The 144,179-nt window shown below is 42.3% G+C and overlaps 4 protein-coding genes across 7 annotated transcripts in view; 2 read left to right on the top strand and 2 right to left on the bottom strand.

Annotated features, from left to right (window-relative positions):
- Window positions 1-15,796, bottom strand: part of NECAP1 (NECAP endocytosis associated 1) — an 18,164-nt gene extending 2,368 nt beyond the window's left edge. Inside the window, exons 1-7 of one of the 2 annotated variants that reach the window (XM_075842923.1) lie at window positions 15,660-15,796; window positions 15,465-15,565; window positions 13,810-13,914; window positions 11,772-11,853; window positions 10,795-10,903; window positions 9,854-10,025; window positions 3,241-3,331 (exon numbers count right to left, since the gene is read on the bottom strand). In XM_075842923.1, the coding sequence (XP_075699038.1) occupies window positions 3,241-3,331; window positions 9,854-10,025; window positions 10,795-10,903; window positions 11,772-11,853; window positions 13,810-13,914; window positions 15,465-15,565; window positions 15,660-15,754 (755 nt within the window). In that variant the 5' untranslated portion in view covers window positions 15,755-15,796. The remainder of the gene's footprint in view (window positions 1-3,240; window positions 3,332-9,853; window positions 10,026-10,794; window positions 10,904-11,771; window positions 11,854-13,809; window positions 13,915-15,464; window positions 15,566-15,659) is intronic. The other variant, XM_075842925.1, reaches the window with a different exon arrangement.
- A 25,325-nt stretch (window positions 15,797-41,121) lies between these two features.
- Window positions 41,122-42,210, top strand: C3AR1 (complement C3a receptor 1). Its single transcript, XM_075842330.1, has one exon. The coding sequence runs from the start codon at window positions 41,122-41,124 to the stop codon at window positions 42,208-42,210; it is 1,089 nt and encodes a 362-aa protein (XP_075698445.1).
- Window positions 42,211-48,153: 5,943 nt separating this feature from the next.
- LOC142664033 (uncharacterized) lies at window positions 48,154-79,801 on the top strand. The gene is made up of 19 exons (XM_075842918.1): window positions 48,154-48,241; window positions 50,097-50,243; window positions 55,335-55,391; window positions 55,985-56,043; window positions 56,130-56,295; window positions 56,884-56,990; window positions 59,239-60,819; window positions 61,464-61,608; window positions 61,700-61,846; window positions 63,144-63,374; window positions 64,680-64,822; window positions 64,918-65,045; window positions 65,128-65,261; window positions 66,182-71,350; window positions 73,437-73,583; window positions 73,668-73,754; window positions 73,995-74,048; window positions 74,667-74,816; window positions 79,568-79,801. The coding sequence occupies exons 2-19, from the start codon at window positions 50,130-50,132 to the stop codon at window positions 79,643-79,645; spliced, it is 8,697 nt and encodes a 2,898-aa protein (XP_075699033.1). The 5' UTR covers window positions 48,154-48,241; window positions 50,097-50,129; the 3' UTR covers window positions 79,646-79,801.
- Window positions 79,108-110,805, bottom strand: FOXJ2 (forkhead box J2). Of its 3 annotated transcripts, none has more exons than XM_075842919.1 (11): window positions 110,722-110,805; window positions 100,825-101,143; window positions 100,628-100,702; window positions 91,365-91,445; window positions 89,636-89,767; window positions 85,392-85,530; window positions 84,544-84,747; window positions 84,345-84,446; window positions 83,713-83,937; window positions 82,546-82,656; window positions 79,108-82,108 (listed from the first exon to the last, which is right to left on the bottom strand). In XM_075842919.1, exons 2-11 carry the CDS (start codon window positions 101,134-101,136, stop codon window positions 82,002-82,004), a joined length of 1,488 nt encoding a protein of 495 aa, XP_075699034.1. In that variant the 5' UTR covers window positions 101,137-101,143; window positions 110,722-110,805; the 3' UTR covers window positions 79,108-82,001. The 3 variants fall into 3 exon arrangements, with proteins under 3 accessions (XP_075699034.1, XP_075699036.1, XP_075699035.1); XM_075842921.1 differs by having other exon boundaries at window positions 85,401-85,530; XM_075842920.1 differs by having other exon boundaries at window positions 110,701-110,787.
- Window positions 110,806-144,179: the final 33,374 nt, after the last annotated feature.

Here is a 144,179-nt window from a genome sequence, read left to right as displayed (position 1 = left end):
TACTGATCCGGAGTTACATCCTGTATTATACTCCAGAGCTGCACTCACTATTCTGCTGGTGGAGTCACTGTGTACATATATTACATTACTTATCCTGTACTGATCCGGAGTTACATCCTGTATTATACTCCAGAGCTGCACTCACTATTCTGCTGGTGGAGTCACTGTGTACATACATTACATTACTTATCCTGTACTGATCCGGAGTTACATCCTGTATTATACTCCAGAGCTGCACTCACTATTCTGCTGGTGGAGTCACTGTGTACATACATTACATTACTTATCCTGTACTGATCCGGAGTTACATCCTGTATTATACTCCAGAGCTGCACTCACTATTCTGCTGGTGGAGTCACTGTGGTGTACATACATTACATTACTTATCCTGTACTGATCCTGAGTTATATCCTGTATTATACTCCAGAGCTGCACTCACTATTCAGCTGGTGGTATCACTGTGTACATACAATACAGGATGTTACTCAGGATAAATCCCCTTAGTGACCGGCCTATTTTAGGCCCTAATGACCAAGCTATTTTTTTCATCTTTCTATAGTCGCATTCAAAGAGCTAAAACTTTATTTTTCTGTTGACACAGCTGTAGGACGACTTGTTTTTTGCGGGATTAGTTGTACTTTTTAATGGCACCAGTTTTGGGTACATATAATTTTTTGTTTTATGTTTTACTTCTTTTGCACAATAAAAACACTTTTGAACTAAAATTATTTGTTTTTGCATCGTCGGCTTTCCAAGAGCCATAATTTTTTTATTTTTTCGTCAATGTAGTGATTTTTTGGCTTGTTGTTTTTTGCGGGACGAGACGTAGTTTTGATTGGTCCTGTTTTGGGGTACATGGGACTTATTGATTAACTTTTATTCTGACTTTTTGGGGGGCAATGGAAAAAAATAGCAATTTCGCAACTGTTTTTTGCCATTTTTTTTTTTTTTTACGGTGTTCACCAGGCGGTTTAAATTACATATTAACTTTATTGTTTGAGTCATTACGGTCGCGGCGATACCCTATATGTGTATTTATTTTTTACACTTTTACTAAATAAAAACACTTTATGTAAATACCAAAGCATTATTGCCCGTCAGTGTAAATCTGACAGGAAATCTATTAGGACGTGCCACTGGTACGTCCTAATAGGAATATGCCCAGGGCAGACCTGGGAGCTTTTATCAGGCCCCCGGCAGCCGTGACACCCCATCAGAGGCCCACTATTGCATTTGCGGGCCGCCGATGGGTGACAGAGGGAGCTCCCTGCCTCTGTAAACAAGTTAAATGCCGTGGCTCCATCCTGCACGGGACACCCGTGCAGGACTTAGACTGGAGCGCCATGAAAAAGCGACGGCCTAGCCTAAGGCCACTTAGTGACCGCCGTGAAAAGGTGTATTGGTGGTCACTAAGGGGTTAAGTAATGTAATGTGTGTACACAGTGACTCCACCAGCAGAATAGTGAGTGCAGCTCTGGAGCATAATACAGGCTGTAACTCAGGTTCAGTACAGGATAAGTAATGTAATGTACACAGTGACTCCACCAGCAGAATAGTGAGTGCAGCTCTGGAGTATAATACAGGATGTAACTGAGGATCAGTACAGGATAAGTAATGTAATGTATGTACACAGTGACTCCACCAGCAGAATAGTGAGTGCAGCTCTGGAGTATAATACAGGATATAACTCAGGATCAGTACAGGATAAGTAATGTAATGTATGTACACCGTGACTCCACCAACAGAATAGTGAGTGCAGCTCTGGAGTATAATACAGGATGTAACTCAGGATCAGTACAGGATAAGTAATATAATGTATGTACACAGTGACTCCACCAGCAGAATAGTGAGTGCAGCTCTGGAGTATAATACAGGATGTAACTCAGGATCAGTGCAGGATAAGTAATGTAATGTATGTACACAGTGACTCCACCAGCAGAATAGTGAGTGCAGCTCTGGAGTATAATACAGGATGTAACTCAGGATCAGTATAGGATAAGTAATGTAATGTATGTACACAGTGACTCCACCAGCAGAATAGTGAGTGCAGCTCTGGAGTATAATACAAGATGTAACTCAGGATAAGTAATGTAATGTATGTACACAGTGACTCCACCAGCAGAATAGTGAGTACAGCTCTGGAGTATAATACAGGATATAACTCAGGATCAGTGCAGGATAAGTAATGTACTGTATGTACACAGTGACTCCACCAGCAGAATAGTGAGTGCAGCTCTGGAGTATAATACAGGATGTAACTCAGGATCAGTACAGGATGAGTAATGTATGTACACAGTTACTCCACCAGCAGAATAATGAGTGCAGCTCTGGAGTATAATACAGGATATAACTCAGGATCAGTACAGGATAAGTAATGTATGTAAATAGTGCCCAATTTTTACGTAGATAAATACTTGTTGTGAACTTTACAATGGGGCTTAATGATGGACACCGGCTTTAAAGCACAGGTTCAGTTTTTAGATATTTTGCTGAATGAATAAAGAAATATTGTAGACTGTAATTACCTGATGTAAGGGAATGGTTAACATTTAATCAAAACCTACTGACATGGCCACCAATTTCATATTCCCACAACTTCCACGAGAATCATTCAGCGGTCTGTTGTCTATTGTAGTGCGATGATGGAAATTACTACCATTACTCCCTAATATATTCTGCTTAGTAGCTCCAACAGTTAAATGACTTGCAGCGCAATAAGTACTTTATGTGTGATTCTACAACTCATCAGAATTTAAGGGGTATTCTCATTAGGCATTTATTGCATATCCAGAAGATATAAATGTCTGTTAGATACAGGTCAGGCATCCCCATGCCACCCAGTGAGGTGGCAGCAAGACGGCATATCCAGGCGGAAAATGAATGGAGGGTGGTCTTCGCATGTGCACAGTTCTCCTCATTCACTTCTATGGGATTTATGGAAACAGTCGAGTTGTAGGTGCCCGAGACTAGACTGGTTAATAACCCCGACTGCCATGTTCACTGTAAGGGGACGTTCACGTGGCGGTAGTGGTACAGCAAAAAGAAACCACAGTAAGCACTGAAAACACAGTTTTAAACCGCATTGTATGAATAGGATCTTTAAAAATCCTATTCGCTGCAGCTTTATATCTGGCCATTGTGGTAACTTAATGTAGCGGCCAAACCCGGCACATGTAAAAGTCCCCTGCAGACCCCAACATAGACGAGCAGCCTTCAGAAAATGTTTCCAGAGTTACTCACCTGCTGGCAGTATTAAAATCACCCCACAGATCTGCGGAGACAGGAGCAGCTTTAGAAGATGGCACCGGGGACCCCAAATCTAGCAGGATGTCTGAGGAAGAAAAGAGTGATTAACAGTTACTCATATTACACACTCATAACTGCAGTCACGCTACATTTGATGTATGTGCACACATGGAAATGCAGATGATTTTAAAGGGTAACTAAACTTTCAAAAAACTTCTGGACATGTAATAGTGACACGGCAGAAGTTTTGATCGGTGGGGTCCGAGCACTGAGACCATCACCGATCCCTAAAACAAAGCGGCAGAATCGCTCAGGTAAGCGCTGAGCCCCTTAGTTTCTGATCAGCTTGGAAAGCTGAGTAATTGGTGAAAGGACTCAATATAAAAAGTCTATGAGCCTGTACGCTAATTGCTCAGCTTTCCAAAAAAAAAATAAAAATAAAAATAAATGAGCATTAGAAACGAAGCGGCTCAGAACTCACTCAAGCGCTTCTGCCACTTCGTTTTAGCGATCGGTGGGGGTCTCAATGCTAGGACCCCCACCAATCAAAACTTCTGATACGTCACTATGACAGGACAGACGTTTTTTTGAAAGTTAAGTTACCCTATAACTAGATCACTAGTGTCGGACTTCTATACATCTTCACAGGTCATTATTGTCTGGTGTATCCCCTGTTAAGGAATTCTGAATACGTTCAGGACCTCTATCCATTATCTAGGGAGTGTAAGGCACTTCTTGCTCTGGGGGACCCGGCATGTCCACGTATTACACAAACAGCCAATTGATTTCAATAGACACCGTAATACTCCTTTTAACCTGTGGTGGCGCTGCAGGGGAATTAAACTCGCTGTTGGGTTTCCCCACAGATTACAGATGATCACTGGGGATCTCAGCAGTGGACAACCCTTTTAAGTAATTTGTCTGCTTTACAATTGAATGAACAGGCTGACAATTTACCATCAGTTTCTGAGAAGCGACTTTAACCCCTTCCCGCTCCTTGACGTACTATTACGTCATGGCAGCTGTATCGTTAGCGCTCCATGCCGTAATAGTACGTCTCGGGAGTAACGGCCGTTTCGGCCGTCCTCCCGACACATACAGGAGCTGTGACGCTGCTGTCTTGTTCAGCAGCTGTCACAGCTCCTACAGCGGGGACCGATCGCTGTGTCCCCGCTGATTAACCCCTTAAAAGCCGCGTTCTATAGAGATCGCGGCTTTTTATGGGTTAAGCTGCCATCGCCGGCCTGCTACGCGATAGCGGCCGGCGATGGTGACTATGGCAACCGGACACCAAACAATGGCGTCCGGCTATGCCATAGACGGAAGCCTAGTGGGTCCTGACAACGTCAGGACCCACTATGCTTGCTGTCAGTGAGTAGCTGACAGTTCTAATACACTGCACTACGCATGTAGTGCAGTGTATTAGAATAGCGATCAGGGCCTCCTGCCCTCATGTCCCCTAATGGGACAAAGTAATAAAGTGAAAAAAAAGTTAGAAAAAGATGTGTAAAAATAAGAAAATAAAAGATTTAAAAGTAATAAAAGTAAAAATCCCCCCTTTTCCCTTATCAGTCATTTATTATTCATAAAAATATATAAACAAACAAATAAACTATACATAATTGGTATCGCCGCGTCCGTAACGGCCTGAACTACAAAATTATTTCATTATTTATCCCGCACGGTGAACGCCGTAAAATAAAATAATAATAAACCGAACCACAATCACAATTGTTTGGTCACTTCACCTCCCAAAAAATGGAATAAAAAGATCAAAAAGTCGCATGTACCTAAAAATGGTACTGATCGAAACTACAGTTCGTTACGCAAAAAATAAGTCCTCGCACGGCTTTATTGATTGAAAAATATAAACGTTCTGGCTCTTAGAATAAGGTAACACAAAAAGTGAATGATTGTTTACAAAACGTATTTTATTGTGCAAACGCCATAAGACATAAAAAAAAACTATAAACATCTGGTATCGCCGTAATCGTATCGCCCCGCAGAATAAAGTGAATATGTCATTTATATCGCACGGTGAACGCTGTAAAAAAAAAACGAAAAAAAAAACAATCGTACAATTGCTGTTTTTTAGTCACCGCGCCACCTAAAAATAGAATAAAAACTGATCAAAAAGCCGCATGCACCCCAAGAAAACTACAATGGATTCCTCAAGGGGTCTAGTTTCCAAATTGGGGTCACTTTTGGGGGGTTCCCAATGTTTTGGCACCACAAGACCTCTTCAAACCGGACATGGTGCCTAATAAAAAAGAGGCCTCATAATCCTCTAGGTGCTCCTTTGCTTCGGAGGCCGGCGCTTCAGTCCATTACCGCCCGAGGGCAACATGTGGGATATTTCTCAAAACTGCAGAATCTGGGCAATAAGTATTGAGTTGCGTTTCTCTGATAAATCCTTTTGTGTTATAAAAAAAAATGGTATAAAGAGGATTTTCTGACAAAAAAAAAAATTTTAATTTCACCTCTACTTTGCTCTAAATTTTTGTGAAACACCTAAAGGGTTCATAAACTTTCTAAATGCTGTTGTGAATACTTTGAGGGGTCTAGTTTCTAAAATGGGGTATTTGATAGGGGTTTCTAATATATGGGCTCCTCAAAGCAACTTCAGAACTGAACTGGAACCTAAAAAAATAAATAAATGAGGCAATACTTCGCTTCTTACATTATACTGATAATGAGCCGTGCCCACCCCGAGATGACCCCAGTTTTGACCGTTTGTATAAACGGAGACCCCTATTAGACCGTTCCAGTGCCCGGTTTTCCCAAGCATTCACCCCCGAGAAGTGTATTTCTATTGATGAGTCCCTGGTACATTTTAAAGGGAGGGTTCAATTCCGCGAGTACCTGCCGGGTAAGAGGGCAAGGTATGGCGTGAAGATGTATAAGCTGCGGGAGTGCATCAGGGTATACCTACAGGTTTAGGATATATGAAGGAAAGGCCACCCCCAAACCAGACTGCATCCTGGACTACAATAGGTAAATGGGAGGGATGGACTTGTAAGATCAAGCCCTGAAGCCCTACAGTGCCATGCGGTGTGGTATAAGAAGCTGGCCGGGCACATCATACAGATGGCTTTGTACAATGCGTACGTGCTATGTCGATGTGCAGGGCAGACGGGAACTTTCCTGGAATTTCAAGAGGTGATTATCAAGAACCTAATCTTTAGGGACCAAGAAGGGGGGGCACCCAGTACTTCTGGAAGCGAGCCCACACGCATCATACCAGGGCAACACTTTCCAGGGGAAGTTCCCCAAACTGGCAAGAAGGGAAAAAGTCAAAAGAGGTGCAAAGTCTGCTATAAGAGGGCGATAAGGGATGACACAATATATCAATGTGACACGTGTCCCGAAAAACCAGGGCTCTGTATAAAAGATTGTTTTAAAATTTATCATACATCCCTTGGTTTATAATTTACCCCAATTTTACTTACCCTGATGTACTCCGCACAGCTTATCCCCCCTCGTCTTTCCCCTCTGGGCCCTGCTGTGTGTCCAGGCAGCTGATAACAGCCACATGTAGGGTATTGGCATACCCGGGAGAACCCACATTACAGTTTATGGGGTGTAGGTCTCAGGTCAAAATGCTCACTACACCTCTAGATGAATGCCTTAAGGGTGTAGTTTTTAAAACGGGGTCACTTCTTGCGGGTTTCAACTGTACTGGTACCTCAGGGGCTTCTGCATACATGACTTCGCACTCGAAAATCCCCAGTAGGCCAAATGGTGGTCCTTTCCTTCTGAGCCCTCCCATGGGCCCAAACGGCAGTTTATCACAACAAATGGGGTATTGCGGCACTCAGAACAAATTGCGCAACAGAATGGGGTATTTTGTTTCTTGTGAAAATAAGAAATTTTCTGCCAAAACTACATATTATTTGAAAAAAATAATTTTGTTTTCATTCCCAGCCCAATTCAAATAAGTTCTGTGAAAAAACTATGGGGTCAAAATGGTCACAACACCCATAAATGAATTCCTTGAGGGGTGTAGTTTCCAAAATGGGGTCATTTGTGGTTGGTTTCTATTGCTTTGATACCTCTGGGGCTCTGCAAATGCGACATGGCACCCGAAAACCAATCCAGCAAAATCTGTACTCCAAAGAACACACAGCGCTCCTTTCCTTCTGAGCCCTCCCATGGGCCCAAACGGCAGTTTATCACCACAAATGGGGTATTGCCGCACTCAGGATAAATTGGGCAACAAAATGGAGTATTTTATTTCTTGTGAAAATAAGAATTTTTGAGCTAAAATGACATATTATTGGAAAAAATATATATTTTTTGAATTCCCAGCCCAATTCAAATAAGTTCTGTGAAGAAACTATGGAGTCTAAATGGTCACATTACCCATAAATGAATTCCTTGAGGGGTGTAGTTTCCAAAATGGGGTCACTTCTGGTGGGTTTCCATTGCTTTGATAACTCTGGGGCTCTGCAAATGCGACATGGCACCCGAAAACCAAACCAGCAAAATCTGTACTCCAAAGAACACACAGCGCTCCTTCCCTTCTGAGGCCTCCCATGGGCCCAAACGGCAGTTTATTGCCACAAATGGGGTATTGATGCACTCAGGACAAATTGGGCAACAAAATTGAGTATTTTGTTCCCTGTGAAAATAAGAAATTTTGGTAAAAAATTACATCTTATTGGAAAAAATGTCATTTTTTTTAATGTCACAGCCCAATTGAAATAGGTGCTGTGAAAAAACTGTGTGGTCAAAATGCTAACAACAACCATAAATGAATTCCTTGAGGGGTGTAGTTTCCAAAATGGTGTCACTTTTGGTGGGTTTCCATTGCTTTGATACCGCTGAGGCTCTGCAAATGCGACATGGCACCCGAAAACCAATCCAACAAAATCTGGACTCCAACAAACATATAGCGCTCCTTTCCTTCTGAGCCCTCCCATGGGCCCAAACGGCAGTTTATCACCACAAATGGGGTATTGCCACACTAAGGACAAATTGGGCAACAAAATGGGGTATTTTGTTCCCTGTGAAAATAAGAAATTTTGATCACAAATGACATTTTATTGGAAAAAATGACATTTTTTTCATTTCAGAGCCCAATTCAAATACGTGCTGTGAAAAAACTGTGCGGTCAAAATGGTAACAACAACCCTAAATGAATTCCTTGAGGGGTGTAGTTTCCAAAATGGGGTCACTATTGGGGGATTCCTACTGTTTTGACACCTCAACACCTCTTCAAACCTGGCATGCTGCCTAAAATATATTCTAATAAAAAAGAGGACTCAAAATGCACTAGGTGCTTCTTTGCTTCTAGGGCTTGTGTTTTAGTCCACGAGCGCAGTAGGGCCACATGTGGGACATTTCTAAAAACTGCAGAATCTGGACAATACATATTTAGTAGTGTTTCTCTGGTAAAACCTTCTCTGTTACTAAAAAAAAAATGAATAAAATTGAAATTCAGCAAGAAAAATGAAATTTGCAAATTTCACCTCCACTTTGCTTTAATTCCTGTGAAATGCCTGAAGGGTTAAAAAACTTTCTAACTGCTGTTTTGAATACTTTGAGGGGTCTAGTTTTTAAAATGGGGTGTTTTATCAGGGTTTCTAATACATAGGCCCCACAAAGCCACTTCAGAACTCAAGGGGTACCTTAAAAAAAAGGCTTTTGAAATTTTCTTAAAAATATGAGAAATTGCTGTTTATGTTCTGAGCCGTGTAACGTCCAAGAAAAATAAAAGAATGTTCAAAAAACGATGCCAATCTAAAGTAGACATATGGGAAATGTGAACTAGTAACTATTTTGGGTGGTATAACCGTCTGTTTTACAAGCAGATCCATTTAAATTCTGAAAAATGCAATTTTTTCAAAATTTTCTCTACATTTTGCAATTTTTCACCAATAAACACTGAATATATCGACCACATTTTACCACGAACATGAAGCCCAATGTGTCACGAGAAAACAATCTCAGAATCGCTTGGATAGGTTTAAGCATTCCGACGTTATTACCACATAAAGTGAAATATGTCAGATTTGAAAAATGGGCTCTGAGCCTTAAGGCCCAAACTAGGCTGCGTCCTTAAGGGGTTAAAAAAGTGACAACCAATATGGCGGTAATTTCTGTTATCACAAATATGGCCGCTGGAACAAAATATCAATCTCTGCAAGCAAAGCAACGTAATTACCGAACTTTGGCTGCTGCTCTAAATTTTTATTTACGAATATATGGACAATATTACATTACGGGTAGAAACCGCTAACGGGTGCCAAGTCACGTACACGCACGTGTCTACCATTGAACTGAATGGGGCATTTATGGAAGCTGCAGTCGCCACGTAGCCCTAACCTCAATGTTTCCCTATGGGGAACAGGGCGAATGTTGCATGACGAGCACTAGAGTTCCAACATGGCCGAAATTCTTGCAATATTCCCGCATTTGATCCCAAAATCTAGCAGCAAAAAGATAAACAGGCTTTTTCCTGGGAACACTCCCCCCTGCCTACAAGTATCTAATCATGTATATGTATCATCCTTTATACAAGGCTGCAGGGAATGCTGGGAAATAAATAAGGTATGTACGTGAATTAATGAATGTATGAGGCGAGGTAGGAGACGGGTGCACATACCTGGGCTGGTGGGTGTGTTGGTGGGTGGAGGAGTAACATGATTGGGTACTGGAGTGCTCACGGGGACAGTTGGCGTTGTGATTTTCCCCCCAGGAGGAGGAGGAGGAAGCAGAGCGATCGCACCGGTGCCGGCATTCCCTCGAGGCTTACAACCATCTTTCTTCTTGATGTTCTGTATGGATTTTTGTTTTTTTTTATATAGAACGTGAAAAAAATAAAAGTTTACAGGTTAATTAATCATGAAATGAATGTCACACACATCGAGCAGGATAGAGGCGGAGATGCTCTTCAGTACTCATCGTTTTTGTTTAGTAATAGCACCAACCTATTCTGCAGCGCTGTACAAAGATTAAAGTCACTCCCATCAGTCACTGTCCCCAGGAGCTCACAATTTAACTCCCTGTCTCGTTCTCTCACACACACACTTAAAAGGGGTTGTCCACTACTGGCCACCGGATAGGTCATCAGTAGACCATCGGCGCGAGTCTGACACCCGGACCCCGCAGCGTTAAGTCGCTCCTGCCGCCTCCGGCCACCAGAGGTTATGGCCCATTATGCGACGTACGGAGCCGGAAACAGTCGGCTCCGTACATTGCGTAGCGGTCGTGCTGCAGCTCTGCTCCTATTCGCTTGAATAGGAGCAGAGCTGCAGTACTGCAGCTCGGCCGCTATTCAGTGGCCGGAGCCAACGGTTTCCAGCACGTACGTCCGGTGCTCGGAGGCAGCCGGAGCGTTTGTCGAACCCCCACAGATCATGTACGGATTAACTATACGGTGGATCGGTCATCAGTTGTCCAGTAGTGGACAACCCCTTTAAGCCAATTATATAGGAAACCAATGAGCCTATCACTTTGTTTTTGTTTTTTTTGGGGGGGGGGGGGACAGACGGACCAAAAATATATTATTGGAAGGTTGACCAGCGTGTCACATGCAGCACATACCCCAATATTAAGCTTGATTGTCTGGCCATCTTTGAATCCCAAATCCAGCTTGGGTTGATTGTCCTGACCTTGGGGTTCTTTGGAAAAATCAGATTCCTGCTTTACCCACCTGAAAGAAGAGTAATGTTGGTTGACAGTTCAGTTACCAGTGAGTGGCGTCTTTGTAAGAATTCAATACCCCCCCCCCCCCCAAATAAATAAATAAATAAATAAATCCAAAAAAAATAAATAAATCACCAGTAAATATACGTTTCTAATGGTTATTTTTTTTTCTTCTGCCAAGTTGTCCACACTTCAGTCATTTTATATCAGTTCCTGGGAAAGTTTGGTTTTGGTGACAACCAATCAGGCTGCCATTTAGTTTCTCAACCCACGAATGACGATCGCCCCTCAGCTTTCCCAGACTCCTCACACATCTGCCAAGTTCTGCAGTGATTCATGTCTGACTGTTCATATTGGAACAGACAAATATTTTTTATTATGGACTCTAGGAAAGCGGAGTTATAACTCCGGTGACGGCAGCCTCATGGGGCAACACCTTTAAACGGCAACTAAAGTTTTAAAAACGTTTGACTTGTCATAGGGACATGTCAGAAGTTGATGAGTGGGGTTCTGAGCACCGAGACCCCCACCGACCGCTAAAACGAAGAGGCTGAAGCGCTCGGGTGAGCTCTGTGCCGCATCGTTTTTGATTGGCATTACTGTATGGTGAAAGGGCTCAATAGAAAGTCTACACCACTCGCTCTGATTTCTGAGGAAAGCCGATCAGAAACGAAGCGGTAGAGAGCTCACCCGTGCGCTTCTGCTGCTTCGTTTTGGCGATCGGTGGGTGTCTCGGTGCTTGGACCCCCATTGATCGAAACTATAACATGTCAAATTTTTTTTAAAAGTTTAGTTACCCTTTAAATAGGCAGATTTTAACTGGCAAAAAAAAATTCCTATTGTGGTGTCATGACACGGTTTGGTTTCACACTCACTTGAAGTGATCCTGTAAGGTTACATTGAAATCAAAGGCATCCCCCCGATCTGCAAACCCAATGCCAATAAAAGCACTTCTTCCTAATAGAGCGGAGAAAAGAAAAAGACATAAGATGTAGGCTGTCAGGACCTACTGAAATCCGCATACAATGAAATCAATAAGGACATGAAATACGCAGTGTAGTCCAGATTTTATCCTTCTGCAGTAATTCCATATTTTATCAGTAATATCCGCATTTCCTCTGTATTTACACCTTTAGTTTCTCCCATGTGGCCGATACAAAAATGGATGTTAACTGGGTGTAAAATACAAATGATGCTAATTTATTCTTCTTCAACAGTCTGCATTGCCTCAGTCACAAAAAAGTTCCCTAATTTATTCCTGTGTATGTTTTGCTTAAGCTGGATATATAAAAAACAAAAATAAGATGTCATGTTAATTTTTGGCCACTAGATGGCCCCAGATGTTGATACAGCCAGTTTAGCAACGAAATGCTGTCTAAGGCCCCATGCACAAGGCCGTAATTTTGATCCGTAATTGCGGATCAAAGTACGGACCCATTCATTTCTAGTGCCCATGGTCATCTTCCCGTATACTTACGGGAAGGTGTCCGGGCCTTTAAAAATGACCCGTAAAAAATAGGACATGTCCTATTTTTTTGATTTTACGGATTGTGCTCCAATACTTTATAATAGGAGCACGGACAGCAAATGCAGGTACCTGTCCGCGGCCATCCGCAGCCAGTCGTGACCGTCATCACCGGCCGCAATTACGGGCACGGTCGTGTGCAGGGGACCTTGGTGGACAAAGTCAACATGTCAATAGCTTTTAGCTTGGCATGCTAAAATCCATCATAAACTTGCAGCTGCCCATGGCCCTGATTTGATGATGGCGCAACGTGTGTGGAAATGTCACCAGGAATTTAGCAATGGTCGTCCGCATCAGCCAATCACATTCGAGAAGTTAAAGTCATCAAAGTTTATCTCAGAAACAGTTGGACCAGAGATGTTCTCATTGTGCCGTGAGCAAGATCAAAAGAAGTCGGTCACGGAGACGTCATTGGCGGATGATTGACCAGCATGGATTTAATTCCTCAGTCTACTGCGAGGACTCCCGCATCAATATAGAAATAGAATCTGTTAAAATACGGACTTATTGGTGGAGATTGATTAATAAGGTCTTAAATCTAGGAGACAGACAGACTGCGCCAAATTTATTACAGGGGTGCACACTGAATGATAAATTTGGCGCATTTTGTAAGGCATCTTAGGGCCTGTTCACATCACCGATCGCTTTCCGTTCCGGGGTTCTGTTGGAGGTTTCCGTCGGGTGAACCCCGCAACGGAAAGTGAAACCACAGCTTTGATATCAATGGTGACGGAAACATCGCTAATGGTTTCCGATCGTCACCGTTGCGGCAGATTTCCGTTTTTCCGACAGAATCAATAGCGCAGTCGACTTCGCTATTGATTAAAACAGAAACTAGCCGGAACGGTGACGAACGGAAACCATTAGCGATGTTTCCGTCACCATTGATATCAATGGTGAGTGAAACGGAAGCTGTGGTTTCACTTTCCGTTGCGGGGTTCACCCGACGGAAAACTCAGACGGAACCCCGGAGCGGAAAGCCTGCCGCTTCATTCCATGTATATGGTACTGACATAAGCAATCAGCTGTTCCCGAAGCTCCCAGAGACATTGAACGAAGTGTCGGGGCAAACGCTCGGCCGCCGCTCCATTCCAGCTTCTCCTCCGTGCGATTATCAGGGGAGGAGGAACTTGAATAAATCTTGAAGTGTTCGTGCAGCGAGACCCCCGTTCTAGTGATCGGTGGGGCCCCCATCAGACATTTATCACCTATCCCGCGATCCCGTGGATTGGTAATAAATGTCATATGTGGGTGAACCCTGTAAGGAATTCCATGTAATAAGTGATTATATTAATAAGACCGGGGACTCTCCTGGTAGATCCACATTTATCTGCGGACACGTCACTCAGGTCCGTACGCCGCCCCGTGCTCCCTCTTGTTTCACTTACCGTTTCCGTCCTGAATCCTGATCACAAAGTAACGGCTGGAATCAGTCACCGTTTCCACTGCAAGTCCCGGAAACTGGTCAACCGGAGCTTGAGCAAAGAGTTCTCCTAAGAAAGAGAGAGAGAGATGTGAGCAGCGAGGCCAGAGCGGCACATCAATCCATCACTACAGGGTCAGAGGCCTTATCTCTTTCCTACAGAAATGTCTAGGATTAGAAAAAAAAAAAAAATGGCTGCTTTTTTTTCCAACAGTGCCACACCTGTCCACAGGTTGTGTGTGGTATTGCAGCTCAGCCCCATTTACTTCGATTGAGCGGAGCTGCCATACCAGACAGCCCATAAGGGTTGGGCGATTAATCGAATGAATTTGATTAATTTGCCATTTTGGCACCTCCTGATTCTGTGACGAGCCAGAACTCTGGAGGGTCCCAAATGTCGAGTGCAGACCCTGCCACATCCACATAGCGATGGTTGGTCCCTTGCGTCGGGTGCCACAGGAGGTGAAGATTGCAGGTACGACTTGGGGCGGTAGGAGGAGGCGCCGGAGAGGAATAAAGGCGAACTGTTACGTTCATCACTGCCACTCTCCTGTACACAGCGCCCCCCAGGGCTGATAATTAGCGAAGCTGCAGAAACCATAGCAAGGTGCCCCCTGGACCACACTGGCGTGTCAGGAGAAGGAAGGTGGCGGCAACACGTATATATATCTCTTTGTATCTACAGCATACTAGAAATACTCCGTATATACCACATCATATATACATCGCTGAGTCACTTATTGAACCTTCTACATAAACGCAGCAAGTCCTAAAAGCGGATCTGTCACTTAGAAAATGGCGCCCCACTTTTTACTTCATGTGGCTGCATCGGGCGCCGCTGGCCCCCGCGCATGCTCGGATCAGGGACCTGGTCCCTTCTAGTCTGTCCGTCCGTCACCCGGTGTGATGAGTTTCTTCACTATAGTTGATCACAGCCGAGTGGTGGGAAGAGAACGCCCGCATCAAATATATCCGACTCCTTCTCCCGGCGCCGCATCACTAAACTTTAGATTCGTTTTTTGTTTTGTTTATGAAACAAAAAAAATAAAGGAAAGAAAATATAAAATAAAAATAGAGAATTGACCATAAACGGAAAAACAAAACAAAAACACAACAATTGAAATTGTATGTTTAAGCCCCATCGCCCAGCCTAGAACCCGCGGATATGAGCGGCGCTGTATTGGGGGGAGCAGCTGTGTGTTTCTAATCCTGGACCCCCCCCCCCCCCATTTAGGGGCCACATTGATTTTATCAGGAGTTTTCAGAGATTTCTGTTCTGTTTGTGTCTATTTTTTTGCAAAGTCTGCACTTTATTCGAAACCATGAAACAGGGAGCAGCGCAGGGGCCCCGGGTCCGTACATGTGACCCCCTCTTACTCTGTGTCATATCATGGACGCCCGTATACTGCCCAGAGGGGGGGACACAAACTATCAACATGTGATACTGCGGCAGCGGGACCCCATATCCGTGCAATATGACATGAGGTGTGTATATATATATATATATATAGGGGTGACAGGTGTGATATATACACACACACACGAGGGTGACAGGACAGGTGTGTAGACTGTATATATATATGTATATATATATATATGGGGGTGTGATATTTTCGGTACCTGACACCTTGTCCTCTAGTTTGATAAACGCCACTGTCCCCTTGGACGTCAGCCTCATCCTCCCCGTCCAGTCCGGCTGATCCAGCTTCCAGTCCGAGGCCCTGAGATGGAGACACATGACATGTGAGGGGTCGGCGGGATTACTGTGACACTGCGCTGTACATATGTATATTGGGGTGCTCCAGTCCCCCTCACCTGTAACCCCGGTTGGATGCTCTGGGCGGGATCCTGTATACGCTTATTTCAGGCTTTACACATAGCACGGACTCGTACTCAGCCTCCGCCGCCATCTTTACCAAGCCCTACCAGCTGACAGCCTGACTTCCGCTCGTCACCATGGAGACAGCATCCGGCCGCCATCTTGACTATCACATGCATCACGTGACTGCAACCCCGCTCTAGACTCCTGCAGATTAAGTTATACGCAGTATCTGCTTACGACCTAAAGGTGGCACTGTCGCATATATAGCCATTTGCCGAATTAATTACTTTCATGGCGTTGTCTCCTCATCGAATTACTGTAATGCTACAGCGACACCCACAGGTCCGAGAAGTTACTGCAATGGATGCGACCTACAAAATCACTACAATTCCCAGCATGCCCAAATAGGCTATAACCTGCTGGAGATTGTAGTTCAGCAACAACTTCAGAGCCACAGCATGATGGCTCTTGTCCCTGCCCTTAGGGAATGTCATATTTTTAATTTCGGTTTCATTAATTAGAATAAAACGTGTAGATGATAAATAATGGGTTTGATCTTTTTGTTTAAATTTTATAACAATTTATTTTTTTATTTCTAAAACCTTTACCTGGTTGCGGCCATATTGGAGACACTTCCTTCCTGTACTTCCTGTGTAGTGAGTGCAGCAGGGTGGGTGCGCTTTATGGCAGCTGAGATTAATAGGAGTCAATTAACAGAAAAATCTCAAAGATTTTTAGTCTCCCGGAAGTGATGGATTACAGCGCCTCCTGCGCAAAACAGGGGAGCTGCGGACAGAGCCATATACATAATCATCGGCCGAAACAAACGATTTCGATATTTTTATCCCAAGTTTTGGTTAATAAAGTGACGTTCCACCAAGTTTTGCCACAATTATCTGTGTCGTGTTTTGCTTTATGGTTGGGTTAGGGCCTGTTCACATCAGCGTTGCCCTTCCGTTGAGGGGTTCCGTTGGAGGTTTCCGTCAGGAGAACACCTCAACGGAAAGGCAAACGGAACCCTTATCTTCCGTTTGCATCACCATTGATATCAATGGTGACGGAAACATTGCTAATGTTTTCTGTTTGTCACCATTCCATCAGGATTCCGTTTTTTTTAACGGAATCAATAGCGCAGTCGACTGCGCTATTGATTCTGTAAAAAAAACAGAAACATGACAGAATGGTGACAAACAGACCAAAATGCAATGTTTCCGTCACCATTGATATCAATGGTGACGCAAACGAAAGCTAAGGTTTCCGTTTGACTTTCCGTTGAGGGGTTCTCCTGACGGAAACCTCCGACGGAACCCCTCAATGAAAAGGCAACGCTGATGTGAACGAACAGGCCCTAAACGGGAGACACTGGGGATATATTAGATGCACTCCTTATGTCCAGCATGTTTGTAATAACGTTGGTTGTTCCTCTTTCCGTTCCTAAACCTCAATTATCTGTCTATGGCCAGCAAGGCTCGAAAAGTTGTCATCTTTTACATGTAAAGAAGAAAATGTACATTCACTGACAGCAATCAGAGATATTGAAAAAGTTGAGGAATTAAAACACAAAATATATTAGAAAGTTGCAGAACTATTTATGATACCTCAATTAAGGCGGTATTCCAGACATAGATATAAATGGTAATATAAATAATTAATAGGTGACGGTCCCACCTCTGGGACCCACGAGAACTACAGTCCTGTGACCCTTTTTGTGTCAAACCATGCGGTTAGGAAAGGGAGAAGAAGGAGAGAGCGGGTCGAGTGTACATGCACGCGGCTCTCCATCACAGTCCCACTATGGAGATCTGGTGATGATTTAAAGGGGTTACAGGGTCCCGAAATATAAAGATCTAGGGCACAAAATTCCAAAATAATTAACTTTCAAATTTACTTATTGTAGTGTGCCCCTCTTGTTCCAATTTTGTGTGCCACGGGTCTACCTTGATTTCAACGGGAGGTCAGAGGCGGAAACGTGGCAAGAAAGAACATGCTACTTTTTTTGCCCGCATGCGGCTGAAAGCCGTCCTGGAAATAAGTCGCCTCCACCCCTCATTAATATCAATGGGAGGCGGTTTCGGACGTTTTTTTAAACTGATTCCGTTGCGGTTCTCGTGTAAAAATCAGTGCCAAAAAACTCTGTGTGGACTGGGCCTTATACTACAGCACTAACAGTTACACATTTTCTTAAATTTTTTGGCCTCAAGCACACATCCGTGGCCCTTTATACGGCCGCAAATCCAGGATCCGCAAAACCATGTGTGGTCCGTAGTTTTAACGGATCAATGTGTAGAATGGCCAAGACTTGTCCAGCCGTGCAGAGGACAAGAATAGGACCTGTTCTATAATTTGCAGCACAGGCACACAGATCCGCAAAAAAAAAAAAAACGGGTGTGCATGGCCCCATAGAAATGAAAGGGTCAGTGTGCTTGTAAGGGTGGTCAACACCCTTTGTGCTCTTACCTGTCCGGAGTCGCGCAGGAACACGGGCAGTTTGTTGGTAACTCGGGAGTTCGGCTCCCGAGCGCAGGAGAAGAGTGTTGCCATGGCAGCGGCGGCTGGGTCGGCTTTGATACGTTCGTGCATGCCCCGGAAGTGGAGAGAAGGGCGCGGGGATTGGCGGAAGAGAGGCAAGAGAGAGCCGTGTGAGTGCGTGTGGGAGGAAGAAGAGAGGAACAGGCGGCCTCGGAGAGGGGAAGAAAGAGGAGAGACAGAGCAGGAGGAGGAGACCCATGCAGGACAAGTTTGTCCAGGGAAGAGGCTTCAGTGAGTACTCAGCCCCCAACCCAGCAGCCACCAGCATTAACCGCCCAGCAGCCACCAGCAGTAGCCGCCCAGCAGGCACCAGCACCAGTCGTCCAGCAGCCACCCGCACCAGCTGTACAGAGGTCCAGCCGGGCAGAGGTCCAGCCGGGCAGAGGTCCAGCCCTGCGGTGTCCAGCGGTCCAGCCGTGCAGAGGTTCAGCCGTGCAGAGGCCCAGCCGTGCAGAGGTCCAGCCCAGCGGTGTCCAGCGGTCCAGGCGTGCAGAGGTCCAGCCGTGCAGAGGTCCAGCCGTGCAGTATCCAGCGGTCCAGGCGTGCAGAGGTCCAGCCGTGCAGAGGTCCAGCCGGGTAGAGGTCCAGCCGTGCAGAGGTTCAGCCGTGCAGAGGTTCAGCCGTGCAGAGGTCCAGCCGTGCAGAGTTCCAGCCGTGCAGAGGTCCAGCCATGCGGTATCCAGCGGTCCAGCCGTGCAGAGGTCCAGCCGTGCAGAGGTCCAGCCGTGCAGAGGTCCAGCCGTGCAGAGGTCCAGCCCTGCGGTATCCAGCGGTCCAGGCGTGCAGAGGTTCAGCCGTGCAGAGGTCCAGCCCTGCGGTATCCAGCGGTCCAGGCGTGCAGAGGTCCAGCCGTGCAGAGGTCCAGCCGTGCAGTATCCAGAGGTCCAGGCGTGCAGAGGTCCAGCCGTGCAGAGTTCCAGCCGTGCAGAGGTCCAACCGTGCAGTATCCAGCGGTCCAGCCGTGCAGAGGTCCAGCCGTGCGGTATCCAGCGGTCCAGCCGTGCAGAGGTCCAGCCCTGCGGTATCCAGCGGTCCAGCCGTGCAGAGGTCCAGACGGGCAGAGGTCCAGACGTGCGGTGTCCAGCGCTCCAGCCGTGCAGAGGTCCAGCCATGCAGAGGTGCAACAGCCAGACTTTGGAAGCAGCCCCAAGAACAAGGGAGACGACGCTGGGGAGCACAGGTACTGGACTTCTTTTTCCCCTGGGCGAGGACAAAGAAGCTTAAATCCCGTAGTCGTGCACCAGAGACTTTCCCACACAGGGAAGACGAAACAGACATTGAGCCGCACACTTCCACGTCCCAACCTCCTGCCCGTGGCTACCTCATGCCCGGGTTCCGGCACCAATTTATGAAGACGTGTTATCTGAAGCCAATGTTTTATCCCAAGGAAGAGATCCGATTCTGATTGTCTACAGTAAAAAAAAGTTAACCCAACATCGGTGTTGTATCTATTGTCCACTACTACAGCACCCACCTACATGCTATCCGTTAAAAAAACGCATAGCACACTGAAGAAAATCACTGAAGTGTGCTAGGAAGCGCCGTAATCAGAATACGACGTGCATTTTTGAATGGGGGTCCGTCTGGCGACAATCTACTTTACCTAAAACCTAGAGATTTACCAAACTTTCTTTTCTAACAACATTTATGGTGAACATAAGACATTTATTTTTGGGACTTCCCTGTAGATTTATTTCTGATTCAGCAGTTTGCCTATTTGCATGTAATGTTGTATTTTTAGATTTGGACCTCAGGTTTCACTTGTACAGAAATACAGAAGTTTAGTGCAAGTTCTGGTTTGTCACATGGCGGCAGTTCCCTCTCAAAAATGCGCCGACACATAAATCCTCGCCGCCGCCCCGATACAAACCGTTCTACTGCAATTGATGGTGGGTTTATTTCTATCTTAAAGAAACGGTTCTATGAAAACCACATTGCAGTACTGTAAAGACATTTTTGGAGCCGTTTTTTATGGACTCTATAGAAAACATCTCCAAAAACGGCCATAAAAACACAGCGAAAATCGCGAGTGGCTTAAAAAACGTCTGAAAATCAGGACCTGTTCCCCGTATTTTCAGACGTTTTTTGCTAAGCGTGTGAACATGCCCTAAGAATACTTGCACTTGCTGATTTCTCTGTGGTTGATGAGACATTGGTGGTCAGTGATCTCGGACCACCACATTTTCACTGCTCAGAGATTTCTGCCACCGGCTCCATATTCTGTAGGTGCAGAATTCAGTACTTATATTATTCCATGGAGGAGGTAACACCTCCCATATATTGCTGGAACGTTTGTTAACACTATATTTTTAGTATACAGTATGTCCCATGGAACCGTACTGACCATTATATAGTTCACAATGCCATTTTGTACTTATTACAGAATTAAACTCATAGACATGCCTCCCAAACTGTCCCGGATCAAGCAGGACAGTCCCGCATTTTGGCAATGTCCCGTTTTCCCAGGAAGCCTGTAGCGTGTCGCGATTTTAACTGTATCTGTGTCCTCAAGACGCAGATATAGTTGAATACAATGGTGGAGTAGGGAGCCGTGTGCCCTGCTCCACCATTCACCCTGTGACATCTGCTGTTAGCGGCTTGGCGCAGGCATGCGCAGAGCAGTGATGTCAACACGCCAGGCTACGCCAAGCCACACACAGCACAGACTAGAGGATACCTGTGGAGTGATCTTCTCCATTCGTCATGGGAACAGGGCTAGGTGAGTATTTATTTTATTATTTTTAGGTGTGCTGTTTCTGTGTGGGGAGGCACTATGGGGGCATAATACTGTGGGGGCTGTATGGGACATGATACCGTGTGGGGGTATGATACTCTGAGGGGCACTAAGGAAGAACCATACTGTGTGGGGGCACTATGGAGGCACCATACTGTATGGGGAGGCACTATGGGGGCATGATAATTTGGGGAGCACTATGGGGGTATCATACTTTGCGGGGGGGGGGGCATAATAATGTGGGGCGCACTGTAGGGGCATGATAGTGTGGAGGTTACTACGGGGGCATGATAATGTGGGGGCACTCTGGGGCATTATGTTGTGTGGGGGTTTTATGGGGAGAGTATACTGTGTGAGGGCACTATGGGGGCATCATACTGTTTGGGAGCACAATGGAGGCATGATTCCTGTGAGAGGGCACTTAGGAGGTATCATTAGTGTGTGGGGACTCTATTACTGTGTGCCACACAAACAGCATACTTGCTAAAAGTCTCGAATTTGCCGGGACTGTTCCGAATTTATAGAGACAGTCCCCGCAACTTCTACATTCAATTGAATCTGCGTTCTCAGGATATAGATACAATTGAATACTATGGCAGAGCAAGAAACTATCCGCTTCCTGCTCTGCAATTCACTCCACCTGGAGCGCCGGAATCCTCGGCCAAAGCATTGGCGACGATGCCCTGCTCGGGGATTCCGCTCATAGACGGAACTCCTGACTTCACTGTCCATATAAGGGCAGTGACGTCAGGGCAGGGCACCTCCTGCAGCGGAAACCCCGGCCAAAGCATTGCCGGATTTCGCTCATAGACGGAGGTGCTGACCATATATGGACACTGGACAGTGAGTCCCAGAGCAGAGACCATACTAGTGCTCTGCTCCGAGACTCCTGCTCAGTGGAAGCCCCTGACATCACTGTCCATATATGGACAGTGATGTCAGGAGTAGAGCAGGGTCCTAGGCAGAGTGCTAGAAGCGGCTCTGCTCCGGGACTCCGGTTGGGGAAGCCCCTGACATCACTGTCCTTTAAGGTGCAGAGCTGGAGTCGCAGGCACAGTGCTAGTAGCTCTGTTCGGGACTCCTGCTCTGGGGTTGCCCCTGACATCACATTCTGGTCCAGGAGGATCCCCTGACATCACTGTCTATGGACAATGATGTTAGGGGCTTCACCAGCAGAGGAATCCCCGGCCAAAGCATGGCATCTACAGGGGTGCTGTGTGGCATCATCTACAGGGAGGCTGTGTGGCATCATCTACGGGGGGGCTGTGTGGTTCTATCTACAGGGGGGGTGTGTGGCATCATCTACAGGGGGGGCTGTGTGGTTCTATCTACAGGAGGGCTGTGTGGCATCATCTACAGGGGGCTGTGTGGCACTATCTACAGGGGGCTGTGTGGCACTATCTAAAGGGAGGCTGTGTGGCACTCTACAGGGGGCTGTGTGGCACTATCTACAGGGGGCTGTGTGGCACTATCTACAGAGGGCAGTGTGGCACTATCTACAGGAGGGCCATGTGGCATTATCTACAGCAGGCACTGTGGAATTATCTACAGGAAGCAGTGGGTGGCATTATCTACAGGGAGCAGTGTGTGTGGTATTATCTACAGGGAGCAGTCTGTGGTAATATCTACAGGGAGCAGTCTGTGGTAATATCTACAGGGAGCAGCGTATAGTAGTGCCCCATCGGAGGTAAAGTAGTTCCCCATCCAAAGTATAGTAGTTCCCCATCCAAGGTATAGTAGTGCCCCATCTGAGGTATAGTAGTATCCTATCAGAGGTATAGTTGTACCCCACCGGAGGTATAGTAGTGCACCATCAGAGGTATAGCAGTGTCCGATCTGAGGTATAGTAGTGCCCCATCGGCGGTATAGCAGTGCCCCATCAGAGGCATAGTAGTGCCACATTGGAGGTATAGAAGTGCACCATCGGAGTTAGAGTGGTGTCTGATCGGCGGTATAGTAGTGCCCCTTCAGGTATAAGGGAGAAAAAGTACAGCATACGGGACAGGGCGCCTCGCAGGTAATTATTTAATGGAAGTATATTACTTAGGTATAGGTATTTTATTGTCACACACTACACGTTTAAGGACCGGACAGGTCCCTTCCTCATGTTCATACCTGGTTGATATAAGCCTGAGGAAGGGGCACAATACTGATGGTCTTCTAGGGAGGAACGTAAGACAACTCCTTTGGAATACGGATACAATACTGATGTCCTTCAATGGGCGTTATACCAGCTTTTTAAATAATTATTCCTGAGTACTTGGAGAAATAAATAAATAACCCATAATATACCGGAAAATATTCGAATCCCCCGAGACATCTGGATCCAAATAAAATAAAGTTTATGATAGAATGCAAATTCGCATCTTCAAGATATCAGACAGGAAGGAAGTTATGACACATTGCTAAAAAGATAAACTATTGAGAGAACAGTGAGGACGGCGACAAGTCCAGATATATCCCCAGAACGCAGATCACAGTCATTGCTGTCATCTCAAGTTTGGCGAGGATCATTTATTATTCCAGGTACAGCATAACGATAGATAGATAGATAGATAGATAGATAGATAGATAGATAGATAGATAGATAGATAGATAGATAGATAGATAGATAGATAGATAGATAGATAGATAGATAGATATGAGATAGATAGATAGATAGATAGATAGATAGATAGATAGATAGATAGATAGATAGATAGATAGATAGATAGATAGATATGAGATAGATAGATAGACAGATAGATGATAGATAGATAGATAGATAGATAGATAGATAGATAGATAGATAGATAGATAGATAGATAGATAGATATGAGATAGATAGATAGATAGATAGATAGATAGATAGATAGATAGATAGATAGATAGATAGATAGATAGATAGATAGATAGATATGAGATAGATAGATAGATAGATAGATAGATAGATAGATAGATAGATAGATAGATAGATAGATAGATATGAGATAGATAGATAGATAGATAGATAGATAGATAGATAGATAGATAGATAGATAGATAGATAGATAGATAGATAGATAGATGATAGATAGATAGATAGATAGATAGATAGATAGATAGATAGATAGATAGATAGATATGAGATAGATAGATAGATAGATAGATAGATAGATAGATAGATAGATAGATAGATAGATAGATAGATAGATAGATAGATAGATAGATAGATAGATAGATATGAGATAGATAGATAGATAGATAGATAGATAGATAGATAGATAGATAGATAGATAGATAGATAGATAGATAGATAGATAGATAGATAGATAGATATGAGATAGATAGATAGATAGATAGATAGATAGATAGATAGATAGATAGATAGATAGATAGATAGATAGATAGATAGATAGATAGATGATAGATAGATAGATAGATAGATAGATAGATAGATAGATAGATAGATAGATAGATAGATAGATAGATAGATAGATAGATAGATAGATATGAGACAGATAGATAGATAGATAGATAGATAGATAGATAGATGATAGATAGATAGATAGATAGATAGATAGATAGATAGATAGATAGATAGATAGATAGATAGATAGATATGAGACAGATAGATAGATAGATAGATAGATAGATAGATAGATAGATAGATAGATAGATAGATAGATAGATAAAATATATATTTACATGTTTACTTTATAATACCATTTATCATAACATCATATATATAATTTATAAAACGATCTATGTATATATATATATTATATCCTGTCTATATATTTTAAATACATATTTTCAATGACTTGTATAGTAATTATGATTCTTTTTTCTTAATCAAATAATTTTTTATTGACATTTTTACAAACATAAAACATACAGAAACACTACTCACTAATTACGATTATTTTTAATACATTTTACACTATGGCTCCTAATATATAATTAGAGGCTATGTACACTTGTGCAGGGCATTTAATTTTTTTGTTAAACAGGTCAGTCAGTGTGTTTGGTGTAACTTTATAAACGTTTTACTTTTTGCGATGCAGCTGCTTTGCATCCTGTATACAGAACAGCTATATCTTTCGCTATGACTTGAATCCGTCAGTCCCGCGGACCTAACGTGTTCAGTGCAAGCGGGTCCTGCAATTTAGAGATCCACCTGTAATCTATCATATCTAAGTTATGAACTGTCAAAGACCCGCAGGACCCGCTGTCACTGAACCCGTCAGTCCCGCAGACCTGACGGGAGCAAGATTTAGCACTACATACAGCTACTATGTATGGAGAATATAGAGCAGCTGTATCTCAAAAAGTAAAACAAATTTTTAATAAAAACTAACTATAAAGTTACACCAAACACTCCTCACTATTAAAAAAATAATAATAAAAAAACTGCCCTGCAAAGGTGTACAGAGCCTTTAAAGACGTGATTTGTGGAAACTATTTAGAACATTTCACGGCAGAGGTTGTAATAATGAATGATAATTAATGATCGGACTAACAGTATCATAGGAAGACTGTGATTGAGCCAGGGTTTTGGGCCCTTTGATGTAGTTAGGTCAGGGCATTAGACCAGTGACGGATTAAGTAGACTATAGGCCCTGGGCTGTTACCCAAACTTGGGCCCCCCTTCCGCACCGCCGCCCTGCCACGCAGTAACTATTTTTAACACTACCTTTTTTGGGCAAGCATTAACAAATGGGTGTTATGATTCCCCTTGTCACAGGGCTGTGTCCCTACATACTGACAATATCACACTGTGCAGGGACACATCCTCCTGACAAGGCGAATTGACTATCAGTCCTGGACTGCAGAAAGACTTTTTGTGAAATACAAGGATTTCCTCTAATAATGTCAGGAGAGGTGACAGATTCTCTATAAATCTAGTGACTCACAGGTGATTACGTCTCAGATTCTAGTAGTTTTTTTCCTATTTTCTTCTCTATCCGGTCCAGAGCTCATGACGACTTCTCCCGGCCATGACCCATTTCTGCAGAATTTGCAGAATGTCTGATGTCTTCGACTCCTCACTTTTCCAACATTTCCACACCTATAAACGAAGATAAAATTATCATGGTGCCACATACTGTGCCCCTAAATATAATAGCACCAAACACTGCGCGCCTGAATATAATAATACCATACACTGTAAAACACCACATACACACAGCCCCCTGTACTTAATGCCACACACAGCCCCTGTATATATCACACATCCCCCCTATAGCTAGCACCACACACATCCCCCCTGTATAGACCGTTACACACAGCCCCCTATAGATAGCGCCATACAGCCCACCCCCTCTTGTAAATAGCACCACAGAGCCCCCCCCTGTAAAGAGCGCAACACAATTTTTCCGTCTGTAAAAAGAAAGGTTCAACCTGCGGAGGCGACAAGCTTTCTTTACTGTGGGAACAGTGAATTTATGGAATAATCACCGCAGGAGCCGTCACAGCAGGGACAGGAGATGCTGCAAAAAAGGCAAAGATAATTTCCTAGAACAAAAAAATATTAGCTCCTATGTGTACAATGTTTTTACTTCCCCTTTCCCTTCCCTTGGTTGAACGTGATGGACATGTGTCTTTTTTCAACCTTACAAACTATGTAACTATGTAACATACCGCTGTAAATAGCGCCGCACAGCCCCCCCCTTGTATATAGTGCTACACAGTGCCCCCCCTTGTATATAGTGCTACACAGCCCCCCCTTGTATATAGTGCTACACAGCCCCCCCTTGTATATAGTGCTACACAGCCCCCCCTTTGTATATAGTGTCACACAGCGCTCCCCCTGCATATAGGGCCACTTAGCGCTCCCCCTTGTATATAGGGCCACATAGCGCTCCCCCCTTGTATATAGGGCCACTTAGCGCTCCCCCTTGTATATAGGGCCACATAGCGCTCCCCCCTTGTATATGGTGCACACTGCTCCCCCCTTGTATATAGGGCTACACAGTGCTTCCACCGTTGTATATAGTGCACACAGCGCTCCCCCCTTGTATATGGTGTACACTGCTCCCCCCTTGTATATAGGGCTACACAGTGCTTCCACCCTTGTATATAGGGCCACATAGCGCTCCCCCCTTGTATATAGTGCACACATCGCTCCCCCTTTGTATATAGTGCACACAGCGCTCCCCACTTTGTATATAGTACACACAGTGCTCCCCCTTTGTATATAGTGCACACAGCGCTCCCCCCTTGTATATGGTGCACACTGCTCCCCCCTTGTATATAGGGCTACACAGTGCTTCCACCCTTGTATATAGGGCCACATAGCGCTCCCCCCTTGTATATAGTGCACACATCGCTCCCCCTTTGTATATAGTGCACACAGCGCTCCCCACTTTGTATATAGTGCACACAGTGCTCCCCCTTTGTATATAGTGCACACAGCGCTCCCCCCTTGTATATAGTGTCACACAGCGCTCCCCTACCCCTTGTATATAGGCCCACACAGCGCTACCCTCCCCCTTGTATATCCCCAAATATATATTACTTACCTTGCAGCGTGGTGGCCGCTCCAGCTGGATGCATGTGAATCCTCCGGACTAGACGCATGTGCAGACCGGCGTGATGTAGTACCTCATAACGCAAGCCTGAGCAAGGAGGCTTCCCAGCGCCTTATATGCTGCAGGCCTAACAAGGCCTGCAGCCTGTAATATTCATTTGTATCTGAGTCCTGAGCAGGGGCGTAGCTAAAGGCTCATGGGCCCCGATGCAAAAATTCTTACTGGGCCCCCCCCCCCGCAAACTCCTCATGGCCGACCCAGCTGCATCGCTGGGTCTCCTAAGTGACCCAACAATGCAGCACTAGCAGCCGGGGCGTCACTAAGGCTGGGTTCACACCCCCTATTTACGGACGTAATTCGGGCGTTTTAGCATTGAATTACGTCCGAAAATGCGGCTCAAAAGCGTTGGCAAACATCTGCCCATTCATTTGAATGGGTCTTACGATGTTCTGTGCCGACAGTCATTTTTTTTTACGCGCCGCTGTCAAAAGGCGCCCGCGTCAAAGAAGTGCCTGTCACTTCTTCAGACGTAAATGGAGCCGTTTTCCATGGACTCCATAGAAAAACAGCTCCAATTACGTCCGTAATGGACGCAGCGAAAGACGCCTGCACATGCCATTACGGCTGAAATTACGGTGCTGTTTTCTCCTGTAAACAGCACCATAATTTCAGCCGTAACAGACGCTGCCGTGTGAACATACCCTCAGGGCTTAAAATGTCAGGGAAATAGCCCCAATACATATGTGTCCGCCCCAAAAAAAGTGTGTATATGAGACAGCATAGCATATCTATAACACTACGACCCTATAAACTATGGATAGGATTAGATACAGTGGCTCAGCAGACAGTATCACACATGATAGGATTAGATGCAGTGGCTCAGAAGGCAGTATCACACATGATAGGATTAGATACAGTGGCTCAGAAGGCAGTATCACACATGATAGGATTAGATACAGTGGCCCAGCAGACAGTATCACACATGATAGGATTAGATACAGTGGCTCAGCAGACAGTACCACACATGATAGGATTAGATACAGTGGCTCAGCAGACAGTACCACACATGATAGGATTAGATACAGTGGCTCAGAAGGCAGTATCACACATGATAGGATTAGATACAGTGGCTCAGCAGACAGTATCACACATGATAGGATTAGATACAGGGCCCAGCAGACAGTATCACACATGATTGGATTAGATACAGGGCTCAGCTCGCTGACATTGCGGCTCCAGCGCTGGACCCAGGAAAGGTAAGAATAGTAATTTTGCTTCTTTATGTGTTACTGATTATTTTTGTGTGTTTGTGTTTTTTTTACAGGTTCGGTTGTGGGACTTCGGATTCGAGAACTTCAATGATGGCGTTTTTTTTATTCTCAATAAAAATGGTTAATGAGGGTTGTGTTTTTTTATTTCAATAAAATATTTTTTCTATGTGCTTGTATCTTTTTAAACTTTATTAACACCGCCTTAGGCCTCATGCACACGACCGTATTTTTTCCCACCCGTAAATACTGGCATAAATACGGGTCCGGTGTCACACGTATTCGACCCGTTTTGCACCAGTATTTATGAACCCGTGCCCGTAAATATGGGTCCGGTGTCACCCGTATTCCACCCGTATTTACAGGCACGTTTTTGGCGGCAAAATAGCACTGCACTAATCGGCAGCCCCTTCTCTCTATCAGTGCAGGATAGAGAGAAGGGACAGCCTTTTCTGTAATAAAAGTTACAGAAATTCATACTTACCCGGCCGTTGTCTTGGTGACGCGTCCCTCTCTTCACATCCAGCCCGACATCCCTGGATGACGCGGCAGTCCATGTGACCGCTGCAGCCTGTGATTGACCTGTGATTGGCTGCAGCGGTCACATGGCCTGAAACGTCATCCAGGACGTCGGGCCGGATGTCAAGAGGGACGTGTCACCAAGGCAACGTGCGGGAGACCGGACTGGAGGAAGCAGGAAGTTCTCGGTAAGTATGAACGTCTTTTGTTTTTATTTTTTATAGGTTTATTCTGATCAGTTAACTCTTTCAGCTCCCTGGACAGTGACTATTTACTGACGTCGCTTAGCAACGCTGCCGTAATGACGGGTGCACACATGTAGCCACCTGTCATTACGAGAGCTCCATAGACTTCTATGGACTGTCCGTGCCGTTATTACGGCCTGAAATAGGACATGTTCTATCTTTTTCAACGGCACGGGCACCTTCCCGTGAGAAAACGGGAAGGCACCCATCGCCAATAGAAGTCTATGAGCCCGTTATTACGGGTCGTAATTACGACCCGTAATAACGGGAGTTTTTACGGTCGTGTGCATGAGGCCTTAGTAATGGCCGCCGGCTGATTGACAACCTCCATTACTAAGGCGGGGCTTAATGTTAGCAGGTGCAGAGGCTACACTAACCCCCATTATTACCCCAGTACCCACCGCCACCAGGGGTGCTGGGAAGAGCCGGGTACGAACCAGTACCCGTCCATCTGTAGTGACGGGCAGGCACCGGGGTGGCCGCAGGCTGGTAGTATTAGGCTGGGGAAGGCCAAAAACAGTGACCCTTCCCACCCTTGTAATGCTGCCTGCTGCTACTGTGTTGTATCTGGCTGGTTATGAAAATTGGGGGGGAACCCACATCGTCCTTTCCAATTATTTTTTTTTTTTTTTTTTTTTAAATGACGTGGGGTCCCCCCCATTTTTCATAACCAGCCAGATACAATAAAGCAGCAGCAGCCTAGCATCACCAGGGTAGGAAGGGCCACTGTTTTTGGCCTTTCCCCTCCTGATAATACCAGCCTGCGGCCACCCCAGTGGCCGACCATCACTACAGATGGTCAGGTACTGGATCGTACCCGGCTCTTCCCAGCACCCCTGGTGGCGGTGGATACCGGGGTAATAAAGGGGGTTAGTGTTGGCCTCTGCATCGGCTAACACTAAGCCCCGCCTTAGCAATGGACGTCGTCAATCAGCCGGCGGCCATTACTAAGGCGGTAGTAATATAGTTTAAAAAAAAACACAAAGACATAGAAAAAATATTTTATTGAAATAAAAAAAAACCCCACACAACCTTCATTAACCATTTTATTGATAATAAAAAAAAAAGCTGTCATCGAAGTAGTCCTGGAATCCGCCGTAGTCCAACGACCGAACCTGTAAGAAAACACACAAAAAATGATTAGTAACACGTGTGTTAGGCTTAGATACAGGGCCCATGTGTGATACAGTCTGTGGGACCCTGTATCTAAGCCTACCACAACGTAGGCTTAGATACAGGGTCCAGCAGACAGTAATCTTATACAGTATAAGATTACTGTGTGCTGGGGCCCTGTATCTAAACCTACAGTGTGGTAGGCTTAGATACAGGGCCCAGCAGACAGGATCACACATGGGCCATGTATCTAAGCCTACCATGTGATTGGCTTATATACAGGGCCCAGCAGACAGGATCACACATGGGCCATGTATCTAAGCCTGCCATGTGATTGGCTTAGATACAGGGCCCAGCAGAAAGGATCACGCATGGGCCATGTATCTAAGCCTACCATGTGATTGGCTTAGATACAGGGCCCAGCAGACAGGATCACACCATCTGTGATCCTGTCTCATGGGCCCCCTAAACCTGCTACATCGTAGGCTTAGGGGTTGTACAGTCCCTAAACATTGATGGCCTATCCTCAGGATAGGCCATCAATAGCTGATGTGTCTCCCGCGACCCGCCAATCAGCTGTTTTGAAGGGGCCGCAGCACTCATACGAGAGCTGCTTCCCCTTCATTTCACTACTCACTCACACTGTGAATCGCCGACACGGATTCACACTGTGACCGGAATGAAGTGACAGGAATGAAGGGGAGCAGCTCTCATACGAGTGCTGCGGCCCCTTCAAAACAGCTGATTGGCGGGTCCCGGGAGTCGGACCCCGCCAGTCAGGGCTAACCTTACCTTCCTCTTCGGCCGCGGCGGGAGTTCTGTCGTCTCGATGCTGTGCGCGGCGCATAGCGCTGTGACGTCATGCGCTGCGCACAGCGCTTGACGTCAGGACCTCCGCTGCGATCCGGAACAAGGAAGGTAAGTAAAGTATGTTACTATAGTAACAGGGGCCCGCGGCCCGAGTTACTATAGTAACTTTTTATTGATGTGGTGCGGGGGGCCGCGGGCCCCCCTGGCTTCGGGGCCCGGTCGCAATTGCGACCGCTGCGACCCCTATAGCTACGCCAGTGGTCCTGAGGTCTCAGATACAAATGAATGTGGCTGCCGCTAGCACCGGGGCCCCCTCCGGTGCTAGCGACGCCACCAGGCATGAGGGGGTCCGTGCGGTCATGTGCGGTTCAGGCGGCCATGGGCCCCCTGGGAGCCTTGGGTCCCGGGCGGCCGCCCGAATTGCCCTAATGATGATCCGCCACTGCATTAGACACACAATCAGGCCGGGACTTACGTCCGTAATGTGTGATTTGTGTGAACAACATTTTTAGCTAGGAAGTGTATTTAATCAGTTGGGGACCGCCCAGGGACCATAAACGTCCGGGCGGTCCGCAATTACCTCTGCAGGAATGTTCCAAAGCGTCCTGCATATCAACACTGTTTTCCGCTATGTAGCTGCATTTAGCTCCCTGACAAAGCTGTCTCTCTCTCCAGAGACAAATCAGCGTGGTCTCTGGGCATGTGATCGTTGTGACACTTTCCCTCACGACCCCCCCCCCTCGGTGCTCCCTCGGCATCCCCCCATGTAACTTCTCCCTCTCCTAGCATATCTATCTATCTATCTATCTATCTATCTGTCTATCTATCTATCTATCTATCTATCTATCTATCTATCTATCTATCTATCTATCTATCTATCTATCTATCTATCTATCATCTATCTATCTATCTATCTAACTATCTATCTATCTATCTATCTATCTATCTATCTATCTATCTATCTATCTATCTATCTATCTATCTATCTATCTATCTATCTATCTATCTATCTATCTATCTATCTATCTATCTATCTCATATCTATCTATCATATCTATCTATCTATCTATCTATCTATCTATCTATCTATCTATCTATCTATCTATCTATCTATCTATCTATCTCATATCTATCTATCTATCTATCTATCTATCTATCTATCTATCTATCTATCTATCTATCTATCTATCTATCTCATATCTATCTATCTATCTATCTATCTATCTATCTATCTATCTATCTATCTATCTATCTATCTATCTATCTATCTATCTATCTATCTATCATCTATCTATCTATCTATCTATCTATCTATCTATCTATCTATCTATCTATCTATCTATCTATCTATCTATCTATCTATCTATCTATCTCATATCTATCTATCTATCTATCTATCTATCTATCTATCTATCTATCTATCTATCTATCTATCTATCTATCTATCTATCTATCTCATATCTATCTATCTATCTATCTATCTATCTATCTATCTATCTATCTATCTATCTATCTATCTATCTATCTATCTATCTATCTATCTCATATCTATCTATCTATCTATCTATCTATCTATCTATCTATCTATCTATCTATCTATCTATCTATCTATCTATCTATCTATCTATCTATCTATCTATCTATCTATCTATCTATCTAATCTATCTATCTGTCCTGGGGTATGTGGACCCACTAGGCCGCTTCACCATAGCAGAGAGGCAGCTGACCAAACAACAGTCTATGCAAAAAGTCTTTAGCACAAGGGTACCTGTAAGAGTCCAGACAGACACGAGGTGTAGCAGAGACTTCGGCACAGATGGTTCTTGGTGCGGCAGATGATGCCAGACGTGAAAGATACCATAGTCGACTATGGTATTCATCCCGTCAAAACGACGGAACCCTTGCACAACGGAGACAAACGGAAACCATTGAAATCAACCAGGAGCAAACTAATATCAGAAACAGGAGGGTTGGATCCAGCGCTGTAGATACGATGTCTGTTAAAACGGGAGTCTGTTCCCAAGTTTTATTTTATCTTGATTAAAATCGTAGCAAGTGAGCTACGTGTAGTGGTTGAAGTGACAAGTGGGTATTGTCCAAATCCAGAGGGAAGAAGAAATATAGGCGGTAGCCTACGCGTTTCAGACCTTCTCTAGGTCCTTAGTCATGGCTTATGGTTCACCATAAGCCATGACTAAGGACCTAGAGAAGGTCTGAAACGCGTAGGCTACCGCCTATATTTCTTCTTCCCCCTGGATTTGGACAATACCCACTTGTCACTTCAACCACTACACGTAGCTCACTTGCTACGATTTTAATCAAGATAAAATAAAACTTGGGAACAGACTCCCGTTTTAACAGACATCGTATCTACAGCGCTGGATCCAACCCTCCTGTTTCTGAAGTATTTCTGGCGTGTGCCGACACGAGGATCCGTGTGCTGACTTTCTTGTGACAAGGTGAGCTGGAGGATTTTTTTCTACACTTTTTTCTGTACCAAACTAATATCACTTAGCCTTATTTGGTGGTGTATGTCAGTATAGTATTATTTAGCAGTGTATGGCTGTATAGTATTATTTAGTGGTGTATGGCAGTATAGTATTATTTAGCAGTGTATGGTAGTATAGTATTATTTATCAGTGTATGGCAGTATAGTATTATTTAGCAGTGTACGTCAGTATAGTATTATTTAGCAGTGTATGGCTGTATAGTATTATTTAGCGGTGTATGGCAGTATAGTATTATTTAGCAGTGTATGGTAGTATAGTATTATTTAGCAGTGTATGGCAGTATAGTATTATTTAGCAGTGTACGTCAGTATAGTATTATTTAGCAGTGTATGGCTGTATAGTATTATTTAGCGGTGTATGGCAGTATAGTATTATTTAGCAGTGTATGGTAGTATAGTATTATTTAGCAGTGTATGGCAGTATAGTATTATTTAGCAGTGTATGTCAGTATAGTATTATTTAGCAGTGTATGGCAGTATAGCATTATTTAGCAGTGTATGGTAGTATAGTATTATTTAGCAGTGTATGGCAGTATAGTATTATTTAGCAGTGTATGTCAGTATAGTATTATTTAGCAGTGTATGGCTGTATAGTATTATTTAGCGGTGTATGGCAGTATAGTATTATTTAGCAGTGTATGACAGTATAGTATTATTTGGCAGTGTATGGCAGTATAGTATTATTTAGTGATGTATGGCAGTATAGTATTATTTAACAGTGTATGGCAGTATAGTATTATTTAGCAGTGTATGGCAGTATAGTATTATTTAGCAGTGTATGGCAGTATAGTATTATTTAGCAGTGTATGGCAGTATAGTATTATTTAGCAGTGTATGGCAGTATAGTATTATTTAGCGGTGTATGGCAGTACAGTATTATTTAGTGGTGTATGGCAGTATAGTATTATTTAGCGGTGTATGGCAGTACAGTATTATTTAGCGGTGTATGGCAGTACAGTATTATTTAGTGGTGTATGGCAGTATAGTATTATTTTGTGGTGTATGGCAGTACAGTATTATTTAGCGGTGTATGGCAGTATAGTATTATTTAGCAGTGTATGGCAGTATAGTATTATTTAGTAGTGTATGGCAGTATAGTAAATTTAGCGGTGTATTGCAGTATAGTATTATTTAGCAGTGTATGGCAGTATACTATTATTTAGCAATGTATGGCAGTATAGTATTACCTATCGACGTATGGCAGTATAGTATTATTTAGCAGTGTATGGCAGTATAGTATTATTTAGCGGTATATGGCAGAATAGTATTATTTAGCAGTATATGGCAGTATAGTATTATTTAGCAGTGTATGGCAGTATAGTATTATTTAGCAGTGTATGGCAGTATAGTATTATTTAGCAGTGTATGGCAGTATAGTACTATTTAGCAGTGTATGGCAGTATAGTATTATTTAGCAGTGTATGGCAGTATAGTATTATTTAGCGGTGTATGGCAGTACAGTATTAATTAGTGGTGTATGGCAGTATAGTATTATTTAGCGGTGTATGGCAGTACAGTATTATTTAGCGGTGTATGGCAGTATAGTATTATTTAGCGGTGTATGGCAGTACAGTATTATTTAGTGGTGTATGGCAGTATAGTATTATTTAGTGGTGTATGGCAGTACAGTATTATTTAGTGGTGTATGGCAGTATAGTATTATTTAGCAGTGTATGGCAGTATAGTATTATTTAGTAGTGTATGGCAGTATAGTATTATTTAGCGGTGTATTGCAGTATAGTATTATTTAGCAGTGTATGGCAGTATACTATTATTTAGCAGTGTATGGCAGTATAGTATTACCTATCGATGTATGGCAGTATAGTATTATTTAGCAATGTATGGCAGTATAGTAATATCTATCGGTGTATAGCAGTAGTGTTATTTTTTTCGGTGTTAAGCAGTATAATATTATTTCAACTGTATGGCAGTATAATATTATTTAGCGGTGTATGGCAGTATAGCATTATTTAGCGGTGTATGGCAGTATAGGATTATTTAGCAGTGTATGGCAGTATAGCATTATTTAGCGGTGTATGGCAGTATAGTATTATTTAGCAGTGTATGGCAGTATAGTATTATTTAGGGATGTATGGCAGTATAGTATTATTTAGCGGTATATGGCAGAATAGTATTATTTAGCAGTGTATGGCAGTATAGTATTATTTAGCAGTGTATGGCAGTATAGTATTATTTAGCAGTGTATGGCAGTATAGTATTATTTATCAGTGTATGGCAGTATAGTATTATTTATCAGTGTATGGCAGTATAGTATTATTTAGCAGTGTATGGCAGTATAGTATTATTTAGCAGTGTATGGCAGTATAGTATTATTTAGCAGTGTATGGCAGTATAGTATTATTTAGCAGTGTATGGCAGTATAGTATTATTTATCAGTGTATGGCAGTATAGTATTATTTATCAGTGTATGGCAGTATAGTATTATTTAGCAGTGTATGGCAGTATAGTATTATTTAGCAGTGTATGGCAGTATAGTATTATTTAGCAGTGTATGGCAGTATAGTATTATTTAGCAGTGTATGGCAGTATAGTATTATTTAGCAGTGTATGGCATTATAGAGTTATTTGGCATTGTATTGCATATAATATTATCTATCGGTGTATAGCAGTAGTGTTATTTTTTTCGGTGTTAAGCAGTATAATATTATTTCAACTGTATGGCAGTATAATATTATTTAGCGGTGTATGGCAGTATAGCATTATTTAGCGGTGTATGGCAGTATAGGATTATTTAGCAGTGTATGGCAGTATAGCATTATTTAGCGGTGTATGGCAGTATAGTATTATTTAGCAGTGTATGGCAGTATAGTATTATTTAGGGATGTATGGCAGTATAGTATTATTTAGCGGTATATGGCAGAATAGTATTATTTAGCAGTGTATGGCAGTATAGTATTATTTAGCAGTGTATGGCAGTATAGTATTATTTAGCAGTGTATGGCAGTATAGTATTATTTATCAGTGTATGGCAGTATAGTATTATTTATCAGTGTATGGCAGTATAGTATTATTTAGCAGTGTATGGCAGTATAGTATTATTTAGCAGTGTATGGCAGTATAGTATTATTTAGCAGTGTATGGCAGTATAGTATTATTTAGCAGTGTATGGCAGTATAGTATTATTCAGCAGTGTATGGCATTATAGAGTTATTTGGCATTGTATTGCATATAATATTATTTAGCGGTGTATGGCAATATAGATTTATTTAGCGTTGTATTGCAGTATAGTATTATTTAGCAGTGTATGGCAGTATAGTATTATTTAGCAGTGTATGGCAGTATAGTATTATTTAGCAGTGTATGGTAGTATAGTATTATTTAGCGGTGTATGGCAGTATATTTTTATTTAGAGCAGTGTATGGCAGTATACTATTATTTAGCGGTGTATGGTAGTATAGTATTATTTAGCATTGTATGGCAGTAAAGTATTATTTAGCGGTGTATGGTAGTATAGTATTATTTAGCAGTGTATGGCAGTATAGTATTATTTAGCGGTATATGGCAGTATAGTATTATTTAGCAGTGTATAGTAGTATAGTATTATTTAGCAGTGTATGGCAATATAGAGTTATTTAGCATTGTATTGCAGTATAGTATTATTTAGCAGTGTATGGCAATATAGTATTATTTAGTGGTGTATGGCAGTACAGTATTATTTAGCATTGTATGGCAGTATAGTATTATTTAGTGGTATATGGCAGTATAGTATTTAGTGATGTATGGCAGTATAGTATTATTTAGTGGTGCATGGCAGTATAGTATTATCTATTTTATCTATTGGTGTATATGTTGTATTGCAGTATAGTATTATTTAGTGGTGTATGGCAGTATAGTATTATTTAGTGGTGTATGGCAGTATAGTTATATTTTGCAGTGTATAGAAGTATAGTATTATATAGCAGTGTATGGCAGTATAGAGTTATTTAGCATTGTATTGCAGTATAGTATTATTTAGTGGTGTATGGCAGTATAGTATTATTTAGCATTGTATGGCAGTATAGTATTATTTAGTGGTATATGGCAGTATAGTATTTAGTGATGTATGGCAGTATAGTATTATTTATCATTGTATGGCAGTATAGTATTATTTAGTGGTATATGGCAGTATAGTATTTAGTGATGTATGGCAGTATAGTATTATTTAGCATTGTATGGCAGTATAGTATTATCTATTGGTGTATGTGTTGTATGGCAGTATAGTATTATTTTGTGGTATATGGCAGTATAGTATTTAGCAGTGTATGGCAGTATAGTTATATTTTGCAATGTATGGCAGTATAGTATTATTTAGCAGTGTATGGCAGTATAGTATTATTTTGCAGTGTATAGCAGTATATTCTTATTTAGCGGTGTATGGCAGTATAGTTATATTTTGCAGTGTATGGCAGTATAGTAATATTTAGCAGTGTATGGCAGTATAGTATTATTTTGCAGTGTATTGCAGAATAATTATATTTTGCAGTATATGGCAGTATAGTATTATTTAGCAGTGTATGGCAGAATAGTATTATTTAGCAGTGTATGGCAGTATATAATTATCTAGGAGTGTATGGCAGTATAGTTATATTTTGCAGTGTATGGCAGTATAGTATTATTTAGTAGTGTATGGCAGTATAGTATTACTTTGCAGTGTATGGCAGTATAGTAATATTTTGCAGTGTATGGCAGTATAGTATTATTTAGTAGTGTATGGCAGTATAGTATTATTTAGTAGTGTATGGCAGTATAGTTATATTTTGCAGTGTATGGCAGTATAGTATTATTTAGTAGTGTATGGCAGTATAGTATTATTTAGTAGTGTATGGCAGTATAGTTATACTTTGCAGTGTATGGCAGTATAGTATTATTTAGCAATGTATAGCAGTATATTCTTATTTAGCGGTGTATGGCAGTATAGTTATATTTTGCAGTGTATGGCAGTATAGTAATATTTAGCAGTGTATGGCAGTATAGTATTATTTTGCAGTGTATTGCAGAATAATTATATTTTGCAGTATATGGCAGTATAGTATTATTTAGCAGTGTATGGCAGAATAGTATTATTTAGCAGTGTATGGCAGTATATAATTATCTAGGAGTGTATGGCAGTATAGTTATATTTTGCAGTGTATGGCAGTATAGTATTATTTAGTAGTGTATGGCAGTATAGTATTACTTTGCAGTGTATGGCAGTATAGTAATATTTTGCAGTGTATGGCAGTATAGTATTATTTAGTAGTGTATGGCAGTATAGTATTATTTAGTAGTGTATGGCAGTATAGTTATATTTTGCAGTGTATGGCAGTATAGTATTATTTAGTAGTGTATGGCAGTATAGTATTATTTAGTAGTGTATGGCAGTATAGTTATATTTTGCAGTGTATGGCAGTATAGTATTATTTAGTAGTGTATGGCAGTATAGTTATACTTTGCAGTGTATGGCAGTATAGTATTATTTAGCAATGTATAGCAGTATATTCTTATTTAGCGGTGTATGGCAGTATAGTTATATTTTGCAGTGTATGGCAGTATAGTAATATTTAGCAGTGTATGGCAGTATAGTATTATTTTGCAGTGTATTGCAGAATAATTATATTTTGCAGTATATGGCAGTATAGTATTATTTAGCAGTGTATGGCAGAATAGTATTATTTAGCAGTGTATGGCAGTATATAATTATCTAGGAGTGTATGGCAGTATAGTTATATTTTGCAGTGTATGGCAGTATAGTATTATTTAGTAGTGTATGGCAGTATAGTATTACTTTGCAGTGTATGGCAGTATAGTAATATTTTGCAGTGTATGGCAGTATAGTATTATTTAGTAGTGTATGGCAGTATAGTATTATTTAGTAGTGTATGGCAGTATAGTTATATTTTGCAGTGTATGGCAGTATAGTATTATTTAGTAGTGTATGGCAGTATAGTTATACTTTGCAGTGTATGGCAGTATAGTATTATTTAGCAATGTATGGCAGTATAGTTATATTTTGCAGTGTTTGGCAGTATAGTATTATTTAGTAGAGTATGGCAGTATAGTATTATTTAGTAGAGTATGGCAGTATAGTTATAGTTTGCAGTGTATGGCAGTATAGTTATAGTTTGCAGTGTATGGCAGTATAGTATTATTTAGTAGTGTATGGCAGTATAGTATTATTTTTCAGTGTATGGCAGTATAGTTATAGTTTGCAGTGTATGGCAGTATAGTATTATTTTGCAGTTTATGGCAGTATATTTATAGTTTGCAGTGTATGGCAGTATAGTATTATTTTGCAGTTTATGGCAGTATATTTATAGTTTGCAGTGTATGGCAGTATAGTATTATTTGGCAGTGTATGGCAATATAGTATTATTTTGCAGTGTATGGCAGTATAGTATTATTTAGTCCCCAAATGTAATCTGTGGGTGAACATGGCAGCAATTGTTTAATTCCCCTGCAGCGCCTCCACGGGTGAAATTAAGCATATCATAGTTCACATTGAAATCAGTGGGCTGTCCGTGTCCTGCCGTGTGCCAGGGCCTCCAGAGCATGAGACACTCTTTATAGTTGCTCTCCACTCTGGTTAGTAGATGCGGCTCCTGAACGGGGAACCACCCACACACCCTTTATTAATTCAGAATTCCCTAGTAGTGTATTTGAAATTGGGTTTTGCAAACAGACAAACCCTTTATGTATTGTTTTAGACCTCGTTCACACAGCGCAGATTTGCTGTAGATTTTACTTACCAGGAACGGAAGCTGGACAGAAGAAATATATAAAGGAAGGCCAAGTAGGTCTACTCTCCTTGATCCAATTTTGGTTTTAACTCAAAAAAATGCAAGCAAAATATTCAGCAAATGTGTGAATAAGGCCTTAAAGTCTTTACTTATTAAATTATTCACAAAAGACACCCTACTCACACACGTCATAAATTTGCGGCCCATTCAGCAGAAACACCATATCATTTTCTTTTCGATTTTTTTAATTTAATTTTATTATATAGTCAATATACATTACTGCAGTTTTCTTATTTACCAGTAGGTGTCAGCACTACAGACGTACACTCCTGTCCAGTAAACCATGAACATCTTGATTTACAGCTGCTGTAAAGAGTCCAGTGAAGTGTCCCTCTTTTCAGCCACTCAACTGAGCTACCCTTAAAACACAATCATCAGATTTTTACATGTGTCTAGGTATCTAGGAAACTTTTAAATGAGTAAATATCTAATAAATGTTGATATTTTTGCAGGTAACCAGGATGTTCAATGGAAGTGATGAGAATATTGATCCAGCATTTCCACATGCTTATAACCAAGAGACTGCACTCACGACACTAGTTTATGCCTTCACCTTTCTGGTGGGTGTCCCCGGCAATATTCTGGTACTTTGGGTAACTGGTTTCAAGATGAAGAAGACAGTGAACACCGTTTGGTTCTATAACCTTGCTGTGGCCGACCTTATGTGCTGTCTGTCTCTTCCATTCTCTACCGTCCAGTTATATTACAAGGAATGGTTGTATGGTGCTTTTTTCTGCAAGATCATCCCGGCCGTAGTCATCCTCAACATGTTTGCCAGCGTCTTCACTTTGGTGGCCATCAGCATTGATCGCTGCATTCAAGTAGTTTTGCCGGTGTGGGCTCAGAATCGCCGCAGCCTGCGAACGGCTTGGCTTATCTGCCTGGTTATTTGGATATTATCGTTCATTATGTCGTTACCTGTCTTTCTCTATAGACAGATCTCCACAGTCCACAACATCACCAGTTGTGAGTATCAATTCGGTGACCCTGATGACTCCAATAATTATGACTTTAATTCCAATTATGAGAACTTACTTGATCTTAATGATCCGGACCTGCCGTTTACAGGTTTTGAGAACCACCACTTTGGTATGGACACCCAAGTCTCCAATGCCGAAGTTACCATTACAGTTACACGTATGTTATTTGGGTTTTTGTTCCCCCTCTTGATCATCGCCGCCTGTTACATTCGTCTGGCTCTTAAAGTACAAAACAGTAGGTTCCTCAAGGTGGGTAGAAAAACGACCAAGGTGATATATGGCATCATCGTGGCCTTCTGCGTGACCTGGGCACCCTACCACATCATTGGTATGGTCTTGTTGTATGTTCATAACCAAATAATAATTAAATTGAACAACGTCTCCGTGGCCTTGGCTTTCTCCAACAGTTGCATCAACCCAATACTCTACGTCTTCATGGGCAAAGACTTCAAGACCAAGATGAGTCAGTCTTTGCGGCAGCTCATGGAAAGTGCGTTCAGTGAAGAACTGACTAAAACCACTGAACGTAGCAGGACTAAAACCTCCCTCCAAAACAGCGTGGACCTCTAATGTCATGAAACGATAGTATATATACAGTGACGTTAATAAGAGAAGTCGTTGTATACATAGGGGTTAGCACCATAGCAGACAGTTTTTTTTTGCAAATGTTACCGTTCCTTCGAAGAGGGGGGACGCTTTCTAGGTTCACACCACCTACGGGTAGAGGAGTGAAGCCAACCTGTCCAAGGGCCCCAGCCGCCCGATATTAGCCACAATCGCTGCTTCTATGGTATCTATACCGTCTGGACTTTCTCACATGATTGGAGACCTATCTGTGTTCTGGAACAGAAATGTGCAAAGTTTTTTTTATTTGCTGGCGCTAATGATTTTGATCAGTCCCATGTGATTGGCTAGCATCAGGGTCCTGTGTCTTTTACAATGAAATAGCAGTTGATATAGGGTTAAACTGGATGTGGCCACCTGATGACGCCCATATGCTTCCTATCCTTAATGCCTTTCAATGCCCCTGTTCCTTCTAAACTTGCTGGGCCTATACTCCCTTTCGGGCTTTCCAATGTGGGATAGGCAGGGGTCCGACAACGCCTATCAGCAGAATGAAGGTGCCATGGTGCTCCGCAGTACCTGACAAGTGAATGGGGCTGATTTGCAGTACCAGACACAGCCACAGGGTCAACATTTATTTTGCTAATTGGTGACGGTGCCGCGTTCCGACACCTACCGACCAAATATTGACCGCTTCAATGTCAAATCTTGGAAAACCCTTTTATAATGTCGGCCAACAGTAGCGCAAATTTTCCATTGACCGTGACCCCTGTACCAGGAAGGGGCCCTGTATGTTAATAGATTTAAAGCAAGCCAGCCGCCATCAAGCCTAACCCTAAGCCTGAGCCGGGTCTGATTTTGGGGAACTGAGTATACGTGTGGCCTTCTGCACCTTCAGCACCGGCCTGAAATTACAGTTTGAGTTCACCACCATCCCCTGTTTCCATATCATCTATGCCCCCACACAACTTACATCGGGCCCTATACCATCCGTGGTCCCACCACCTTACAATGACGCTGGTGGGCAGAGAAAAAAATTAACCGATCACGGTAGGACTTTGATTACTATGGGCAACAAGGCAACAGCTTCTCTGAGGCAGGTTTGGTATAAATTGAAATGGCTGATAACATAGTACAATAAAGCACCATTGGGTGTGAGCATCATCACATCATCATTCTACACTGCCATTCAATAAACGTTGTCATGTAAAAGTGTCTCCAGTGACGTGAACATGGGATAAATCTTTGAATATTATTCTTAGCTTCTTTACAGCTTAACCAGTCAATGACCATGTGCCATAAATCAATCCTCCCAACGTTGATCCGCACAGGATTTCCCACAAAGCCTCAGAGAAACGCCCACTTTTGGGTGAATTGCAGAAACGCCGCCCCATTGAAGTTAGGCCTCTTGTACGCCATAAATATGCAGCATAAACACACTGTTACCTCAAATCACTAAACAGTGTCTGATAAGATGGCGGATCTCGTATCAGAAACCACTGTTGATAACAGCTGAAGCTGCGGCCTGACATTCATTTCCCCTGCAGTGGCTGCTGCAGGAGAAATGAAGTATAGGGGTGTATTCACACGGTGCGTTTTTAACAAGATTTGCCTCCGTTTATGTGCTAACTGCATAATAGTGGCAGAACGCTGTAAAAACGCACAGTGTAAATACACCCTTAGCTGTGAGAAGGTTTAGGTCTGTATAGGCTGTATATTTACTGATAGCAAGCAGAGATCTTAAAATGATTAGGAATGATAACACAAAATATATTAAAAAGTTGCAGAACTTTTCATTATGCGATTATTAAAGTGTCCATACAATTCCAAACTCCCACCCAATCTGACATCGGACGAGAAGACATTCTAGTGCTGGGTGGTACAGTTGTGAAGTATTGTGCACGGATCTTACAGCCGGAATCCGCATCTATTATATATTTAGAACCCTTTAATGGGGAAATAGTGGCATAAAGCGCTGGACGAATACAACCATACAGTGCATGCATAATAGTGCCACATAGTGCATGCATAATACCACCATACAGCAGTCCTCAGAACTGACCCGGATTTAGCAGGACAGTCCCGTATTCCGGGTGTCCCGCTGTCCCAGGCGTCTGGGGGTATGTCCCGCTATTAACTGTAACTGATGGACAGTGACATCAGGGGTTCCCTGTAGGAGTGGAATCCTCGACCTATGCCCTGGCTGGGGATTCCGCTCCTAGAGGGAGTCCCAATAGCGCTATCTACAGAGGAAGGGGTGTAGAGCTATATACAGGGATGATGGCGCTATCTTCAAGGGGGTGTGGCACTATCTACATGGGCACTATCGCACTATATAGGGGCACAATCTACAGGGGACACTGGCGCTATCTAAATGGGCACTATCTACATGTGCACTGTGGCACTTTCTATGTGGGCTCTGGGACTTTATATGTGGGCACTGGCACTTTATATGTGGGCACTGGCACTAGGGGCAGCTAATTTGGCATTATACAGTATGGGGGCAGCTAAGGGGGCATTATGCTGTATGGGGCAGCTATGGTGGCATTATACTGTATGGGGCAACAATTGGGCATTATACTGTATGGGGGAATTTGTTTAGACATTTTACTGCATGGGGGCATCTGTGTGGGCATTATACTGTATGGGGCATCTGTGTGGGCTTTATACTGTATGGTGGCAGCTATGGGGGCATTATACTGTATGGAGGCATCTGTGTGGGCATTATACTGTATGGAGGCATTTGTGTGGGCATTATACTGTGTGGTGGCAGCTATTTGGCATTATACTGCGTGGGGGCAGCTATTTGGCATTATACTGTGTGGGAGGCACTATGGGAGAATGATACCGTGCGGGCTGAATCGGGTGTGTATGGGCGGAGATTGGGTGGGATTAAAGCCGTGGTTTAAAAGAAAATAAATCGTCGCGATACGCTACGTGCGCCACATCGGTTGTCCCTCTTAGTGATACTTGAAAGTTGGGAGGTATGAGGCAGTGCATGCATAATAGTACCTAAAAGTGCATATATAATAGTGCCATACAGTGACCTCATACCTCTACAGTGCCCAACCGTGCTATATAATGCCCAAATTATACCGCAATACAGTGCCTAAATAATCCCTCAGTTGATGCCATGATGTTAATCTGAGACGATCTGCAAGGGAGGAAGTTTACAGTACGGCTGGTGTGGTGGCGGCTCCAGGGCAGTTGTCCCTATGCCTGTTCTATAATCCACGGAGACATGTATAGGCTCACACGCCACTGGCGTGGATTCAGCTGCGTCCCCTCGCTCTCATGAGCCCTTGTTCAAATGGGTCTTTAACCCGTGGCTCTCCAGCTAATGTGAAACTACAACTCCTATCATGCCCCGCCAACTATAAAAGAGGCAGAAGTTGCAGATCACGGCGAGTACCATACAAAAAAGGCAGGAGCTTTACGTTTTCGGCCTTGTTGGATTCATCATTCAGTTGGATGTGATTTCCGTCCTTTTAGAAGAAAATGTCTCACGTCCAGGAATACGAGAACATGCGGCCGATTTCCTCTTTTGTAGCTTTGCTCAGCGTGTAATGTAACATTTGTGCTAACTATTAAGAAATAACTTCTTGTTTTTCTTTCTCCTTATTCTGAACGTCCTTCCATTATCAGTAACCCTGCGAAAGTGAACAAAATGGACATATCCTTATGTGCACGGACTCTCACACCACCAATAGGGGGCGACATGACAGGCCAAAACCATTCCGGGGACCTGCCATGTAGTCTGTGTTCCCCCCCAGGTGCGTGTGTGTCACTGCCGTGGAGCTAGTCGCTCAATTGCCGTGTCCGTACACGTCGCCATCCGGCCTTACATGTCCGATAATTTTTATAACAAAAGGGGTGGGTGTCACCGATCCAGTAGTAAGTCCTGCCCCTTTCTGACTCTGCCTAGTCTATGTCCTGCCATTCCTTCCTCACACCTATCCAGATAAAACAATAGGCGCACCCCCCAGACTTCTCGTGAGGCCGGCACCATCTTTGCTAGCCTTTCATGCCTCCACTAAAACTGCGAGCTAGGGCCGCAACGCCCTCTTTATGGCTCTCCTTCCCTCGTCCCACTTTCTTGGGTTCCCCAAAACCAGGCCTAACACAGAAACGTGAAGAAGCTTGAGCAGTAACAGAAATGGCTGAAGTCCCTTCCCCCAGAGCCTCACGGCCTTCTCCATCACCCCCACAACATTTCCTACCTGGCCCATATTGGCCCAGCACTGGGTAATGGCCGCCATCTCACTACCTCTGTAAGTCTAGAAACCTATCAGTACAAGTCGCCAGTAGTTGCAGTGATATTTGCGCCAAACCATGGAGATGTACATGTGTCACCCACAGGAGGGGTCTGGTGTTGCTATGCAACGGACCAAATATATTTAGGTTGATTGTGGAGTCCCTAATGAGTAATCCCAATGGGAAACTCCAGTTTTGCTGGAACTTCCCTTTCAGCTTACGAAACGGTTGCCATGGGAATCAGCTTTCTGTACTTCGAATTCCTGCTGAGCTTGTGCTTGTACACAGGAGTCAATCTGAACAAGCGGAGCTTCAGTATATATATTTACACACTAAAATAATGACACCCCTCAACAAAGGGTTCGCAAATCCTCCTTAGGGTCACTGCAGGAGATGGGAGAAGACGAGTGGCAACAAGTTGGAGACAGACTTTAAAGGAATTGTCCAACTATAACCCATTTTTTTTTACTTTTAAAACCTGACAATTAGACAAATCAATAAATGTGAGGATCCGACCTCTGGGACCTCGGCAATTACTTGGAACGAGCGGCTGTAAGTCCCCATTTTCAGGCGGAACATTGGCTGTATGTGCGCAGCCGCGGTGCAGATTGGACATGCAGAATGAAGGGGCCGCCGGACCGCCGCTCGTCCATACAGAAGGCTGTACCTGGTATTGCAGTTTAGTGCGACTTTCTAATAGGCTTTGGTCCACAAGTATTATTCAGCTTACGCCTGAGATTGCACAGGTTAGTAAATTGCATCTAAAATGGCGCCAAATTTGCATCAATTGTTTTCTCATTCCAAAGAACGAAATCGGGGTCGAAAAGTGGCGTAGGCAAGCGGTAAACTTACTTTTCACCTCATTCATCAAAGGCAAAAGTTTAAAAAAAAGTGCTAATTAGTGAAGCAGATGTACGGCTGCTCATACAAAAGAAATACAAAATACGTAAAAACACCCTTAGGTCTGTACAGGTATGCAACAAAAATGTTCCAATTCACTGACTGCAAGCAGAGATATTGAAAATAATTAGGAATAACAAGCCAAAGGGGCAGAATAATATTTTTTTGTTTTCTCTCATAAATACATTTAATATATAGAACTCGGGGGAAATGTCATATTTATGGAACCATTTTTCCCCGACACCTATAAAAAGTGGGCGGGGCTAGAGTCCAACCGTAAGTAACTCATTTATCAAGATTTTACAACTCTTTCTACTTAGAAAAGTGTCGAAAAACATCATGTCTGTTGTTGGTGAATCCGGAGAATACCGCACTAAGAAATTGGCGCATCAATAATATGGTGCGCTGTTATTAATTTTCCCCAAAGTACATAAGAAAGTTGTAATTCATGTTTTTTTTTTTACATTGGATTTTTATTTGCCAGATCTGATCAGGTGATTGACTAATTTGCATATAAAGGTACCAGTACTAGTTGCTGAATCATAGACTGTCAAGGTAATGCAATACACAAGCAGCACATAGACCCACAGTATACATCAACGATACAAACTAAGATATTCCCATAATTCTTTGCAAAATCACACTCAGAGACATAAAACTACAGGTCCCAGAATTCAGTGCGAGAAAACGGGGCGGAGTCTAGCTGACCCACCAGTATTCTGTGCGCTAAGTGGTCGAGAATGTATGATAGGTCTGGTTGCTAGGAGAAGGATGAACCCGGTCACATGACTTTAACGCAGGAAGTGGTTGGTTAGTGGCCGTGTGTGTCAGAGGTCAGGACTGCTCCACAACGGGAGAAACTGGAGGGAGATTCAAAATGGGGGTGAGAGAGAGGGATTGGGGTGGAAATGGAGGGCGCAGACAATGTGATGCTGCAGTATAACTGTGACGGGGTGTACAGAAGGGGCGGCCACTCAGCTTTCTTAGGGTTCTGATGGGCAAAACGTACTAATAATGCAGAAATATAAGCAATCTGGAAGTACCAATGTATTACTAGGCAGTTGTGTCATTCAGGATTGTGGGAAAGCTGGGAGGTGGGATGTATTGTATAACTAGGCAAAGTTATCCATTCAGGAGTCTGGGAAAGCTGGGAGATCAAAAAAAATGGGGAGCTGTCGTATAACAAATGATGGTGATCAAGTATGAAACGGTTTGTCTACTGAGACCCCCTGTCCTGTCTTCCAAGTTCATATTGACATCGTATGGGGCGGAGGACCCTTTATGAGCCGGAACAGAGAGCGGACCGCGCCTGCACATCATGCTTGTTTAACCCCTTTGATGACACGTCAATAGCGACCGCGGTATCTAAGCCGTTAGAAACAGGGTGGCGGCCCCCTTTGATGTTCCATCGGCCACCCCTGCGATGCGAACGCGGGGGTGCCAATGGTTGTCATGGCAGCCTGGGGGCCTAATGAAGGCCCCCAGGTCTGCCATCGTTGTACTCTTTCCTCCGGCAGGGCTAAGTAGGGGTCTGTTGGAATCCCGATATATTGCGATAGATTACTATTACAGTATATTATGCGAGTGATCAAATGCAAACTGGTTCAAGGTCTTATAAAAAAAAAAGTTAAACGCAGCTAAATAAAGTTTTTATATATATTAAAAAAAAAAAAATTATTACAAGTTCAAAGAACCCTCATTTTCCCATTTCCGCCCCAAAACAATGTAAAAGAAAAAATAACTGGTATCACCGCGTCCATAAAAGTTGAAATTATCACAATATAACCATTTTTAACCTGCACGGCGAACGCCGTAAAAATAAAATGAGCGCCAGAATCGCTGTTTATGGTCCTCATCCAAAAAAATTGAATAAAAAAGTCATCAAATAGTCTCATGTACCCCAAAATGATACCAAGAAAAACGACAGCTCGAACCGCAAAAAATAAGTCCCCCACACCGCTCCATCGTCGAAAATGGAAAAAAAAATGGCTGCAGATGAAAGGGGTTGTTTAGGCACGGGGCGGTTTTTCGTACTGATGACCTATTCACAGGATAGGTCATCAGCATATGATCGGTGGGGGTCCGACACCCGGACCAATCAGCTTCCGGCTGCCGCCAGGCACCAGGTGTCTTGCAGTGGTCGGTGCCGGAAGCAGATGGCTCCGTACATTGTATAGCGGCCTTGCTCCTGTTCACTTGAATAGGAGCAGAGCTGCAGCACGGCCGCTATACTGAGGCCGGAGCCACCTGCTTCCGGCACCGACCACTGTATAACTCCCAGTGCCAGAACAGCTGATCGGTGCAGGGTCCGGGTGTCGGACCCCCACCGATCATCTACTGATGACGTATCCTGTGGATAGTATGAAAAGACACCCCATTCCCAGACACCCCTTTTCAGACTTTTTGCAAAAGTGGTTTTCTTTTTCTTTTCAGATAAAAAATAAATAAATGTCTGACGGTGGACGTCTCTTTTAAAGTGATACAACCCTATTTAATAAATGAAGTGACAGCGCATTGTGAATCGGATCTGTCACCGTAACGTGTCGCTCTTCTATATGGCAGGGACATTGTGTGGTTTGGTTAATATCAGATACGTGAGGGGAGCGCTCCCTTTCCTTTTTCTATTACGGATGGCGTGACCTCGGCGGGCGTGGCTCCTGTGTATACTGTGCGTGTGAGGTGTATACAGCCGCAGTCATACGTGACTTGGAGAAAACATTATATTCTTCTTGTCTCAGGTTTAGAAGGAGGCACATGACGCCCTCATAGCCATGACGCAGGGGGCGGAGCTCGGACGGGACTGGCTGGCGCTGCAGAGGGAGCTACAGAACTCTCTAGAAGCTCAGAAGAGGCAGGCGGTTCTGGTGGAGAAATTACAGGCAAAGGTGAAGCACTAACATCTGTGGCTTGAAAAAGCTCTCACTGAGAGAGTGAAACCTCGCTGTCTCATGTTCTGGTGATTAAAACCCTTTTTTTTTTAAACTTGAGTGCTGCTTCTCTACTATGTTTTTCTATACCACATGGGGAGAAGGTCGCTCCCTTGAAGTTCTGCACCAACCACAAGGTTTTTTTTTTTGGCTACGGTGCCGCTCCTTACATTTTGCTATTTTTGGATAAGTAATGTAATGTATGTACACAGTGACTCCACCAGCAGAATAGTGAGTGCAGCTCTGGAGTATAACACAAGATATAACTCAGGATCAGTACAGGATAAGTGATGTAATGTATGTACACAGTAACTCCACCAGCAGAAGAGTGAGTGCAGCTCTGGAGTATAATACAGGATGTAACTCAGGATCAGTACAGGATAAGTAATGTAATGTATGTACACAGTGACCCCACCAGCAGAATAGTGAGTGCAGCTCTGGAGTATAATACAGGATGTAACTCAGGATCAGTACAGGATAAGTAATGTAATGTATGTACACAGTGACTCCACCAGCAGAATAGTGAGTACAGCTCTGGAGTATAATACAGGATGTAACTCAGGATCAGTACAGGATAAGTAATATAATGTATGTACACAGTGACTCCACCAGCAGAATAGTGACTGCAGCTCTGGAGTATAATACAGGATATAACTCAGGATCAGTACAGGATAAGTAATGTAATGTATGTATGTACACAGTGACTCCACCAGCAGAATAGTGAGTGCAGCTCTGGAGTATAATACAGGATATAACTCAGGATCAGTACAGGATAAGTAATGTATGTACACAGTGACTCCACCAGCAGAATAGTGAGTGCAGCTCTGGAGTATAATACTGGATGTAACTCAGGATCAGTACAGTATAAGTAATGTAATGTATGTACACAGTGACTCCACCAGCAGAATAGTGAGTGCAGCTCTGGAGTATAATACAGGATGTAACTCAGGATCAGTACAGGATAAGTAATGTAATGTATGTACACAGTGACTCCATCAGCAGAATAGTGAGTGCAGCTCTGGAGTATAATACAGGATGTAACTCAGGATCAGTACAGATAAGTAATGTATGTACACAGTGACTCCACCAGCAGAATAGTGAGTGCAGCTCTGGAGTATAACACAAGATATAACTCAGGATCAGTACAGGATAAGTGATGTAATGTATGTACACAGTGACTCCATCATCAGAATAGTGAGTGCAGCTCTGGAGTATAATACAGGATGTAACTCAGGATCAGTACAGATAAGTAATGTATGTACACAGTGACTCCACCAGCAGAATAGTGAGTGCAGCTCTGGAGTATAACACAAGATATAACTCAGGATCAGTACAGGATAAGTAATGTAATGTATGTACACAGTAACTCCACCAGCAGAAGAGTGAGTGCAGCTCTGGAGTATAATACAGGATGTAACTCAGGATCAGTACAGGATAAGTAATGTAATGTATGTACACAGTGACTCCACCAGCAGAATAGTGAGTGCAGCTCTGGAGTATAATACAGGATATAACTCAGGATCAGTACAGGATAAGTAATGTATGTACACAGTGACTCCACCAGCAGAATAGTGAGTGCAGCTCTGGAGTATAATACTGGATGTAACTCAGGATCAGTACAGTATAAGTAATGTAATGTATGTACACAGTGACTCTTCCAGCAGAATAGTGAGTGCAGCTCTGGAGTATAATACAGGATGTAACTCAGGATCAGTACAGGATAAGTTATGTAATGTATGTACACAGTGACTCCACCAGCAGAATAGTGAGTGCTACTCTGGAGTATAATACAGGATGTAACTCAGGATCAGTACAGGATAAGTAATGTAATGTATGTACACAGTGACTCCACCAGCAGAATAGTGAATGCAGCTCTGGAGTATAATACAGGATGTAACTCAGGATCAGTACAGGATAAATAATGTAATGTATGTACACAGTGACTCCACCAGCAGAATAGTGAGTTCAGCTCTGGAGTATAATACAGGATGTAACTCAGGATCAGTACAGGATAAGTAATGTAATGTATGTACACAGTGACTCCACCAGCAAAACAGTGAGTGCATCTCCGGAGTATAATACAGGATGTAACTCAGGATCAGTACAGGATAAGTAATGTAATGTATCTACACAGTGACTCCACCAGCAGAATAGTGAGTGCAACTCTGGAGTATAATACAGGATGTAACTCAGGATCAGTACAGGATAAGTAATGTAATGAATGTACACAGTGACTCCACCAGCAGAATAGTGAGTGCAGCTCTGGAGTATAATACAGGATGTAACTCAGGATCAGTACAAGATAAGTAATGTAATGTATGTACACAGTGACTCCACCAGCAGAATAGTGAGTGCAGCTCTGGAGTATAATACAGGATGTAACTCAGGATCAGTACAGGATAGGTAATGTAATGTATGTACACAGTGACTCCACCAGCAGAATAGTGAGTGCAGCTCTGGAGTATAATACAGGATGTAACTCAGGATCAGTACAGGATATGTAATGTATGTACACAGTGACTCCACCAGCAGAATAGTGAGTGCAGCTCTGGAGTATAATACAGGATGTAACTCCGGCTCAGGATCAGTACAAGTATGTAAACAGTTATTCCAGTAAACGGTAAAATAGCGTTGATAAGCATACATATGATTTAACCTGCTTCTCCAGTAATAAATGCTTCAGTATTACTTTTAACCGTTGGGTTATTATGAAGTTTCAATGTTCTGTTCGGATCTCTACTATATTCACTAATAACACAAACCCCCTCCTACTTTTCCCCACCCCCACACTCCCTGTCAAGAAGCTGAAAGGAGGAATACTTGCCATATGCAACGATTGGCTTCGAGTAATGGTCTGTAACCTGGGGATCTCCTGTCTGTGGCTGTCAGGCCATGCTGGGAGTTGTAGTTTCTCAACACCTGTAACCTGTAGAGCCATAGGTTGCAGACCACTGGTCTGGAGGGATCACTCGACCGACTCATTAGCAGGTTTCTTATAAAGGAGTGATGGAGTCTGTCAGATGAACCTAAGAGGGGTTTGCTGCTCTGTATACCATCCTGTATATCTTACAGTAGTTTAACCCCTTAGTGACCACTAATACGCCTTTTCACGTGATTCACTAATGGGCTTTAGGCTAGGCTGACGCCTTTTCACGTCAGCCTAGTCTAAGTCCTGCACGGGTCTCCCGTGCAGGCAGGAGCCGGGGCTCTGCTGTCTGATGACAGCTGAGCTCCTGCTCCAACGCCCGCGATCGAAGTTTACTTCGATCGCGGCCGTTTAACCCGTTAAATGCCGCCGTCAATAGCGACTGCGGCATTTAACTTTATTTACAAAGGGAGTGCGCTCCCTCTGTCACCCATCGGCGGCCCGCGAATGCAATCGCGGGTCTCCGATGGGGTGTCATGGCAGCCGGGGGCCTGATAAAAGCCCCCAGGTCTGCCCTGGACATATTCCTGTTAGGACGCGCCGGAGGCACGTCCTAACAGATTGCCTGTCAGATTTACACTGACAGGCAATAATGCTCTGGTATACGAAGTATACCAGAGCATTATAGCAGCGATCGGAAGATCGCACAGTAAAGTCCCCTAGTGGGACTAATAAAATAAGTCATCAAAGTGAAATAAAGATTATTAATAAAAAGTACAGTAAAAAAATAAATCCATTTTTTTCCATAAAAAGTGGTTTTATTTAGTAAAAAAGTGTAAAAATAAAATAAAAAGTACACATATGTGGTATCGCCGCGACCGTAATGACTCCATTAATAAATGTAATATGTAATTTAAACCGCAAAGTGAACACCGTAAAAAAAAACCACAAAAAACCATGGCGAAATTGCAATTTTTTTCCACTGCCCCCCAAAAAAGTCATAATAAAAATGAATCAATAAGTCCCATGCACCCCAAAACAGTACCATTCAAAACTACGTCTTGTCCCGCAGAAAATAAGCCCAAAAAATCACTACATTGATGGAAAAATAAAAAAATTACGGCTCTTGGAAAGCGACGATGCAAAAACAAATAATTTTAGTTCAAAAGTGTTTTTATTGTGCAAAAGTCGTAAAACATAAAAAAACCTCCACATATGTGGTATCGCCGTAATCGTACCGACCCATAGAATAAAAGTAACATGTTATTTACGTCGCATAGTGAACGGCGTCAATTTAAAAACGCATAGAACAATGGCGGAATTTCAGGTTTTTTTTATAATCCCCCCAAAAAGGTTAATAAAAGTTAATATAAAAATTATATGTACCCAAAAATGGTGCCATTAAAAAGCACAAGTAATCCCGCAAAAAACAAGTCCTCATACAGCTATGTAGACGAAAAAATAAGAACGTTATAGCTCTTTGAATGCGACTATAGAAAAACGAATAAAATAGCATGGTCATTAGGGCCTAAATTGGGCTGGTCACTAAGGGGTTAATAATGAGACAATCATAAAGTGAGTAATTCCTATTCGGGTAACCCTGTCTCCTGGTGACTGCTGCCATGGGGAAGTCTTTTCTTTATAGCAGCAATCTGCCCTGGTTATTATAAAGGGGGCCTAATCTGGATAAACCCCATTACACCCATATGCCAAAGCAGTCCACCCATTAAAAGTATGGGCTCACCTTTATCAGAAGTGATCCACTGCTCGAGCAGGGAGCCAGGGACGCTGCAGGGAGTTAACATCCCCCGTGACTTTCCTGTCAGCCGCTCTACAGCCATGTCGGGAGGGGGGGGCTCATACAAAATCCAGTGCAGACAAAAAGTGGAGCACTTGCACATAAGCAGCAAATCACCAGCAAGTGTCCGCTGCTCCATAGAACACAGGATACCATAAATGGCAGCCTGTCTCCTGTTGATGGATCTTCAGGGCAGAGGTGAGGACTATGATTTCCCTGCAGGCTTATAATCAGGAGACCGCTACATGGGAAGGTGATCGCCTTGTCTATATGTTGAGGAATTGCTATTTATGCGGTTTCCTAACACATTACAGGCACTGCCCTCATTTCTTAGTTGAAAAACACTTTTATATTTTATTTATTTTCGTTGTTTCTCCATTTTCAGGTTGTACAGTACAGAAATCGCTACCAGGAGCTGCAGGAGAGCCAGGAATTCAGTCTGGTATGGGACCAATGCACCGTCATAGTTACAAGTCTCATGTAATCATTCAATTAAAGGAACACTCCGGGTAAAACATATAAACTGTTATGTCTAGTGCAGGGTCTGAGGGGGTGGAGCATGACACAGGGATTTAAAGAATACCAAAAAGAGAAGCCCTGTGTCACACACCCTCCCACCAGTACTACATAAAGGAAAGTTATAGCACTTACTAATATATTGTTCCAATTATGTGCCCATTTAGCGATGCAGAATACCTGTGTCATATGTAAGCAATACAGCTTGGACGAAAATGCGCAATGAAGCCGTCCCTGAATATGTATATTATTCCAACAATCTACAGTATTTTATAATCTTGACCTGTTGTGGGTGCTGAATTATCGGAGTATTGTTTTACCTACTTGTTGGTGCTATCATAGGATATGGCCTGCATCCACCACTAGAGGGAGCTCAGGAGCTGGCTGTATACTGTGTTATTATAGATTTTCATGTATTTACAGTATGCAGTAAGCTCCCTCTAGTGGCGGCTGCTGGCAGACAGAATATTGTGTTTTACCTCGGTGCCCATAAACAGCTGTATTCTGTTTCTGCCACAGAGCCGTGGAGAATTGGAACTGGAGAAAGCTCTTAGAAAGTTGGAAGAGGAACAGCAAAGGTCAGCAGAGGAGCGGGAATGTCTCCTAAATGTGATGATGGGGGTTGTGTTCTCTTATACATAATGATTACGATCCTTTGCTGCAGATGCGAGAGCCTGGCTGCAGTAAACGCTCTACTCAGGGGCGATCTCGTACAGACACAGGAGTCTAATAAGCTGCTAGGAGAAGACATTCACAAACTGACCTCTGACTGGTCCAGCGCCTTACAGGAATTGGAGAGAAAGGAGAAAGAATGGCAATGCGAGACAGAGGTCAGTAACGTACCTGCCGGTATTTAACCCTTAAAGTCAATGCCAAACTTTTAACACCATGTCATTTTAAGGTCCAAAATGTAATTTCTTAAAGTGGATCTGTCATCAGACGTTACTGCCTTATATAAGGGGTAGTGTGGGAACATGTCCGCTCTCTTATTATATGAAGGGGCGGAAAAAAATATTGCGCCGTTTGGCTACTAGGATTGAACAATGAATACACCAGACGTAGTTCTGAGTGTGATCATGAGGCGAGCGCTCCCACCGGCTCCCGCCTTCTCCCTCCTGCCACTCTCAGAGCTGATTAACGGCTGACTGTTCTATATCGCTAAGATTCTTGGCCTTAACATGGCATCAAAACTTTGACCGTAATCGGAAATATTAAAATGACAATACTTGTTTGAAGCAAGGAGCCACGTGAAATTGCCGCTTTTGGCTTCAGCATCTCTGCCCAGGCCGGGAGATGGGTTTTGGTTGGCGGCAGTGGCTTTCACCTAAATCATCATGTATAGTGTGCTGTTGTGTAAAGTGTTTGGTAAATTCTGTGGTAAAGTGATCACCGGGTCTTGTTCTTTTTTTATCCTTCAGGTTTACAAAGGTCACATACAGGGTGAGCACTCCCGCCTCCTGCGATTATGGACTGAAGTTGTGACATTTCATCGACATTTTCAGGAGCTGAAGACTGCAACAGAAAGGTACAGGGGGAAGGTCTGGATGAGGATAAGTGTGGTGTAGTGTAAAGGAGCTATGAGCTCTCCTGTGTGGTGTAGTATAGAGGATCTGTCAGCTCTCCTGTGTGGTGTGGTGTAGAGGAGCGGTCAGCTCTCCTGTGTGGTGTAGTATAGAGGATCTGTCAGCTCTCCTGTGTGGTGTAGTGTAGAGGAGCGGTCAGCTCTCCTGTGTGGTGTAGTATAGAGGATCTGTCAGCTCTCCTGTGTGGTGTAGTATAGAGGAGCTGTCAGCTCTCCTGTGTGGTGTAGTATAGAGGAGCTGTCAGCTCTCCTGTGTGGTGTAGTATAGAGGAGCTGTCAGCTCTCCTGTGTGGTGTAGTATAGAGGAGCTGTCAGCTCTCCTGTGTGGTGTAGTATAGAGGAGCTGTCAGCTCTCCTGTGTGGTGTAGTATAGAGGATCTGTCCGCTCTCCTGTGTGGTGTAGTATAGAGGATCTGTCAGCTCTCCTGTGTGGTGTAGTATAGAGGATCTGTCAGCTCTGCTGTGTGATGTAGTATAGAGGAGCTGTCAGCTCTCCTGTGTGGTGTAGTATAGAGGAGCAGTCAGCTCTCATGTGTGGTGTAGTATAGAGGATCTGTCCGCTCTCCTGTGTGGTGTAGTATAGAGGAGCTGTCAGTTCTCCTGTGTAGTGTAGTATAGAGGATCTGTCAGCTCTCCTGTGTGGTGTAGTATAGAGGAGCTGTCAGCTCTCCTGTGTGGTGTAGTATAGAGGAGCTGTCGGCTCTCCTGTGTGGTGTAGTATAGAGGATCTGTCAGCTCTCCTGTGTGGTGTAGTATAGAGGAGCTGTCAGCTCTCCTGTGTGGTGTAGTATAGAGGAGCTGTCAGCTCTCCTGTGTGGTGTAGTATAGAGGATCTGTCAGCTCTCCTGTGTGGTGTAGTATAGAGGAGCGGTCAGCTCTCCTGTGTGGTGTAGTATAGAGGAGCTGTCAGCTCTCCTGTGTGGTGTAGTATAGAGGAGCTGTCAGCTCTCCTGTGTGGTGTAGTATAGAGGATCTGTCAGCTCTCCTGTGTGGCGTAATATAGAGGAGCTGTCAGCTCTCCTGTGTGGTGTAGTATAGAGGAGCTGTCAGCTCTCCTGTGTGGTGTAGTATAGAGGATCTGTCGGCTCTCCTGTGTGGTGTAGTATAGAGGAGCTGTCAGCTCTCCTGTGTGGTGTAGTATAGAGGAGCTGTCAGCACTCCTGTGTGGTGTAGTATAGAGGAGCTGTCAGCTCTCCTGTGTGGTGTAGTATAGAGGATCTGTCGGCTCTCCTGTGTGGTGTAGTATAGAGGAGCTGTCAGCTCTCCTGTGTGGTGTAGTATAGAGGAGCTGTCAGCTCTCCTGTGTGGTGTGGTGTAGAGGATCTGTCCGCTCTCCTGTGTGGTGTGGTGTAGAGGAGCGGTCAGCTCTCCTGTGTGGTGTAGTATAGAGGATCTGTCAGTTCTCCTGTGTGGTGTAGTATCGAGAATCTGTCGGCTCTCCTGTGTGGTGTAGTATAGAGGATCTGTCGGCTCTCCTGTGTGGTGTAGTATAGAGGAGCTGTCAGCTCTCCTGTGTGGTGTAGTATAGAGGAGCTGTCAGCTCTCCTGTGTGGTGTAGTATAGAGGATCTGTCAGCTCTCCTGTGTGGTGTAGTATAGAGGAGCTGTCAGCTCTCCTGTGTGGTGTAGTATAGAGGAGCTGTCAGCTCTCCTGTGTGGTGTAGTATAGAGGAGCTGTCAGCACTCCTGTGTGGTGTAGTATAGAGGAGCTGTCAGCTCTCCTGTGTGGTGTAGTATAGAGGAGCTGTCAGCTCTCCTGTGTGGTGTAGTATAGAGGAGCTGTCAGCTCTCCTGTGTGGTGTAGTATAGAGGAGCTGTCAGCTCTCCTGTGTGGTGTAGTATAGAGGAGCTGTCAGCTCTCCTGTGTGGTGTAGTATAGAGGAGCTGTCAGCTCTCCTGTGTGGTGTAGTATAGAGGATCTGTCAGCTCTCCTGTGTGGTGTAGTATAGAGGAGCTGTCAGCTCTCCTGTGTGGTGTAGTATAGAGGATCTGTCAGCTCTCCTGTGTGGTGTAGTATAGAGGATCTGTCAGCTCTCCTGTGTGGTGTAGTATAGAGGATCTGTCAGCTCTCCTGACCGCTCCTCTATACTACTTCACACAGGAGAATTGACTATGTCCTCTTTAAACACTCAGGTTACGGGGCCAGTTGCAGTTTTGGCTTCATAATAGAGATGTATTTTTCTGGTTCTTAGGGATTTATCTGCGTTACGCGCTGAATGGACAAGATGTATCCGCCTTCTCCAATCATCTTGTTCCTCCCTCATCTCATGGAGGCCACAGGACCCAGGAAAAGGGGCAGAGCCGCCAAGCTACCTTCTAGTAACCTTCGGTCATGGGATAGAGTCAATAGAGGTGGCAGGACAGGGAGAAAGAGCAGCAATGAAGAAAGAGCGTGCTCTACTGGATACATCTGAACATAAGGAGGAATCATTAAAATCACAACTTGAGGCACTGCAACTGGAAGTGGAAATAAAAACTTCATATGAGCAGACATTGGAGGATGAACTGAAATCGCTTCGATCTCGATTCGAGACAGTAGAGCAAGAAGCCAACTTATTGAGGTTACAGCTGGTGGCTGCAGAGCAAGAAAGAAGCACGACAAGTTTGCATCTGGAGACAGCGCAACAAGAAGCAAGCATGATGAGGACACAGCTGGGGGCAGCGGAACAGGAAACAAGCATGATGAGGACACAGCTGGCGGCAGCGGAGCAGGAAACAAGCATGATGAGGACACAGCTGGGGGCAGCGGAACAGGAAACAAGCATGATGAGGACACAGCTGGGGGCAGCGGAACAGGAAACAAGCATGATGAGGACACAGCTGGGGGCAGCGGAGCAGGAAACAAGCATGATGAGGACACAGCTGGGGGCAGCGGAGCAGGAAACAAGCATGATGAGGACAGAGGTGGTGGCAGCGGAGCAGGAAAGAAGCATGATGAGGACACAGCTGGCGGCGGTGGAGCAGGAAACAAGCAGGATGAGGACACATCTGGCGGTGGCGGAGCAGGAAGCAAGCATGATGAGGACACCGCTGGAGAGAAACATAAAAATAGAGCGGCATGAAGAGAGCCCAATGAGATCGGAACTGGAGATGGCCCGGCAGGAGACAGGCATGTTGGGTTTTCAGTTTGACACCGCTCAACAGAAAGGAAGTATGATGAGGTTACAGCCGGAGACACCGCAACAGAACGCTAGTGTGATGACATCATTACTAGAGACAAGTGCTATGTCACCACCTCTAGAATTAATTCAGTTGGAAGCCAGCACGATGATGTCAGCATTAGAGACAGCGCCTCAGGAATCTAGCAAGATGATGTCACTGTTGGAGACGGCTCAACAAGAAGCTAGCGTAATGTCAGGACAGGAAGTAGACTTAATAAAGATTTCACATACGGACATTTTTGGCGACCATATACAGACAAGATCACAATTTACAACGTCAAAGGAAACCTTATTGAGCTCACAACTGCAGTCATCAACGTCAGCGATAAAGTCACTGACCTCCAAGGTCCAAGAATCTGAGCAGGAAATACATTCATTGATGGTGCAACTGGAGGCATCACGGCAGGAAGTGCGTTCACTGGTGTTAAAGGTACGGTTTTCAGAACAGGAAGAAGAATCGTACAGAGGACATGTTGGAAGGTTAGAACAGGAAGTGCAATCCTTAAGGTCAGAGCTGCAAGAGGCGGAGTCTCTGAGGTCAAGCCGGATGACGCGTGAAACGGAAGAGGAGTCACGATTTCACAGTATGGAGCGGGAACTGCGAGACAGTCAGTGAGTAGCTATACATTATCCATATCAAGTCGCTTAATTGACAACTTCATTTCTCATTAGTGGGAACCGACCTATCTGCCGTCGTAACACTAGATAACAGGTTGGCATCCATTATTATGGGACACCGCAGAAACATTATAGTCTTATGAAAAAGTTTTGGCGCTTCTTGCCATAGAAAAATAAATGGAATATATACTAACGGTCTGTTCACCCGGTACATAGGCGGAACATTTCCATAGGGCCCCATTCACACTACTGATGCTGAGTGCTTTTGGCATCCATAGTGGAGGTATATGTCAGTATAGCCTTTTTTCAATTAGTGTAACGTAATCGGCGCATTCGCAGTACAGCCGATTCGACCCGTGAAACTTCAGTGGCCCTGTCCTTATTCGCTTCAACATAGCTGAGCTGCAATACCACAAACAACCTATGGACAGGTGTGGCGCTGTTTTCGGAAGAAAGCGGCAATGTTTTTTTAATCCTGTACAACCTCCGGCCCCAGTTCGTGTTTGGTTCTGATACACTGTTACTCTACTATGTTGGTGACATTTGTAGGGATCTTGGTGTAGGGATCTTGGTGTAGGGATCCCTTCATAAATACATTTCAACTTCAGTTCATTTGTCTGTTCTGCACTTTTTTTTAGTCGGCGGTCTCTTGATGTCGTGGAGTCCGAGCGCTCTGATCTACTTCATGATTTAGTTCTGTTACGGGAAGAGCTGCTACGCTCTCGTCTTGAGGCCGACTTGTCTCGGGATGAAAGGACCGGCTTGCTGGGCGCTCACCACAAGGTAACCTCTCTATAAACTAAGATCAGTCCTGGAGGAACTATCAAATCCTTTCTGAAAAGTTGTCAAATGTATACGGTGGTTGTTTTCACAGGCAGAGAAGCAGATTGCAGAGCTGCTGGTGGAGCAGAGCCGGCACCGGGCTGAGGTGGACGACCTTCAAGATGCAGTGGCTAAGATGGGGGACTTGAATCGAGCCTTGTCTTTAGATAAGGTGGATCTGAACAGTCTCTTGCAGCAGGTGAACCAAATGCATAGATCAGTGCAGTCTTAGCGAGGTCACATTTCTGTCCATGGGGTCCTCTGCTTTACCCCATGGCAGCCAATCAATGCATATACTAAACAGGCTTTACTCAGGGATGATTGATCTCCTTATGGATGTCTACAATCCTGTTTCTCCAGGCAGTAAGGCCCCCTGGCCGTTCTCCCATTATAAAGTATGGATGCACGGTCTGTAAAATGAAAAAATAGGACATGTCCTGTTTTTTGCGGAGCCTTTCTACATCCCATAAATATACTAGTAGGTGTCCGTGGGCAATAGAAATGAATGGGTCCGTACTTTGATCCGCAATTACGGTCCGTAATTGCGGAACAAAATTACGGCCTTTTGATGAGGCCTAACGGATAGTGGGGCTCAGGTCTGACCTCTCAATTCCCTGCTTTTAGAATAGGCCATCAATAAAGAATAGGCCATCCATGTGTTGGTGAAAGTCCGACCCCTGGGACCCACACAATCATCAGTACGCAATGCAGTGCCAGACACAGCGCCACTTTCGGCCATGTGTTTGTGAATGGTACTGCAGCTCAGGCACATGAGGAATAGGGCTGAGCTGTAGTACCAGACAGTTATATGCACTTGAACGGTGCCGTGTAGAGTTCTGCAGTGTAAGGGTGGTATATTATACCAAATGGCAGGGGCAGGTTAGGCCGTCATTCTTAATGGGGTGTTTCAGTTCTAGCATATAAAAGGTTATAGTATTGTATACTAAAAGTTTTTTATATTTTCCTCCCGGTATTCAAGATCTCTGCTTGCTGTCATTCTATTTTTATCGGTAACTTACAGTGGATTTAAATATGTCCAGGTAATGTGATGGACACACAGGTGCACGGCTCAGTACAAGACAGATCTCAGATGACTGTACTGTAACGAGCTGTGCTGCTGTGTGCCCATCACATGACCAGTATAGATTTTTATCCACTGTAAATAAATTTCTATAACTTTTTAATACACAATGAATTAGGCTTTATTTGCGGAAACCGGAATACCCCTTTAAATCAATGGAAAACCCTTTTAAAAATTGGAAACGGTTGAATAGGGATTAAAAGTCTAACCTCAGTTTCCAGTGATGGTGCGGAGTTCATCTTTGAATGACCTTCACATTGCCCAACAGGTCACCTTTGTGGCCACCTTAAATGTTAAGACCATAGACCCGGTTACTGCTGACCCTGCGTACTGACATGGGATGAAGATGTTAGTCGTTTTGATGGGTGTTCACCCCGATTGCAGGGAAGACTCACACTACATTTTGGTTCTGCAGAGGGAAAATGAGCTGGAGTCTATAAGAGAAATTTTACAGGAGTCACGGAGGGAGTTGATGGCAGCCCAACAGCATTTGCAGCAATGTGAGGAGGAGCGTTCACACCAGAGGTCAGAGCTCGCCAAGAGACAACTCCTCCTGCAAGACTGTGAAGTAGCAAGAGGGAGCCTGGAAACGGAGGTGACGAACATCCGGGGGGAGAGGGATAGACTCCAGACTGAGCTAAAACAGGTGAATGGAGACCTCATCACAAAGTTCATGCAGCGTACTAGACCCCAGGATGTAGGAGCAGTAAAGGGCTGGTGACCCTTATCTAACACCTGAAGTGACGTTCAGAGAAGTCATTAGTTGACTGCCGGCATATTTTTTTTATGATGTACTTCTACAAAGAAAAAAACAAAAGATAAATGTGTTTTGTGTCGCCGTATTCTGAGACCTATAACATTTAGATTTTTCCAGCAATGGAGCGGAGTGAGAACTTGTTTTATTGCGGGGTGAGCTGTCGTTTTTATTGGCACCATTTTTGGGCACATTGAACTTTTTGATCACTTTTTTTATTATATTTTTTGAGGGTGATAAGGTGACCAAAATAGTTTTATTGTTCACCCTGCTTGTAAAATAGTGTTATGTTAGAATAGTTCATACTTTTACGGATGCGTCAATACCAATTATGTTTATTTTAATTTTTTTCGTGTATGGAGCAGGCTTAGTTTGTGAGCCCAATCTGCCATACCCCTCCCCCCATTGACTATAAGGTTAGGGGCTAAAGCAACTGTCCAGTCCACTGACTGAACAGTCATTTTGGTCCCTCCATATCCTATTGATATGAATGGGGACCATGTAATGCTTGAGTTGTAAGGCTGGGTTCACACGACCATGTTCGGTCCGTAATGGACGGAACATATTTTGGCCGCAAGTCCCGGACCGAACACACTGCAGGGAGCCGGGCTCCTAGCATCATAGTTATGTACGACGCTAGGAGTCCCTGCCTCTCCGTGGAACTACTGTCCCGTACTGAAAACATGATTACAGTACGGGACAGTTGTCCCTCAGCGAGGCAGGGACTCCTAGCGTCGTACATAACTATGATGCTAGGAGCCCGGCTCCCTGCAGTGTGTTCGGTCCGGGACTTGCGGCCAAAATACGTTCCGTCCATTACGGACCGAACATGGTCGTGTGAACCCAGCCTTACAACTCAAGCATTACATGGTCCTCTGGCGACGGCTTATCTCACAAAAGGATTGGGCATGTTGGAATCCATCAATCCCAATCCCTCTCTCTCCTGACGTCTGCCGTCGGGAAGCCGCCATACACATAAGATGGTAGGCCGTTCTCGACGAAATCTGTGGGTTTGGCAACATACATCTAATGTGCATGGCTGCTTTAGAGAACCAATACAATGAACGAACGTGATCTAGCTGATAATAATGTCTGTAAGGTAAGGAAACAAATGTTTCTGTGATTGGTAAATGACTGCGTAACCTTCCATCCTTCTCCTTGTATTATCCCAAATCTGTTCTTTTTCTCTTCGGATAGAGAAGAGAGAGCCTACAGAAGGAGCAGGACAAGTTGTCGCAGGACGCGGAAACCTTGATTCGGGAAAAGTTCACACTCGACGTGCAACTTGGAGTCTCTGAGAGAGAGTGCCTGGAACTGAGAGAAAAGCTACGAGACCTCCAGTAAGAAATCGATCCGTCTCGTATTGATTCAGTTCTCTCCTTGGTGATTTATAAATCTTATTGTATCATTTGCATTTTATATTTTTATTTCTTAGGCTTGTGAAACAGTCTCTCGAGAATGCAGTTTTTGCCTCTCAGGAAAGATCATCTCAGCTGGAGATTACGTGTAGCCAGCTAGAACTAGAAGTCCAAACCATTACCCAGTCCAAGAAAACCATCCAAGGTAAGAGTCATTGTGCTAAATGCTGCGACATAATGAGTAAAAGAGACGTTACTTATGACTTTTTTTAATAATTTTTTTTCAGATGAGCTTTCCCTTTTGTATACTGAGCAGGACGCCTTACAGAAGAGATGTCTGACCCTGTCTCAGAGACTGTCTGACTTGGAAGAAGAGAACGAGGCAGATAAAGTGCGGAGAGGGCGGCTGGAGCTGAACTTGGTAAAAATACTAATTAAACAGGACCTGGCTGACATGCTGCAGGAACATGGCTGACTACAGAATAACGGTGCCTTGTTCTTTTGGCCATATAATTGGTCTATAGTTTATTGATAGAGAAGTAATACTATTAGTAATGGCATTCTGGGGTGTAGTATAGGCTAAATTGCTCTAAAGCTGGCCATACACATAAGATAAGTCAATCAAACTCCCCCTCAATGAGCTGAAATGCAGAGCCCCATGTAAGGCTGAGCCTGCTTGTGTTCTCAGGGAGAAAGCCGCTGCCAGACAAGTATGGCAGTGGCTTATCTTATATCGAATAAAAGGATCGGGCATGTTGAAATTCAACATTTGCGACTCTTCTCACTCCCTACATCTGCCGACGGGGGAGAGTCCGGACGTAGCCTTACACATAAGATGGTCGGACGGTCTCGCCGACATAAGTCTAATGTGTATGGTCAGTTTAAGAGATGGGCTCCTGCGGCCGTGGTCCATTTATGCAGTACATAGTCCGCCATTCATTTGAAATGTATGGCCAGAAATGTCCTCTGCAGTCGGGGGAGATACGGAAAGTAGCCATATTGATTAGATGGTCAGCCGAAATCCATGAGTTTGGCCAACATACGTCTAACGTGTATGGCCAGCTTAAGGGATGGGACTCTTGCGGCCCCGGCCCGTCCTTGCATTACATGGTCGGCCATTCATTTGAAATATGTGGCCAGATATGGCTCTCCCTGGAGATAAGAGATGATGGTCGTTGGTTAGAGAAGCCAGACCTGTGGCGATCAGCTGATCATCGGGACCGGATTCTATTTAAAAAGAGGTTGCCTCCGTGAGACAACCCGTTTAATTGGTTGTGTGGGTTATTAACAGAGGTTGGAGAAAGACCGTATTTCATAATACTGAACCTTGATCTCTTTCAGGAAGAACTGAATACCCTGAGAGAGTGTCTGGAGCAAGAGAAGAGTCTCAGACAAGTTGCTGAAGAGCGGGTAGAAGAACTGGAAAGAGAGAGGCAGATGACTGTAATCGTTCAGACTGAGCTGGATAAAGTAACCAGCTCAAAGGGGCAATTGGAAAAAGAGGTTTCTGAGCTTAGAGACAACCTGAAAAAATGTCAGTCGGAGAGAGAGGCGGCTTTGGAAAACTTAGAGCGCCAGTTACTAGTAAAAAATGAACAGGATCGTCAAATGGAGATCATCAAAGAAACCTTAAACGAATGTCAGGAAGAAAAGGGGAGAGCTCTTGCTGCGCTGGCAAACCAAGCCGATAATCTAGAAGAGATCGAGAGGCAGATCACAGAACTCCGAGAGAATATTCAGGACTGCAACGGGGAGAAAGAGACTGCGTTAACTTCGGCAGCTCAACTCCAGTTGACTATACAAGAAAAAGAACGTGAAATCAAGGCTTTTAAAGAGAACGTCCAGCAAGAGAAAGAGACGGCGGTCGCTGAGTTACAGCAACAGATCCAGAGTTTCAAGGAGACTGAGCTACAAATGACAATCCTGGCGAAGCGTCTCGAAGAGTGCGAAGTACAGAAAGAGCTTTCACTGGAAGCAGAACACCACATTCGTCTGACTATAGCAGAGAGGGAGCAAGAAATTGATATTTTGAATGAAAAGCTGAGTGCAGTTCAAGAAGAAAAGGAAACTATATTTAATCGGTTGTCTATTGAAGCTGCCGAGTCACAGCAGAAGCAATCCGCTGTAAGGGAGCTACTTAGACAATGCGAAGAAGACCGAAAAACCAAGGTGAACGCATTATTGAAAAATGTGGAAGAGCTGGATAAAGAGTTGAAGGCATTAAGCGAGCGCGCAAAGGATCAGCAAGCAGAGAAGGAGCGCACACTTGAAGAAGTAGCCCATCAAACCTTGATTTTAAAAGAGAAAGATTCCTTGATCGAATCTTTACGATCTAGAATTGTGGAGTGTGAGTTAGAGAGAGACCAGTTTACTGTAAATTACCAAGAGTGCGAAGAAAACGTAGCAACGTTAAAAGAAACTATTCAAGAGTATCTGGAAGACAAAGAGAAGTCTTATAGTTTGTTGCAGACTCAGAATAAAGGGATTAAAGAAAGAGAAAGCCAGATAAAGTCGTTGAAAGAAACTCTCTCTAATGCTCAAAAAGAAAAAGAAATGGTCTGTAACGATTTAGAGTTTCACACAAAAACTTTGACAGAGAGAGATGAATGTTACATAGAGCTGCAACAATCTATGCGAGACGTCCAGCAAGAGAAGGAGCGTCATCGATTAACTGTAGAACAGCAGAAAGGAGAGATTAAGATCTTGGAAGATAATTTGCGGAGGTGCCGGCATGACAAATCAATGGTGGAAGCAAGAATGGAACAAGTGACATCGCAGAAGGAATCCATAGAGAAGCAATCAAAAATGGAGGAAGAACTTCTGAGGGAAAAAGTTATGGAATATTCTCAGGCCTTAAAGAAAAAAGATACAGAGGTTGAAGTGTCGGAGAAGAAGTATGAGAGAGAGCGGGAATCCCTAAAGACAAGACTAGAGACACTTTCAAGCTCTTTAAAAGAGAACGAGAAAAAATTACAGGAATGGAGAAGACTTGAGAAAGAGAATGAAGAGCTAGAGAGGAAACTTTCCGAGGTCTTGAATGAGAAACATGTGGTGGAGGAACAGAGGGAGATTGACAACAAGTCTTTTAAAGAAAGTTTACAAGAACTTTCCCAGACTTTGCTAGAGAAAGAGACTGAAGTCGACAGAGAAAAGATGCAGTTAAGCAGGATCAACAATGCCTTGAATGTTCGGGTCGAAGAACTTTTACTCGTCCTTAAAGAGAGAGACCATCAAGAACAAGAGAATAAAGTAACGGTACAAGAACTGAAGAGAGAACTGGATCAAGTTCAATATTTTCTCCTAGAGAAGCAAAGACAAGCAGAAGACCACAAAGCCCAAAGTGATCGAGAGATTATGAGTCTAAAACAGCACATTTCAGAACTGTCTCGAGAACTTGAAGATCGAGAGGTCCATGATGAGGAAAGAGAAGGGCACTTGAAAGCTTTGAAAATTAGAATAGATAAAATGGGTCAGGATTTAATGAATAAAGCCATTGAATCTACACGAGGAGAAGAGGAAAGAAAGGAACTACAGAAATCGGTTACAGAACTTTCCCGAGCTCTTATTGGGGAGATGTCTCTAGATCACGAAGAAGACGATAAAGCGTTAATTGATAGGCTAAAATTACTTGGAAAAGCTTTGAAAGATAGGGAGCGACAGTGTGAAGAAGCAATAATTGAGAAAAGCACTTTGAGAGATAGAGTAGCCAAACTTTCTCAACTTCTTATACAGAAGGAACAGGAATTAGAAGAGGCAGCAGATAAGATGAGATCAATGAGAGAGAAAATAAATGATCTCGGAGAAGTACTTATAAAAAAAGAAGATGAGGTAAATAATGAAGAGCTAAAGAGTGAGGAAGAGAAGTCATTACTGAGACAGAATGTATCTCAACTTTCTCGCAATCTTACAGAGAAGAAGATAGAGATACAGGAGAGGGAAGTTGAAATTACATTTCTGAAAGATAAAATTGGAGAATTTAGGCAAGTCCTGATGGACAAGGATCAAGAAATTAGAGATAAAGACAGATTCATTGAGCTGGAGAAAAAGTCTCAGAGCAAGAGAATATCAGAACTTTCTCAAACTTTAACAGAAAAGGAACGAGAAGCGGATAACAGAGAGTTAAAAATGATATCTCTCAGAGACGAGATGGCAGAGCTTCGACAGGTTTTAATAAGTATGGAGCATGAGCTCAAAGAGGAGATAACACGGAGTGAAGGTGAAAATAAAGTCTTAAGACAAAAAGTGGCAGATTTTTCTCAGACTTTAGTGGAGAGAAGCCAGGATGTAGATGATGCAAGCACTGAAATAAAATTATTGAAAAAAAAGTTAGAAGAACTTGAAGAACAGCTGGTAGAGAACAGAAGAGAAATGGAAGAACGACAAAGACAGATTGCCGAAGATAAGGAATCTCAACGACAGAGATTTACGGAGCTTAGCCGGTCTGTAATAGAAAAGATCAGAGAAAGTGAGGATAAAGAGTTGCAGATGAAGCTTCTGAAAGAGAAGATTGGAGAAAAGGAACAAGAAAACAAGGATGAAGAACGGCAACACGAGGAAGAAAAGAAAAGTCTCGGGAAAAGGGTGACAGAACTTTCTTTATCTCGAACACAGAAGGAGAGGGAAGCGGATGAAATAAAGTTTGAGGTAAACGCGATGAAAGAAACAATAAGAGAACTTAAGCAAATACTCGCAGATAAGGAGCAAGACAGGACATTTGAGAAAAGAGAGGGTGACGAAGAGAGGAAGATTCTACAGCAAAGGGTCAGAGATGTTTCCAAGACTCTCGTTGAGAAGGAGCAAGAATCTGATGTTGCAAAACTTGAGGTGACCACTCTAAAAAAGAAGATAGAAGAGCTTAGAAACGTCATACTAGAAAAAGAAGAAAAGATTCAAGAGGAAAATAGAGTTGTCGGGGAAGAGAAGACCTCTTTGAAGAAAAGAGTGAGGGAACTGTCCAATGATTTAGAAGAGAAGGAGCAAGAAGCTGCTGAAACGACATTCGAAATGAAATGTCTTCGAGACCGGCTAGAAGAATTTAGGCAAGTCCTGGTAAATAAGGAGGAAGAGATCAAGGAGGAAAGAAGACATCATGAGGAAGAGAAGACCGTTATGAAAGACAGAATTAAGGTCATATCCCAGTCTTTAGTAGAGCAGGACCGTGATGCAGATAGGACCAAGTTGGAGATGAGCTATCTTAAAGGGAAGATCGAAGAACTAAGTCTAGACCTGATGAAGAAAGAAACAATGGCTTATGAGGATAATAGGGAAAAAGAAAAGGCAATTATGAACCAGAAAATGGCAGAACTTTCCCGAAATGTAAACGCCAAAGAAAGAGAAGCTGATGTTCTTAAAACCGAGTTGGCATCTCTGAAAGATAAAGTAGTAGAACTAAAAGAAGTTCTGAGTCATAAGGAACAAGAAATTCAAGAGAAGGAAATACAGAGTGAAATCGAGAAGAAGACTTTAAGGGAAAAAGTGGTTGACCTTACTCGAGCTTTAGGAAATAATGAAAGGGAAGTGGCAGAAATGTTAGGAAATATGGAATCCCTCAAAGAAAAAGAAGATCAAGTTGTGCGGGCTTTGAAGGAGAACGAGAGGAAGGCGATAAATGAGAAAAGATTACACGAGGAAGAAAGGACGACGACGCGAAATAAAGTGGTCGAACTTTCAAAAGCTCTTTCGAAAAAGGAGAAAGAAGCAGAAGGGACGGAAATGGAGGTTAAACTTCTGAGTGGACAGATAGAACAGCTAAGACGATGTATCGTAGATCAAGAGCAAGAGGGTAAGAGGCACGAAGAAGAGAAAAATGTACTAAGGCAGAAAGTGTTAGAACTTGTTCAGACTACAGAAGAGAAGGAGAAGAAAATAGACATGATGATGATTGAGAAGAACGCTTTGAAAGTGAAGATAGGTGAATTAAGACAAGTCATGGTACAAAAAGACCAAGACATAAGACCTGAAACCAGAAACAATAAAACAAAATATTCACTTTCAAGACCAGTAACAGAGATTTCCAAGAATCTGGAGACAAAGTTTAAAGGTTTAGAGGAAACGGAGGCTAATAATTTAGATTTGGATGTCCAAGATGGAAAGCAATTTCTAACGGAGAAGACAGAAGCCGAAGAAGCCGTTGTTCGAGAGAGAAGACGTTTGGAAGATGATTCACAAGACTCACAAAAACGTACACATGTCAAATCAGAGACCGCAGAGGAAGAGTCTAGAGGAGGCTTCGAGTTGATTGGGACGAGAAAGTCGCTAGAAAACCAGTATGAGGAACCTTTGTTTCTGGAGATCAAATATTCAAAGGAGGAGACAACAATGGAGGAGACAAAAATACAGGAGATGTTCGTGGAAATTAAAGCACTTTATGATGAAAGAGATGAAGCTAAGAAGAGGGAAGCAGATCTTAAACAGAAATTGAAGAAAGCAGAATCGACTTTAAGACGCATGGAAGCTGAGGAGATTACCCTGAGGCAGAAATCCCTGGAGTCCGAGAAGAGCTTTAAAAAAGTAGGATATTTTACTCATTCGAGGCGGCCTGTCCTGTTACCTATTCATACGAAGAAGGCTTTGTTCACACTTGTCAGTCAGATTTCTGTTGCTTTTTTATGGTCAGAAGTGTAGCATTATGACGAAAACCTTACGGTCGAAGGGGGTAAAAAAAATATCACCTCAAGTGTGCCACACGGGCTGTTTTTCACGACATCCGATTGGCTCCCGATAGTTTTCACGGACCCATTCACTTTAGTCGATTAATCGGATCTGTGAAAACAGACCCGATTCTCCGATCCATGGAAAGATAGAACATGTCCTATCTTTCCACTGATCGTGGCGGGACTCAGGCAGCACACACTTGTCGTGTGCATTAGCGCTAATGGATCATGTAACGGAAAACGGTCTGTTGTGAAACGGATCAGAACCGAACCTTCTAATGGACCATAAAGAACAGACTTATATCTTGTAGAAACGAAAGCCATGATACCAGTGTGAATGGAGTCTAAAGCATTTCTGGTTAGGCTTTATTTACACTGCCGTCAAAGCCACCATTCGGATCCTCCATCGACCGCCCTGGTGAAATTGACAGAATAGCGCATCATGCAGCGCTATTCTTCCCATCAAAACGACAAAAAACACCCCGTAACCCAACCGATCCTTAATGGGGTCCATCGGAAGGTGGTGGGATCCGATGGAGTGTTGTGGCTTCGTTATAAGCAGAAGTCACAATTCAAATGTGAATATAGTCTTATTGAAATAGTTTGTCAAAGTACTTGGTTATGTAAACGGAGATGTAGAGGCGTCTGATGGGAAGGGAGGGGGGGGGGCTGTATGGAGCCGGCTCGGGATCCCCCTCCGTATGTCACAGGCTTCAACTATATATTACAGCTGACACCTCGTAAATCGGAAATAACTATGATCCCGGCCGTTTAGATGATAGGTAATGGAGTTATAGAAGACCTCAGAGGGACAGAGGAAGCGCTGACAGCCGAGCCGGCAGTGCAGTTTATTGACAGATTCGACTGTTAGCGCCGAGATGAACCTTCTATGAATAGTGTAAACATTTTTGGGAATGTACAAAAAAAAATTAAAAGTTAAAATGTTTCCCCTAAAGTAACGTGAACAATTAAAAAAGAAATATAATTGATATCGCAACATTTGTAAAAGTCCAAACTATTACAATATAATGTTATTTATCCTGCACGGTTAACGCCTTAACATGAATAAATCCACCAGAATTGCTGTTTTTTTCCCATTGCACCCACAAAATAATTTTTACGTTTCCTGGTACATTGAATGGAACTTTTAAAAACTATAATTCGCCCCGCAAAAAAATGCTCTCGTACGGCCGTATCGACGGAAAAATAAAAAAGTTATGGCTTTTGGAATGCAAAGAGGAAAAATCAAAAATGGCAAAAAAAATAATTCCTGCGGCGGTAAGTGATATTACTAGTGTTTTATCTGTGATTGTAATAGTATATGTTCAAAATGTAGTCGGTCCACCTTCAGCATATGCCGTAAATACCTACGTACTATGCCGGAATCAACCCTTTTATGAGCGGTCGGGGTTCAGTAGTAGTTGAGAAAAACTCTCCGCTTTGGGCCGAAACATCTGTATCGGTTATGGATGAATAAAAGGCACATTTTTTACTTTTTACTTTTCAACTTTTATTCTACTTTTTTTTTAAAATAGTTTTTTGTTCCTTTTATTTAACGCATGTGTATGAAACATCTGTATGCTAATATTTTCACCTCTGAGACCCTGTGTACTTTCTAGGTCCCCACAGCCGACTGTATGGGGGTTCCCCTGCCCCGATCGCATCACCGGGAAGCCCCGTGACGTGATCAAAGGGGAGAGACCTTTGACCTTTCACTATTGATCATGGCGATCGAAGGGATTAAACAGCCGAAATCCGATAAAGGGGTTGAATACTGTAAACAATTGTCTTTGTAGCCTTCCACCAGTTGGTTTTATGACAACCTCTCCTGTGGTCAGTGGGTCTTCCCTGCTATCTGATGGCACCTCAAATTTGGTTGGGTTTGGCAAGAGATTCAGCGGAATAGTAGGGATATAACATGTATTCTTTCCTTTCCTAACTAGGATCCTACGCCAGATATTGTAGACACTAAGAATGGTGACTCCCTACAAATAAGGTTGGGGGTCCTCCACGAGGCTGTTGCAAGGTTGGAAAATGACAAAGCTTTTTTGGAAAACCAAACCCTGTGTCTTAGTGAGACATTACAAGAAGTAAGAATCGCTACGAGCGCGAGTCGTGGATGATGAACGAAGCCAAACATTTGTCTTACATCCACTTTTTGTGTTCTTACACAGGTGGAGAGCGAGCGGAGGAACCTCCGTAGGGAGCTGCGGAAGCTCAACACCACCACACTGCGGAACTCAAAGGATAATACACAAGAGGTCAGTTGTCGTAGGGCAACACATTAAATGCCACAAATCTTGTGTTTGATCATATTCTTCCACGGCTGAGTAATATTAGTGGCCTTATAAGATGCTGCTATTACAATCATTGGCACATAATACAATGTTACACAGCAGAGATTTGCAACCTGTAGTTCCTTTCAGTCTCGACATGGGGTATCCCAAATAGCAGTTAAGTATGCTGCAATGTCTTTCTTTTTTTTCTCCTGACACCTCTAGGAGGCTGTTGATTCTTCTACATCTCAGCTAAGTGTGACAGAGCTACAACAACAGGCAAGTGACGGGCGTAAGGGTTTAGATGTGTGTTTATATAGGAGGAACGGTGAAATATAATGCAAGATGGTGTGAGTAGGGTGTTGGAGTTTACGTAGTGAGAAGGTGAGTTAAAGGGTAACTAAATGTTTGACAAACTTCTGACATGTCATAGAGACATATCAGAAGTTTTGATTGTTGGAGGACCGAGCACCGAGACCCCCACCAATCTCTCAAACGAAGCGGCAGAAGTGCTCGTGTGAGCGCTCAGCCGCTTCGTGTCTGATCGGCTATTTCCGGAAATGAATGTATCGGAGTACGGGCTCAATAGAAAGTCTATGAGCCCGTACTCCGATACATCGGCTTTCCGGAAAAAGACGAACAGACACGAAGCGGTTGAGCGCTTCTGCCGCTTCGTTTGAGAGATTGGTGGGGTCTCAGTGCTCGGACCCCCACAAATCAAAACTTCTGACATGTCAGAAGTTTGTAAAATGTTTAGTTACACTTTAAGGGCACCATACGTTTAGTAGGGCGATGGAGTATATAGAAAATTAGGTATAATAAGACAGAACGGGTGGGGTGCTGCAATTGTCTGGAGAATTAACAAATATAGTGATCTTGTATCTCCTCCTCCCACAGATCTCCTTTTTGAAGTCACAGCTTGAGACAGAACAAGCGCACCGTTCCCGCTACATACAGCGCTGTTCCCGCACAACTGATGATCTTATGAGCCTGAGATACAATCTGACTCGTTCCCTGGCTGCCGTGACCTCTGATACTAGACCTCAGGTACTGCAGAGGGAAGCTATCCGACTGGATGACACTTTAAACCGCAGCCTTGGCCTTCCAACTACCTGACGGTGTATTGCTAACATACAGTTCTAAGGGCAAGCAAGTCTCGCATTTTTGAGGAACACATAAGACAGGTGTTTTTGAGGCGTGTAAGACGGAGCACAGTGGGGAAAACGGGCAAATCCATCCGTTGAAAAGTGTACCTGTCTTACAGAAGTCCAGTTGCACTACACGTGCAATGCTCCTAGTTTTATTGACTGATTCGTGACCATTTAACTCTGCCCGTTTGCAATGACAAATCGGTATGTCTGCATGTGTGTGGGTGGTCAATGGTCCAGTAGGGTAGAAAATGATGTCTGTTACAGGATTCAGTCATAATGTGTGATTGTTGTGTGTTACTGGTTGATCAGTGGGAGCTGTATACGTGTTAATACTTGTGTGTCAAGATCCCTTGGTGACCAACAGAATGCTTAAAGAGGCTCTGTCACCACATTATAAGTGCCCTATCTCCTATATAAGGAGATCGGCGCTGTAATGTAGGTGACAGCAGTGCTTTTTATTTAGAAAAACGATCTATTTTTACCACGTTAGGAGCGATTTTAGCTTTATGCTAATTACTTTCTTAATGCCCAAGTGGGGGGGGGGGGGGGTTTAGGACCAATTGGGTGTTGTACAGAGGAGTGTATGATGCTGACCAATCAGTGACCAATCAGCGTCATACACTTCTCTCCATTCATTTAGTCAGCGCAAAGGGATCCTGCTAGATCAGTTTCTGCTGTCTTATACTGACACATTAACAATACTGAAGTGTTTAGACCGTGACTAGACATTCCTTCCAGCTAGGACGGGATGTCTATTCATAATCCCGACACTTCGGTAACGTTTCTGTGGTACTTACAGCAGAGCAAGTGTAATCTTGCGAGATCACGCTATAAATGACAGGTTACAGCGAGATTACGCTTTGCTCTGCTGTAAGTACCACAGAAACGTTAACGAAGTGTCGGGATTGTGAATAGACATCCCGTCCTAGCTGGAAGGAATGTCTATTCACTGTCAAAACACTTCAGTAACGTTAATATGTCAGTATAAGACAGCACATAGTGGACAACGCAGTGTCACTATTCGCTGTCTAAATGAATGGAGAGAAGTGCATGACGCTGATTGGTCACTGATTGGTCAGCGTCATACACTCCTCTGTACAACACCCACTTGGTCTAAAGTAAAAATACGCCCAGTTGGGCATTAAGAAAGTCATTAGCATAAAGCTAAAATCGCTAAAATCCCTCCGTGGTAAAAATAGATAGTTTTTCTAAAAAAAAATCATTACTGTCACCTACATTATAGAGCCCATCTCCTTATGTAGGAGATAGGACACTTATAATGTGGTGACAGTGCCTCTTTAAGACTGCAAGTCTTAGGTACTGAAATGGGGTCTGATCTAGCCCTTTGAGTAACCTAGTCTTCATTGTAAAAATGAAATTCTTGGCTAAGTGCGAATGGTGGAAACTGTTGTGTATGGTAATCAATGCTGCCGCTCATCAAAATTGCTCAGTATCCCCCTGATTATCAATGACACGAAACACCTTAACCATAAGGCTGGGTTCACACGAGCACATTAACGTCCGTAATGGACGGACGTATTTCGGCCGGAAGTCCCGGACCAAACACAGTGCAGGGAGCCGGGCTCCTAGCATCATAGTTATGTACGATGCTAGGAGTCCCTGGCTCTCCATGGAACTGCTGTCCTGTACTGAAAACATGATTACAGTACGAGACAGTTGTCCTGCAGCGAGGCAGGGACTCCTAGCATCGTACATAACTATGATGCTAGGAGCCCGGCTCCCTGCACTGAGTTCGGTCCGGGACTTCCGGCCGAAATACGTCCGTCCATTACGGACGTTAATGTGCTCGTGTGAACCCAGCCTTAGGGTGTAGTCTCATGCCACCAGCTATCATTGCTTTTAGCTCAAATTAATGTTGTACAGTCAGGTTGTAGTGTCCAGCATGGTTTTACTGATGGTACAGGAATCAATTATATGTGATGCAGGTACCGCAATGGGGTCCAACCCCAACCCTTTCCTGAAATGCACTTCAGCTGGTCATCAGAAGCACTCGCTATTTGACCATACATTTCTCAATTTAACCCTGATCATGATTTGAGGGAAAAATGGGGCTGTGCATGGACACTATTACTGTATCTAAGTGACTTGGTAAAGTGATCATGTCACATCACCAGGTATTGACCGGTCTATATCCACAAGGGTAGTGGAAGTGAACATAGCTTGACTAAGGACCCTAGCGGTCTGAAACGCGTAAGCGTGGTCCCGGGATTTTTGTTTTAATCTTTTGTTTTAACATGACCGAATAAACCATTTAACTTTTATACTGAGTGCTGGATACACCATCATTGTTCACTTCCACTACCTTGTGTACCTGCTGTCGACACAGGACTGCGTTGGGGGTATTTTAAAGCACCTGCAACATTTCAATGAAATCAACTTGCATCATATAACGCATTGGAAACGTGGTGAGAGACCTTTCTGTAATACATTCTTTCTCATTCTATCCAGAAGGGTACACAAGGTCAGGTTTGTAGATCATTGCCTCTAACACAAAGGCAAATTATAGCATCATATTATGTTGTGTTTTAAGAAGTCAGGTTGTTGTCAGTTCATTGTGTGCACCACAAGATCAGGCTTTGAACTCATGACTGCTACTGGCTCAGCTTGAGGTTGTGATCTTCAATGTGTGTGTTTCCCAGCACAGTTGGTATATAGCAGGGTAAGTGGTAGATAATTTGTACGCAGTTTTTCTTGTCAGAAGGCTGCCGGCGCTAGATGAATACACTGCAGTTCTAGAATCATAGGTTGTACAGATTTAGAAAAACAATGCCACACCTCTCTACAGGTTGTGTGTGGTATTGCAGCTTAGCTCCATTCACTTCAATTGAGCTGAGCTGTAATACCAGACACAACCCATGAACAGTTGTGGCGCTGTTTTTGGAAGGAAGTAGCCTTGTTTTTCTAATCCTGTACAAACCCTTTAAAGATCTACTTTTTTCTAGCATTTGTAGCTAGTAATTAAAACAGGTTAAACTATTAGTTTTAATTGGATCATTTTGGTTGGTCCAAAAATATCCTACATAAAAAATGAGCGTATGCTTATATATTAGAATATTGCATATACAACAATTCTCCGAAATACCTCTCCATTTGGAACGACTACCGTTAAGTAAAGTGATGGAGTCATGCGTTGCAGGTAAGAAGGTAATGGCGTAGCCATGTGTGCACAGGCTGAGACTGCGGTGAGTGATCTGTGATCGCCATGACAATCGGTTTGTGGATCAGGGTAACCGAGCGATGTGTGATTCAGGTTTATGTTGTGGCTGTTGTGTGATTGTTGGGGTGACAGATGTGTTATACCGGATTATGCTACATTGACAATGTATGTAACTGTTATCGTGACTGATGGATGTATGGAATCGTGACAAACCATTCAGGATTGTAATAAAGGGTCAAACTTGTGTGACCACTTAAAGGGTAATTCCATCCATTCTGTAAATTTACACTAAATAATCCTGCTAGGAGAATGAGAACAGGTGACAACCACTTTGAGCACCTTTTTCTGGCTTCTACAATAACTGGCACTTTCCTCACCCGAGGCGGCAATTTAGGGCTACGGGGATTCATAAATGCTGAAAAGCATGATGGTCCTATTTTTATTTTTAGCATTTAATATTTCTATCCCATATCCACAACCGCTATCCTTATGCCCTATTAGGGTATAGAGAAGACATAGAAATGGGTCTCTTGCCAGGATCCCCCTTTACTGTAGAGCTGCTGCAAAGAGCGGCTCCCTCACATGTGGACGTAGCAGAACCACGTATTATATTGTCACCTTTTTTTTTTTTTTTGAAGGGCCAACATGTAATATTTTTCCCATGTGGTCACATGGAACTTCCCCCGGCGATCACAGAGGGTTAGACAAGCTGGACCTGCAGCGATCAAATAGATTTTACAAAGGGTTTGTCCAGACAGGACAACCCCCTTATAAAATAGTTGCCCATTGCGTCCATGTATAAATCTCTGCTGGATGGAATTGCCCTTTCTAATGTGTTTCAGGGTTGCCATGTGTGTACGATGAGGCTGTTATTAAGTATGTTGGGTGAACTTTATTTTGTACAGTTATATATATCTATATATTTTAATAAAAGCAGTATTATATATATGTACATACGTCGTATTGTATTTAACAATGATGGCCCTTCTGCCGGAGAGAGGCCGCTATATTATAACCTGCCGACTTGACCTAGATGTGTCATTCTGTACATATATCTATATTGGTATGATGGAATATATACATTTATACCCAGATGTGCGCATTTATTATGCATTAAGTGCAGCTGTTATGTAGAGCCGTTGCAAAAACATCAAGCAAAGCCACTTTCTGCTGATATGTTTAATAAGCGTCCATTGAGCCTCATTCTGAACAGAAAAATAAGAGGGAGTCACAAACATGGCTTTCGACGGGGAGAATGGCGGCTGTGGGCAGCTTCTCGGCTACGGTTTCCTTTCTTCTCCACTCAACAGCCTGAGTCCGACGTGATGGATATCCTACAATTCTACGATGGACATGACATTTCTGGGTGAAGTCCTATCGTTCAGCAGTTCTGGGCTATGTAATTTAATTAGGCTGGACTGGTCAGATTGGGTAACGTCTTGCTTTTGGGAAAACCATCCCCACTATAGGTTTGTGACCCGGATACTGAACATTTAGGAGAAGACCGTGTAAACGTAGATGTGACTGATAGCACTGAAGAACACTAAACAACCAAAAAACGATGACATCATGAAGACGACTGACCAATCCCGGACCCTGCTAATCACAGAGCAGTAAACACAACTTTCATCAGCTCTCGTTGTATTCACATTGTGGTCACCAGGACTCCGACTGTACTGCCAACAACTCTCAATGGAACATTAAAGAACATTTCTTCTCTAAAAAGAACAAGTCCTTGAGTCGTTTTTAGCCGTTTCTCGACTCTAGGGAAACCGCTCCATCATGAGTTATCATCCAATTTTTGGAGACCGTAGATCTATCCCACTCCAGTATTATGGAACAGCTAGGGAGGCTTGCCATTCAGGACTTTAGGATAGCAGGCTGACATTCCCTGTGGGAGCTATGATGGCCGCCATATTGGTTGTCACACAAAAACAAATCACGAAGGCCACCTGTATTTTTGTTTCCATATTGCGTCCCGAACACGCTCACCGTAGGGTTCTATATTGATCTAAGTTTGGTTCAGTCGCTTCTGATTATTGTGGTAGTATTACGGTGTGAAACCAACCTGTCAAATGAATTCTAACCATTTAGGACAAATCAATCATCTATATTTACGGGGAAATTTGATTTGACGGGAGACTGCAACAAGCACGGGACACAACACACTGACCCACACAGCACCAGTACACGCACCAACCTATATCTCGAGAACATCTGACTAGCACTCCATTCTTTCAAGGTGATGCTCATTGATCAAAACCACCAGGGCAATGACCGATCTTCCAATATGAAGAACTTTAAAGCTCTCACTGACGAGGACTGTATAAACTTTCTACGAGGAAACACCAAACTGCTCAACGGCTCTGTCTCTCGATCTTTTACATTTACTTTTCCCCAGGAGCAGGATAAAGTCGAATACGGAGTTGATACCTTGTATAACGCAATCATTCTGAATACTGAAGAGCCCTTATAACACATTGATGTGGTCTACTTGAAGGTGACCAAGTATGACCAGGATATTCACTGGCCGGTGGTCAACAGTCCTCTTCATCACTAGGATAGTGGCCGTCTGGTGGTCAACACCCACTTAACAGCAAAACATTGGTTGACCAGTACTCTACAAATTTCTTCCCCTGTATACGATATGCCGACTATTGTGTTGGTCCATGCCCACCAGGTTTTAAAGGGACTGGTTCTCCATGACCAAGATAACCATTGACTAGTAGACTGTGCCCACATATGATCAGGATAACCGTTGACTAGTAGACTGTGCCCACGTATGAAAAGGATAACCGTTGACTAGTAGACTGTGCCCACGTATGAAAAGGATAACCGTTGACTAGTAGACTGTGCCCACGTATGACCAGGATAACCGTTGACTAGTAGACGGTGCCCACGTATGACCAGGATAACCGTTGACTAGTAGACTGTGCCCACGTATGACCAAGATAACCGTTGACTAGTAGACTGTGCCCACGTATGACCAGGATAACCGTTGACTGTGCCCACGTATGACCAGGATAACCAATGACTGCTTGGTGGCCTTCATCTTCCTATAAAGGTATTGGATCCATACTCAACAAGTGTTCTGTGACTTGCATGCCCGGGAGCCACCATTGACAGTCCTGTAACAATGCAAGATGGAACCCAACCCTGGTAGAAGTGCTGGAGGGAGGAGTTTTTATCCCAAAAAAAAAGCCTTATTTTTGTGGTGTGTAAACCATGAAGCCACGCGTGGCCTTGTAGGGTCCGCTCATTCGATGTGCCACATACCACTACAGTAATGAACTTCACAACAAAACGGTTAAAGCATAAGAGACATCCAACGTGAAATTGTAGCAATACAAAGAGGACGGACACTCCCGCTGGTTTGCGAATGGCTGGTTCTGGGATTTCGGGATGGGTGGGAGGAGGGTTCTCTCCAGAAGCGGGGAAAGTCTGTAGGAAATCTCACCAACGTCTTAAGTCCAAGATGGCTGCAGACTCCTTGTTAACACTTTGTGCTGTGCAATAGGTGTACGCTTTATAAATAAATCAAGTTGGCCTTGGGTAGACTGGCAACCAAGCCTTCCACTCCCCAGAGACACTGTGAATGCCCTCTCCCAAGGTAACACCGGAACATCTTGGCACTAGGAAATTTGAGGCGGGCAGAGGGCATCGCCACACTCGCCGTTTCTTTTACTCAACGGTGTCACGGAGGGAGAGTTTAAAAAGTCTGTGTGTGGGAAGGGTCTTTTCTTCATGAATTGTCTCCGTATCCAGTGAGGGGCCCATTGGCCCTGATTGTCGGGCGAAGATATACATTTATATATTTATATATATCTATACACGTGGAGGGATGATTTAACCCTCTCCTATATTTCTTTTGCATTCCGCCTGGGGTTTTGCTTTGCACAGTCTTTAAGCGATAGAGTCCCAATCAAAGTCGTCTTGTATTTCTTCGCTGCTGGGCGGATAACGGAGTACCTGGCGAGTAGGCGGATACATTGGACGCTGAGAATGGCGACCTGTGGGTGGAAAAGAATCGGTCAACGCTTAAAGGTAATCTATACTAAAATACCACCCCCCACCTCCTAACCGAACTCCCATCATAGCCATCCACCATTCAGTAGTTTAAAGCTCTAACTAAGCTTTTGGCCGCCATATTCCAGAAATCACATTGGTCTTCCACAACTTGGGAAAGGCCAGTAATGTAAGTCAAATCTTCATGAACTTCCTACCAATGGGAGCTGCAGTATAAAGTATGGGGGGCAGACACGAAGCCTGATCCACTAATGAAATAGAAGCTGCATTTCAGATTACCTCTGCCACCAATAGACAATGCAGCTAAGCTGAAGTTTGTGATCATTATGGTGCCCTAATGGAGCAGTTCTGCAGTATAAAGCATTGGGGGCACAGAGCTGAAGACTAAGCCTTTTTATTTCCAGTAAATCTGTGCGCTCACCTTGCTGGCTGTATGTTGGGGGGGCCTGGGTTTGGATAGGATACCCAGGGGGTGCAGTGAAATTGTGACCACATGATACTGGAGGCGGCTGGTTCTGCCCATAGGAGGTAACTGGAAGTAAAAAGTAAACAAAAATATTTCAGTGGCTGTAAGTAATAAGTATATAATACATTGGTTATAAAGTCTGGTCAATTAAATGCATGTAAATCGGTGAATTCTCAGGTTCCCAAAGTTTGTAGGAAACTTCACTTTATGCAAACCACAGTCACCACGCCATCACAATCCCATTCAAAATAGTGTAACATCCCACCCAAACTACCCTCCACTTACCCTGCCCCCGAAAGTAGCCTGAAATTACACATCACTGGCATAACAACGGTGGTGCACATTGAAGATGTAATTTAACGGAGTTGTCCAGAATTAGATAAACACGGCTGTTTTCTTCCAAAAACAGCTCCACCCCTGTCCATGGGTTGTGACTGGTATTGCAACTTGGCTCTATTAAAGTTGATGAGGCTGAGCTGCAATACCATACATGACCTGTTGATGAGTGTGGCACTGTTTTTAAAAGAAAGCGGCCATGTTTTTCTAATTCTGTACAAACCTTTGACTATAATATATTATTAATAACCAAACTATACAAAACTTAATCTGACCAATCACAACACTTCACTCTCCACAGCTGGGGCAACACTGACCCCAGCTTCGTTCCATGCAGACAAGCACATCTGCCCTCCTGCACCCAGTAAGCCTCTTTAAGTAGCAGGCACCTCCAACCCAAGATGCTCTGGCACTTGGGGACCTTACACACATCCTTTACCCCCCCCACCACACTGATAAGTCTAAATGATGCCGCACCCATCAAGCTCCCGGTACGGAGTCTATAGGGTCACAATCCACCATTACACCCCTTACTCACACCTAGTAGCCGACCTTCTCACAATCCCTTCTAGTAATTTCCCCTTAATAACGCACTCTGTACCTAATGCAATAGTCCCCAGCCTCACTGGCCCCCCCCTATGCCCGGTCTAACTCCAATTCTCCCCTTACGCCTACCATAGATGTGTAGCCCCAATACTTCTAAATGTTCCCTGCTAGAATCCATCCCCTGCAAACTCGTCACTCATTCATCATACTGAAACTTATCCCTTTACCCCCCAATCCTACCTGCCATGGTATGCCCTGGCTTTGCTCCCTGGAGTGCACAGGCGCTGCTGGTGGTGGGGGGCATGCATTGGGCCTGGCAGGACGCTGCCTGTCCATGTGAGGAGGTTGGAGGCAGGAGTCCGGTGTGACTTAGCAGATGACTTAGGGAATCACACAAGCTGGCGATGTGATGTTGATCCAGGCTCCAGTTCTTGAGTTCTGCCTGTCGTAGACTCTCCATGAGGTCTGGAGAGAGGACACTTAATTTAAAGGGTTCTCGTTCAATGCATAGATCCACATACGGAAATTGTTTTGGAATTTAAAACTACATAAAGTACTGAGTAAAAGTTTTTCTTTCCCTATTCCTGAATTATATCACATTTTATGCTCCAGTCACATCCAAAGCTGCACTCAACATTCTGCTGAAATGGTAAATGCAGCTCTGGATGTGACTGGAGTATAAGGCAGAATATTTCAACACCATACACAGATTTGAATAGCAAAATGATCAAATGTTAAGATAGTTTTTAGATATACGGGTTGTCTATTTTAACCCACAATAGAGAATTCCCCAGTAGGGGGCGCTCCACCATTCTGACCATTGCTGTCTCATATATTACCCTGCCGCTCCTTTAATGGAATTGCACATTTACCTGAGAACTGGGACAAATCCACAGTTGACCAGTCCAGATTGCTGACCATTTTGAAGCTTTCCTTTAAAGAGTCTATGTTGGAGCTCCAGTCACCGGGGAGACCTGGGAGAGGGGGGGAATTAAAAAAACTGATTGTAAGCTCTTCTGCCAATATATTGCATCTATTTATGTGTCTACATCAAAGATGCATGAAACTTACCCAATGGCATGCTGGGGGCAGGGGGTCGAGGCATTTGCTGGGAGGGTAGGTAGGACGGCGGTTGGTGCTGCTGGCTTTGATGGTGTGAAGAAGAGGGATTGTTCATGTTGTGGGGGTGCAGTGAGGAAGACTCCCCTGAATTCTGTTGGTACATGCAGCAGCTTGACGATGGCGTCTGTACATCAGTGGGGAGAGGAGACAACCCTGGACAGAGAAATTTGAGAATCACTATCTGTCTGCTTTGTGTTCTGCAACTTCCTAATAGCTGGAGGTTCCCTCCTATCTTTTTTCTCAACTTCCTAATATACTTTGGGTCCCAATTACGCCTTTTTGTGAGATATCTGCTTGCAGTCAGTGAATGAAAACAATTATTTATATTCAGAGCCTGAAAACGTACAGACTGTACAGCTCGCAGTCTAGAACAGTGGTGTGCAACCTGCGTCCCGCCATTTGATGTTAAACTACAACTCCTAGGATACCGTGATAGCCAATGGCTGACAGGACAGACTGGAAGTTGTAGTTTCACAGCAACTTGACAGCTCCAGACTTGGTAGAATTGCAGCAAACGCACCACTATAAGAAGTATTACAGGTTTTCAGCTTCTGCATGTAAACAACAATGTCTGCATTCGCTGAAAGCAAGCAGAGATCTTACATGGTGAGGAACTGAATCACAAAGTATATAAGACGATTGTAGAACTTTTCATTACACAATGATTAGGCTTTATTAGCAGAAGATTGGAGGAGCTAGCTAGAGTCTGTGGACCATGTGATGGGGTAATAGCTGGTCCTAGGTGCCCGGCACATGCTGTGGTTACCTCTCCTACAATGCCCCACCTCCATTCTCACCCTGTTTACCCTGCAAAGTACGGTATAGGCTGCGGAAGGAACAGCTGAGGTCTGGGATCTCCGAAAAGGAAAATTTGTAGCAGTCGCTGTTGTTGTAAGATGAAGTCCTTGAGTCTGTTGGCATGTGAGCGGAGGCAGCCTGCGACACGAAAGAGAGGGGGGCAATTATTACCAAGACCACGGGCAGAGCACAGAAATATAGATCATATGACCCCTATACACATGGAGGGAAAATGGCCCATGAGCTCTAGTTGTCTTTTTATTATAGTAGTTATATTCTTGTATATAGGAGGCAGTAATATAGTAGTTATATTCTTGTATATAGGGGACAGTATTATAGTAGTTATATTCTTGTATATAGGGGGCAGTATTATAGTAGTTATATTCTTGTATATAGGAGCAGTATTATAGTAGTTATATTCTTGTATATAGGGGGCAGTATTATAGTAGTTATATTCTTGAATATAGGTGGCAGTATTATAGTAGTTATATCTTGTATATAGGAGCAGTATTATAATAGTTATATTCCTGTATATAGGGGCAGTATTATAGTAGTTATATTCTTGTATATAGGGGGCAGTATTATAGTAGTTATATTCTTGTATATAGGGGCAGTATTATAGTAGTTATATTCTTGTATATAGGAGGCAGTATTATAGTAGTTATATTCTTGTATATAGGGGCAGTATTATAGTAGTTATATTCTTGTATATAGGAGGCAGTATTATAGTAGTTATATTCTTGTATATAGGGGCAGTATTATAGTAGTTATATTCTTGTATATAGGAGCAGTATTATAGTAGTTATATTCTTGTATATAGGGGCAGTATTATAGTAGTTATATTCTTGTATATAGGAGGCAGTATTATAGTAGTTATATTCTTGTATAAAGGGGGCAGTATTATAGTAGTTATATTCTTGTATATAGGGGGCAGTATTATAGTAGCTATATTCTTGTATATAGGGGCAGTATTATAGTAGTTCTATTCTTGTATATAGGGGCAGTATTATAGTAGTTATATTCTTGTATATAGGGGTCAGTATTATAGTAGTTATATTCTTGTATATAGGAGGCAGTATTATAGTAGTTATATTCTTGTATATAGGGGCAGTATTATAGTAGTTATATTCTTGTATATAGAGGCAGTATTATAGTAGTTATATTCTTGTATATAGGAGCAGTATTATAGTAGTTATATTCTTGTATATAGGGGGCAGTATTATAGTAGTTATATTCTTGTATATAGGGGCAGTATTATAGTAGTTATATTCTTGTATATAGGAGCAGTATTATAGTAGTTATATTCTTGTATATAGGGGGCAGTATTATAGTAGTTATATTCTTGTATATAGGATCAGTATTATGGTAGTTATATTCTTGTATATAGGAGCAATATTATAGTAGTTATATTCTTGTATATATGGGGCAGTATTATAGTAGTTATATTCTTGTATATAGGAGCAGTATTATAGTAGTTATATTCTTGTATATAGGGGGCAGTATTATAGCAGTTATATTCTTGTATATAGGAGCAGTATTATAGTAGTTATATTCTTATATATAGGGGCAGTATTATAGTAGTTATATTCTTGTATATAGGGCAGTATTATAGTAGTTATATTCTTGTACATAGGAGCAGTATTATAGTAGTTATATTCTTTTATATAGGGGCCAGTATTATAGTAGTTATATTCTTGTATATAGGAGCAGTATTATAGTAGTTATTTTCTTGTATATAGGAGGCAGTATTATAGTAGTTATATTCTTTTATATAGGGGGCAGTATTATAGTAGTTATATTCTTGTATATAGGAGCAGTATTATAGTAGTTATATTCTTGTATATAGGAGCAGTACTATAGTAGTTATATTCTTGTATATAGGGGGCAGTATTATAGTAGTTATATTCTTGTATATAGGGAGCAGTATTATAGTAGTTATATTCTTGTATATAGGGGCAGTATTATAGTAGTTATATTCTTTTATATAGGAGCAGTATTATAGTAGTTATATTCTTATACAGAGGAGGCAGTATTATAGTAGTTATATTCTTGTATATAGGAACAGTATTATAGTAGTTATATTCTTGTATATAGGGAGCAGTATTATAGTAGTTATATTCTTGTATATAGGAGCAGTATTATAGTAGTTATGTTCTTATACAGAGGAGGCAGTATTATAGTAGTTATATTCTTGTATATAGGAACAGTATTATAGTAGTTATATTCTTGTATATAGGAGGCAGTATTATAGTAGTTATATTCTTGTATATAGGAGCAGTATTATAGTAGTTATATTCTTGTATATAGGAGCAGTATTATAGTAGTTATATTCTTGTATATAGGGGTCAGTATTATAGTAGTAATATTCTTGTATATAGGAACAGTATTATAGTAGTTATATTCTTGTATATAGGGGGCAGTATTATAGTAGTTATATTCTTGTATATAGGAGCAGTATTATAGTAGTTATATTCTTGTATATAGGGGTCAGTATTATAGTAGTAATATTCTTGTGTATAGGAGCAGTATTATAGTAGTTATATTCTTGTATATAGGAGCAGTATTATAGTAGTTATATTCTTGTATATAGGAGGCAGTATTATAGTAGTTATATTCTTGTATATAGGGGTTAGTATTATAGTAGTTATATTCTTGTATATAGGGGGCAGTATTATAGTAGTTATATTCTTGTATATAGGAGGCAGTATTATAGTAGTTATATTCTTGTATATAGGGGTTAGTATTATAGTAGTTATATTCTTGTATATAGGGGTTAGTATTATAGTAGTTATATTCTTGTATATAGGAGCAGTATTATAGTAGTTATATTCTTGTATAAAGGAGGCAGTATTATAGTAGTTATATTCTTGTATAAAGGAGGCAGTATTATAGTAGTTATATTCTTGTATAAAGGAGGCAGTATTATAGTAGTTATATTCTTGTATAAAGGAGGCAGTATTATATAGTAGGGCAAAGGCAAGGGGTTGAATCCAGCGATGTAGAGGATAAAATGGAAACTTATTCCAAGTTTACTAGGTATCGAGGTTTAAAAAGGTCCAATAAGATGGAGTCCTGGTGTGCAGACAGGAGTGTATATCGGTCCAGTCTTGGAGCCTACGCGTTTCAGACGTTTCAGACGTTGTTCCAAACAGCCATGTTTAAGGACGTGCACAACGTCTGAAACGCGTAGGCTCCAAGACTGGACCGATATACACTCCTGTCTGCACACCAGGACTCCATCTTATTGGACCTTTTTAAACCTCGATACCTAGTAAACTTGGAATAAGTTTCCATTTTATCCTCTACATCGCTGGATTCAACCCCTTGCCTTTGCCTGTCTTTACCTATCGTGCGCCGACACGAGATTCCGTGCGATGACTACGACACACATGTCAAGTGTCAGGTGAGCTGGAGGATCTCTCCCATATATCTTCTGTATAGTATTATATAGTAGTTATATTCTTGTATATAGGGGGCAGTATTATAGTAGTTATATTCTTGTATATAGGGGGCAGTATTATAGTAGTTATATTCTTGTACATACTTTAGGGGCAGTATTATAGTAGTTATATTCTTGTATATAGGGGGCAGTATGATAGTAGTTATATTCTTGTATATAGGGGGCAGTATCATAGTAGTTATATTCTTGTATATAGGAGCAGTATTATAGTAGTTATATTCTTGTATATAGGAACAGTATTATAGTAGTTATATTCTTGTATATAGGGGGCAGTATTATAGTAGTTATATTCTTGTATATAGGAGGCAGTATTATAGTAGTTATATTCTTGTATATAGGAGGCAGTATTATAGTAGTTATATTCTTGTATATAGGAGCAGTATTATAGTAGTTATATTCTTGTATATAGGGGGCAGTATTATAGTAGTTATATTCTTGTATATAGGAGGCAGTATTATAGTAGTTATATTCTTGTATATAGGCGCAGTATTATAGTAGTTATATTCTTGTATATAGGGGGCAGTATTATAGTAGTTATATTCTTGTATATAGGGCAGTATTATAGTAGTTATATTCTTGTATATAGGGGCAGTATTATAGTAGTTATATTCTTGTATATAGGGGGCAGTAGTATAGTAGTTATATTCTTGTACATACTTTAGGGGCAGTAACTTTTTTTGTTAATAAGTAGCAGTAATGTCGGTATATAATTTGTGGAGTAGATTGCTCCCACTGTTTTATATGTGTCTTTAGTCCAAAATACAGTCCGTCTTGGCCCTTTACCTGGCTGTAGCTGGGGAGCGTCGAGTTGTTCTCCATGTGATGACTTTGCGTATTCTCCGTAGGTAAAGACACATCACTGGTTGCACTCAGGGGGCTTTTATTCACCTCTTGTTCGGGGGAGTCCTGGGAGAGCTGTGAAATTATTACATCACATGACTCTATAGCTCAGATACTCTTTGTAAAACTTGCCGTAGAGATAATTTAAATGACTAACAATCTCGTTACCGCTAATCATGTCTAGCCCTGTACAGGCTTCCATAAATTCCGACACCACGTGCTGGGTAATGCCAGGAATAAGTCTCCCCTTCAACTCTTAGTATTGGAAATAGTCTTTATTGTAACGGTAGCAAACACTTTAATACCATTATATTAGAGAGAACCTATAGAGAATAGTCAAAAAACTAATACAAATATAACAAATAAATAGAAGTTCATTTTATTAACAGATAGATACAAACAAGATTAAAAATTATGAGTCATACAATGTAAAAAAATGGCGTCAACCGATTGTGGGACACAGATAATACATATAGGGTATAAATAAAGTGCTGGGAAATAGGATGACAGCATGAAATGTACTGGTTATGCCTGATATGCAACCAGATAATTGGATATGAAGTGCTCTTTGACAGTGATGGTATGTTAGTAAGGCTAATGTGCTCTGGAAAAGATATAAGTGCAGAGCACTAATGAAGGAATAAATGGATACAGGCCAGGACATATAGAAAACACCAGTACATTGGTACAATGTAATACACATTCATGTCAGAAGATGGTGCTGTTTAACCATCCCAGATTGTGTACCATCAATATGGAGTAGTAAAGTACGTACCCAGATATGTTGAGTGATCCCATATGCAGGAGACGCCAGACCCGACGCGCGTTTCGGCAGATGCCTTCGTCCGGGGCATGGGTACGTACTTTACTACTCCATATTGATGGTACACAATCTGGGATGGTTAAACAGCACCATCTTCTGACATGAATGTGTATTACATTGTACCAATGTACTGGTGTTTTCTATATGTCCTGGCCTGTATCCATTTATTCCTTCATTAGTGCTCTGCACTTATATCTTTTCCAGAGCACATTAGCCTTACTAACATACCATCACTGTCAAAGAGCACTTCATATCCAATTATCTGGTTGCATATCAGGCATAACCAGTACATTTCATGCTGTCATCCTATTTCCCAGCACTTTATTTATACCCTATATGTATTATCTGTGTCCCACAATCGGTTGACGCCATTTTTTAACATTGTATGACTCATAATTTTTAATCTTGTTTGTATCTATCTGTTAATAAAATGAACTTCTATTTATTTGTTATATTTGTATTAGTTTTTTGACTATTCTCTATAGGTTCTGGAGATATTCTTAGTCAAAAACACCAAGTCACACTTGGTTATATATATTTTCTGAGGCTATCCCTATTTATAAATTGTTTAAAAAATCAAGATATAATTCATCGTATTACTTGATATACTATACTGTATAGTTTTTTTAGATAGCCCATTAGCGCTTCATGTGTACAAATTGGTTGTATACCATTATATTAGGTAAATGTTTATAGGGTTTGTTCAGGGTGAGGAAAACAAGGCTGCAGTTTTCCAAAAACAGCACCACATATGTGTACTGGTGCGGCACTAAGTTTTAAATAGAAAGCATCCATACTTTTCTAATCCTGTATTACTTAGTGCTGTTTATATGACAGTTGTCCAGTTACCTCATCATCGGGATGTGGACGTTTTCTGCGGGGGAGGGATACATCTTCTTTAGGACAGCTGTCAATCATCCAGTACGATCCCTAGAAATGATATGCCATAAGTGATAAATGAAATGTTAGGCACTTGGGGCGAGAAAACAAATTACTGGGTAAAACTGCCAAGGAACTTGGGAATATTGGTTGACATTAAACTTAAAGCGGCTTTATCACCCGATTATAAGTGCCCTATTTCCTACATAATGTGATCGGCGCTGTAATGTAGATAACAGCAGTGTTTTTTATTTAGAAAAACGATCAATTTTGACGGCGTTACGACCTATTTTAGATTTATGCTAATGACTTTCTTTACTGTAAGAGCAGGGACACTAGAGAACTCTCTGCAATAGGAAGTAGTGATGGTAAAGTTGTTGTAGTTTAAGAGGAGCCTGGAGGTATTTCTTGTAAAATATAATAGCTCAAGTGATATACAGTGAAGGAAATAAGTATTTGATCCCTTGCTGATTTTGTAAGTTTGCCCACTGTCAAAGTCATGAACAGTCTAGAATTTTTAGGCTAGGTTCATTTTACCAGTGAGAGATAGATTATATAAAAAAAGAAAAACAGAAAATCACATTGTCAAAATTATATATATTTATTTGCATTGTGCACAGAGAAATAAGTATTTGATCCCTTTGGCAAACAAAAATACTTGGTGGCAAAACCCTTGTTGGCAAGCACAGCAGTCAGATGTTTTTTGTAGTTGATGATGAGGTTTGCACACATGTTAGATGGAATTTTGGCCACTCCTCTTTGCAGATCATATGTAAATCATTAAGATTTCGAGGCTGGACTTCCGGTTCCGGCGCTGGGGATGCAGGACGCGAGTGACTGAGCTCCCGCTCCCATCCAGCCTGTAAGCTCGCAATAGTCGCTACGGCGACGATAATCAGTGGGGAAGTCACCAGCCCTGCACACGGCAACATCATCGGTGGTGCCTGTATGGACAGGTACCTCCTCAGAAGCGCGCAGAAGCCAGCCATGGAGGAATCAGCCGCGGCCGTGGTAAAGGGAGGTAAGATGGCGGCACTTCCCGCCACTGCGACCCTGCTATACACACAGGAAGATGAGCTGCAGCACCATCAGTCCCAGCTTTCAAGCCCGGCAGATCATGTACTGTCCGCTCTTCCAGTAGCCATTGACTATGTAACCCTGGCCCGTGAAGTAGCCAAACAGATAGCACCAGACCTGCAAAAGGCGCTGGAAAAAACGGTGCAAGATTCTCTAAACCGCGTGCATGCGGAGCTGGCACAATTCACTATCAGAGCTGATGAGTTAGAACAGCGTATGACGCTGCTGGAGGATGAAAATGAACGCCTGCAATCCAAACTCAGAGGGGTGCTGTCTGTTACTGCGCAGTTGGGGGACAAGGTGGAGGATCTGGAAAACCGCTCCAGGAGGAGCAACCTGCGACTGGTGGGGCTGAAAGAAGCGGTGATATCTGCTGATTTGCAACGAGTGTGTGAGAGGACATTGCCGGAAGCCTTAGGTCTCCCCCGTCCATGCCGGGTGGAGAGGGCGCATAGAGTGGGGCCGGACCACAGAAACCTCCCAGCAACAGCTGACCACAATTCACATCGTCCCAGACAAGTGATCTTCAAACTGTTGGATTACAATGACAAGGTGGCACTCATGAAAGCTTTCCGCAGCAGATCGCGTCCTTTGGAAATAATGGGCATGAAAGTGCTACTATTTGAGGATTTCTCGGCGGAGGTTGCAAAACGAAGGCGGGCTTTCAGCAAAATCTGCACCGCGCTGTTCCAAGCGAGAATACGCTTTAGCCTGCAGTACCCAGCCATCCTGCGGGCGTTTCAAGAGAACGGGCGGAATAAGGTTTTCACCACTCCACAGGAAGCGGAGGACGCACTTGCGGAGCTTTGTGGGAACAGATCACAGCAAGAGGAGCGTCACAGTCCAGTACATAGTCCGCAGCGCAAGTCAAGAGAAGACAAAAGGAACCGGCTAAATATGGAGCGTACCTGGGCAGAAGCCTTAATGCCCACACCTGGAAGATCCCGGGGGGGTCGAGCCGGAAATAGAGGGGACTCTCCGAAGCCGCAGAGGCGAACACGGGACCGCACCCGATCCACGTCTCCTGATTGACAGACGAAGTCCTTTTTGGCGCATTTTATTTAAGCTGTTGTGATGATGATTTTGTGGACGCTGTAGACCAATTGCAGATTCCGACCAGTTACAGATAAGTTTACAGATAATCTGAAAGTTATTGAGGGGGATATTTTGCGGTCTTATACAGCACTATGTACCGGTCAATAGTTGACCTATTGTTACAATGTTACAATGTTATCAAGGTTGAAGTATATGCATTCTGATATTTCCCTGCATTTTCACTGCAAGATATTTGTGAGGGAGTTAGATCAGGATCTGAGATTGTCCCTGGTGGGCGGGATTGACCGGGAGTGATACAATGCCTCCCCCACGCAAGGGATTAGTGTTATCTGTTACAATGGCAGACTGAGGGAAATTGTGGTAGGAGATAGGGGGCACGGAGGTAGGGAAACCTTGAAGCGAAGCAAGGTTCATAGGGAAATGTGAGGATGCAATCCTAACGGACTCTAGGCTGTTAAAGTAATGATAAGGGAAGGTACATAAGGGTGTGCAGGCGACAAAGAGGTACTGAGGGGGCAAGGGCAGGTGTTACTTCCTCATGGAAGGAGCCACATAGGCAGGCTGGGGGGGAGGGGGAGGGAGGGGCGCGTTCTGGCATAACAGAAAAAAGTGAAGTCACATACACCAGTGGGTATTAAAGGAACAGTGTCATCACAATTTTTTTTTTAATATGTTAACGATGTTAGTGCTTTATTAAAAATGTTTATATTTATTTCTGTGTTTGTGTTTTACTTTTTCTTATTTTTACACTTTTTCTTCCCTATGGGGGCTGCCATTTTTTTTTCCATTTCTGTATGTGTCGATTAACGACACATACAGACATGGAATACGGCAGCCACAGTCCCATAGGGACTGCGAACGGCTCCCGTCCCATCCACTTCAATGTACGCCGTCTGTGTGGGAACTGCGCATGCGCCGCTCCCACACAGTCCAATTTGAAATGCGCGCCGTCCGGCGCCATTTTCGTGTGGACCGGAAGTCGCGCCCGGACAGTAAGATTACTACTTCCGGTCGCGGCTTCCGGACTTGTGCACTTGGACCAGCGGCAGCAGACGGAGCGGACGGGCCGGAGGGAGCCGCGGCGGCAGGAGCAGGTAAGAGATTTATATGTATGTTCGTGTTTGTGTACGTTTACTACTGTATGTAAACCTACTACACTGTGTGTTAGCTCAAAAAATGGCGACACACAGTGTAGGAGGTTAGACCGTTCAAACCCCCTCGTTTATCCCGGCACTAGCCAGGATAAAGGAGGGGGGGGGGATGCTGAGAGCTCACTAGAGCGAGGGATTTTTACCCAATTTTGCAATGCTGCAATTTTGGGAATAGCTCCATCTAGTGACCAGCAATGGGAAATATTATAAATTAGAATTAATTTATAATATTTCCTGACTCGTGAAAAAAATAAAAAAAATTTGAACAATGTTTAATCACCCACACACTAAATGTTTAATTAAAAAAAACAAAACATGTTTTTCTGGCAACACATTGCCTTTAAGGGACTGCTAACCCTTGCCGCAGGTGATTTTATGATTTTGTTAGGTAAGGGATGGTTGGCCTTGTTGGTTCTGGCTTACAAGCCAGGGTTTGGTTATGATGTTAATGTTAATGTTTGTACATGGCTCTTGGGAAAAGACGGATCTGACTCCCTGGACTCCACACGACTTTTAGGCACTTTAGCTCATCTTAAATACAGTCCAATAATATGAAAATAGTTTCTTGGAACGTTAAAGGGCTGAGATCCCCACAGAAACGGACCAAACTTTTAAGGCACATGAAACGATTGCATCCTGATGTGGCCCTATTGCAGGAAACTCACCTTACCGAGCCGGAGTTTAAGTATTTGCAAAAGTTCTGGGTGGGTCAGGTTTTTGGCTCGTCGGCAAGGGAGGGTAAGGCGGGAGTTATAATTCTGGTACATAAAAACTTTGCGTTTACACTGGTGTCCCAGGAACGGGATGACGAGGGCCGTTGGATCCATCTAGTGATGGAGCATGAAGGGAAAACCATCAGTATTTATAATGTGTATGGCCCAAATACGGTTAACACTGGTTTTTTTGGTCACTTGGAAACCCAACTCCAGCAGGATCGCACTAGGTTTTTGATTTTAGGGGGAGACCTTAACACTGTAAGGTCTTCAAAGGAGGATAGGAGCGCAGGGACTAGTTTGCAGAGAAGCAGAGATAGGATCTTGCCCGACTTTTTAAGACACATGGCCCTAATAGATGCGTGGAGGAGTTTACACCCAGATGCGCGGGAATATACACATTTCTCCCATGTTCATCAGTCATGGTCGCGTATTGATTATTTGTTAGATAGTGACGCAATGGCGCGATGTTTACGTGAAGCGGCAATTGAAGATCTAGTTATTTCGGACCATGCTCCGGTTACCATTACATTGGCTGACACAGTAGCTAGAGGAACGGATTTTATCTGGAGGTTTCCCGCTTTTCTGGCAAAGGATGAGGGCTTTACACAGAAGCTTAAGGGGTGGTGGATGGAATTCGATGGGGATAATGTAGCGCATCGCTCGGAACCGTCATTGTATTGGCGTACAGCCAAGGCGGTAATAAGAGGGAAAATCATGCAGTATATGTCTAATCTTAAACGTAAGACGACCGAAGGATACAAGGCAGCGAGCGACAGATTGCGGCGTGCGTACACAGCATTCCTACATTCGCCATCAATGCTATTGGGGGAGGAATGGAAGGAAGCCAAGCGACAGTTTGATCAATGGTTAGACAAAAGAGAGAGTATTTACCGGTCCCAATTTGATGCTGATTTAATGCGTTTCGGCAATAAGGCGGGCAAATTATTAGCGCGGTTAGCAAAGGGGAGGTATGCACCGGCACATATTTCAACACTTAAAGAATCAAACGGAACTCCTACCTCGGACCCAAAAAAAATCAATACCAATATAAATATTACCAAGCCCTTTACTCAGAAACACCCATAGATCTCCAAAAAGGAGGGAATTTTTGGAGAAGGTGAAGTTGCCAGGGCTCACCCAGGAGCAGAATGGTCATTTGAGCGCGGAGATTACATTAGAGGAAGTTCGGAGCGCCATTAAAACATTATCTAACGGAAAGGCCCCGGGTCCGGATGGATTCACAGGGGAGTTTTTCAAATCTCTGAGAGAAGAAATCAACCCTACCTTGGTGGCATATTATAATACTTTACTAGGAACGGGAGCTTTACCAGCAGAGGCCAAGGTAGCGCATATAAAGGTGTTACCCAAGAAGGGGAAGAATCCTCTTGACCCGGGATCGTACCGCCCCATCTCGCTGATAGATCAAGATCAGAAATTGCTGACAAAAATTTTGGCCAATCGACTGGCTATGTATCTACCCATACTGGTGGGAAAATCTCAGGTAGGCTTTGTAAAGGGCAGGGCTGCAGTGACAAATTTACGCAAGGTATTGACGGTGCTAGAAACAGTCAGGCACGATCCCCAGCCAGGTACCAGGCCGGCACTTTTAGCGCTAGACGCAGAGAAAGCCTTTGATAACATACAATGGGAATGGCTGGGGATGGTGCTAGACAAAATGAACATTCAGGGAGATTTCCGGGTCTTCCTGAAGAGAGTCTACAATAGCCCGCAAGCACGTGTTCACTCCTCGGGGTTCCTATCAGATCCCTTCCAATTACATAAAGGAACACGACAGGGTTGCCCCTTGTCGCCCCTGCTATTCAATCTAGCACTGGAACCTATGGCCAGATTCTTGGAGGAATCGGATATGTTCAGAGGCATTCAAGTGGGATCTTGTGCAGTGAAATTAGCCCTGTTCGCTGATGATGTCATACTTTTTATGTCAAACCCTCAGGAGCATTTAGGGAAGGTTTTTCAATTTTTGCAGGAATTTGGGCAATGCTCGGGATACAAAGTCAATATAGCTAAGAGCGAACTGCTGGAGTTGGGCAGGCCATTGCCAAAGACCTTTTGGCAATCCTTTGGTTGCGGGATATCACCGGTGGAACACTGCATTACCTATCTGGGTATCAAAATAGGGAGGGTACCAGACACTCTGTATGGCTTAAATTATCCCCCGTTAATTAAAAAAGTACAAGCGGAACTCACTAGATGGGGCCAATTGCCGTTGTCCCTCTTGGGAAGATGTCATCTGATCAAGATGGTTAGTTTTCCTAGATTGCTATACCCCTTTCAAACGCTACCTCTCTTATTGAAGCATGTGGATGTCTCGAAATTGACGGCTTCATTCACTAAATTTATATGGGCAGGAAAAAGGCCACGCATAGCACTTACCAAGCTCATGATGGGTAAACAAGAAGGGGGTGTGAACTTTCCGAATGTCAGGGGTTATAACGTGGTATGTCTTGGAAAGTGGTACGTAAGCAGTTTGGGTTACCACACCTGGTATCGAAGTATATGCCGTTGAGCGGTCATCCGGAGTTTTTACCGGGAATGGACAAGGGGGAAGGAATTGCCTCATGGGGGAGGGTAGGCATGGGCAATGCAGGGGATCTTATGCACACAGAGGAAAAGAGGTGGTTAACTGGGGAGGAAATCACCGCTAAACTCAGACCCATAGTAGAGAGAGTCAATTTTTTGCAAGTACTTCAGGTACGAACATTTTGTACCTCCGGGCTCAGGGATTTGAGTAAGGAAGCTACCTTGCACACTCTGGATGAGGTCATAGGTCCAACAACTGGGCGGGCGACCATTTCGGGAATGTATAGAGCATTGAGAGAGGGTTTTGTTCGTCCGCAATTAAGGATTAGTTTTAAAAGCTGGGAACGGTGGACTCAGGATCCAGATATAGGAGAGACCATACTGGGGGGTTGGGAGACGGTACGGAAGAGTGTGATAAATGAGAGCTGGAGGGAAACCTATTTCAAGATGATGCATTCAGCTATATATGGTTTTAATATCTTGCCCTCACAATCTTTCCCTGATCGCATTACAAGTTGTCCCAAGTGCAATACACCACTGACGAATTTGTGGCATGGAGTGTGGGGGTGTGTACACACGAAACGATTTTGGGGGATGGTACAGAAATATATTAAGGACCATTGGAAAACGAATCTCCCAATGACGCCTCAAGCGCTACTATTCCATCAGGCGCGGCCGCCAGAGGAAGAGGGTGCTCGAGGAGTAAGATCAACTCCCGTGTTGGTGCACACGATTTTACTGGTAGCTTTGAGATGCCTCCTGAGTCACTGGTTAGAGGCAGACACGCCGGGGTTAGAATTGATTGTGTCACGGCTGAAACAGTTATTGGTTCTTGAGAGGGTGGAGATGGAAAGGCGGAAGGAAACGGGAACCAAGAAGCTATTTGATAAGTGGCAAGTATTTATAGAAACGCAATGTACAACAGCCGAAATAGCGGAAATTGTTAGGCCTTTCCAGTACACAAAGTGGTACTGCACGCAGCTCTGGGCAGGCGTTTTAGGGAGGATGCAACTGTGAGCCAGCTGGGGGAGAAAGGATGAGTGGAAACTCATTGATGATCTAGGTGGTGTTGGAGTTGGGGGAGTCATGTTTGTTTGGTCCATCTGAAGATCGACAATTATGCCATGTTTCTATGTTGGTGTGTTTATATGTTATGTGAAATTTAATTTAAAAGTTAATCCCATGACAGTTGAGTGCTGCGCACTCATGATGTAACTCTTACGTGAAATGTTTGTAAGAAAATGTGAAAACTGACAATAAAAAGGATATTTAAAAAAAAAAAGATTTCGAGGCTGTCGTTTGGCAACTCGGATCTTCAGCTCCCTCCATAAGTTTTCGATGGGATTAAGGTCTGGAGAATGGCTAGGCCACTCCATGACCTTAATGTGCTTCTTTTTGAGCCACTCCTTTGTTGCCTTGGCTGTATGTTTCGGGTCATTGTCGTGCTGGAAGACCCAGCCACGAGCCATTTTTAATGTCCTGGTGGAGGGAAGGAGGTTGTCACTCAGGATTTGACGGTACATGGCTCCATCCATTCTCCCATTGATGCGGTGAAGTAGTCCTGTGCCCTTAGCAGAGAAACACCCCCAAAACATAATGTTTACACCTCCATGCTTGACAGTGGGGACGGTGTTCTTTGGGTCATAGGCAGCATTTCTCTTCCTCCAAACACGGCGAGTTGAGTTAATGCCAAAGAGCTCAATTTTAGTCTCATCTGACCACAGCACCTTCTCCCAATCACTCTCAGAATCATCCAGATGTTCATTTGCAAACTTCAGACGGGCCTGTACATGTGCCTTCTTGAGCAGGGGGACCTTGCGGGCACTGCAGGATTTTAATCCATTACGGTGTAATGTGTTACCAATGGTTTTCTTGGTGACTGCGGTCCCAGCTGCCTTGAGATCATTAACAAGTCCCCCCCGTGTAGTTTTCGGCTGAGCTCTCACCTTCCTCAGGATCAAGGATACCCCACGAGGTGAGATTTTGCATGGAGCCCCAGATCGATGTCGATTGACAGTCATTTTGTATGTCTTCCATTTTCTTACTATTGCACCAACAGTTGTCTCCTTCTCACCCAGCGTCGTACTTGTGGTTTTGTAGCCCATTCCAGCCTTGTGCAGGTCTATGATCTTGTCCCTGACATCCTTAGAAAGCTCTTTGGTCTTGCCCATGTTGTAGAGGTTAGAGTCAGACTGATTCATTGAGTCTGTAGACAGGAGTCTTTTATACAGGTGACCATGTAAGAGCTGTCTATAATGCAGGCACCAAGTTGATTTGGAGCGTGTAACTGGTCTGGAGGAGGCTGAACTCTTAATGGTTGGTAGGGGGTCACATACTTATTTCTCTGTGCACAATGCAAATAAATATATATAATTTTGACAATGTGATCTTCTGTTTGTTTTTTTATATGATCTATCTCTCACTGGTAAAATTAACCTAGCCTAAAAATTCTAGACTGTTCATGCCTTTGACAGTGGGCAAACTTACAAAATCAGCAAGGGATCAAATACTTATTTCCTTCACTGTATACTAGATTTCTGAAGATGGGTCGTTGATCCAGTGATTTATTGTGATCGTGATATCTGGAGTCGGGAAGAAATTTCTCCATGTGATTTCATCTGCTAGTGACAAATCTTATTGGTTGAATTATTTATATATATATATGTATGTGTGTTTTGTTTTTATAGCTCACCTTTCCTGGGTCATCCCTGGGACGCGGCACTTTCCTGAAACATTTATTTAGCGAAAGGTTATGGCGGATTGAGTTCTGCAGAAAAAAAAAATATATATGTATACTTTTCTATACAACCTGTAGTACTGACATAAATAAGTCTCTTTAGGCGATCATTATATAGGGTTAGAGAACCCTGTATAAAGATATGAGTTTACCTTCCATCCTACACCAGCATTGCGATAATACGGGAAGTTGTCACAGATCCAGCGGTAGATCTCACTGAGGGTCATGCGCCTGGCAGGTGCAGAGTTTATTGCATACTGGATGAGATTGGCATAACTGTAAGGAGGTTTCCCATCACGATGTGCAGCCGCCTCCTCCTTAGTTAACATGGCATTTGGGTCAGTTGGAGATCCCGGTACTTTTCTTCCTCCGCTACCTTGCTGAGACCCCTTCATAGCAGCCTGGATGGTCAGCTGCGGGAGCCAGTCTATAGAGGTTAGGCTACTTCCCAGGTCTGACGCCATCTTGAGGCTGAAGAAGAAAACAGCAAGTCAGTAATTCCGAAACTCAAACATAAATAGGCTGGAGCCTCTAGGTGTATGACAAGGCTTGTAGGTATATGTGACATACCGGTATATCTGTTTATAGACATGTACTGTATGTATAATTATACTTTAGTGTGAACATTTGGATAAAAATAAGACAAAATAATGAATGTTACACTTATTCATACAGAAATGTGAAATTATGTAGGTGGTTGCCCCCCCCCCCTCCAAAAAACACCCACATATTTAGACAAGAATATAACTACTATAATACTGCCCCCTATATACAAGAATATAACTACTATAATACTGCCCCTATATACAAGAATATAACTAATATAACACTGCCCCCTATATACAAGAATATAAACTACTATAATACTGCCCCTATATACAAGAATATAACTACTATAATACAGCCTCCTATATACAGGAATATAACTACTATAATACTGCCCCCTATATACAAGAATATAACTACTATAATACTGTCCTCTATATACAAGAATATAACTACTATAATACTGCTCCTATATACAAAAATATAACTACTATAATAATGCTCCTATACACAAGAATATAACTACTATAATACTGCCCTCTATATACAAGAATATAACTACTATAATACTGCCCCCTATATACAAGAATATAACTACTATAATACTGCCCTATATACAAGAATATAACTACTATAATACTGCCCCTAGATACAAGAATATAACTACTATAATACTGCCCCGTATATACAAGAATATAACTACTATAATACTGCCCCTATATACAAGAATATAACTACTATAATACTGCTCCTATATACAAGCATATAACTACTATAATACTGCCCTTATATACAAGAATATAACTACTATAATACTGCCCCCTATATACAAGAATATAACTACTATAATACTGCTCCTATATACAAGAATATAACTACTATAATACTGCCCCCTATATACAAGAATATAACTACTATAATACTGCTCCTATATACAAGAATATAACTACTATAATACTGCCCCCTATATACAAGAATATAACTACTATAATACTGCTCCTATATACAAGAATATAACTACTATAATACTGCTCCTATATACAAGAATATAACTACTATAATACTGCCCCCTATATACAAGAATATAACTACTATAATACTGCCCCCTTTATACAAGAATATAACTACTATAATACTGCCCCCTTTATACAAGAATATAACTACTATAATACTGCCCCCTATATACAAGAATATAACTACTATAATACTGCCCCCTTTATACAAGAATATAACTACTATAATACTGCCTCCTATATACAAGAATATAACTACTATAATACTGCCCCCTATATACAAGAATATAACTACTATAATACTGCTCCTATATACAAGAATATAACTACTATAATACTGCCCCCTATATTGAAGAATATAACTACTATAATACTGCCCCTATATACAAGAATAGAACTATTATAATATCTTATATACAAGATTATAACTACTATAATACTGCTCCCTATATACAAGAATATAATTACTATAATACTGCCCCCTATATACAAGAATATAACTACTATAATACTGACCCTATATACAAGAATATAACTACTATAATACTGCCTCCTATACACAAGAATATAATTACTATAATACTTCTCCTATATACAAAATTAGAACTACTATAATACTGCTCCTATATACAAGAATATAACTACTATAATACTGCCCCCTATATACAAGAATATAACTACTATAATACTGCTCCTATATACAAAAATATAACTACTATAATAATGCTCCTATACACAAGAATATAACTACTATAAGGGTATGTGCACACACACTAATTACGTCCGTAATTGACGGACGTATTTCGGCCGCAAGTAGTGGACCGAACTCAGTGCAGGGAGCCGGGCTCCTAGCATCACACTTATGTACGATGCTAGGAGTCCCTGCCTCTCCGTGGAACTACTGTCCCGTACTGAAAACACGATGACAGTACGGGACTGTTGTCCTGCAGAGAGGCAGGGACTCCTAGCATCGTATATAACTATGATGCTGGGAGCCCGGCTCCCTGCACTGTGTTTGGTCCGGTACTTGCGGCCGAAATACGTCCGTCAATTACGGACGTAATTAGTGTGTGTGCACATACCCTAATACTGCCCCTATTTACAAGAATATAACAACTATAATACTGCCCCCTATATACAAGAATATAACTACTATCATATTGCCCCCTATATACAAGAATATAACTACTATAATACTGCCCCTATATACAAGAATATAACTACTATAATACTACCCCTATATACAGGAATATAACTACTATAATACTGCTCCTATATACAAGAATATAACTACTATAATACTGCCCTCTATATACAAGAATATAACTACTATAATACTGCCCCCTATATACAAGAATATAACTACTATAATACTGCCCCGTATATACAAGAATATAACTACTATAATACTGCCCCTATATACAAGAATATAACTACTATAATACTGCCCCGTATATACAAGTATATAACTACTATAATACTGCTCCTATATACAAGAATATAACTACTATAATACTGCCCCTATATACAAGAATATAACTCCTATAATACTGCTCCTATATACAAGAATATAACTACTATAATACTGCCCCCTATATACAAGAATATAACTACTATAATACTGCCCCCTATATACAAGAATAGAACTACTATAATACTGCCCCTATATACAAGAATATAACTACTATAAGGGCATGACCACACATGGCGGAATTCCTCCGCAACTGTCCGCATCAATGCCGCACCTAATCCGGGTTGCGGATTACGGCTGCGGATCTGCACAAAATGTGCAGAAAATTGATGCGGACTAGCTGCTGCGGACTGCGGGAAAAGTGCTTCCCTTCTCCCTATCAGTGCAGGATAGAGAGAAGGGACAGCACTTTCCCTAGTGAAAGTAAAAGAAATTCATACTTACCGCCCGTTGTCTTGATGACGCGTCCCTCCTTCGGCATCCAGCCCGACCTCCCTGGATGACGCGCCAGTCCATGTGACCGCTGCAGCCTGTGCTTGGCCTGTGATTGGCTGCAGCCGTCACTTACACTGAAACGTCATCCTGGGAGGCCGGACTGGAGACAGAAACAGGGAGTTCTCGGTAAGTACGAACTTCATTTTTTTTTACAGATACATGTATATTGGGATCGGTAGTCACTGTCCCGGGTGCAGAAACAGTTACTGCCGATCGCTTAACTCTTTCAGCACCCTGGACAGTGACTATTTACTGACGTCTCCTAGCAACGCTCCCGTCATTACGGGAGCCCCATTGACTTCCTCAGTCTGGCTGTAGACCTAGAAATACATAGGTCCAGCCAGAATGAAGAAATGTCAAGTTAAAAAAGCAAGACGTATCCGCAGCACACATGACATGTGCATGACAGCTGCGGACTTCATTGCGGAACTTTGAATCTCCATTGAAGTCAATGGAGAAATTCCGCCATGAGTCCGCCACTGCTCCGCAACAGACAGAGCATGCTGCGGACACCAAATTCCGCTCCGCAGCCTATGCTCCGCAGCGGAATTGTACGCATCGTGTAAACGAACACTGCTAAATTAAAGTGAAAGTCAATGGAGAAACGGCTCCGCTGCGGATTAACGCTGCGGAGTGTCCGCAGCGGAATTTAAGTGAAATTCCGCCATGTGTGAACCCGCCCTAATACTGCCTCCTATATACAAGAATATAACTACTATATTAATGCCCCTATATACAAGAATATAACTACTATCATACTGCCCCTATATACAAGAATATAACAACTATAATACTGCTCCTATATACAAGAATATAACTACTATAATACTGCTCCTATATACAAGCATATAACTACTATAATACTGCCCCCTTTATACAAGAATATAACTACTATAATACTGCCCCCTATATACAAGAATATAACTACTATAATACTGCCCCCTATATTGAAGAATATAACTACTATAATACTGCCCCTATATACAAGAATAGAACTACTATAATATCTTATATACAAGATTATAACTACTATAATACTGCTCCCTATATACAAGAATATAATTACTATAATACTGCCCCCTATATACAAGAATATAACTACTATAATACTGCCTCCTATACACAAGAATATAATTACTATAATACTTCTCCTATATACAAAATTATAACTACTATAATACTGCTTCTATATACAAGAATATAACTACTATAATACTGCCCCTATATACAAGAATATAACTACTATAATACTGCCCCTATATACAAGAATATAACTACTATAATACTGCCTCCTATATACAAGAATATAACTACTATAATACTGCCCCTATTTACAAGAATATAACAATTATAATACTGCCCCTATATACAAGAATATAACTACTAGAATACTGCCCCTATATACAAGAATATAACTACTATAATACTGCTCCTATATACAAGAATATAACTACTATAATACTGCTCCTATATACAAGAATATAACTCCTATAATACTGCCCCCTATATACAAGAATATAACTCCTATAATACTGCCCCCTATATACAAGAATATAACTCCTATAATACTGCCCCTATATACAAGAATATAACCACTATAATACTGCTCCTATATATAAGAATATAACTACTATAATACTGCCCCTATATACAAGAATATAACTACTATAATACTGCCCCTATATACAAGAATATAACTACTATAATACTGCCCCTATATACAAGACTATAACTACTATAATACTGCCCCTATATACAAGAATATAACTACTATAATACTGCCCCTATATACAAGAATATAACCACTATAATACTGCTCCTATATATAAGAATATAACTACTATAATACTGCCCCTATATACAAGAATATAACTACTATAATACTGCTCCTATATACAAGAATATAACTACTATAATACTGCCCCTATATACAAGAATATAACTACTATAATACTCCTCCTATATACAAGAATATAACTACTATAATACTGCTCCTATTATACAAAAATATAACTACTATAATACTGCCCCATATACAAGAATATAACTACTATAATACTGCCCCCATATACAAGAATATAACTACTATAATACTGCTCCTATATACAAGAATATAACTACTATAATACTGCCCCCATATACAAGAATGTAACTACTATAATACTGCTCCTATATACAAGAATATAACTACTATAATACTGCTCCTATATACAAGAATATAACTACTATAATACTGCCCCCATATACAAGAATGTAACTACTATAATACTGCTCCTATATACAAGAATATAACTACTATAATACTGCCTCCTATATACAAGAATATAACTACTATAATACTGCCTCCTATATACAGGAATATAACTACTATAATACTGCCCCTATATACAAGAATATAACTACTATAATACTGCTCCTATATACAAGAATATAACTACTATAATACTGCCCCTATATACAAGAATAAAGTACTATAATACTGCCCCTATATACAAGAATATAACTACTATAATACTGCCCCCTATATACAAGAATATAACTACTATAATACTGCCCCCTATGTACAAGAATATAACTACTATAACACTGCCCCTATATACAAGAATATAACTACTATAATACTGCCCCCTATATACAAGAATATACCTACTATAATACTGCCTCCTATATACAAGAATATAACTACTATAATACCGCTCCTATATACAAGAATATAACTACTATAATACTGCCCCTATATACAAGAATATAACTACTATAATACTGCTCCTATATACAAGAATATACCTACTATAATACTGCTCCTATATACAAGAATATAACTACTATAATACTGCCCCTATAAACAAAAATATAACTACTATAATACTGCCCCTATATACAAGAATATAACTACTATAATACTGCCCCTATATACAAGAATATAACTACTATAATACTGCCCCTATATACAAGAATAAAGTACTATAATACTGCCCCTATATACAAGAATATAACTACTATAATACTGCCCCCTATATACAAGAATATAACTACTATAATACTGCCCCCTATGTACAAGAATATAACTACTATAACACTGCCCCCTATATACAAGAATATAACTACTATAATACTGCCCCCTATATACAAGAATATACCTACTATAATATTGCCTCCTATATACAAGAATATAACTACTATAATACCGCTCCTATATACAAGAATATAACTACTATAATACTGCCCCTATATACAAGAATATAACTACTATAATACTGCTCCTATATACAAGAATATACCTACTATAATACTGCTCCTATATACAAGAATATAACTACTATAATACTGCTCCTATATACAAGAATATAACTACTATAATACTGCCCCTATATACAAGAATATAACTACTATAATACTGCCCCTATATACAAGAATACAACTACTATAATACTGCCCCTATATACAAGAATATACCTACTATAATACTGCTCCCTATATACAAGAATATGACTACTATAATACTGCTCCTATATACAAGAATATAACTACTATAATACTGCTCCTATATACAAGAATATACCTACTATACTACTGCTCCTATATACAAGAATATAACTACTATAATACTGCTCCTATATACAAGAATATAACTACTATAATACTGCCCCTATATACAAGAATATAACTACTATAATACTGCCCCTATATACAAGAATATAACTACTATAATACTGCCCCTATATACAAGAATACAACTACTATAATACTGTCCCTATATACAAGAATATACCTACTATAATACTGCTCCCTATATACAAGAATATGACTACTATAATACTGCCCCCTATATACAAGAATATAACTACTATAATACTGCTCCCTATATACAAGAATATGACTACTATAATACTGCTCCTATATACAAGAATATAACTACTATAATACTGCCTCCTATATACAAGAATATAACTACTATAATACTGCCCCTATATACAAGAATATAACTACTATAATACTGCCCCCTATATACAAGAATATAACTACTATAATACTGCCCTCTATATACAAGAATATAACTACTATAATACTGCTCCCTATATACAAGAATATGACTACTATAATACTGCTCCTATATACAAGAATATAACTACTATAATACTGCCTCCTATATACAAGAATATAACTACTATAATACTGCCCCTATATACAAGAATATAACTACTATAATACTGCCCCCTATATACAAGAATATAACTACTATAATACTGTCCCCTATATACAAGAATATAACTACTATAATACTGCCCCCTATATACAAGAATATAACTACTATAATACTGCCCCTATATACAAGAATATAACTACTATAATACTGCCCCTATATACAAGAATATAACTACTATAATACTGCCTCCTATATACAAGAATATGACTACTATAATACTGCTCCTATATACAAGAATATAACTACTATAATACTGCCCCTATATACAAGAATATAACTACTATAATACTGCCCCTATATACAAGAATACAACTACTATAATACTGTCCCTATATACAAGAATATACCTACTATAATACTGCTCCCTATATACAAGAATATGACTACTATAATACTGCCCCCTATATACAAGAATATAACTACTATAATACTGCTCCCTATATACAAGAATATGACTACTATAATACTGCTCCTATATACAAGAATATAACTACTATAATACTGCCTCCTATATACAGGAATATAACTACTATAATACTGCTCCCTATATACAAGAATATAACTACTATAATACTGCTCCTATATACAAGAATATAACTACTATAATACTGCTCCTATATACAAGAATATAACTACTATAATACTGCCCCCTATATACAAGAATATAACTACTATAATACTGCCCCCTATATACAAGAATATAACTACTATAATACTGCCTCCTATATACAACAATACAACTACTATAATACCTCCCCCTATATACAAGAATATAACTACTATAATACTGCCCCCTATATACAAGAATATAACTACTATAATACTGCTCCTATATACAAGAATATAACTACTATAATACTGCCCCTATATACAAGAATATAACTACTATAATAATAATTACAATTTTTGAAAACCATGACATCAGGCAGCGGCTTATCAGATAATTGTGATCATTTTTAGAATGATTTCCTATTGGCTCCAGTGTCTCATTCCACCATCCTAGAGACACACAGAATTGTATTTCCTCTCTCTACATGGTATATATAATGTAACACATTACAGGCACTGCCTTCACTTCTTTGTTGAAGAACACTTTATATTTGTATTTTTTTTTGTAAACAAATTTTATTGAGTTTTTTTATAGCTCTTTTACAAGATAGAAAATGTAACCTATCAAAAGCGATACATGTGAAAAGAGAATGTACAATAGCAACATCATACATCACATGAAATGACAGTGTATGAATTGTCCGACAGCATTTACAATGTCAAGGACGTGCGTTTAAATACATTTTGTTACATATAAGATTAGAACAAATTAACTAATCAATCAATCAATCAATCAATCAATCAGTCAATCAATCATAACCCCCCGCCATAGCTTGAGGACCCATCAGTTTTTAATCAGATTGCGAAATGAAAATGGAACATCAGATCTAGTAGCCATATCTGTGGACACCCATAAGCTTCATATACCTCCTCTCCTTGCTCCTAACCTTCACTGAGGCCCCAAGTTACCAAGCGTCCCAGCAACTGCTCTGGTCTAATACAAAACACTTTATATTTTATAGTACTAACGCCCTCCGCTACATAACACAAGTCACCTCAGTTAGGCCTAAATTAGATCTGAAGACTGACATCTGAATTATTGTAATAGCGAAGTTCATATAATGTATTGAGATGCGCAAAATATTACTATGACCACAATAGCGTTTCCATTTAGTGCAGCAATCGCCTTGAAGGCATTGTCCACCCTTGACCACCATTTTTAGATGAACAATTCTGTGCTAATTGATTTCTTATTATATATTCATAGCGCTTGGAGTTTGGCTTTTTTCAAACAGAGCTCCAAATTTTCTGTTGACATGAGAAAATTCTGTCTGTCTACAGTCACCACTAGAGGGAGCTAAGTGCATACTCTTATACATTGAACTGAATAATAGGAAAGTATGCAGTAAGCTTCTGAGCTCCCTCTAGTGGTCGCTGCAGGTAGTCAGCATGTAATATTTTAACTATGACTATACAGAGGGTTTGGAGCTTTGTGTCCGTAAAATGGAGCTCCAACTGCTATAAAAATATATTATAGAATTAATCTGCAGAGAATGTTTGTTCTATAAATGACGTGATGATAAAAGGTGGAGATTCACTTTAAGCTAACACCAAATTATTTTTTTACCCACCATTGAAACAAATAGAACTCTGCCAGTCTACCGATACCATCTGTAGGCAGAGGAGTGCTATGCCAACTACCCCCGGTCACAATGTATCAGTAGTATTAACACAGCACAATACATACAATGCCACCGTCCGTCTCTACCTGTCCGTCAGTGCGATCGTATCTTGTATCTCTGCGTCTGTCCCTCTGTGTGTCGTCACATTGGATCTCGCTCTATGGGAAGTGATTTACAGCTCCGGCTTCGTTAATTCTGCAGGGATTGCAAAAAAAGTAAAAAGAAATGTATAACAACTCTAAGATTTTGAAAATCTGCAGCACTTAAAGAGAAAAAAGTCACCAGGACGGGTAAATGGGGGCAGCGTCGAAATAGAGGGGATAACTGTCCCCACCATCTCAGGAGGATGAAAAATAGCTCGTCACCCCCATCTGCTCCACATCTGCCCCTTCACATGACAAAACACAAGGACTTTTGCTCCTAAGGAGACTCGTGACTCTGGGGCCGTTGTACAGATACCCCCATCCACTTGGAGCCTTTAAGGAGGCAAAATAAAGTAAACGACCCCCGAGATTACCTGTCACTCTATCAGTCTTACACATTATTTTACATTTCCAGTTTTAGGTAATTTTCTCAGCCTTAGAGTTTGTCTCCGTCTAGGTCATTGTGTTATTGCTTGCCTCGCCTGCCTGCCCACAATCCCAGCGCTGGCGTCACCGCACTGTCCTGCATTATTGCCAACGCTTTGCCACACTATATCAGTACCTAGTGGCCTTTCTACCCCACATTGCCGTTCCTGCCTGCCCTCCTGCCCCACATTGCCGTCCCTGCCTGCCCTCCTGCCCCACATTGCCTGCCCTCCTGTCCCACATTGCCGTCCCTGCCTGACCTCCTGCCCCACATTACCGTCCCTGCCTGCCCTCCTGTCCCACATTGCCGTCCCTGCCTGACCTCCTGCCCCACATTACCGTCCCTGCCTGCCCTCCTGTCCCACATTGCCGTCCCACATTGCCTGCCCTCCTGTCCCACATTGCCGTCCCTGCCTGACCTCCTGCCCCACATTACCGTCCCTGCCTGCCCTCCTGTCCCACATTGCCGTCCCACATTTCCTGCCCCACAATACCAGAAATGTCTTACTTGTCTTCCTAGTATTACCAGCACAATACCGGCCTGCCGGCCTTTCACTGCTTGTTTGTCTAACTTTTCATCTGCCGATCCTGAGATAATAGCATCTGCCTGCCCCATTATACCAGCAATTTGCTGCCCAATTAAACCTGCCTATGCCATATAACCAGGGCCTCTTTGACGGTCTTCCCTGCAATCTCCGCACTTCTTCGCTTGCCTTCCCAACATTTGCCTGCCTGCCGCATTGAACCATTTATTCATACCTCCTATTCACCCTCCTATCCCATTTTACCAGGACCTGCTTGCCTTCTGATCCTGCTCTACATGCAACAATTTGCTTGCCTATGCTATTAAATAAACAACTGCCTGCCCATCTCCGCTGCTTTGCCACCACCTGCTTGCCTGTCTTGCATTATTCCGCTGCCTGCCCCACATTATTACCACTTGCTTGCGTGCCCGTCCATGAAAAAAAAGATCCCACTTTGCCTGCCGTCCCAGAATTGTTTGCTTGCCTGCCCACCCCACTACCAACGACTCACCTGCTTATCCCACTTTACCAGCATCTGACCGCTTGCATACCCCACATTACCAGAACCTGCTTGCCTGTATTTCTTGCATTCCTAGCCCCGGCTCCCATTCCTACCCCACATTACCAGCACTTGCTTGCCCGTCTTCCTTTCTTTGCCAGCTCCGGCTCTGCTGCCTACTACTGCCACTTGCCTGCCTGCCCACCTAGCACCTGCTTTCCTACCAGCCCCTCTATACAATCAACAACTCCCCTGCTTGTCTCTTCCAGCAACTACTTGGTTGCCGCCTCTTCATTACCAGCACCCGCTCGCTTGCCAGCACAACCTTGCCTGTATTTCTTGCATTCCCAGCCCTTGCTCCCGTACCTACCCCACATTACCCGAAATTACTTGCCTGCCCCATTAATCCCGGTCCCAATTAGCCTGCCTACCCCGGCACCTGCTTGCCTACCCACCCCACTATGCATGTTACACCTCCCCTGCCTGCCCCACTATACCAGCACCTACTTGCCCGCCTCATAAACATCTATTTCTGAGTCACATTGTAAGTCACAACCCCACATTTCAATGCCCGTCTTCCCTATCGATACCTATGTCCACTGTTTCCATCGCCCACTTTCAAGATCTACCCATGTCCAGCAATCTTGATGCCCGTCCCGCATGTTGTTGCCTGTGCGGTATCGTCAGCCCCTACATGCCTGCTCCATATTCTCATTGTCTGGCAGAGCCACACTGCCGGTGCCCACCATCACATTTCAGTCTGTCTGTGCCAGACCTGTATACATCTGTGTGCATTAGTCTGTTCTTGACCACGCTTCTACTGTCTGCCCGTTTACCCGTCAGTGCCAGACAGATCAGCCGCCCCCCGTCAGTCGTTATTCTACCTGTAGTGCTATTTGTTTGTATCTCTAGGTGACATGAGTGCTGTCACTGAGTGCGGCTGTCGGTGCCCACACGTTGACACAGACGGGTGTGTGTGTGTTTGGAGCTGTCACTGTGCAGCGTGTACCTGCCTTGGTGTGTTGATATATGTACGTGTGTCTATAATTATCCGCATGTGAACACATCTGTCTGTAGCTGTCACTTCTGTCTCTACATCTCCCCTTTGCTCCCTCCTCACCCTGGTTCCCCTCCTGTTGTCTCTGACACTTTGCGCCTCCTCTCTTGGTCTCTTCTTGGGGGGTCGCCCCCTCTCCTCTGCACAGGCTGGGGAGGGGGGAGAGGCAGATTTCTGATGGAGGGGGTGGGGGTTCCAGACAGATAGAGGAGGACTTTCTGCTTCCTGCAGGGTTGGGTTTTCTTCCGGGCCATAAGTCTGAAAAAGGAAGGGAGGAGGAGAGGGAGGGAGAGGAGAGGGAGGGAGAGAGAGGGGAGGGGAGGAGGAGAGGGAGGGAGAGGGGAGGAGGAGAGGGAGGGAGAGGGGAGGGGAGGAGGAGAGGGAGGGGGAGGGAGAGGGGAGGAGGAGAGGGGAGGAGGAGAAGGAGGGAGAGGGGAGGAGGAGAGAGAGGGAGGGAACAGGAAGAAAGCAAAGTGCACAGGCAATATGAGACCGGTCCTTCTGTCTGTGGCTGTCTCAGCCGGCCATACTTGCATTTGGGGGCTTGAGGATTTGGCCAAAATGAATAATAATTGTACACAATGATTAGTGCAACCGATGCAATAAAAATGGCTGATGCTGATGTAGCAGAGCTGGATTTGTCATTGAACTGTACTTTTTGTGCATTGTGATCGCTCTTGGAGTACGTAAAATTCAGTGTACCTGCAGTCCTATGTAAAATACAGATACATCATTACATAGATAGTTGACAAGGTTGAAAAAAGACACAGGTCCATGAAGTCAGATGACCAACTCAACACTGCTAGGTTTTACTCATCATATAACAAACCCAATGCTACTACCTCTGTGAAACTCACCATAAACTCAGCTCTGCTACACCGGACTAATCCACGAAGAATTGTGCTAAATTGTTCTGTGCTTTTGACAAACTCATCCTAAATTATGCTTCATGAAAAAAATGAGGTTTGCTGTATTTGACAATTGTAAATTAAATTGAGGTAATAACAAAGTCAGCTCTGCTGCATCTGGCAAACCGACCATAGATTGTCTAAATAAGGGTATGTTCACACGCACTAATTACGGTCGTAATTCTGGCGTTTTTGCCCCGAATTACGTCCGAAAATAGCGCCTCAATAGCGCTGACAAACATCTGCCCATTGAAAGCAATGGGCAGACGTTTGTCTGTTCACACGAGGCGTATATTTACGCGTCGCTGTCAAATGACGGCGCGTAAATAGACGCCCGCGTCAAAGAAGTGATCTGTCACTTCTTTGGCCGTAATTGGAGCCGTTATTCATTGACTCCAATGAATAGCAGCGCCAATTACGTCCGTAATGGACGCGGCGTTCAAGCGCCTGCACATGCCGGTACGGCTGAAATTACGGGGATGTTTTCAGGCTGAAACATCCCCTTAATTTCAGCCGTTACGGACGCCCTCGTGTGAACATACCCTTACAATCTCCACTAGGCTGCATCAGACAAACACACCATAAATTGTGCTGAATGACAAACTTACTCTGCTGTATCTGTGAAAGACAGTTTTGCTACATTTGACAAACTCAGTCCTGCTGTGCCTGACAAACTTACTATAAATAGTGCAAAATTTTAATGTTAAACTCACCACTAACTACATCAAATGACAAACTTTGTTGTAGTGCATCTCGCATGACCAGTTCTGCGGCAATTGATGACCCCTTAAATTGTGCCAAATGACAAACCCAACTCTGCTACATCTGTATCTGATTTTTATTTTTGTAAAAGTTGCAGCATGTTGAGGTGTTGCAGTTGCATTAAATACTATGTATACCTTTTGAAACTGTGTTGGTTGTTGTTGTTGTTTTTTTTTTTTTTAAGATACATTTGTCTATCAGTCTGATTGGTGCAACTTTCTAATTACTTTTTATTAAAAATGATTTCTACTTTTTGAGATACAGCTGCTTTGTATCCTGTATATAGAGCATCTGTATCGTGCGCTGAAACCCGTATCCGTCAGGTCAGCGGGACTGACGGGTTCAGTGACAGCGGGTCTTGCGTGGATCCACCTGTAATCGATGACATCTAAGTTATGAACTGTCAGGGACACTGTGACTGAACCCGTCAGTCCCGCTGACCTGACGGATTCAGGTCTCAGTAATAGATACAGCTGCTCTGTATACAGGATACAAAGCAGCTGTATCTCACAAAGTAAAAATAATTTTTTATAAAATGTAATTAGAAAGTTGCACCAAACACAATAATAGACATTTTATATATATAAAAAATCAAAAAACAGAAACATTTTCAAAGTGTCCATGACCTTCATGTGTCATGCCGTTCTTATGGAATATAATGTTGGGTGATTGTGATAGAAATTCCGCTCTAGTCGCAGCTTAAAGGGCTATAGAGGGTTAACCAAATTGACCGTCTGGGTGGAAGGGGCCAAGTATCTGTCAGGATTCTGGATATTGATTGCAGCGTTCTTCTATGTTTAGTACTTTCTTGAGCTCTGCTTCTTTCTACATCTGCTGAGATTCAGATCCAAGACTGAGCGATCCCTGACACAAAGGGAAAAAGTAATAATCACATTGTTGTGGCAAAACTTATTGAACGCCGCCATCCAGTGGCCACATGTATGAATTACATACCATCACATCAAAAGTTGCAGTTATTTTGACATGAAAGACACGAGTTTTGTGATTATCCGCGGCCCCAAATCTACCGATCAGTTCACCCAGGGTTTTATGGCGCTGATTCTGATGTGAAAACTGAAAAATGGGCAAAGTTGTGGTGTGGAGGTATTATTCAGTCACTATGTGATTACGGTGTGGAGGTATTATTCAGTCACTATGTTGTTATGGTGTGACGGTATTATTCAGTAACAGTATGGGGGTATTATTCAGTCACTGTGTGGTTATGGTGTGGTGGTATTATTCAGTATCAGTATGGGGGTATTATTCAGTCACTATGTGGTTATGGTGTGGTGGTATTATTCAGTAACAGTATGGGGGTATTATTCAGTCACTATGTGGTTATGGTGTGGCGGTATTATTCAGTATCAGTATGGGGGTATTATTCAGTCACTATGTGATTATGGTGTGGAGGTATTATTCAGTAACAGTATGGGGTATTATTCAGTCACTATGTGGTTATGGTGTGGCGGTATTATTCAGTATCAGTATGGGGGTATTATTCAGTCACTATGTGATTATGGTGTGGAGGTATTATTCAGTCACTGTATGGAGGTATTATTCAGTCACTATGTGGTTATGGTGTGGCGGTATTATTCAGTATCAGTATGGGGGTATTATTCAGTCACTATGTGATTATGGTGTGGAGGTATTATTCAGTAACAGTATGGGATTATTATTCAGTCACTATGTGCTTATGGTGTGGCGGTATTATTTAGTAACAGTATGGGGGTATTATTCAGTCACTATGTGGTTATGGTGTAGAGGTATTATTTAGTAACAGTATGGGGGTATTATTCAGTCACTATGTGGTCATGATGTGGTGGTATTCAGTAACAGTATGGGGGTATTATTCAGTAACAGTATGGGGGTATTATTTAGTCACTATGTGGTTATGGTGTGGCGGTATTATTCAGTATCAGTATGGGGGTATTATTCAGTCACTATGGGGTTATGGTGTGGCGGTATTATTCAGTAACCGTATGGGGGTATTATTCAGTCACCCTGTGGTTATGGTGTGGCGGTATTATTCAGTAACAGTGTGGGGGTATTATTCAGTCACTATGTGGTTATGGTGTGGAGGTATTATTCAGTAACAGTATGGGGTATTATTCAGTCACTATGTGATTACGGTGTGGAGGTATTATTCAGTAACAGTATGAGGTTATTATTCAGTCACTATGTGGTTATGGTGTGGTGGTATTATTCAGTAACAGTATGAGGTTATTATTCAGTCACTATGTGGTTATGGTGTGGCGGTATTATTCAGTAACAGTATGATGGTATTATTCAGTCACTATGTGGTTATGCTGTGGTGGTATTATTCAGTAACAGTATGGGGGTATTATTCAGTCACTATGTGGTCATGATGTGGTGGTATTATTCAGTAACAGTATTGGGGTATTATTCAGTCACTATGTTGTTATGGTGTAGAGGTATTATTCAGTAACAGTACGGGGGTATTATTCAGTCACTATGTTGTTATGGTGTAGTGGGATTATTCAGTATCAGTATGGGGGTATTATTCAGTCACTATGTGGTTATGGTGTGGTAGTATTATTCAGTAACAGTATGGGGGTATTATTCAGTCACTATGTGGTCATGGTGTGGTAGTATTATTCAGTAACAGTATGGGGGTATTATTCAGTCACTATGTGGTTATGATGTGGCGGTATTATTCAGTAACAGTATGGGGGTATTATTCAGTCACTATGTGGTTATGGTGTGGTGGTATTATTCAGTAACAGTATGGGGGTATTATTCAGTCACTATGTGGTTATGATGTGGCGGTATTATTCAGTAACAGTATGGGGGTATTATTCAGTCACTATGTGGTTATGGTGTGGGGGTATTATTCAGTAACAGTATGGGGTATTATTCAGTCACTATGTGGTTATGGTGTGGTGGTATTATTCAGTAACAGTATGGGGTATTATTCAGTCACTATGTGGTTATGGTGTGGAGGTATTATTCAGTAACAGTACGGGGGTATTATTCAGTCACTATGTGGTTATGGTGTGGCGGTATTTTTCAGTATCAGTATGGCGGTATTATTTAGTAACAGTATATATATATACTGTATATATATGTGTATGTATGTGTTTGTGTGAGAGGGGACATATGCTTTGAGGCTTGCAACACTCCTGACATGTGACATTATAATGTAATGTATGTCAAACTCAGTGTAGTGCTGGGGCCGAAGCAGAGAAGGAGCGCACAGTGGTGAGTGAAAACCAACCAACGCTCACTCTCTGGGCCTCCAAGGCATTATTCATACTTTGTGGGCACACTTGGGGGACATTATACTGTGTTGGGGGCATTAAAGGGGCATTATACGGTGTTTTTGTGTCGCAATATACTGTGTGGAAGTATAATACTCTTTTATGGGGCATTTTTTTTTTATGATGTGGTAGGGCGCCGAAAGAAAATTTCGCACAGGGTGCCATCTATCCTAAGGCCGGCCCTGGTAATAGGAAGGTGATATAGAGGTGCCTCTGTGGTCCTCGGCAGGTATCGATGTTTGGGCACAGGACAGAACCCTGGAGACCTGATTATATATTGTGGGATCACTGCTGAACGTCAGGTAAATGAAGAAATCCTTTGCGATCGCCGCAGACAGTTTTCGTTTTTTCATTTTTGTTTCTTCCTTTCCTCCTAAGAACTATCATTTTTTATTTTTTTTCCATCGACCTTGTAGTGTTGGGCTTTGTTTTTTGCTGGACAAGTTGTAGTTTTTTTTATGACACCATTTAATGTGCTGTATATTGTAGTGGGAAACTTGAAACAAAAATATTTGTGGGGTGGAACTGAAAAAAAACTGCGATTCCTCCATTATTGTTTAGGTTTCGTTTTTTACGGCATTCACTATGCGGTAAAAATGACATGTTAACCTTATTCTGAGGGTCAATATGATTACGGCGATACCAAATTTATATAGTTTTTTATGTTTTAAAGGAAAGGTGTCACGAAAAAAAAAATTTTGATATCAATTTGCATTTAGTGTTTTATTATAAAATCTTTTATTTATGTGTGTGTTTGTTTTTTACTTTTTTCTTTTTTCTAACTTTTACTTCACTATGGGGGCTGCCATTTTGTTTTTCATCTCTGTATGTGTCGATTAACGACACATACAGAGATGGAATACGGCAGCTACAGTGCATAGGAGTCACTGAACGGGAGCCGTTCCATTGACTTTGCTCTATGGCTCTGTCCTGCGCAGACGCAGGTCAGAGTCACACAGAGCAGAGCAGCTGTTTGCAGGGAGAGAGCAGGCGCCATCTTGAAGACCTCTGCATGTCCCACTCTCTACCTCACAGACCCCCGCTCTCGTGACCCCCGACGGGCCCCCCCACCCGACGCCCCCCTCCCGACGGCCCCCCCTCCCTCCCTTGTGTGAAGGACACACGATGAAACTGTACTGGGAAAGCCCTGAACGGTAAATCTCTCTAGTTGTGCTGAGACTGTTTGGGGATGTGACTAATGAACCTCTCAGTCTCAGCACAACTAGAGAGATTTATCGTTCAGGGGTCTGGGAAAGCTGGGTGACCACCATTACCCCTCCTACTGGAGTGTGAGAGGTTGATTAGTCACATCCCCAAACACACTCCACTAGGAGGGGTAATGGTGGTCACCCAGCTTTCCCAGACCCCTGAATGATAAATCTCTCTAGTTGTGCTGAGACTGAGAGGTTCATTAGTCACATCCCCAAACAGTCTCAGCACAACTAGAGAAATTTACCGTTCAGGGGTCTGGGAAAGCTGGGTGACCACCATTACCCCTCCCACTGGAGTGTGAGAGGTTCATTAGTCACATCCCTAAACACTCCAGTATGAGGGGTAATGGTGGTCACCCAGCTTTCCCAGACGCAGATATAACCAGGAAAGGGCTGGATGGACGGGCTGAGGGTGCACAGGGTTTTTGGTGACCCCCTCTGTCATGTGATTGGACCTAGGTTACCGGTTCATCAGACGGAGTTCATGTGACTATAACTCTGTCCATAACAACAGACAGTGCACTCAGGACAAGCCCTGCCCTCATGCCGTAGTTGTGGTTCTGTCTGCGGTGATGGCGGTGGGTGGCTCTGACACCCGCCTCCCCCGTCGGGTCATCTCAGGACAGAAGGGGTGTCGGGATTGGAGACACTGCGCCGCACCTGTCCTCAGGTTGTGTCTGGTATTGCAGTTCACCTCCATTGAAGTAAATAGGACAGAGCTGTAATACCACACACGACCTGAGGACAGGTGCGGCGCCATGTTTTCCTGGACGACCCCCTTAAGACTTTTCCCGTGTGTGTGGCAGAGCGGAGTGTGCACGGGCGCCGCTGATACTTCATAGCCGCTTATCAGCTGTTTTGAAGAATCAGCGGCGAGCACCCCCCCCCCCCACACACACACACACAAATCCCCCAAACACGCAAAATCAAGTGTAATCAAGCGTTTTTTATGTGTTTTTTTTGCACGTAAAATGTGCCAAAAAAAAAAAGCATGTCAAATACACGTGAACCGGTCAACTGAAAAGTCATTCACTTCACTTTCATCATTCTAAGGCTGGGTTCACACAACCTATTTTCAGGCGTAAACGAGGCGTTTTACGCCTCGATTTACGCCTGATAAGACGGCTCCAATACGTCGGCAAACATCTGCCCATTCATTTGAATGGGTTTGCCGACGTACTGTGCCGACGACCTGTCATTTTACGCGTCGCTGTCAAAAGACGGCGCGTAAAATAACAGCCTCGGCAAAGAAGTGCAGGTTACTTCTTGGGACGTAATTTGAGCCGTTTTTCATTGAATTCAATGAAGAACAGCTCCAAATTACGGCCGTAATTAACGCCTCGCAAAACGCGAGTACGAGCAATTACGTCTGAAATGACGGAGCTGTTTTCTCCTGAAAACAGCTCCGTCATTTCAGACGCAAATGCAGTTAGCGTGTGCACATACCCTAGGGGTATGTTCACACACAATGTTTTCAGCTGAAAAATCGGAAGCAGAACGCCTACAAGCATCTGCCCATTGGTTTCAATGGGAAATACGGCGTTCTGTTCCGACAGGGCGTTTTTCACGTAGTAGTTTTCCAAAAACGGCACGTAAAAAGACGCCCGACCAAAATGAAGTGCACATCACTTCTTGGGACGTTTTTGGAGCCGTTTTTCATTGACTTTATAGAAAAACAGCTCCAAAAACGGCCGTTAAAAAACGCGAGTTTGATTAAAAAATGGCTGAAAATCAGGAGCTGTTTTCCCTTTGTTTAGTAAGCGTGTGAACATACAATTAGCCTTTTGGTGTGTCCTAGAACTTCTTCCAGCTGCAGAATCACACCCAACATGGCTGCCGGACACTGCTTAGCAATTTGAAGACACCTTTACCTGGCTTGTGAGAGGGGGGGTGAGGTTTCCTCCCACATTTACAGCAGCTGTGAGTCAGGTTGCTTTGCCTTATTCACCTTGCTGTAATTCTGGGAAGTGCTCCCCCTGGTGGCCAACATTGGAAAACATGTCAAATTATTATTTAATTTGTAATACTTTCCACCATACGGAAAAAAAAAAAAAAATACAGCAAAAAACGTAAAAAATATAATAGAAATAAGTAACGACACTTAAAAAAAAAAGGTTTAATTTGCGACACATTCCCTTTAAACTACTTTTACAAAGAAAAAACTATTTGTTTAAAATAAAAATTGTTTCACCACATTCTGAGAGGCAGAACTTTTTTTATTTTTCCGTTGATTGAGCGGTGTGAGGGCCGGTTTTTGTGCGGGCGAGGTCTTGTTTTTATTGGTACCGTTTAGGAGAACTTAAGATTTTTTGATCCCTTTATTTTATTTTTTCTTTGAGGCTAGGGGAGCAAATAAAAAGTGTCAGCCAGTGAGCCTGTTCCAGGCTTTCCCCTTCTCGCTATGATTTACCGGTACGTCATGATGCGGGAAGGGGTTAATACAGCCAGAAGGACTGATACTACTTAGCGGACATGTTGCTGCTAGGTTTTGCCACCAGATGGCGCTGTGTCCAGCTAATGCCATGTACCCAATTCCACTGTGTACATATGGCATCTATATTAACGGCTATGTAAACCTTTTGAGGGGCTTAGTTTTTATTAAAAATGCTTTTTACTTTTTCAGATACAGCTGCTCTGTATTCTCTCTACATAGCAGCTGTATGTAGCGCTAAATCCTGTACCGGTCAGGTCGGCGGAACAGATGTGTTTAGTGTCCTGTGGGTCGTACACATCTCTGACAGTTCATAACTTAGATGTGATCGATTACAGACACGCAGGACCCGCTGACACTGAACCCGTCAGGTCCGCAGGACTGACGGATTCAGGTAATGGCGAAGGATACAGCTGCTCTTTATACAGAATATAGAGCAGCTGTATCTCAAAAAGTTAAAATAATTTTTAATAAAAACTAATTATAAAGTTACACCAAACACACTGGCTGAACTAAAAATAAAACAATGCCCCTCAAAGGTTTACATAGTCTTATGTAATAGTGGCCGTCACCCCCGACACTGCAGAGACGTTTTGGAACACTGACGGACCGCCCATGAGACTTCATCTGTACCGGAAGTAGATCAATGACAATGTAGCCTCCATTATAGCAGGAGCCAATATCAATAAAGACTCGGATACAATTAAGTTTAGGAGTCCGATCATCATTAATGGGACAGGTAAGGTGGCGGGTTCGGGGGCAATTCAGCCCTGGGTCCCACTCTTTCCTGGCCCCATAACAGTGGTCTGGGATCTGTATTTGTTTAGGGGTCTGGGACCTGTATTTGTTTTGGGTCTGTATTTGTTTATGGGTCTTATGAGGGGGGGGCATATAACCTATTTGTAAATTGAATGCCATAGGTTGGGGGAGTGTCCTATAAAAATGGGCGGGGCGTAAGCGTAAAAAATTGTGCATGCCGCTTTTCGAAATATAGCTGATGTCCCTTTTTAAAAGTTGGCAAGTATGTGTTACCCCTCTGCTCAGTGACAGACTGAGGCAACACGTCCCCATAATCTATAAGGTAAAGAATCGCTGACCAGAAGGAATAGCGCAGTGTGAATACAGGACGAGGACTGAAATGTTGTAAATGAGGGAGAACAAGTAGAACCATCCCCCGTGCTGGTACACGCCGCCGCCGCCACAGACACAACTAATTATCATTCCTGGAATTCAGGTCATTAATGACGCTGTTTCCAAAGAAGATTTCAGCAGCTGCCAAAAGAATAGGAAAAATTAATGAGTGCGACAATAGCCTGTCCCCGAGCCGAAGCAAACTGTGTCGCTGCGTGATATTAAACGTGTCCGTTCTCAGCAAATTAATGTTATTTATTTGTATAAATAAAAGTTCTATAGTTGCCCAATTTATTTCTGTATTACCTGTACCTCAAGGTTTTCAAGATATCTGCTTGTTGTCATTCTGTAGGGATATTCATTGTTCACTTCCAGTGGGTAGAATGCTGTCCATGGTCATGTGATGGACACACAGGTGCTGGGATCATTACAGGGTCATGTGATGGACACACAGTTGCTGGGATCATTACAGGGTCATGTGATAGACACACAGGTGCTGGGATTTTTACAGGGTCATGTGATGGACACACAGGTGCTGGGATCATTACAGGGTCATGTGATGGACACACAGGTGTTGGGATCGTTACAGGGTCATGTGATGGACACACAGGTGCTGGGATTTTTACAGGGTCATGTGATGGACACACAGGTGCTGGGATCATTACAGGGTCATGTGATGGACACACAGGTGCTGAGATCATTACAGGGTCATGTGATGGACACACAGGTGCTGAGATCATTACAGGGTCATGTGATGGACACACAGGTGCTGGGATCATTACAGGGTCATATGGTGGACACACAGGTGCTGGGATCATTACAGGGTCATATGGTGGACACACAGGTGCTGGGATCATTACAGGGTCATGTGATGGACACACAGGTGCTGGGATCATTACAGGGTCATGTGATGGACACACAGGTGCTGGGATCATTACAGGGTCATGTGATGGACACAGGTGCTGGGATCATTACAGGGTCATGTGATGGACACACAGGTGCTGGGATCATTACAGGGTCATGTGATGGACACACAGGTGCTGGGATCATTACAGGGTCATGTGATGGACACACAGGTGCTGGGATCATTACAGGGTCATGTGATGGACACACAGGTGCTGGGATCATTACAGGGTCATGTGATGGACACACAGGTGCGGGGATCATTACAGGGTCATGTGGTGGACACACAGTTGCTGGGATCATTACAGGGTCATGTGATGGACACACAGGTGCTGAGATCATTACAGGGTCATGTGATGGACACACAGGTGCTGGGATCATTACAGGGTCATATGGTGGACACACAGGTGCTGGGATCATTACAGGGTCATGTGATGGACACACAGGTGCTGGGATCATTACAGGGTCATGTGGTGGACACACAGTTGCTGGGATCATTACAGGGTCATGTGATGGACACTCTGGTGTTGGGATCATTACAGGGTCATGTGGTGGACACACAGTTGCTGGGATCATTACAGGGTCATGTGATGGACACACAGTTGCTGGGATCATTACAGGGTCATGTGATGGACACACAGGTGCTGGGATCATTACAGGGTCATGTGGTGGACACACAGGTGTTGGGATCGTTACAGGGTCATGTGATGGACACACAGGTGCTGGGATCATTACAGGGTCATGTTGTGGACACACAGTTGTGGGGATCATTACAGGGTCATGTGATGGACACTCAGGTGTTGGGATCGTTACAGGCTCATGTGATGGACACACAGTTGCTGGGATCATTACAGGGTCATGTGGTGGACACACAGGTGTTGGGATCGTTACAGGGTCATGTGATGGACACACAGGTGCTGGGATCATTACAGGGTCATGTGGTGGACACACAGGTGTTGGGATCGTTACAGGGTCATGTGATGGATACACAGGTGCTGGGATCATTACATGGTCATGTAATGGACACACAGGTGCTGGAATCATTAGAAGACACAGCTCTGATACACATACTGTAACTGTAACGAGCCGTGCATCTGTGTGTCCAGTTACAATGAATGTTCCTACTGAATGACAACAAGCAGAGATCTTGAAAACCGTGAGGAATTACTATAAAAAGTATTTTGGAAAATTGTATAACTTTTAATGATATAGAAAATAACTTCAATTTGCTGAAACTGGACAATCCCTTGAAAAAGGGAAAAAAGGGCACATTTTAAAGATAGATAGATAGACAGATAGATAGATAGATATGAGATAGATAGATAGATATGAGATAGATAGATATGAGATAGATAGATATGAGATAGATAGATATGAGATAGATAGATATGAGATAGATAGATAGATAGATATGTGATAGATAGATAGATATGAGATAGATAGATATGAGATAGATAGATAGATAGATATAGATAGATAGATAGATAGATAGATAGATATGAGATAGATAGATATGAGATAGATAGATAGATAGATAGATAGATAGATAGATAGATAGATAGATAGATAGATAGATAGATAGATAGATAGATAGATAGATAGATATGAGATAGATAGATAGATATGAGATAGATAGATATGAGATAGATAGATAGATAGATAGATATGAGATAAATAGATACATACATAGATAGATATGAGATAGATAGATAGATAGATAGATATGAGATAGATAGATAGATATGAGATTGATATGAGATAGATAGAAAATCTTTGACTCCATCATCTCCCCAATCCTCCTGTATGCCAGTGAAGTCTGGGGTCCGGACACATACCCAGACTGGTCAAGGTGGGATTCCAGCCCAACAGAAATCTTCCACCTAGAATTCTGCAAACACCTTCTCCAAGTCCATCGGAGCACCTCAAATAGTGCCTGTCGGGCAGAACTGGGCAGATTCCCACTACACCTCACAATCCAGAAGAGGGCGCTATCATTCTGGGCCCATCTACACAGCAGCAGGCAAAGTTCCTATCACCATAAAGCCCTGTTACACCAAGGGGTCCCAGGTAAACCAGGCCCCGCAGAACATCTCACCCTGACCCGGCCTGAAGAAAATGTCACCCAGCGCGGCCTCACAAAAGCCGAAATCAAGAAGACAATAAACAAAGGCCAAGAGGAATATATCAGTGACTGGAGGAACGACATAAAGACATCCCAGAAACTGACAATATACCGGAGTCTACAGCGGGAATATAAACTGGCGCCATATCTGGAGAAACTGCCAAACCCCAGAGACAGACAGATCCTGAGCCGCTACAGACTGAGCGCCCACAACCTGCTCATCGAATCCGGGCGCCACAGACAGACCTACAAGCCCAGGGAGAGCCGACTGTGCCAACAGTGCGACCAGGAGGCCGTGGAGGATGAGACCCACTTCCTGCTACACTGCTCCAAATACTCAGCAGTGAGGGACACTCACTTCAGGAGACTCTCTGATCTCTTACCGGACTTCAGCTCCATGGAAGAGGAAGAGAAACTCTACATCCTGCTGGGTGAAGAGGAAACCACAGTGGGCACAGCGGCACAATATGTCACTGCATGCCATAAACTGAGAGAGACATGATATGCCATGGACTTGTATAACCCCGACCCTAGATATGTCCCTATCCCCCAATCCCTCAGTCCCTATCCCTCATTCCCTTACTTCTTACTTGCTTTGGCAATGCTAATATGTATTTGGTCCTGCCAATAAAGCTTCTTTGAATTGAATTGAATTGAATTGATAGATAGATAGATATGAGATAGATAGATAGATATTAGATAGATATGAGATAGATAGATTATGAGATAGATATGAGATAGATAGATGATAGATAGATAGATAGATAGATAGATAGATAGATATGCGATAGATAGATAGATAGATAGATATGAGATAGATAGATAGATAGATATGCGATAGATAGATAGATAGATAGATAGATAGATAGATAGATAGATAGATAGATAGATAGATAGATAGATAGATATGAGATAGATAGATAGATATGAGATAGATAGATAGATATGCGATAGATAGATAGATAGATATGAGAGATAGATAGATAGATAGATAGATAGATAGATAGATATGCGATAGATAGATAGATATTAGATAGATATGAGATAGATAGATAGATATGCGATAGATAGATATGCGATAGATAGATATGCGATAGATAGATAGATAGATAGATATGAGAGATAGATAGATAGATAGATAGATAGATATGCGATAGATAGATAGATATGCGATAGATAGATAGATATGCGATAGATAGATAGATAGATAGATAGATAGATAGATAGATAGATAGATAGATAGATATGAGAGATAGATAGATAGATATGAGATAGATAGATAGATAGATAGATAGATAGATATGAGACAGATAGATAGATATGAGATAGATAGATATGCGATAGATAGATAGATAGATAGATTAGATTAGATAGATAGATATGAGATAGATAGATAGATATGCGATAGATAGATAGATATGAGATAGATAGATAGATAGATAGATATGAGATAGATAGATAGTTAGTGTAGCGCCCATGGCCGCGGGCCGTCGGGTTCACTCACCTCCCGACGCCCGCCGCCTTGGATCTTTGAGTGCTGGCCTCCGTCTCCCTCCTAGGAGATGCCAGCGCTCACTTCTGCCCCGTCCGGCCGGGTCCCGTAGGGTGCGCGCGCACGCTCGCGCCCGCTCTTAAAGGGCCAGCGTGCGCACATGAAATCAATGATTATTAACCCACGTGATTCCCTGCTCTATAAGAATGCCCCAGCCCTTCTGATCCTTGCCTGAGCGTTGTTAGTCTTTCCCTGTCTGTCTCGCAAATGGTCCCTTAGTGTCTCCCGTTCCTGCTGTTACCCATGCCCTGTTACCGTTCCTGTATTCCGCATTGTTCCTGTGCCTACCCGTGTTCAAGTGTCATCTGCCACGTCAAGTGCCATCTGCCACGTCAAGTGCTACCTGCCACGTCAAGTGCCACCTGCCACGTCAAGTGTCATCTGCCACGGCAAGTGTCATCTGCCACGTCAAGTGCCATCTGCTCATCGGATACTGCTCGCCACGTCTGGCGCCACTTTCCGCACCTGTCTCCATCCGTGCTGAGGCCACAGTCACCGCCCGGACTATTTCAGGTACCTAAGCATTACTGTCTGCTATCTACTTTCACATAGACTGTGACCTGGTCAGCTGCCTCCCCACTACGGCGGAGCGGCCTAGTGGGTCCACAAACCCAGTGTCCGTGACAGATAGATAGATAGACAGATAGATATGAGACAGATAGATAGATATGAAATTATGAAATAAAAACAAAATAGATAAATATTAGATATATAGATACAAAGTAATAAAACAAGCTATAGTCCAATGCTCTGTGCTGCATGGCATGCTGGGAAATTACAGTGTAGTACTGGCTATAGGACTACTCCTTCCAGAATAGAAATCAGCAGGGGATATTAAGAAATGTGAACTCAGAATTCTGTTTTTGGGAGAAGAGACGGTTTGGTTACAGGACGTCAGTGATTCTGTCACCCATCATGACGTCTATGAGATGTCGTGTTTCCTCTCCTGTTTGTGGTTCCCTAATCGTTCACAACATCTCTCTGCTATGACTTAAAGAGGACCTGTCCGCTCTTCTGACATGTCTGTTTTAGTAAAAAAAAAAATGTATTCCCCTTAAAATAATGATTCTGGAGCAAATTTTCTTAGAACTCTGCGCTGTACCATTCCTCTGTTATTCCTTGTATGGATCAATTGACAACGAGGTGTGTCCCTATACAGACTGACAATGTCCAATCAGTGCTGATCAGGAGTCTGCATCGGGACACGCCCCTTTGACAAGGAGAATGGTAACACCCAGTTGTTAATTTATTCATACATTTCTAGGAGGAATAACAGAGGAACGGCACAACGCAGAGTTCTAAGAAAATATGCTCCAGAATTATGATTTTATCGGGAATACAGGTATTTACTAAACAGACCTGTCAGGAGGGGAGACAGATTCTCGTTAATCACAAACACATTTCTATACCCTCTTCTGAGGTCATGTTCTCTGACCTGCCAACTTCTTGCCGCCGTCACATGTCGATTAATTTCCTTTTTGTTAAAGGATTTAAAGAGAATGTTAATCTGATTTGTGACCAGAGACCAGAGAATATGTTTACCTCCAGACTTATCCAGATAGAGTGACCTTTTGTGAAGATCGTGAGTCAGAAGCTGCGACATGTATAGATGATCAGTATGGGCTGTTCACACTTGTGCTGGGTCCATTCTGTTGGAGTTCCAGTTTTTTGTGAAGAATAGTGAAGTCCAGGGGTGCAGCGATTGTGGTAGGAGGGTGATCGGCCGCAACCGGTGCCAAAGTGGAAGAGGGCCTGCCAGCCCGTGTGAGCGCCTCAGTTTACTGTAGTGGAACAGAGAACCTTTGGCTCCCTTCCCCGCCACTACCTCTGGTAAGCCACAGGCTGTTTTGGGCCTGTGGCCTAGTAGAGGCTACTGATGACCCTAATGACTTCTCTGCATTGCGCCGCCTGCTCATCGTGGGAGCAGGCTTAGGTGAATTTATTTTTTTTCAAATTTTCTTTTGCACAAGGAGGGCACTATTCATGGAAGAGGGGCCTAACTACAATATATGAGCACCTATATATTATATGGGGAGCATACTTACTATATGGAGGGCCTATCTACTATATGGGGGCACCTGTATGCTACATGGGGGCCTAACTACTATATGGGGCACCTATATGCTATATAGGGCCTAGCGTCTTTATGGGGGCACATATATACTATATGGGCTCAGCTTACTACTATATGGGGGCACCTAACTACTGTATGTAGACCTAACTACTATCATTTATTTATTATATGGGAGGCGTAACTATTATATGGGGCACCAATTGACTATATGGGAGCACCTATCTGATATATGGGGGCCTAATTACTGTATAGGGGCACCTATCTACTACATGGGAGAGGCTAACAATTATATGGGGGCACCTAACTTCTATATGCGGGCCTTTCTACTGTATGGGGGCACCTATCTACTATATGGGGGTGCCTAAAAACTATATGGGGGTGCCTAACTACTATATGGGAAATCAAAACAGGACAACTACTTTGTGGGGGCACATATGGGGAGATAACTACTGTGTGGTGGCACTATTACTATTTTTTGGGGCACTTAGTAATAGTGCCCCCGTATGGCCCTGCACTGTAACACTGCTTATCTGGTTGGAAATAGGTAGGTAGAAAGCTGTAAATTTTGCAGGGACAAGTCGTGACTGGAAGAAGTTGGCATGGTGGTTGGGCCCAGATGAAGAAGAAAAGGGAAAGTGAACGACTTTAATCTGAGAAGATGTCACCTGTGAGTCACTGGATTTAACTGTACTGTAATCACTCATATAGTCTGTAGAGCACCTGTGTAGGACTGATATCTACCACTATATGGTCCCTGTATGGTGGTATTATTGGTCTTTGTATAGTAGATTTTATTCAGTAGCAGTATGCTGGCATTATTCATTCATTATTGTGGTTATGGTGTGGCGATATTATTCAGTAACAGTATGGGGGTATTATTCAGTCACTATGTGGTTATGGTGTGGCGGTATTATTCAGTAACAGTATGGAGGTATTATTCAGTCACTATGTGATTATGGTGTGGCGGTATTATTCAGTAACAATATGAGGGTATTATTCAGTCACTATGTGGTTATGGTGTGGGGGTATTATTCAGTAACAGTATGGGGGTATTATTCAGTAACTTTGTGGTTATAGTGTGGCAGTATTATTCAGTAACAGTATGAGGTTATTATTCAGTCACTATGTGGTTATGGGGTGGTGGTATTATTCAGTATCAGTATGGGGGTATTATTCAGTCACTATGTGGTTATGGTTTGGCGGTATGATTCAATAACAGTATGGGGGTATTATTTAGTCACTGTGATTATAGTGTGGTGGTATTATTCAGTATCAGTATGGGGGTATTATTCAGTCACTTTGTGGTTATGGTGTGGCGGTATTATTCAGTAACAGTATGGGGTATTATTCAGTCACTATGTGGTTATGGTGTGGTGGTATTATTCAGTAACAGTATGGCGGTATTATTTAGTCACTATGGTTATGGTGTGGCGGTTTTATTCAGTAACAGTATGGGGGTATTATTCAGTTACTATGTGGTTATGGTGTGGCGGTATTATTCAGTAACAGTATGGGGGCATTATTCAGTCACTATGTGGTTATGGGGTGGTGGTATTATTCAGTAACAGTATGGGGGTATTATTCAGTCACTATGTGGTTATGGCGTGGCAGTATTATTCAGTAACAGTATGGCGGTATTATTTAGTCACTATGGTTATGGTGTGGCGGTTTTATTCAGTAACAGTATGGGGGTATTATTCAGTCACTATGTGGTTATGGTGTGGCGGTATTATTCAGTAACAGTATGGGGGCATTATTCAGTCACTATGTGGTTATGGGGTGGTGGTATTATTCAGTAACAGTATGGGGGTATTATTCAGTCACTATGTGGTTATGGCGTGGCAGTATTATTCAGTAACAGTATAGGGGTATTATTCAGTCACTATGTGGTTATGGTGTGGCGGTATTATTCAGTAACAGTATGGGGGTATTATTCAGTCACTATGTGGTTATGGTGTGGCGGTATTATTCAGTAACAGTATGGTGGTATTATTCAGTCACTATGTGGTTATGATGTGGTGGTATTATTCAGTAACAGTATGGGGGTATTATTCATTCACTATGTGGTTATGGTGTGGAGGTATTATTCAGTAACAGTATGGGGGTATTATTCAGTCACTATGTGGTTATGGCGTGGCAGTATTATTCAGTAACAGTATAGGGGTATTATTCAGTCACTATGTGGTTATGGTGTGGCGGTATTATTCAGTAACAGTATGGGGGTATTATTCAGTCACTATGTGGTTATGGTGTGGCGGTATTATGCAGTAACAGTATGGGATTATTATTCAGTCACTATGTGGTTATGGTGTGGCGGTATTATTCAGTAACAGTATGGGGGCATTATTCAGTCACTATGTGGTTATGGTGTGGCGGTATTATTCAGTAACAGTATGGGGGTATTATTCAGTCACTATGTGGTTATGGCGTGGCAGTATTATTCAGTAACAGTATGGGGGTATTATTCAGTCACTATGTGGTTATGGTGTGGTGGTATTATTCAGTAACAGTATGGGGGTATTATTCAGTCACTATGTGGTTATGGTGTGGCGGTATTATTCAGTAACAGTATGGGGGTATTATTCAGTCACTATGTAGTTATGGTGTGGTGGTATTATTCAGTAACAGTATGGGGGTATTATTCAGTCACTATGTGGTTATGGTGTGGTGGTATTATTCAGTAACAGTATGGGGGTATTATTCAGTCACTATGTGGTTATGGTGTGGCGGTATTATTCAGTAACAGTATGGGGGTATTATTCAGTCACTATGTGGTTATGGTGTGGGGGTATTATTCAGTAACAGTACGGGGGTATTATTCAGTCACTATGTGGTTATGATGTGGCGGTATTATTCAGTAACAGTATAGGGGTATTATTCAGTCACTATGTGGTTATGGTGTGGCGGTATTATGCAGTAACAGTATGGGATTATTATTCAGTCACTATGTGGTTATGGTGTGGCGGTATTATTCAGTAACAGTATGGGGGTAATATTCAGTCACTATGAGGTTATGATGTGGCGGTATTATTCAGTAGCAGTATGGGGGTATTATTCAGTCACTATGTTGTTATGGTATGGTGGTATTATTCAGTAACAGTATGGGGGTATTATTCAGTCACTATGTGGTTATGGTGTGGTGGTATTATTCAGTAACAGTATGGGGGTATTATTCAGTCACTATGTGGTTATGGTGTGGAGGTATTATTCAGTAACAGTATGGGGGTATTATTCAGTCACTATGTGGTTATGGTGTGGTGGTATTATTCAGTAACAGTATGGGGGTATTATTCAGTCACTGTGGTTATGGTGTGGAGGTATTATTCAGTAACAGTATTAGGGTATTATTCAGTCACTATGTGGTTATGGTGTGGTGGTATTATTTAGTAACAGTATGGGGGTATTATTCAGTCACTATGCGGTTATGGCGTGGCGGTATTATTCAGTAACAGTACGGGGGTATTATTCAGTCACTATGTGGTTATGGTGTGGAGGTATTATTCAGTAACAGTATGGGGATATTATTCAGTCACTATGTGGTTATGGTGTGGAGGTATTATTCAGTAACAGTATGGGGATATTATTCAGTCACTATGTGGTTATGGTGTGGAGGTATTATTCAGTAACAGTATGGTAATATTATTCAGTAACAGTATGGGGGTATTATTCAGTCACTGTGGTTATGGTGTGGCAGTATTATTCAGTAACAGTATGGGGGCATTATTCAGTCACTATGTGGTTATGGGGTGGTGGTATTATTCAGTAACATATGGGGGTATTATTCAGTCACTATGTGGTTATGGTGTGGCGGTATTATTCTGTAACAGTATGGGGTATTATTCAGTCACTATGTGATTATAGTGTTGTGGTATTATTCAGTAACAGCATGGGGTATTATTCAGTCACTATGTGGTAGTAATATGTGGTCATGGTGTGTTTGGTTGCCAAAAAAATGGCACTTTAATAACCTAAAAAACTAATAATAATAATAATAATAATAATAATATAGCCATTTGGCCAATATAAAATAATCACACAAATTATTTTGGTTAATAATACCCAAAATTGGTCTTCCTGGTATGATGTAAGAGCCGGGCTGTGTGATCTGAGCCAATCAGATGTCTCCTCTGTGATGTTACTCCCCCCTTTTCACTGCCATGATGTTTCTCTGTGACACTGAGCGAGAATATGCAGCCGCATCCCCCTCCTTTCTGCTGTTTTACACTAGATGGATTTTTTTTGAAGGAGGTTTATGCATCTACGGAGTCTGCAGGCAGAGGAAGGAGGAGAACTATAGACTGCTGGATGGTGAGGAAGAAGGTGAGGAAGTTTCACACATTTTGTCCTTTGTATTCGACTTTGTAGACCACTGCGTCCATGGGAATGAAAGTTCATCTGTGTATATTTATAAATTGTATATAATAATCATAGTCAAGGTAATATTCTATATGGACATTAAATCCGGGAAAAATGGGAGCCTCTATTGTTTATTGTCAGGTTATAAAAATCTATCATGGTCATGAGATGGACACACAGGTGATTGGCTCATTAGCGTTACAGCACAGTTATCAGCGCTCTGTCTATTAAAGAGCCATGCACCTGTAATAATAGCAAGCAGAGGTCTTGAAAACGTAGGAAAATTTTTCATTATACAAAAATATTTTTTTGATGAAACCGGAGTACCCCTTTAAACAGGTTCAAAAAATCATATCCATTCTGGTGCAAAAGAAAAAAAAAGCAAAAAGGCCAACACATAGCTACAAAACTAACAACCTACCAACTGTATTCACACTGCGTTTTGGCCGCCAAAGCATGAAAATTGCAGAAAAAACGCATGTGGCTTTCGGACGTACGCCAAAAACTTGAGTTTGGGATCAGCATTGCTGAGGGTGTGAATAGACTGAAGAAGGTGCAACAGGTATGAACTTGCCACCGTCTTTCACTGCTTCCAGGTGTTTGCACGTTGTGGCATTGGCAGGATGGTGGCAGCAAGCGCGGCTTTGTGTACAGAACTTCTCTCTACTTCGGTTCAGTGCCAACTTTTTGATGCTGGATCGCCAGTGTTTACCTCTTTACATCCGCCTCTTGTTTGTCTTCCCGTTACACGACCAGCATGGATAGGGTAGTATCTTCTGAGCACGCTCCGTAGGATTAACCCTTCATCCCACCATTCAACCCAGCTACCAGAAAACGTTTTATTTTTAACCCCTTAACGTCCGGGGTGTTTTTGCTTCTAAGTGTCCAGACACTTTTCCGCAATTTTGGGCACGTGGTGGTTTTCCGACCCTAATTTTAATATTATAATAATTTTTACATCGTTTTTTTCTATGTGACACGTTGGGCTATTTTTCATACTATTTTTATAGTAATATAGATCATTTTTTTTAGCTGTATTAAAAGTAAATTGTACAAAATCTAAAAAAAAAAAAAGGATTTTTTTTATTTATAGCTGTTTATTTTTATCTATATTTGCTAATTTACAGCAAAAAAAAAATCGTGAAAAATGTGTCATGTTCTTTTTTTGCCACGATTTCCGTCTCTGTCATCCTATTGAAACTAATGAGAGGCAGAGAAGACCTGTGGCGCTAGTTTCTGAGCATTTTCTGCTCGCGGCCATTGCATTAAATTTATGGCCGTGGGCAGAAAACATCACCGGCCCCCCTGGATGAAGTTTCAGGCCATGTGACACTGCTGCCTGTGATTGGCTGCAGCGGTCACATGGGATACAACGTCATCCCAGGCGGCCAAACTGCAGTAAGAAGGAGGGCGTTCTGGGTAATTATGTTGTTTTTTTCCAGGGTTTTTGCAACCCCACTGAATACAATGGGGAAAACCCGCAACAGAAAATCAATGTAAACGCAGGATAAATTGAAACGGCAGGTCAATTTATTATAGTTTACGCTGCGTTTTTTCCGAGATTTTCTACATCTCATCCATTTTGCTGCTACCGTAAATACTGCGGAATTTCCACACAGAATTCCATTGCAGAAATTCCGTAGAGTTTACGCTACGTGGGAACCCGGCCTCAAAGACTCTACTCATGGGTGTAGACTTTGAAATGTCAATTATGGTAATATTTTATCAGAATGTTTGTATTTTTCCTAATAAATAGCTGCTGTCGCCAAATGTATCCAAATACAGGTCTTGGATCGTTATTTTACTGGAGCGGTTTGGTTGAGGCTGATTATAGCGGACTTAAATATACATGTGCGGCGCATGGTCCCTAAAGGGCTTCTTCACTGTTGGACAATCCCTACTTGTAAGAAAGGTCCCTTAACAATAAGCAGATCACAAAGTGTCATCCTGCTGAGATCCTCATCGATCATCTGTAATCTGTGGAGGAACCTGGCAGTAAGTGTTCAGTCTCCCTACAGCGCCACCACAGGGGAAATGAAAAATGACACAGTGTCCATTTATATTAATGTGTTGTCTGTGTAATATGGACATGACAGGTCCTCCATAGAGAGAGACGCTCTATGTAACTGCTCTCCACTCTGACCGGGAGATGAGGATCCAGGTAAAGGAACTTGGACATCTATTTTTTTAACAGCCTTAGGATTTGTTCACACAGGACAGATACACTGGACCCCGCAGGGAATTCCGCCTGAAAAAACCTCACCAAATTGTGGTGCAGTTTTTCGGGCTGAAGGTCCACTGAGGAAAACAGCGTTAAGAAAAAAATAGCCTATATTTACCCGTAGCCTTGGCGGTGCGTCTCTCTGATGTCCGTCAGCCCGGCCTTTTCGTATGACGTTTCGTCCCATGTGACCGCTACAGCCTATGATTATGGGTAAGTAATATTTTTTTCCTGAGTTGCGATTTTTCGGAGGAATCGCAGCTTTTCAGCCACAAAAATCGTAACGTCTGCTATTTACCTGGGGTTTTACTTGGGGAAAACCCGCAACAGAAAAGCAGCGATTCCGCAACATATTGACATATAATATCGGATTAAAAAACACTCCGCAGGTCAATTTATGAAAGTTTTTTCCGCTTTTTTATAATATATAATGGACAATTCCTTTACTTTTTGCTGTACCTTCGCCCTATTTTAGCCTCCCTTCCCAGACTCCAGGTGAAAACTATATATCAGCAGCCAGCTGAGGGAGACTAAAAATAAGGGGAGTCCCAGTAAAACCGGGAGAGTCAAAAATGCTCAAATTATAGCACCATATGATAACCAAATAACCGCTCCATACATAACGTCATCTAATATATAATAATGCTATACAAACAATGTGAAGGTTCCTGGTGGTCACAAGCCTCGGTTGCTTAGCATTCTGTGGCGCCCCCTACAGTAGGGGAAGCTGATGTGCCCTGAGTGCCTAATGCCTGCGCTGTCTGTTATTGGGTTTTCTACATTTTTGTGGCATTTAAACAGACTTTAAAATGGACCAATTTAAGGGTCTGTACCCACAGTGAGGTCAAGTTTGCAGTTTATTTCCGCAATTGCCACGAAATTGCAGCAAAAGACGGCATTTTACTACAATTTCTCGGTAATTGCGGCAATAAACGATTTTACCGCTCCATGTGAATAGACTCTAAGCATTTCCATAATACTTTTTCTTGCCATATATTAATGATTATAGACATCTTTTATTCTTTTTCTTGCTGTGCACGGCATTGATTGTGGCGGTGACAGAAAACATTGGTTGGGGATTATACATGATCATATAATAGCCAGTCTATAGGGAGAGAGGTTTGTACAATCTTGTTTGGATCTTTATCTATATTTCGTTATTGGTTGGTAAAGAGAGAAATTCAATTTTTGGGAAAGCCAATGGCGTAACTATAAGGGATGTAAATGCACAATCAGGGCCGGCCTGAGGTTGGATGGCGCCCTGTGCGGGACTCCCTATTGGGGCCCTCCATAAACCAAAAATGAACCACATATATAGACATGCAGACACCAGAACAAAAATACTGTAGATACAAAAAGGGACATATTTAGACAAACAGGCAAATATATATACACACATTCCGGAATATATACATACATAAAGGTAAATATATAGACATACATACACATACTGTATATACAGACACACACAGGCACATACATACACTGAACATATACAAATACATAAAAGGCAAATATATACAAGCACAAAGACACAATCACATACAGATCCATATATACACAGTACAGATAATGTAGTAGATGTTACCTGCAGTCCTATGTAACACCACAGGTAACACAGTGATAAACCTCTTGTTACAGATAATGTAGTAGATGTTACCTGCAGTCCTATGTAACACGACAGATAACACAGCGATAACTCCCTGAGTACAGATAATGTAGTAGTGTTACTTGCAGTCCTATGTAACACCACAGAAAACACAGTGATCACTATACCCACGCATATATACACACTTACAGAGACCTATTTACATACTGGAACATATACACACACACACACACAAACATAAACACTTACCATCTCTCCTTGCTGACGTGATCACAGGTTTCTTGCAGGGCTAGCTGTGGGCAGAGCGTCTTCCTCTTCTCTTGCTCCTCAGCTCTTGTTTCCTCCGTGTGTGGAGCAGAGGCAGAGCCCAGTGGCGCCATCTACAAGCTAGGAGGGTGCAGTGCCCTGTGCACTCGCACAGGTCGCACACCTCTAAAGGCCGGCCTTGGGTACAATTGCACCTGGGAACCTGTGCTTGTGGGTGGGGGCACTGGGAGTGCAGAGACTCTGAGACATTATATTATTGTAATTGCAAAATGATGTATAAATCCTATACAGTGTGACCGTAATATGTGATGCGGCGGCCAGGAGTGCAGCTTTCGCATCATGGACAATGATCTTTAACCTTAGAGTAAATTGGTTACACAATTAGGGTTGATGGGTTTGGTTCCTATATAGTGATCTAATGTGCGATCCCGGTCTATGAACCAGACCCTGTGCATTGTTTTATTTATTTTTTCCGAATGGTTCCGTAAAGGGGTGTAAATGAACTACAAGTCTCAGCATGGTCTACCACAAACACGAGGTGCGCATTGGCAGCAGTTTACATAAACCAAGCTCTTCTCTCCGTGCATTTAATGTATGTTGTCCTACTTTAGAAAATAATTATAACTCTGCTGGATTGGACACTCCCCAAAGTTTGGACTCAAAAACATTCAGCAAGTTCCTGCCCAGAGGTGAAGCGTCATAATCCATCACTTATATTCCTGTTTTTCGGTTGGAGAGCTGTAGTTTTTAATGGGTACTTACGACTTTTTAATGACTTTTTATTCCTTTTTTGGGAAGGTGAGGTGATCAAAAAAATGTTTTTAATTTTTGTTATGGCGTTTACTTATAATTGTTCAGACGTTTATAGAGGCGGCAATGCCAATTATGAAAAAAAATTCCCCTATAATTAGTCGCTCTAGAGGATTTGAACATGTGATCGCTGGTACAATACATTACAATACTTATGTATTGTACATTTACCGCTCCTTCAATTAAGCCTTGGCAGGGCTTAACAGAAGGACCAACATGGGGTCTTTATTAGGCCCTTGGTCTGTCATGGCAAACATCGGCACCCTACCAACGCGCCACCGGGGGAGCTGATTGGATGACCGGGAGGTACCCTCTCTTTCTAAAGACTTAGATGCGGGATATTGACCGCGTCATCTTGGTGACTGCAGTGAACTGTCGGCTCTAATACACAGCCAATGGCTGCTGGGTTCTGCATCAGACTCACCCCGTTGGCGCGCTCCATGCTTCCCCTTCCCAGTTACGTCAAATGTTGGGAAGGGGTTAAACGCAATAATAAAGTCGTATGCAGTGAGCTCCCCCTGGTGGTGGCTGCAGGCGGAGAGAATTTTATTATATAACCTTATGTCTATGCAGGGGATTTGGAGCTGTGTATCAAAAAACTGAGCTATGATGGCTACAAAGATATATTAAGAAATTAATCAGCACTGACCTATATTAAGAAAAATACCAAAGTGGTGTTCAATGGTGGACGTTCAGTTTAAGCGTAACGCCACCAGGTCAAGAATCTTTCTTACAACACTCTGATAGACGGGTATCCACCCCCAGTATCTAATATCAAACTTTGGTGTTAACCCTTTAATAGATGTGTTGCTGAATTGATGTTTTATACATTTTTGGTAGCAAATCTACTGTATGTTCCTATCAAATAATTCAAAAGGACAAATATCTGGTCCCCATAAACAATCCGAGATAAGAGCTAGAAGAGGAAGTCTTACAGTTTTTGTTATTTCCCACACAGTAAATAGAATGAAAGTTTTACATAATCAATTAAATATTCATTAAATCTAAAATAAAAAGAACCTGATTAAAATCGACTTATAACACCAGGCATGTACATGTATGTGGAGGTTCTGCAATATGAAGATCTGTCAGATAAAGTTTCGGTTCTAATTATTATCCAATGAAATAAAAAATTACAGTAAAGCTCTACGTCAACTTATCTTGTATAAATATATGAACGGCACATACAAAAAATATGGTGAAATCCTGTTCCATGTAAAACCCCCTCAAAAAACAAGGGGGGAGGCGACAAGCGTTTTTTACTGTGAGAACTGTGAATCTATGGAATAGCCGAGCAGGGACAAGAGATGCTGCAAAAAAGGCAAAGATAAGTTCCTAAAACGAAAAAATATCAGCTGTTATGTCAATGTGTAGACATATTTCCGTTCCCATGGTTGAAATTGATGGACGTGTGTCTTGTTTCAACTGTACTAAATATGTAACTGGCTGGTATCAGTGTGCAACAGAGTTTTGGCAGAGCCCATTGAGTAGTGGGGCCGACTACGGGAAATTATTCTGATAACCCTTCCTGCCGCTATACAAAAATGTGCATGTCTACTTTAATTGGTTTGTAAACGTTACTGTTTTCATTGCATTTATGGGTCATGTTAACAGGCGAGTGACCTGCTCCAAAGTCAGCTTCTTATGGGGATGGACTTTATCCGACATCATAGAATCATGTTCTACTATAGTGCTGCCCCTATGTATAAGAATATAACTACTATAATACTGCTCCTATATACAGGAATATAACTACTATAATACTGCTCCTATATACAAGAATATAACTATTATAATACTGTCCCTATATACAAGAATATAACTACTATAGTACTACCCCTATATACAAGATTATAACTACTATAATACTGCCCCTATATACAAGAATATAACTACTATAATACTGCCCCTATATACAAGAATATACCTACTATAATACTGCTCCTATATACAATAATATAACTACTATAATACTGCCCCTATATACAAGAATATAACTACTATAATACTGCCCCCTATATACAAGAATATAACTACTATAATACTGCCCCTATATACAAGAATATAACTACTATAATACTGCCCCTATATACAAGAATATAACTACTATAATACTGCCCCTATATACAAGAATATAACTACTATATTACTGCTCCTATATACAATAATATAACTACTATAATACTGCCCCTATATACAAGAATATAACTACTATAATACTGCTCCCATATACAAGAATATAACTACTATAATACTGCCCCCTATATACAAGAATATAACTACTATAATACTGCCCCTATATGCAATAACATAACTACTATAATACTGCTCCTATATACAAGAATATAACTACTATAATACTGCTCCTTATATACAAGAATATAACTACTATAATACTGCTCCAATATACAAGAATATAACTACTATAATACTGCCCCTATATACAAGAATATAACTACTATAATACTGCTCCTTATATACAAGAATATAACTACTATAATACTGCTCCAATATACAAGAATATAACTACTATAATACTGCCCCTATATACAAGAATATAACTACTATAATACTGCCCCTATATACAATAATATAACTACTATAATACTGCCCCTATATACAAGAATATAAATACTATAATACTGCCCCTATATACACTATAACTACTCTAATACTGACCCCTATATACAAGAATATAACTACTATAATACTGCCCCTATATACAATAATATAACTACTTTAATACTGCCCCTATATACAAGAATATAATTACTATAATACTGCCCCCTATATACAAGAATATAACTACTATAATATTGCCCCTATATACAAGAATATAACTACTATAATACTGCCTCTATATACAAGAATATAACTACTATAATACTGCCCCCTATATACAAGAATATAACTACTATAATACTGCCCCTATATACAACAATATAACTACTATAATACTGCCCCCTATATACAAGAATATAACTACTATAATACTGCCCCCTATATACAAGAATATAACTACTATAATACTGCCACCTATGTACAAGAATATAACTACTATAATACTACCCCCTATATACAAGAATATAACTACTATAATACTGCTCCTATATACAAGAATATAACTATTATAATACTGCTCCTATATGCAAGAATATAACTATTATAATACTACTCCTATATACAAGAATATAACTACTATAATATTGCCCCTATGTACAAGAATATAACTACTAGAATACTGCCCCTATATACTAGAATATAACTACTATATTACTGCCCCCTATATACAAGAATATAACTACTATAATACTGCCCCTATATACAAGAATATAACTACTATAATACTGCCCCTATATACAAGAATATAACTACTATAATACTGCCCCTATATACAAGAATATAACTACTATAATACTGCCCCTATATACAAGAATATAACTACTATAATACTACCCCCTATCTACAAGAATACAACTACTATAATACTGCCCTTATATACAAGAATATAACTACTATAATACTGCTCCTATATACAAAAATATAACTTATATACAAGAAAAGAACTACTATAATACTGCTACTATATACAAGAATATAACTACTATAATACTGCTCATATATACAGGAATATAACTACTATAATACTGCCCCTATATACAAGAATATAACTACTATAATACTGCCCCTATATACAAGAATATAACTACTATAATACTGCCCCTATATACAAGAATATATCGACTATAATACTGCTCCTATATACAAGAATATAACTACTATAATACTGCTCCTATATACAAGAATATAACTACTATATTACTGCCCCTATATACAAGAATATATTGACTATAATACTGCTCCTATATACAAGAATATAACTACTATAATACTGCTCCTATATACAAGAATATAACTACTATATTACTGCCCCTATATACAAGAATATAACTACTATAATACTGCCCCTATATACAATAATATAACTACTTTAATACGGCCCCTATATACAAGAATATAATTACTATAATACTGCCCCCTATATACAAGAATATAACTACTATAATATTGCCCCTATATACAAGAATATAACTACTATAATACTGCCTCTATATACAAGAATATAACTACTATAATACTGCCCCCTATATACAAGAATATAACTACTATAATACTGCCCCTATATACAACAATATAACTACTATAATACTGCCCCCTATATACAAGAATATAACTACTATAATACTGCCCCCTATATACAAGAATATAACGACTATAATACTGCCCCCTATATACAAGAATATAACTACTATAATACTGCTCCTATATACAAGAATATAACTACTATAATACTGCCCCCTATACACAAGAATATAACTACTATAATACTGCTCCTATATACAAGAATATAACTACTATAATACTGCTCCTATATACAAGAATATAACTACTATAATACTGCCCCCTATATACAAGAATATAACTATTATAATACTGCCCCTATATACAAGAATATAACAACTATAATACTGCCCCTATATACAAGAATATAACTACTATAATACTGCCCCTATATACAAGAATATAACTACTATAATACTGCCCCTATATACAAGAATATAACTACTATAATACTGCCCCTATATGCAATAACATAACTACTATAAGGGCATCAATGCCGCACCTAATCCGGGTTGCGGATTACAGCTGCGGATCTGCCCAAAATGTGCAGAAAATTGATGCGGACTAGCTGCTGCGGACTGCGGGAAAAGTGCTTCCCTTCTCCCTATCAGTGCAGGATAGAGAGAAGGGACAGCACTTTCCCTAGTGAAAGTAAACGAATTTCATACTTACCGGCCGTTGTCTTGGTGACGCGTCCCTCTTTCGGCATCCAGCCCGACCTCCCTGGATGACGCGCCAGTCCATGTGACCGCTGCAGCCTGTGCTTGGCCTGTGATTGGCTGCAGCCGTCACTTAGACTGAAACGTCATCCTGGGAGGCCGGACTGGAGACAGAAGCAGGGAGTTCTCGGTAAGTATGAACTTATATTTTTTTTACAGGTTGCTGTATATTGGGATCGGTAGTCACTGTCCCGGGTGCAGAAACAGTTACTGCCGATCGCTTAACTCTTTCAGCACCCTGGACAGTGACTATTTACAGACGTCTCCTAGCAACGCTCCCGTCATTACGGGAGCCCCATTGACTTCCTCAGTCTGGCTGTAGACCTAGAAATACATAGGTCCAGCCAGAATGAAGAAAT

The sequence above is a fragment of the Rhinoderma darwinii genome, chromosome 11, assembly GCF_050947455.1.
Source record: "Rhinoderma darwinii isolate aRhiDar2 chromosome 11, aRhiDar2.hap1, whole genome shotgun sequence".
NCBI classification, from domain to species: Eukaryota; Metazoa; Chordata; class Amphibia; order Anura; family Rhinodermatidae; genus Rhinoderma; species Rhinoderma darwinii.
This window is presented reverse-complemented; position numbering and strand designations above follow the sequence as displayed.

Coding starts and splice junctions, on each gene's coding strand:
- C3AR1 (XM_075842330.1), top strand. CDS start 41,122: ATGTTCAATGGAAGTGATGAGAATATTGATCCAGCATTTCCACATGCT.
- FOXJ2 (XM_075842919.1), bottom strand. CDS start 101,136: ATGGCGTCAGACCTGGGAAGTAGCCTAACCTCTATAGACTGGCTCCCG. Junction 84,748..85,391: donor TACTTTGCAGGGTAAACAGG/GTGAGAATGGAG, acceptor TTCTCTGTCCAG/GGTTGTCTCCTCTCCCCACT. Junction 82,657..83,712: donor GCCAGGGCATACCATGGCAG/GTAGGATTGGGG, acceptor TTTTACTTCCAG/TTACCTCCTATGGGCAGAAC.
- LOC142664033 (XM_075842918.1), top strand. CDS start 50,130: ATGACGCAGGGGGCGGAGCTCGGACGGGACTGGCTGGCGCTGCAGAGG. Junction 61,847..63,143: donor TGAACAGTCTCTTGCAGCAG/GTGAACCAAATG, acceptor TTGGTTCTGCAG/AGGGAAAATGAGCTGGAGTC. Junction 74,817..79,567: donor CCTCTGATACTAGACCTCAG/GTACTGCAGAGG, acceptor TCCCCACTATAG/GTTTGTGACCCGGATACTGA.